General features: G+C 39.1%; 5 protein-coding genes across 16 annotated transcripts; 2 read left to right on the plus strand and 3 right to left on the minus strand.

Annotated features, from left to right (window-relative positions):
* Positions 1–27918: 27918 nt before the first annotated feature.
* Positions 27919–43835, minus strand: immp1l (inner mitochondrial membrane peptidase subunit 1). The gene is made up of 6 exons (XM_079451721.1): positions 43699–43835; positions 36674–36804; positions 36211–36299; positions 35728–35854; positions 32156–32266; positions 27919–31672 (listed from the first exon to the last, which is right to left on the minus strand). The coding sequence occupies exons 2-6, from the start codon at positions 36776–36778 to the stop codon at positions 31610–31612; spliced, it is 495 nt and encodes a 164-aa protein (XP_079307847.1). The 5' UTR covers positions 36779–36804; positions 43699–43835; the 3' UTR covers positions 27919–31609.
* Positions 43835–92719, plus strand: elp4 (elongator acetyltransferase complex subunit 4). The gene is made up of 10 exons (XM_079450199.1): positions 43835–44060; positions 44413–44448; positions 47890–48011; positions 51854–51985; positions 53656–53789; positions 59014–59098; positions 63473–63661; positions 67933–68041; positions 70890–70996; positions 92230–92719. The coding sequence occupies exons 1-10, from the start codon at positions 43895–43897 to the stop codon at positions 92338–92340; spliced, it is 1191 nt and encodes a 396-aa protein (XP_079306325.1). The 5' UTR covers positions 43835–43894; the 3' UTR covers positions 92341–92719.
* A 1602-nt stretch (positions 92720–94321) lies between these two features.
* On the minus strand, positions 94322–109634 carry pax6b (paired box 6b). Of its 10 annotated transcripts, XM_079482430.1 has the most exons (13): positions 109470–109634; positions 106398–106534; positions 103660–103713; positions 100757–100887; positions 100406–100444; positions 100101–100316; positions 99842–100007; positions 97575–97733; positions 97367–97449; positions 97133–97283; positions 96512–96624; positions 96244–96385; positions 94322–95688 (listed from the first exon to the last, which is right to left on the minus strand). In XM_079482430.1, the coding sequence occupies exons 2-13, from the start codon at positions 106408–106410 to the stop codon at positions 95603–95605; spliced, it is 1353 nt and encodes a 450-aa protein (XP_079338556.1). In that variant the 5' UTR covers positions 106411–106534; positions 109470–109634; the 3' UTR covers positions 94322–95602. The 10 variants fall into 10 exon arrangements, with proteins under 10 accessions (XP_079338556.1, XP_079338558.1, XP_079338560.1 ...); XM_079482432.1 differs by lacking the exon at positions 100406–100444; XM_079482434.1 differs by lacking the exons at positions 106398–106534; positions 109470–109634 and adding an exon at positions 104193–104396.
* Positions 109635–126543: 16909 nt separating this feature from the next.
* On the plus strand, positions 126544–132273 carry rcn1 (reticulocalbin 1, EF-hand calcium binding domain). Of its 3 annotated transcripts, none has more exons than XR_013786339.1 (7): positions 126544–127032; positions 128262–128455; positions 128998–129176; positions 129267–129327; positions 129438–129637; positions 131156–131315; positions 131393–132273. XR_013786339.1 is itself a non-coding variant. In XM_079451472.1 (7 exons), exons 1-6 carry the CDS (start codon positions 126812–126814, stop codon positions 131261–131263), a joined length of 963 nt encoding a protein of 320 aa, XP_079307598.1. In that variant the 5' UTR covers positions 126604–126811; the 3' UTR covers positions 131264–131305; positions 131393–132024. The 3 variants fall into 3 exon arrangements, 2 of the variants coding, with proteins under 2 accessions (XP_079307597.1, XP_079307598.1); XM_079451472.1 differs by having other exon boundaries at positions 126604–127032; positions 131156–131305; positions 131393–132024; XM_079451471.1 differs by having other exon boundaries at positions 126545–127032; positions 131156–132087.
* On the minus strand, positions 131893–144173 carry fancd2 (FA complementation group D2). The gene is made up of 43 exons (XM_079459764.1): positions 143917–144173; positions 143478–143612; positions 143324–143391; positions 143125–143228; positions 142971–143028; positions 142824–142876; positions 142635–142713; positions 142392–142516; positions 142177–142264; positions 141418–141522; positions 141184–141275; positions 140970–141072; positions 140850–140885; positions 140624–140770; positions 140309–140443; positions 139689–139820; positions 139420–139527; positions 139224–139333; positions 139086–139140; positions 138898–139017; positions 138482–138555; positions 138142–138288; positions 137911–138011; positions 137664–137779; positions 137451–137559; positions 137147–137248; positions 136962–137053; positions 136453–136620; positions 136244–136360; positions 135967–136095; positions 135684–135802; positions 135359–135469; positions 135142–135275; positions 134736–134835; positions 134443–134565; positions 134267–134360; positions 134122–134193; positions 133842–133880; positions 133665–133739; positions 133470–133544; positions 133238–133384; positions 133060–133140; positions 131893–132384 (listed from the first exon to the last, which is right to left on the minus strand). Exons 1-43 carry the CDS (start codon positions 143978–143980, stop codon positions 132313–132315), a joined length of 4314 nt encoding a protein of 1437 aa, XP_079315890.1. The 5' UTR covers positions 143981–144173; the 3' UTR covers positions 131893–132312.
* Between the last annotated feature and the right edge of the window lie 6 nt (positions 144174–144179).

Below are 144179 nucleotides of genomic sequence, written 5' to 3' on the forward strand. Positions count from 1 at the left end.
GATCTCTTTAAGCTGGTCAGAGTTGACCATGAAGAAGTCTGGGACAATATCCCCACATGTAATTTAACTATAAATTCAGTAAGTTCAAATTCTTTTTACAAGTACAACATCACATCGCCTTATAAGTTTCACAATTTCTGCAGTCAACTTTGATTTTGACTTCTGCTTTAAAATATCAATCGGTGGGTTTCTGTTTGCATTGTTTTAAGTGTGTTGAGTTTGTCTCTCTGGGTGTGATGGGGTTCTGCCTGGTAATAATAAATCTCTTTGTTCTTCTTTCAATAGCAAGTGTCTGGTTCTTCGCTGTCACTGGTGCAGCTCTTCAAGGTACCAGAATCCACTGAATAATATGAAAACTATGTGAACTGCAGGCGTATAAAGCATTTATTTCTACATCTACAGACTGAGAATCTGGCTGAGGCAAATGCATCGGAGGAGGACAAAATAAAAGCTGTCATGTTCCAGTCCAGCCGCTTTTACTATCCTGTGAAGTGAGTATAATAACATTCACATCACGAGCAGAATTTTCAAGTGCTCTCCATCATGACTATCATCACTTACCAGTGAAGCACTCAAGCTGGTTGGAGGCCTTCCGCCGAACTATGTGTGCCGTAACTGTGGCATCCCTGGGCATCACATCAGAATCTGCCCAAAGACACGGGTAACACAATACTAAACTGTGGGCAGCATTTGTGCGCGTGTTATGCCATGAATGTAAATGCAACATGTTGCTTGTGCCTTCGCAGGATCCAACTTTTATTGGGGGTAAGCGCATACGGAGAAGCGCAGGCATTCCAGTCAGCTTCCTGATGGAGGTGGACAACCCCAACACGAAGGGAGTGATGCTGAGCAGCAGCGGAAAGCACGTCATTCCCATCATTAATGCGTGAGTTTACAGCTGTCATGTGTGTAGAGACCTCACCATGAACACACGTTTACATTTGGTTGATAATTGTAGTTGTGCTTGTTCTGTTTAGTGAGGCTTACGCATCTCAGAAGAAAGAGAATCCACCTTTCTTACCCCAGAAGGAGTCCTCGCCGACCTCAGATGAAGATCCGGTGCCTGATGCTTTTCTGTGTCCGATCTGTAAAGATCTCATCACTGATGCTGTGATGACTCCCTGTTGCAGCAACAGCTACTGCGACGACTGTGAGTTTCTGCACAAACAAACGTTACCCAGAAAGTTTCTTTGACCTTCGAGAACATATGTGATTGTTTGGTCGCAGGTATTCGAACGCGTCTTCTGGATTCGGATGAACATGTTTGTCCCACCTGCAAACAGTCTTGTGTGTCTCCTGATGCTTTAAATATCAACATGTTCTTACGCCAGGTAAGATTGTGAACATCACGTTTTATCTCAAGCATCGAGATCTGTCTTCTTACAAACCGTTTTCTGGTTCTTGCTCACACAGGAAGTGAACCGTTTTAAGAACAGAGCCGAGGGGTCTGGTTTCTCGCTCCACCAGAAACCGCTTTGGTCTCAATCGACGTGTTCCTCCGCAAGCCCGAACCTCAGCCATCCATCCAGCTCGTCCGCTTCTGGCCCTCACAGCTCTCGCACCAATTTACCCTCTGGTAAGAGGCGACGGGACTTGAGCGAGAATGATGATGAAGAAAAGGGCTCCTCACCTCTGCACAAGAAAACCAAACATGCTGTTTTGTGAAGAACATGCAGAGCGCTTCATCATCATTATGTATATACTGTATTATGTAAATATTATGTATAATAATCTACATCCTCGTTGTTGTCTTAATTTTGATTTTTGAAGTTCATTATTGTGTTGAATATATATATTGTGTTTGTGGTTAATTACTTGCTGACTTTTTCTGTTTATTTCTTCTGCATTTCTGTAGTTTATAGCACAGTAGACTTAATAAAGAGTAAAGTTTTTTTAATATAGTAAATAAAGTTTGAAGAGTGTTTATGAAACCTTTGATTTAGCTGCAATCCTTGCTCTGATACACACACAAACACACACAATACTAATCCACTCAAGCCCCAGAAAAATGTTCATTATTATCTCTATGTAAATACAATTTGAAGGACAGTGTCACAGGTAACACGGAACTATAACAATAACAAAATCATTGACTGTAAGCAGCTCTGTGACTTACAAAAAGCACACAAAATATAAAAGGCACTAAAGTCCTGAATTATGTATTTAATAATTATTGTATTTTTATCAGTCATTTAAAAAAAATTATAAATCGAAATATGGTATTAGCATCTGATGCAATCCTGGTATGCAACATTTGTAATCCTTCCTATTTCCTCGAGTTACAATTTTATACTTTTAGTTCTTGGATAAGATTATGTGGATAAATCTTTGTGTTTTAAATGCTGAGAAAAAAAGCTCCGATGCTTTTTTTGAGAAGATACAAATTTGTGACGTAAAGAAATTAATACAAAATAATTTTTGACCTAAAATACTTTGTTTTCTTAGTAAATGAATATGTTTGTTAACAGGGAGTTAGGCAAACTTCAAATGATGGTGTTTCTTTTTCTCCAGGAGATCTGAACCGACAGCAGAGACAGCAGACCGTTTTTCTGCTGTGGGTCTGGAGTCCAGGCGTTCATGTTTGTTTGTTAGAGGGCTGTGTTTCACATTCAATTCATTATCAAAGTTTTAATCCAGAAGTCTTTATTTATTTAATACTTGTTTGATGTTCATATACTGTGAGATCTTTTAGTTTAGTTATTTAAACTATGAAGCTTTCAGCGCGGTTTTAGCTGCCTCTTGTTTTGCACTTGAATACGAATCTCCTTCTTATTCCTGCAAAGACTCGAAGAAAAATCATTTAATTTGCGTCATTAAAGAACGTGATCCGACATGTTTCTTATCATAATGTGTTTTCCCTATATGTGAACTCCGCGTTTGCGCGCGCGCATTTGGCAGGACCTGATAGAACGCAGTTCAATTGAATGATGCTCGTGCCCGGTGTGAGGTAAATAAAAACAAATCTCTAAAACATTTTGATTGGATTTTTAGAGACAATGCAAATGAATTATATCACAGTTGGGTATGATTACTTCAAAATGACATCACTCATATAAATCGCATTTACTTTGTCCACATTAAAGCCTAAATAATGATGAAAAAGTCTGTTAGGATTCATCAAAATGACACATTTCCTGTAACAAGCTGTAACCATATAGAGTCATTTAATCAAAGACACCAAACACTGATAACACACTTCAATAAAACTTTATTTTTTAGTTTAGTTGTGCTGAATGTGCCATCTTGCTTTGACGTTTGCGTCATCGGGAACCAATTGATGCGCTTGATCGGTTTCCTTGGTTACACGCAAAGTGTTGTTTAGTGTTGCTAATCGCTGTTCCTGAGAGCACATTTCTACATCCTCGTTGTTATCTAAATTTTGACTTTTCAACTTCATATTTGTGTTGATTTTATATATTGTGTTTGTGGTTAATAACTTGTTGGCTTTTTCTGTTGATTTCTTCTGCATTTCTGTCATTTATTGCATTAATTGATCTGTTGTTATTGTTGCAGGGGCGTCAGAACGCGGCCGAGTCAACATGCCGTGTGTTCATTATAAGTTCTTCAGTAAACTTACACACGACACGGTGATCTTTGATGGCCTTCACATCACTCTCGGAGATTTGAAACGTCAAATCATGAGACGAGAGAAACTGAAGCGCTGCGATCTGAGCATCACAAACCACCAAACCAATGAAGGTAAGTTCTGCTATTTTACATGTAAACATTGACTTATTTGCTCTCTTTAAACTGACGCATTGTTTTTTGTAAATTATTAAATGTGATTATGAAAATGACTTCTTATTAGCCTATAGTTTTAAAGGGACATATAAAAAAATACATTTTGGTTGGTGTGGACAGACTGTACGCAATTGTGTGTTTCCCACAGAATACACTGATGATGCGGACATCATCCTCAGTAACACCACGGTGACCGTAAGACGAATCCCTGGAACTGGGGTTAAATCCACATGTAACAGACATGCCAAGTAAGTCACGTGATGATGAAACGAATATGAATCTTTGAATGAATATCAATCAGTCATTGACTCTTTGTTGTTTTGTTTTGCAGTAACTGGTCTGAACCATCAGGTGGATCTTCAAGAGCAGTATGTAAACAAAAGTGTTGACTCGGTTGTTTACGTTGTACTGTATGATCTCTTTAAGCTGGTCAGAGTTGACCATGAAGAAGTCTGGGACAATATCCCCACATGTAATTTAACTATAAATTCAGTAAGTTCAAATTCTTTTTACAAGTACAACATCACATCGCCTTATAAGTTTCACGATTTCTGCAGTCAACTTTGATTTTGACTTCTGCTTTAAAATATCAATCGGTGGGTTTCTGTTTGCATTGTTTTAAGTGTGTTGAGTTTGTCTCTCTGGGTGTGATGGGGTTCTGCCTGGTAATAATAAATCTCTTTGTTCTTCTTTCAATAGCAAGTGTCTGGTTCTTCGCTGTCACTGGTGCAGCTCTTCGAGGTACCAGAATCCACTGAATAATATGAAAACTATGTGAACTGCAGGCGTATAAAGCATTTATTTCTACATCTACAGACTGAGAATCTGGCTGAGACAAATGCATCGGAGGAGGACAAAATAAAAGCTGTCATGTTCCAGTCCAGCCGCTTTTACTATCCTGTGAAGTGAGTATAATAACATTCACATCACAAGCAGAATTTTCAAGTGCTCTCCATCATGACTATCATCACTTACCAGTGAAGCACTCAAGCTGGTTGGAGGCCTTCCGCCGAACTATGTGTGCCGTAACTGTGGCATCCCTGGGCATCACATCAGAATCTGCCCAAAGACACGGGTAACACAATACTAAACTGTGGGCAGCATTTGTGCGCGTGTTATGCCATGAATGTAAATGCAACATGTTGCTTGTGCCTTCGCAGGATCCAACTTTTATTGGGGGTAAGCGCATACGGAGAAGCGCAGGCATTCCAGTCAGCTTCCTAATGGAGGTGGACAACCCCAACACGAAGGGAGTGATGCTGAGCAGCAGCGGAAAGCACGTCATTCCCATCATTAATGCGTGAGTTTACAGCTGTCATGTGTGTAGAGACCTCACCATGAACACACGTTTACATTTGGTTGATAATTGTAGTTGTGCTTGTTCTGTTTAGTGAGGCTTACGCATCTCAGAAGAAAGAGAATCCACCTTTCTTACCCCAGAAGGAGTCCTCGCCGACCTCAGATGAAGATCCGGTGCCTGATGCTTATCTGTGTCCGATCTGTAAAGATCTGATCACTGATGCTGTGATGACTCCCTGTTGCAGCAACAGCTACTGCGACGACTGTGAGTTTCTGCACAAACAAACGTTACCCAGAAAGTTTCTTTGACCTTCGAGAACATATGTGATTGTTTGGTCGCAGGTATTCGAACGCGTCTTCTGGATTCGGATGAACATGTTTGTCCCACCTGCAAACAGTCTTGTGTGTCTCCTGATGCTTTAAATATCAACATGTTCTTACGCCAGGTAAGATTGTGAACATCACGTTTTATCTCAAGCATCGAGATCTGTCTTCTTACAAACCGTTTTCTGGTTCTTGCTCACACAGGAAGTGAACCGTTTTAAGAACAGAGCCGAGGGGTCTGGTTTCTCGCTCCACCAGAAACCGCTTTGGTCTCAATCGACGTGTTCCTCCGCAAGCCCGAACCTCAGCCATCCATCCAGCTCGTCCGTTTCTGGCCCTCACAGCTCTCGCACCAATTTACCCTCTGGTAAGAGGCGACGGGACTTGAGCGAGAATGATGATGAAGAAAAGGGCTCCTCACCTCTGCACAAGAAAACCAAACATGCTGTTTTGTGAAGAACATGCAGAGCGCTTCATCATCATTATGTATATACTGTATTATGTAAATATTATGTATAATAATCTACATCCTCGTTGTTGTCTTAATTTTGATTTTTGAAGTTCATTATTGTGTTGAATATATATATTGTGTTTGTGGTTAATTACTTGCTGACTTTTTCTGTTTATTTCTTCTGCATTTCTGTAGTTTATAGCACAGTAGACTTAATAAAGAGTAAAGTTTTTTTTAATATAGTAAATAAAGTTTGAAGAGTGTTTATGAAACCTTTGATTTAGCAGCAATCCTTGCTCTGATACACACACAAACACACACAATACTAATCCACTCAAGCCCCAGAAAAATGTTCATTATTATCTCTATGTAAATACAATTTGAAGGACAGTGTCACAGGTAACACGGAACTATAACAATAACAAAATCATTGACTGTAAGCAGCTCTGTGACTTACAAAAAGCACACAAAATATAAAAGGCACTAAAGTCCTGAATTATGTATTTAATAATTATTGTATTTTTATCAGTCATTTAAAAAAAATATATAAATCGAAATATGGTATTATCATCTGATGCAATCCTGGTATGCAACATTTGTAATCCTTCCTATTTCCTCGAGTTACAATTTTATACTTTTAGTTCTTGGATAAGATTATGTGGATAAATCTTTGTGTTTTAAATGCTGAGAAAAAAAGCTCCGATGCTTTTTTTGAGAAGATACAAATATGTGACGTAAAGAAATTAATACAAAATAATTTTTGACCTAAAATACTTTGTTTTCTTAGTAAATGAATATGTTTGTTAACAGGGAGTTAGGCAAACTTCAAATGATGGTGTTTCTTTTTCTCCAGGAGATCTGAACCGACAGCAGAGACAGCAGACCGTTTTTCTGCTGTGGGTCTGGAGTCCAGGCGTTCATGTTTGTTTGTTAGAGGGCTGTGTTTCACATTCAATTCATTATCAAAGTTTTTATCCAGAAGTCTTTATTTATTTAATACTTGTTTGATGTTCATATACTGTGAGATCTTTTTGTTTAGTTATTTGAACTATGAAGCTTTCAGCGCGGTTTTAGCTGCCTCTTGTTTTGCACTTGAATACGAATCTCCTTCTTATTCCTGCAAAGACTCGAAGAAAAATCATTTAATTTGCGTCATTAAAGAACGTGATCCGACATGTTTCTTATCATGCTGTGTTTTCCCTATATGTGAACTCCGCGTTTGCGCGCGCGCATTTGGCAGGACCTGATAGAACGCAGTTCAATTGAATGATGCTCGTGCCCGGTGTGAGGTAAATAAAAACAAATCTCTAAAACATTTTGGTTGGATTTTTAGAGACAATGCAAATGAATTATATCACAGTTGGGTATGATTACTTCAAAATGACATCACTCATATAAATCGCATTTACTTTGTCCACATTAAAGCCTAAATAATGATGAAAAAGTCTGTTAGGATTCATCAAAATGACACATTTCCTGTAACAAGCTGTAACCATATAGAGTCATTTAATCAAAGACACCAAACACTGATAACACACTTCAATAAAACTTTATTTTTTAGTTTAGTTGTACTGAATGTGCCATCTTGCTTTGACGTTTGCGTCATCGGGAACCAATTGATGCGCTTGATCGGTTTCCTTGGTTACACGCAAAGTGTTGTTTAGTGTTGCTAATCGCTGTTCCTGAGAGCACATTTCTACATCCTCGTTGTTATCAAAATTTTGACTTTTCAACTTCATATTTGTGTTGATTATATATATTGTTTTTGTGGTTAATAACTTGTTGGCCTTTTCTGTTGATTTCTTCTGCATTTCTGTCATTTATTGCATTCATTGATCTGTTGTTATTGTTGCAGGGGCGTCAGAACGCGGCCGAGTCAACATGCCGTGTGTTCATTATAAGTTTTTCAGTAAACTTACACACGACACGGTGATCTTTGATGGCCTTCACATCACTCTCGGAGATTTGAAACGTCAAATCATGAGACGAGAGAAACTGAAGCGCTGCGATCTGAGCATCACAAACCACCAAACCAATGAAGGTAAGTTCTGCTATTTTACATGTAAACATTGACTTATTTGCTCTCTTTAAACAGACGCATAGTTTTTTGTAAATTATTAAATGTGATTATGAAAATGACTTCTTATTAGCCTATAGTTTTAAAGGGACATATAAAAAAATACATTTTGGTTGGTGTGGACAGACTGTACGCAATTGTGTGTTTCCCACAGAATACACTGATGATGCGGACATCATCCTCAGTAACACCACGGTGACCGTAAGACGAATCCCTGGAACTGGGGTTAAATCCACATGTAACAGACATGCCAAGTAAGTCACGTGATGATGAAACGAATATGAATCTTTGAATGAATATCAATCAGTCATTGACTCTTTGTTGTTTTGTTTTGCAGTAACTGGTCTGAACCATCAGGTGGATCTTCAAGAGCAGTATGTAAACAAAAGTGTTGACTCGGTTGTTTACGTTGTACTGTATGATCTCTTTAAGCTGGTCAGAGTTGACCATGAAGAAGTCTGGGACAATATCCCCACATGTAATTTAACTATAAATTCAGTAAGTTCAAATTCTTTTTACAAGTACAACATCACATCGCCTTATAAGTTTCACGATTTCTGCAGTCAACTTTGATTTTGACTTCTGCTTTAAAATATCAATCGGTGGGTTTCTGTTTGCATTGTTTTAAGTGTGTTGAGTTTGTCTCTCTGGGTGTGATGGGGTTCTGCCTGGTAATAATAAATCTCTTTGTTCTTCTTTCAATAGCAAGTGTCTGGTTCTTCGCTGTCACTGGTGCAGCTCTTCGAGGTACCAGAATCCACTGAATAATATGAAAACTATGTGAACTGCAGGCGTATAAAGCATTTATTTCTACATCTACAGACTGAGAATCTGGCTGAGACAAATGCATCAGAGGACAAAATAAAAGCTGTCATGTTCCAGTCCAGCCGCTTTTACTATCCTGTGAAGTGAGTATAATAACATTCACATCACGAGCAGAATTTTCAAGTGCTCTCCATCATGACTATCATCACTTACCAGTGAAGCACTCAAGCTGGTTGGAGGCCTTCCGCCGAACTATGTGTGCCGTAACTGTGGCATCCCTGGGCATCACATCAGAATCTGCCCAAAGACACGGGTAACACAATACTAAACTGTGGGCAGCATTTGTGCGCATGTTATGCCATGAATGTAAATGCAACATGTTGCTTGTGCCTTCGCAGGATCCAACTTTTATTGGGGGTAAGCGCATACGGAGAAGCGCAGGCATTCCAGTCAGCTTCCTAATGGAGGTGGACAACCCCAACACGAAGGGAGTGATGCTGAGCAGCACCGGAAAGCACGTCATTCCCATCATTAATGCGTGAGTTTACAGCTGTCATATGTGTAGAGACCTCACCATGAACACACGTTTACATTTGGTTGATAATTGTAGTTGTGCTTGTTCTGTTTAGTGAGGCTTACGCATCTCAGAAGAAAGACAATCCACCTTTCTTACCCCAGAAGGAGTCCTCGCCGACCTCAGATGAAGATCCGGTGCCTGATGCTTTTCTGTGTCCGATCTGTAAAGATCTCATCACTGATGCTGTGATGACTCCCTGTTGCAGCAACAGCTACTGCGACGACTGTGAGTTTCTGCACAAACAAACGTTACCCAGAAAGTTTTTTGACCTTCGAGAACATATGTGATTGTTTGGTCGCAGGTATTCGAACGCGTCTTCTGGATTCGGATGAACATGTTTGTCCCACCTGCAAACAGTCTTGTGTGTCTACTGATGCTTTGAATATCAACATGTTCTTACGCCAGGTAAGATTGTGAACATCACGTTTGATCTCAAGCATCGAGCTCTGTCTTCTTACAAACCGTTTTCTGGTTCTTGCTCACACAGGAAGTGAACCGTTTTAAGAACAGAGTCGAGGGGTCTGGTTTCTCGCTCCACCAGAAACCGCTTCGGTCTCAATCGGCGTGTTCCTCCGCAAGCCCGAGCCTCAGCCATCCATCCAGCTCGTCCGCTTCTGGCCCTCACAGCTCTCGCACCAATTTACCCTCTGGTAAGAGGCGACGGGACTTGAGCGAGAATGATGATGAAGAAAAGGGCTCCTCACCTCTGCACAAGAAAACCAAACATGCTGTTTTGTGAAGAACATGCAGAGCGCTTCATCATCATTATGTATATACTGTATTATGTAAATATTATGTATAATAATCTACATCCTCGTTGTTGTCTTAATATTGATTTTTGAAGTTCATTATTGTGTTGAATATATATATTGTGTTTGTGGTTAATTACTTGCTGACCTTTTCTGTTTATTTCTTTTGCATTTCTCTAGTTTATAGCACAGTAGACTTAATAAAGAGTAAAGTTTTTTAATAACGTAAATAAAGTTTGAAGAGTGTTTATGAAACCTTTGATTTAGCAGCAATCCTTGCTCTGATACACACACAAACACACACAATACTAATCCACTCAAGCCCCAGAAAAATGTTCATTATTATCTCTATGTAAATACAATTTGAAGGACAGTGTCACAGGTAACACGGAACTATAACAATAACAAAATCATTGACTGTAAGCAGCTCTGTGACTTACAAAAAGCACACAAAATATAAAAGGCACTAAAGTCCTGAATTATGTATTTAATAATTATTGTATTTATCAGTCATTTAAAAAAAATTATAAATCGAAATATGGTATTTGCATCTGATGCAATCCTGGTATGCAACATTTGTAATCCTTCCTGTTTCCTCGAGTTACAATTTTATACTTTTAGTTCTTGGATAAGATTATGTGGATAAATCTTTGTGTTTTAAATGCTGAGAAAAAAAGCTCCGATGCTTTTTTTGAGAAGATACAAATATGTGACGTAAAGAAATTAATACAAAATAATTTTTGACCTAAAATACTTTGTTTTCTTAGTAAATGAATATGTTTGTTAACAGGGAGGTAGGCAAACTTCAAATGATGGTGTTTCTTTTTCTCCAGGAGATCTGAACCGACAGCAGAGACAGCAGACCGTTTTTCTGCTGTGGGTCTGGAGTCCAGGCGTTCATGTTTGTTTGTTAGAGGGCTGTGTTTCACATTCAATTCATTATCAAAGTTTTAATCCAGAAGTCTTTATTTATTTAATACTTGTTTGATGTTCATATACTGTGAGATCTTTTTGTTTAGTTATTTAAACTATGAAGCTTTCAGCGCGGTTTTAGCTGCCTCTTGTTTTGCACTTGAATACGAATCTCCTTCTTATTCCTGCAAAGACTCGAAGAAAAATCATTTAATTTGCGTCATTAAAGAACGTGATCCGACATGTTTCTTATCATGCTGTGTTTTCCCTATATGTGAACTCCGCGTTTGCGCGCGCGCATTTGGCAGGACCTGATAGAACGCAGTTCAATTGAATGATGCTCGTGCCCGGTGTGAGGTAAATAAAAACAAATCTCTAAAACATTTTGATTGGATTTTTAGAGACAATGCAAATTAATTATATCACAGTTGGGTATGATTACTTCAAAATGACATCACTCATATAAATCGCATTTACTTTGTCCACATTAAAGCCTAAATAATGATGAAAAAGTCTGTTAGGATTCATCAAAATGACACATTTCCTGTAACAAGCTGTAACCATATAGAGTCATTTAATCAAAGACACCAAACACTGATAACACACTTCAAAAAAACTTTATTTTTTAGTTTAGTTGTGCTGAATGTGCCATCTTGCTTTGACGTTTGCGTCATCGGGAACCCTTCAATTGATGCGCTTGATCGGTTTCCATGGTTACACGCAAAGTGTTGTTTGGTGTTGCTAATCGCTGTTCCTGAGAGCACATTTCTACATCCTCGTTGTTATCAAAATTTTGACTTTTCAACTTCATATTTGTGTTGATTATATATATTGTGTTTGTGGTTAATAACTTGTTGGCCTTTTCTGTTGATTTCTTCTGCATTTCTGTCATTTATTGCATTAATTGATCTGTTGTTATTGTTGCAGGGGCGTCAGAACGCGGCCGAGTCAACATGCCGTGTGTTCATTATAAGTTTTTCAGTAAACTTACACACGACACGGTGATCTTTGATGGCCTTCACATCACTCTCGGAGATTTGAAACGTCAAATCATGAGACGAGAGAAACTGAAGCGCTGCGATCTGAGCATCACAAACCACCAAACCAATGAAGGTAAGTTCTGCTATTTTACATGTAAACATTGAATTATTTGCTCTCTTTAAACTGACGCATTGTTTTTTGTAAATTATTAAATGTGATTATGAAAATGACTTCTTATTAGCCTATAGTTTTAAAGGGACATATAAAAAAATACATTTTGGTTGGTGTGGACAGACTGTACGCAATTGTGTGTTTCCCACAGAATACACTGATGATGCGGACATCATCCTCAGTAACACCACGGTGACCGTAAGACGAATCCCTGGAACTGGGGTTAAATCCACATGTAACAGACATGCCAAGTAAGTCACGTGATGATGAAACGAATATGAATCTTTGAATGAATATCAATCAGTCATTGACTCTTTGTTGTTTTGTTTTGCAGTAACTGGTCTGAACCATCAGGTGGATCTTCAAGAGCAGTATGTAAACAAAAGTGTTGACTCGGTTGTTTACGTTGTACTGTATGATCTCTTTAAGCTGGTCAGAGTTGACCATGAAGAAGTCTGGGACAATATCCCCACATGTAATTTAACTATAAATTCAGTAAGTTCAAATTCTTTTTACAAGTACAACATCACATCGCCTTATAAGTTTCACGATTTCTGCAGTCAACTTTGATTTTGACTTCTGCTTTAAAATATCAATCGGTGGGTTTCTGTTTGCATTGTTTTAAGTGTGTTGAGTTTGTCTCTCTGGGTGTGATGGGGTTCTGCCTGGTAATAATAAATCTCTTTGTTCTTCTTTCAATAGCAAGTGTCTGGTTCTTCGCTGTCACTGGTGCAGCTCTTCGAGGTACCAGAATCCACTAAATAATATGAAAACTATGTGAACTGCAGGCGTATAAAGCATTTATTTCTACATCTACAGACTGAGAATCTGGCTGAGGCAAATGCATCGGAGGAGGACAAAATAAAAGCTGTCATGTTCCAGTCCAGCCGCTTTTACTATCCTGTGAAGTGAGTATAATAACATTCACATCACGAGCAGAATTTTCAAGTGCTCTCCATCATGACTATCATCACTTACCAGTGAAGCACTCAAGCTGGTTGGAGGCCTTCCGCCGAACTATGTGTGCCGTAACTGTGGCATCCCTGGGCATCACATCAGAATCTGCCCAAAGACACGGGTAACACAATACTAAACTGTGGGCAGCATTTGTGCACGTGTTATGCCATGAATATAAATGCAACATGTTGCTTGTGCCTTCGCAGGATCCAACTTTTATTGGAGGTAAGCGCATACGGAGAAGCGCAGGCATTCCAGTCAGCTTCCTAATGGAGGTGGACAACCCCAACACGAAGGGAGTGATGCTGAGCAGCAGCGGAAAGCACGTCATTCCCATCATTAATGCGTGAGTTTACAGCTGTCATATGTGTAGAGACCTCACCATGAACACACGTTTACATTTGGTTGATAATTGTAGTTGTGCTTGTTCTGTTTAGTGAGGCTTACGCATCTCAGAAGAAAGAGAATCCACCTTTCTTACCCCAGAAGGAGTCCTCGCCAACCTCAGATGAAGATCCGGTGCCTGATGCTTTTCTGTGTCCGATCTGTAAAGATCTGATCACTGATGCTGTGATGACTCCCTGTTGCAGCAACAGCTACTGCGACGACTGTGAGTTTCTGCACAAACAAACGTTACCCAGAAAGTTTCTTTGACCTTCGAGAACATATGTGATTGTTTGGTCGCAGGTATTCGAACGCGTCTTCTGGATTCGGATGAACATGTTTGTCCCACCTGCAAACAGTCTTGTGTGTCTCCTGATGCTTTAAATATCAACATGTTCTTACGCCAGGTAAGATTGTGAACATCACGTTTTATCTCAAGCATCGAGATCTGTCTTCTTACAAACCGTTTTCTGGTTCTTGCTCACACAGGAAGTGAACCGTTTTAAGAACAGAGCCGAGGGGTCTGGTTTCTCGCTCCACCAGAAACCGCTTTGGTCTCAATCGACGTGTTCCTCCGCAAGCCCGAACCTCAGCCATCCATCCAGCTCGTCCGCTTCTGGCCCTCACAGCTCTCGCACCAATTTACCCTCTGGTAAGAGGCGACGGGACTTGAGCGAGAATGATGATGAAGAAAAGGGCTCCTCACCTCTGCACAAGAAAACCAAACATGCTGTTTTGTGAAGAACATGCAGAGCGCTTCATCATCATTATGTATATACTGTATTATGTAAATATTATGTATAATAATCTACATCCTCGTTGTTGTCTTAATTTTGATTTTTGAAGTTCATTATTGTGTTGAATATATATATTGTGTTTGTGGTTAATTACTTGCTGACTTTTTCTGTTTATTTCTTCTGCATTTCTGTAGTTTATAGCACAGTAGACTTAATAAAGAGTAACGTTTTTTTAATATAGTAAGTAAAGTTTGAAGAGTGTTTATGAAACCTTTGATTTAGCAGCAATCCTTGCTCTGATACACACACAAACACACACAATACTAATCCACTCAAGCCCCAGAAAAATGTTCATTATTATCTCTATGTAAAAACAATTTGAAGGACAGTGTCACAGGTAACACGGAACTATAACAATAACAAAATAATTGACTGTAAGCAGCTCTGTGACTTACAAAAAGCACACAAAATATAAAAGGCACTAAAGTCCTGAATAATGTATTTAATAATTATTGTATTTTTATCAGTCATTTAAAAAAAAATTATAAATCGAAATATGGTATTAGCATCTGATGCAATCCTGGTATGCAACATTTGTAATCCTTCCTATTTCCTCGAGTTACAATTTTATACTTTTAGTTCTTGGATAAGATTATGTGGATAAATCTTTGTGTTTTAAATGCTGAGAAAAAAAGCTCCGATGCTTTTTTTGAGAAGATACAAATATGTGACGTAAAGAAATTAATACAAAATAATTTTTGACCTAAAATACTTTGTTTTCTTAGTAAATGAATATGTTTGTTAACAGGGAGGTAGGCAAACTTCAAATGATGGTGTTTCTTTTTCTCCAGGAGATCTGAACCGACAGCAGAGACAGCAGACCGTTTTTCTGCTGTGGGTCTGGAGTCCAGGCGTTCATGTTTGTTTGTTAGAGGGCTGTGTTTCACATTCAATTCATTATCAAAGTTTTAATCCAGAAGTCTTTATTTATTTAATACTTGTTTGATGTTCATATACTCTGAGATCTTTTTGTTTAGTTATTTAAACTATGAAGCTTTCAGCGCGGTTTTAGCTGCCTCTTGTTTTGCACTTGAATACGAATCTCCTTCTTATTCCTGCAAAGACTCGAAGAAAAATCATTTAATTTGCGTCATTAAAGAACGTGATCCGACGTGTTTCTTATCATGCTGTGTTTTCCCTATATGTGAACTCCGCGTTTGCGCGCGCGCATTTGGCAGGACCTGATAGAACGCAGTTCAATTGAATGATGCTCGTGCCCGGTGTGAGGTAAATAAAAACAAATCTCTAAAACATTTTGATTGGATTTTTAGAGACAATGCAAATTAATTATATCACAGTTGGGTATGATTACTTCAAAATGACATCACTCATATAAATCGCATTTACTTTGTCCACATTAAAGCCTAAATAATGATGAAAAAGTCTGTTAGGATTCATCAAAATGACACATTTCCTGTAACAAGCTGTAACCATATAGAGTCATTTAATCAAAGACACCAAACACTGATAACACACTTCAAAAAAACTTTATTTTTTAGTTTAGTTGTGCTGAATGTGCCATCTTGCTTTGACGTTTGCGTCATCGGGAACCAATTGATGCGCTTGATCGGTTTCCATGGTTACACGCAAAGTGTAGTTTAGTGTTGCTAATCGCTGTTCCTGAGAGCACATTTCTACATCCTCGTTGTTATCAAAATTTTGACTTTTCAACTTCATATTTGTGTTGATTATATATATTGTGTTTGTGGTTAATAACTTGTTGGCCTTTTCTGTTGATTTCTTCTGCATTTCTGTCATTTATTGCATTAATTGATCTGTTGTTATTGTTGCAGGGGCGTCAGAACGCGGCCGAGTCAACATGCCGTGTGTTCATTATAAGTTTTTCAGTAAACTTACACACGACACGGTGATCTTTGATGGCCTTCACATCACTCTCGGAGATTTGAAACGTCAAATCATGAGACGAGAGAAACTGAAGCGCTGCGATCTGAGCATCACAAACCACCAAACCAATGAAGGTAAGTTCTGCTATTTTACATGTAAACATTGACTTATTTGCTCTCTTTAAACTGACGCATTGTTTTTTGTAAATTATTAAATGTGATTATGAAAATGACTTCTTATTAGCCTATAGTTTTAAAGGGACATATAAAAAAATACATTTTGGTTGGTGTGGACAGACTGTACGCAATTGTGTGTTTCCCACAGAATACACTGATGATGCGGACATCATCCTCAGTAACACCACGGTGACCGTAAGACGAATCCCTGGAACTGGGGTTAAATCCACATGTAACAGACATGCCAAGTAAGTCACGTGATGATGAAACAAATTGAATCTTTGAATGAATATCAATCAGTCATTGACTCTTTGTTGTTTTGTTTTGCAGTAACTGGTCTGAACCATCAGGTGGATCTTCAAGAGCAGTATGTAAACAAAAGTGTTGACTCGGTTGTTTACGTTGTACTGTATGATCTCTTTAAGCTGGTCAGAGTTGACCATGAAGAAGTCTGGGACAATATCCCCACATGTAATTTAACTATAAATTCAGTAAGTTCAAATTCTTTTTACAAGTACAACATCACATCGCCTTATAAGTTTCACAATTTCTGCAGTCAACTTTGATTTTGACTTCTGCTTTAAAATATCAATCGGTGGGTTTCTGTTTGCATTGTTTTAAGTGTGTTGAGTTTGTCTCTCTGGGTGTGATGGGGTTCTGCCTGGTAATAATAAATCTCTTTGTTCTTCTTTCAATAGCAAGTGTCTGGTTCTTCGCTGTCACTGGTGCAGCTCTTCGAGGTACCAGAATCCACTGAATAATATGAAAACTATGTGAACTGCAGGCGTATAAAGCATTTATTTCTACATCTACAGACTGAGAATCTGGCTGAGACAAATGCATCGGAGGAGGACAAAATAAAAGCTGTCATGTTCCAGTCCAGCCGCTTTTACTATCCTGTGAAGTGAGTATAATAACATTCACATCACGAGCAGAATTTTCAAGTGCTCTCCATCATGACTATCATCACTTACCAGTGAAGCACTCAAGCTGGTTGGAGGCCTTCCGCCGAACAATGTGTGCCGTAACTGTGGCATCCCTGGGCATCACATCAGAATCTGCCCAAAGACACGGGTAACACAATACTAAACTGTGGACAGCATTTGTGCGCGTGTTATGCCATGAATGTAAATGCAACATGTTGCTTGTGCCTTCGCAGGATCCAACTTTTATTGGAGGTAAGCGCATACGGAGAAGCGCAGGCATTCCAGTCAGCTTCCTAATGGAGGTGGACAACCCCAACACGAAGGGAGTGATGCTGAGCAGCAGCGGAAAGCACGTCATTCCCATCATTAATGCGTGAGTTTACAGCTGTCATGTGTGTAGAGACCTCACCATGAACACACGTTTACATTTGGTTTATAATTGTAGTTGTGCTTGTTCTGTTTAGTGAGGCTTACGCATCTCAGAAGAAAGAGAATCCACCTTTCTTACCCCAGAAGGAGTCCTCGCCGACCTCAGATGAAGATCCGGTGCCTGATGCTTTTCTGTGTCCGATCTGTAAAGATCTCATCACTGATGCTGTGATGACTCCCTGTTGCAGCAACAGCTACTGCGACGACTGTTAGTTTCTGCACAAACAAACGTTACTCAGAAAGTTTCTTTGACCTTCGAGAACATATGTGATTGTTTGGTCGCAGGTATTCGAACGCGTCTTCTGGATTCGGATGAACATGTTTGTCCCACCTGCAAACAGTCTTGTGTGTCTCCTGATGCTTTGAATATCAACATGTTCTTACGCCAGGTAAGATTTTGAACATCACGTTTGATCTCAAGCATCGAGATCTGTCTTCTTACAAACCGTTTTCTGGTTCTTGCTCACACAGGAAGTGAACCGTTTTAAGAACAGAGCCGAGGGGTCTGGTTTCTCGCTCCACCAGAAACCGCTTCGGTCTCAATCGACGTGTTCCTCCGCAAGCCCGAACCTCAGCCATCCATCCAGCTCGTCCGCTTCTGGCCCTCACAGCTCTCGCACCCATTTACCCTCTGGTAAGAGGCGACGGGACTTGAGCGAGAATGATGATGAAGAAAAGGGCTCCTCACCTCTGCACAAGAAAACCAAACATGCTGTTTTGTGAAGAACATGCAGAGCGCTTCATCATCATTATGTATATACTGTATTATGTAAATATTATGTATAATAATCTACATCCTCGTTGTTGTCTTAATTTTGACTTTTGAAGTTCATTATTGTGTTGAATATATATATTGTGTTTGTTGTTAATTACTTGCTGACCTTTTCAGTTTTTTCTTCTGCATTTCTGTAGTTTATAGCACAGGCGTAAAATTAATAAAGAGTAAAGTTTTGTTAATATAGTTAATAAAGTTTGAAGAGTGTTTATGATTGACATGTAGCAATCCTTGCTCTGATACACACACAGGCGCACACACGCACACACACACACACACACACACACACACACAAACAGATCAATCCTCTGTGCAGCTCAGAGCAACATCTCTGACTTTTTATGGTGACATCTGTGTCTTGCAGAAATGTTTCTGCATTTTTCTCATGTAGCTCCAGGTACTAATGGCTTGGGAAAAAAGACAGATGGGCTCCTGTGTACATGTGTGTGTGTCTTTTCGTTATTCTGTTTGTGGGGATAAGGACAACACTAAGAGTCTTTGTTTATCGAATGCTTTATATTTCTAGATGTCCAAGATCAATTGCAAAGAAGCAGTTCAATACAAAGTTTATAAATATGCCCAAATAAGGAATAAAATCTGGATTAACCGGCATTACTTCCACTTCCAGTATTACACTAATTCAGGCATCCAGTGTTTTTAAGATAATCCAATTATTCTTGACCTTCCTGTGGAGATTCTGGGAATCTCTCAAAGTGCCGTGTACCCATCGCCTGACCTTAATCCGGCTCCAGACTCTCAATTTAAAGCAGATCCTTCCTGCCGGTATGATCTGTGATCCAGACTGGAATGGTGTGGAGGTTCTTTTGTAGTTGAAAATACCGTCGTCTCTATTTGACATGTTTTTCAGACAAAATTTTAAGCCTACAAATCTGACTTCAGATAATAAAAATTCAGCTCTCAGTCAAATGAAGGCATTGTGGTGAAAGTTGCTTTGAGTCAATGGACAAGCGTAAATCTAATGTAAATGTATATACCACAGTGCTGGATGTCTTCAACTGTGGGATTGACGTTCTGAAAAGCAACAGCAATAGTGATGCTTGTCATGCAGACACATTGTCTTCCAGTTAAGAAGAAAATCTTGGGTTGACGCATCTTTATTAAATACTATATTTTTATGTTTAAAGAAAAACAATACTGCAATATTAGCATATACAGTTGTATTAATAATGTATTTCAATCAAACTCATTTTTTATATTCAGGTCTGTGTTCACCTTGAACAAACTTCATGATTCAATAAGATTTAACTGGCTTTAACATTTTCTGTCTCGGCTTTTTTGTTCCACATTCCAACAAGGAGCTTCTACAGCATATAACAGCTAATAATATACTATATTAAGGGTTATTTAGTTAATAATGAGTACACAACCCAGGACGGCATCCGACTCTCATTTTGCTAAAGATTTTATGGCTCATTGTTTGTAACCTTGTTAAAAACAGCATTATGAGCTCATTATATTCACGTTGTGTTGTATTTACTTTTTTAATACATAGTCTGTCATAATTAGATGAATATTACTCAAATTAATCCTAAAACAAAACTTTGATAAAGAACAAAGGTTTTACCATCTGCTATTTTGTTCTATTTATTAAAATGACTTCCTTCCGAAGTGTGGTCAACCCAATAAAATCATTTTGACAGGGATGATATGCTAACTACCCACATAAATGCATAAACATGATGAAAAATAGGACAGGGTTCCATGGCACGTTTTTCTCTTTCTATGCAGCGTTTCATGTGTAGATAGGAAATGAAAGATGCCCTCTAGCTAACATCTGCTCTCGGAGACCACACAGACGCACGCGCGCGCTCACACTCCGCCGAAGTGTCGTGTTAATTATTAATCCCCGGAGAGTTGAATTGTATTTACAGTGTTGTCCTGCTGGCATCACCCTCAGTGCCAGCCTGCTGAGGCCCAACCTGGATTCTCATGGAAAAGCTCTGAAAGAAGAACCTCTTGTTGACTTTAACCTTTACCAAACCTTTGTCTAACCAAATGGACACGTTTGCTTACGTCTTCTTAGAGTCGGAAATGTCACAAATGTGTCCATTAGAGTCTCAGATCAGATCTCAACAATCTCACAGACTGAGCTCAGATTTAACAAGTCTGCAATCAAAAATCAACAGCACACTGTAAAAATGTTTATTATTATTTTGATTTACATTAACATTACTCTTTTTAAATACAGTAAAAAAATGAGAAGACAGAAAATGACTGAAAATTTACAAGAAAACGGGGGAAACGATATACTTACATCCTGTAAATTTACAGGAAAAAACTGTTTTTTACGGTATATTTCTGTCATTCCAGCTAACAGAAAGGTTCAGTTTTTTACAGATATTTTTTTACTGTATACATTTAAGATATCAATACGAACTCAAATTTTTCTCATCAAATTTCACCAATTCCAGGTTCTTTTAAAAACCTTTTATTGGAATATGTGATTTAGAGGTGTAAAAGAGAAAGAAAGTGGTCAAATAAAACGGTAGCAAACAAACCAAACAAGCGAAAAACATAAGAATTTCCTAAAATGAAGGATGTACAGAAGAAGGATTGTGCTCTGGAGCCATCAGCCCACGTTAAGTCGGTTGTGACGGGAGCCAGACGGACTTTGATTCCCTCAGGTGATTTATCCGGTAAGTTCTCAATAACAAGGAATGACAGGGGACAGAGGGTGCACGTCTCCTCTCGTGTCATCATCATTCTCCCGCTAGTTTCCAAATCACCGGCGTGACAGGACATTTAGTCGCAGCTGTAATGTGTAGCCGCGGAGGGCAGCCGAGCACGAAACTGCTGCTTGTTGTCATGAGTCGTGGAGTTTGCAGCATTGGTCTGTCAGGGGTGATAGTGCAACCGACCCGTGTTTGTTTAAAGACCCGATATAAGTGTCACATAACAGAGTCGGGGTGATCATGAGAGAGCTCAACCTTCCAGCATGAGAACTAATTGCCCAGATCTGAGAAGGGAACAGTTGGCACAAATGATCTTCAACATTGTCTGTGAAACACGTAAAAAAATATGTTTTGAATGATTTATTGGATTAAGAAGTGAATGCTTTATAATGTTTTGATGCGAAATTCTCCCAAAGTGTAATTGCATGCGCACCAGAGAAGGTTTGGAGGACGTACCTTCTGGTTCACAGTTGAGACACACACACACCAACCCCATGTCCTATAAAGGTTAGCTGTTGAGTCAGACTACCTGTGACCAGCAACATTGGCGGCTCGAACCTCTGTCTTTAATCTTCTTTCTCCATGAAAGTGAATTAAAATGCGACAGATTTGCAGTGCACCACGGACAACTGAGCTTTTCCCAGCCCTGGTTCATGTGCTGTGTTTTCTTCACCTCCTCTCATTCTCTTCCATTAAAAATAAAGGGTTTCTGTTTTTGTTTTTCGTGGTTGGATTTTTAAACTGGCACCATTTGGTGACTTCACCACATGACCACCATAACAAACACCCCAGCACGACCAGAGAACATTGTCATGGGTGATATTAAATTGGCCAGTGATTTATTAGATTATATTATTTACAAAATGTATCAGATGAAAAAATGTATGAGATTTAAATGGGTAGGTGCTTTCAAAAAATGAGAATCCCTTATTTTCTTATGTCATTCTAAACCTGCGAGTTCCTCTTCTTCTTATGCAGAAAACAAAAGAAGACATTTTGAAGAACGTTGGCAACCAAACAACATTGACCCCCATTGAGTGGACACAAAACCACTGAGGCGTTTCTCAAAATATCTTCTTTTGTGTTTAACAGAAGAAAGGGCCACATACAGATGTTTAAAGATACAATGGTGAATAAAATAACTGATTTTTATACGTTTTGGTGAACTACGAGAATGACAAAAAAAGAGTTTCAAATCTACACCTCAAATGTTTCACCCTAACGTTGCAAGCATGCTTATGGACTCTAGGTGGAAGTGTTGCCATGCTGGCAGCTTGTCCTGCGGTGGCTGTTTGCAATGGATCCAGACTCTTCACCATCAGCCTAATGAAGTGAATTCTACAGTGTGGCTGATATTGATGGCTCTATCTGCTCTGTCACCTGCTTCTCTGACAGCATTAACCATTAAATCCAGTGTAGTTTTCTTTATTGTAATATAATGTATTGGCTTTGGATTGATTTATATTTGGGTGGTTGGAGCATAACGTCTCCATGAACTTTCAAGATTTATATTAAACTCAAATAATAGGATGGGAAAGGCAGGATGAGACGTGTTGATCAAATACACAAAGACCCTTTGTGGACTATTTGAGTTTGTTAAATATGATGTAGTGATGAATATACAGTATTTTAAAACATGCAATAAGAGCTTAAATCATGTTAGAGCTCATTGTACAAACAGTATTTATAATGTTCAGTATTAATATGTGCAAAGAGACATTTAATGAAAAACAAGACAAACTCTTGCATGTGAGAGATAAAGAGAGATGGTCGCAGAGGCTGGTTTGCAGTAATGGTTGCGTGCAAAGAGTTTCCCTAAAACAAGAGGAGGGGGAGAGACAGAGCAAAATAAATGAGGTAAAACACATGACAGACAACTAAGAGACAGGCTCAATTAGAATCATTATTGAGACAGCCGAGATCAGAGAGGTGCAGTGTGGGTAACCTGCTGAGATCAGACATACAAGGTTGAGGTCATGGTCACTGAGGTTAGTATGTTAAAGAATCAACTCCTCGCTATTTTTTTTAAAGATTTATTTTTGCCATTTTTGCACAGTTAAGTGAGAAAAGGGACAGTAAGCGAAGTGGGAGAGAGAGAAGGGGGTGGGCTCAGGAAAGGACCACGAGACAGGAATGAAAGTTTTGTGTTCATACAGTGTCAATAGGGACCAATTTTGTTTGGCTACCAACATTCTTTATCTTCTTATAGGTCAAACTGGTTTGGAACAACATGAGATCAAAGATCAAAACTTACCTAACAGACTTGGAAATTTTAAGATTTATTTATTTGAGCTTCAGTCTTAAAACAAAGGTCAAAGTCTAGCTACACTATATAATTCTAATTTTATTATCTCTATACATATTTCTATTAAGATCCCAATTGGAGTCCTACTGTTATTTGGTTATTTATATTTTAATTATTAGACTATAATTGTTTTAAATTTACAGTAACTTACTGGCAGTTTCAATTTCAATTTTATTAATTTAAGCAGTTTACTGTTACAACTAAATCCAGTCATATATTTACCCATAATCCCTTGCTATTTTATTTTGTGTATACAGTAATCAGACTTTACAATAGTTTACTGTATATAGTGCCCACAATCCCTCGCTATTTTATTTAGTATTATACAGAAATCAGACTTTACAATATTTTACTGTACATATTACCCACAATCCCTTGCTATTTTATTAAGTATATACAGTAATCAGACTTTACAATAGTTTACTGTCCATATTACCCACAATCCCTTGCTATTTTATTTAGTATTATAAAGTAATCAGACTTTACAATAGTTTACTGTTCATATTACCCATAATCCCTTGCTATTTTATTTAGTATTATACAGTAATCAGACTTTACAATAGTTTACTGTACATATTACCCATAATCCCTTGCTATTTTATTTAGTATTATACAGTAATCGGACTTTACAATAGTTTACTGTCCATATTACCCATAATCCCTTGCTATTTTATTTAGTATTATACAGTAATCAGACTTTACAATAGTTTACTGTCCATATTACCCACAATCCCTTGCTATTTTATTTAGTATTATAAAGTAATCAGACTTTACAATAGTTTACTGTACATATTACCCACAATCCCTTGCTATTTTATTTAGTATTATACAGTAATCAGACTTTACAATAGTTTACTGTCCATATTACCTGTAATCCCTTGCTAGTTAGTACTAATGCAGTATTCATGTTTCACAGTATTTCACTGCCTATATTACCCATAACGCCTTGCTATTTACAGTATCATAGTGTTATTATATTTTACAGTTTTTACTGTCAACATTACAGTAAAATACGTTATAAATGACAAAAATTCATAGTATTTCATATCTGCGTATGCGCTAAATGAGTTATGAATTAAAATTAATTGAACTTCACATCAATGCTATAAGAACCTTTCAGTAAACGGTTCCTTTTTTACATTTCAATGATCTGAATAATCTTTTTTAATTAAGAATTGTGTGTTTTTTGTGGATGTTAACGGCTCTTTAAAGAAGACAGCCCGTTTTATGAACTTTTATTTTTGAACTTTTATTTATATCTACGTTAGTAGTGTTACTGTGTGTAATACTTTGTCAATATGTTATCTAATATTGTCCTTTTGGTCAAATGTGTATTGTCTCTCACATATTTATTTTTTACGTATTGTTACCTGCCTTGTCACTTTTTTAACATGTGCACTGGGAGCTTCTGACTAAGACAAATTCCTTGTGTGTCCAAGCACACTTGGCGATAAAGCTCTTTCTGATTCTGAAAGTCTTAATTGTCCTTTTATATTACTCCAAAGAGAACTTAGAAGAAATATCTCAAATATAATAATCATCTGTATGTGCAAGCTCAATGTCATGTGCTTTTCTAAAAGCTTAGACATTTCACAGTCGTGAATTAACAGGAGAACAAACCCATTACACAAGGAACCCAAACGGGACCAGACTATCACAGATCTGGGCAAGCTGCTAGCATCAAGAGAGGGTTTCGCACAGGCAAGCACTGCCAGTTTATCAATAGAAATGTACTTGTTTGATGTGAAAGCATAAGGTTACATAAGTGCCTGTCTTGTGATGAATTCTTCGGTAACGTTTCTGCCGATTTCTCCAATACCCTGTCTCGACAAGCACACGGTCTGCAGTCGGCCCGCATTTAGATATGCGCTGGAATCTTCTGCTCGAGCAAGTGGACTAATGCATCTCTGTGGATTGATCGGGCATTACTGTATCTGCCCCTCCACCATCACGGTCTGAGAGCAAAAGATTCGACGGTGAAGAGCATCGCGCGCAGAGCTCGGTGCGTGCGCGTTACAGAGACGGACGTAGAATTGTCGTTTCAATAGACGCGCGCTATTCAGCCTTCAGATGAAGGTCGGTGGGATTTTCACATTCATTCGGTTTAGAGCGGCGCTCAAATGTGACGTTACGAAGACTGTGGAAATAAAGCACTTTTTAAAAAATGTACATTATAGCCGACAACATTCAGGGAGATATTAAAGCACGCAGGGAGCATGCTCGAGAGCCCATGAGCCTCAGGGCTGTTTATGGAAATACAGAATTTAATAAGCTCACTTCGACACCTCGTCACTGATGTGTTTGTGCGCGCGCATTAAGAACGCTCCACCGCATCAGTCCATTATGGATGACCCGAGTCTGCATGTCTGCATTCTTCAAATACTACAGAATTATTTGCATCTCAAACAAGACTGTGTGTGCTGTATGTCATTCGCACTGGAACACGTGTACAAAAAATGTCGATTCGTTCATTGAAAATAGAGCCGTTTCGTATGTGAGTGAATTCGAGTTATTTATTAAATAGCATTAACCAAGATAATTGCTGTCAAAATATGTCACTCGTTGTTATTTCATACTACGCAGTAACCCTACATTTACATTTAAATGTGTGCATTTACCGGACGCTTTTTATCCAATGCGACTAAACTTTGAATCTCACTGCATGAAAGAAAGGATGTTTGCGCATAAGAGTGTTTAAATAAAGTATTTTGATCGCACAATTGGCAAGAAATTACACATTTTGTAAACTGTGTCACTTAGAAAGCTGCCTTATAATGTTATTTAATCTATTGGTAAAGTTTCAAGTTCATATGTTTAAATAAATAAAAAATCCCCATTCACCTGCAGTGTCTCCCCTTAACTAAGGAATAAATAACATTAAACATAAAATATAGTCAAATAATGCAAACCTTACAATTTAAAAAGTTCTCTTAACATTTTATTAGTCGATTGAGCTGCCTAAAATACTTTATATCAAAATCAGACTTGTGGTACAAAATGACCATCGTATGAAATGAAAGGGAGACAGGAAAGAAAGTGTAATGCCAGTTTACTTCTTCAAAACGGAACAAACTTTGTGACTTTTGTGAACATAAGTATCAATAATGGAAGTGATTTGAAAAGACTCCTGAGCATCATAGCAGAAGAATGGGAAGTGATCATAGGAAGTCAATAGATCGTAGTTGTCACAATTATTTCACACAAATATCAAAATATCAAAAAATACTAGGCCTGATTTCACGCAAAAAAAATGTAACTAACTTCTTAAATAAAACGTACATTCATGAGAACACGTTTTGAATGAGATTTGATCTTGTTTCTACTTGTTTTTCCCTCTCCCTGTTCCGTTACTGTCACTCTTTTGGCTCACTCATCTCTCACACCCATCTGCCGTCCAGATAAAACACGAGCAGACCCAGAACCAACCGATGGTCCCCGGTGGCTCCATTTATTGGGCTTCACCGGGGTCCACCGGTTTTTTGGAAGATTGATGATGGGCCTGTAAGCTGCCACGGCACCAGATTTTCAGAAGGTCTGGATTCATTGGTCTGGTAACGGAAGGGCAGCCGAATCCATCGACTGAGCCTGCTGGAAACACAGTCATGCATGTCGGCCCAAACAACTGCTGCCCAGAAGAACCAGATGATGAATTTCAATTGTCTGTGGTCTCTGACGCTTCAGTTTGTGTTAAACTCTTCAAAACACATTTTCTCTACTTTTTAACTATTTCCACGATTAACACCAACGTTCTAGGAAAAAGTGCAAATCACAAGAATTAAATCTAGTATCTATATTTTTAATACAGGCCCAATGTGTAATTGTTTGGAGGCTCTATTGACAAAAATGCAATATAATATACATAATGTTTTCAGAGGTGTATAAAGAACTTACACAATGAAGCGTTATGTTTTAATACCTCTACATACACCGTGGGGTCCCCTTTCATGGAATTCACCATGTTGTTTCTACAGCAGCCCAAAATGGACAAACTTCAGAGCTTGTTTTGTAAGTGTTATCTCCTTCGGCAAAAACGTAACAACATCTGCAGCCATCGTAGTGCTTGGAAAAGAGGGGCAATGGGTTGCAATTCACAACCTCACCGCTATGTCACTGAATTTCATAAACTGGACCTTTAAGCCTTGCAATTTCAAAAATTCATTTTACTGAAACTAAACAAAGTTCATTTCCAAATGTGGTTTCAGGATTATTAAAGGTTAGGACAGTTGCTGCTATATTGCACTCAAAAGCAAATACCACTCTCTCTCTCTCTCTCTCTCTGCCATACACAAACAGAAAAAATAACTGTTAAATGCTCTGTCAAAATAACTTAATCACATCCAATTCTAGTAACAGACACTAACATTTCAGACTGGGATTGGTTCAGTAATGGCAACACCTGTAATTAAAGTATGTTCGGTGTTCAGCTTCTGTCAGGTGAGTGACAGGTGAAGCTGTGGGTGGCATGTTGTGATACTGTAAATATTCTGTGCTTAGAGACTGATCACATATCAACATTTTCAAGTAAAAATTGAAAACTGCCTTTGGATGGTCGTACACACAACAAAAGCATGTTGAAAATAAATTGAGGGTTCACATTGTTTAATGTCAAATATCAATTTAATAATCGGGGGAATAGAGTACAAATAAACATTTGTTTTAACCAATGATTCTGTGGTGGGGTAGGATCTCAGATGGTAAAATTTTGCAACATAAAAATACAGTAAATTCAATGACTTTATTTGTATACGTATGACCACATATGGCCAGGACTATGGTTGGAATTAATAAGGGGAGAGATGAGGTGACATGTTTTTTTCAATGTAATCATTTAGTTTGACATCTTCCAATACCAGTGAACTATTTTTCACTGCTTGCTGGATTTGCATTTATACCTCAGTGATTCTAGAAGACACAACACAGGAAGCTGTGTTACCGTGTGTGTAGTCTCAATTTGAAACTTTTCAGGTAGAGTCAATTCAATCCTCTCCGCCGTGTCTGTGGAGGCGTATCAGTGTCTGTGAGGCTTTTAAGGAAATTGAATCAATGACTGAACATCAAAGTTGTGTTAAATGTGCTAGAAGGTCTAATGCCGTCCTTAATTAAACGCCGGATCAGTGACCTTCTGTGAAAGGTCTGCTGAAGTCTGATAGTGGTTACTATCTATTAAAAGTTTTGTTTAACAGAGTTTTTGACACTTTTTGGCTTTCTACACTTAAGGGTCGGTAATGGCAATAGTTTAAGCAATATGTTAGTCAAAGTGTCCAGACATTATTTCAACACAGTGCATTTCATCGGGGATTCAAACCCGGGCATTACTAGCACCATGGGCTTGCTGCTGACCAACTACGTACCGTACATGCATTGAAGGACCAAATGAGAAAAAATGCCTGTTTTTATGGACTCGTGATTTTAGATTTGTTTCTAAACTGTTTTTTGTTGGGCAAGTGTGTTCAGACCCACAGGGGGTATGTAGGTCAGGACTGTCAGCATCCGCCCGCTCTTACACAAAGTGATGGTTTCTTTTGCCCCCGACCCCCCCTCTCCAGCTCATCTCTTTTGGCCTAGGGGAGAATGTAGCATGGCGTCCATTTGAAGTCTCCGGTGTTTATTCTTTAGTATTCTTGGAGTATCAGTTGAGGAGAGCGACAGTAATGATGTTGAGAGCCTGTGGCGTGAGGACAGCGACCGTCCCGCACTGCAGCCTCACACGGACCTCAGAACGTTTGAGGTTGACTCTTACTGCCTCAGGTCTGGAAATTTTCTAATTCGTGCAATTTCGTTGGCCCCATAGCTTAGTGTCTCTCTTCACTGCCAATGACAATTTAAAGGCATGAAATTGCAAGTAAATAACTAGTACATCAGGGTGGATATTTAAGACATTTTACACAAAAAACGTGCTGTCGGATATTGTGCCTTAAGAATTTGTGAATGGGCGATGTAAAAAAACGACCAACCTGATCTCACGGAAATTCAGAACTATTTTACTAGGTGGCTTATTCTTATGTATTTGTACCATACACAAACTTGTGATTACTAGAACAGAGTTATACTGAAGGCAATACTGGCGCAAAAGCAAATCGTACTGAAATGTACAAATGAAATCGAACGTATAAGCTTAAAGTAGCCCCTTCGCAAAATACGTCTTTGCAGTGAGATTGTGTTGATTTTACAGAAATAGACTGCGAATTTAGGTGTTTCAAGTTGGGTGTAAAATAACGTGAAAAACATGTAAAATTACTTTACAGAAAACTGTATGACTGTATGTTTTTTATTGATGCCCCAGCTGGAATATTAACGGTTTTATGGATATTTTTAGCGTTTGCATTCTATGTTCCATTTCTATGTTTTCTACAGTAATTTAAAGCCTAGTTCTCACTAAATTCAATGGCTTTGATCAGTAGGTTTCATCTATTGATTATCCTCACGGCGCTGATCACAACCGACATAACACTCGCGCAGCAGCCAATAGTCTGTCTATGCCACAATGCCATCTGTCTGGTATGGATCCACTGGGGGGGGAAATCCGATGTTGGCAGAGGCTTCCCTTTCGCACTGATCTTTCAGCAACCTCAATCTACTTACTAATAACAACAAACAAAAGAAAGACTGACCATAGATCAGCACTTGAAAGGTTTTATCCAAATGAAGAGGCTGGTTTCTTAAGAAGAAATGGTGAGCAACATCTCACGTGTGTTTAATGTCAGCCAGGCCTCTTACAAAGACACACTCATCCCGGACTAAGATCAAATGGCGCTGTGAAGTTTTAATTAAAACCTTGATTAAAGACACATTCTGCATTGGAAAAAACAAGAAGTCAATTCCTCATTACTTTAAATGCACATCCAGACAAGCAAACACACAGAGAGAATGATCTACCCAGGGAGTTTAGTCTTTGAAGAGGGAGGGTGTAAGACTTTCTTTCGAGTTTAATTATGATTAAGTTTATTCATCATCCCAGGTGTGCTTATATCCAAACTCTGAGGTCTCCAACATCAACTACAACCTCTTAAGTTTCACAGAGGACATCAGGATGCAGCAGTGGAGTCAAGCATCTTGTTTCTCTACTTTGTAGTGTGCAAAACATATCCGGAATGGATGGCATGCACAAACATGTAGTATAACAGGTAAACAATATCAGAATAAGCAAAGATTCTGAAGTGTGCAACCACTAGATACTTTGGCTATCCCCTAAAGCTGTGGTAGCTTTTGAGCTGTCTGCTTTTCATAGTTGAAAGAGAAATGCAGCTGCGATGCGAGATGATTTCAAATGCAACAGGTGCCAGGATATTTTCTCATGGCTACAACACTCTTAAAACTGTTCCCTAACCGAACACATCTCTGTGTTAACAATACAATCGGAAATTATACAAATTATATATATAAAAAAAGTTTTTTCCTTTATGCCAAAAATCATTAGGATATTAAGTAAAGATCATGTTCCATGAAGATGTTTTGTAAATTTCCTAAATATATCAAAACTATATTTTTAATAGTATTGATATTTAATTATAAACTACTTTTGTGAGTGGAAGCAGCAAAATCGCGGACGAAAATGGCCTACAAACTTAGTTGCTGTTAGTATGTCATTTAAAAACCATACAAATATAGTTTTAATGGCTGAGGTCAAATACAGTACATACACTGGAGTACTGCGGATCGTTCTGATAGTGCCCAGAATCTAAACTTTCTTAAATGAAGGAACATTTAAATGGCTTAGTTGACTTCATTTTAACATTGAACACAACTACACACATCATTTCAAAAGATTCAGAAGCCAAAATTTCCGTTAAAGAAATTGTCGGTTACGATATTTTGGCCAAAAGTGATGTCCAGGGTGGTATATTTGTGCAATATTTGCTTTTAATACTCCTCAGGTTAGATTAAATATGATATCAAAATACACAAAGTGGACAAAAAGCAAATATGAAGTTGAGATTTTCACATCATCTCAAAGCTGAATAAATAAGCTTTGATGTATGGTTTGTTAGGATAGGACATGGGGGAGATACAAGTTATTTAAAAAAAAATCATAACATTGAGAAAATTGTATTTAAAGTTGTCCATCAGAGGCATTGTAGCTAAGAAGAAAGAGGTTTGTGTTAACGCTCTCTGTTGGCTTACCGCCGTAATGACATTGTGGAAAGTAGATGAACACGAAAGCAGAAAATCTAAGCTTTACAAAGATACCAAACTAGAGTGGATAACTCCCAAAGAAGATGTTTGTAGGTGTGTTTCCGGTCCATTTTGTTCGTGATTTTGCTCACTAAGACTGTCTTCATAAAATGCGTCCATTATTAGGACGAGCAGCCAATCCACCAAAACTTTTCGGTGGCCACAACTGCAAAATAGAAAGAGAAATGAATAACAATGATTCACTTTCATTGATGTTATTTAAAAAAAAAATCTTATAGTAATTTCTAACAATATGGTTTCATGAAACATATTAATTTATTATAAAAATAAATAGTTTTCTTGTAAGACACAACACCCCAACCCTGTGTTATTTCCCGTTGAATTTTCCATTGAGGGGCTTACAGAAGGTGAGGGACCTTTTAACAGGGTCACGGGCACATGACAATTTATGAGATGACAACTGAAAACGGTTTCAAATGCAAACAGTTCTTCAGCTACTTACTGAATCATCTTAGTTCAAATCTATTCAAATGAATGAAACGGTTTGTATTTCGCATCAAATATTTTAAAGCAAGTGTTCCATCTGAACAGATCTTGGTAAATAAAAAGGGCAACACTTCGAAAAAAAAGCCTGTAGTTATGCTTCAGGCTCAAGCGAATAGGTCAGATGAGACTGAATCCTTGATACCTTTAAGCAAACGCGTCCTCGGATCAAGGCGTAGGGAATGGGGCCATAGCTTCGGGAATCTGTGGAATTGTGAAAGTTATCGCCTTCGAGCCAAACGTGCCCTCTTGGTACCTAGATTTCGCCAATATGGAGGAAAATGTTGGATTAATGTGCAAATAATTACGTGTAACATTTATCCCGACTGTGATCACTCCAAAACTAAGACTGTGCTCATTACATCACCAATGAAAGTGCATTTATACATGATGCGCTGTACTGTCGCAACATTTCTTGTTTCTTTAACAATGACAAAATAAAGACGAAATTCCTAACACTGAGAAAGTTTACATGACTTATTTCTCTGAAATGGGATCGTCTTTCCTGAACATTTACACCCCACCCCGCCTTATCCTCTCGGTTAGGGGTGAAGCCACACCTCCCTGAGCTGCACCATGGGTCTAGACCACGGACAGACCTGCCAGGCTGAGCCGGCAATGGAGCGAAGGCTGATCCATACTGACATCAATTAGGAATAATCTCATCACACGGGGAGAGTGGGGCTGTCAAGTCCCTAATTAAATCCCCTCCACCCCCTCTATATGTGAAGCTGGGGTAAAGAACACATCATGTTGTCATTATAAACATAACAGTGGGAAGATATCACTCTGGCATTGGCTAAACATTCATGAGAATTTCTGTGTTTTGTTCTTCGTTTTCCTAACAGAATTCTGCTCTTTGGATCTGCCGTATTCCAATTCGCCAACTAATACTATGGCCTGTAAGTATATAGTGCTTTGTTATGAGACAATATACATTTGAGTGTGTAGCAAAAGAGTATGCAACTACCGGGATATATTGTGGCACAGTACATCAAAAAGCACAAAAAAATCTGCATCTTTCGTACAAGCTACCAACAAATGACCTATCTCAACATATACAGTGTTTCTGTTTTGTTTATGTATGTTTATTTTATTTGTGTCCTTTTACTGCTTTTAACGGTTAAACTTTCTAAATTTCTAGAATTGAACTTTGAGTGAAAACTGACATCAAATTTCTGTTCAGTTTGTATTCATTTACATAAGGGACAGCACAATATACCGTTTATAACGGCTATAACCATGATAATCGATGCTAATGCACCTGTTTAAAGTTTAGCTTAAAGACACAAACTCCGTCTCAAATGCATACTATATACTTAAATGCGCAAGATGAACAAAATGTAAGATGATATAAATAGTGGTTTATTTACAAATTAATCTACAATAAAAACCTTTGGTCACGATAAACATCCTAGTTTCCGTGCAGAAGGTTACATTAAACTTTGAATGTCAAATCCGAAACACATTTCTTCGTACAAAAACTGTTATTGAAAATTATTATTGGAAATAGTTATGTTGTCTGCTTTGCGGTTACATTTTCTAGATTTTTTTAAATATCATGATACTATAGTACAGTGACCCCAGTATTGTGTATTGTATAGAATCGTGAGCTGAATCCTATCATTACAACTCTACTATTCAAGACAGATAGTACTGTATACCCATTGGGACTAAGGGACACCGTACAGACGGTTTCATTGGACACTGAGCTGGTTTGGTAATTGGACATCAAGGGCCTTTTTTCAGTGGGCCGGAACGCGAATGAACGCAGGGGATTGGAACATAATCGCAGGCGGAATGCAACCACGAAGGAAACGGAAAACCTGGAAAGCAATCGCGCACTGACCGAACCGCTTGGCAAACAAGTCCAAAGCCATTTTTCCAGTCCGTATCTGTGTTAACAATTTATTTTATATAAATAATAATTTATATAAATTTGTATTGTATATGATTTGTAACTTTCACACGTTTGTTTATGTTGTTGCCTCTGAAACGGTCTAAACAGAATTCCAATTGCTGACTATTTGAATCTACACTACTGTACATTGCAAGCAACTGTACAATGTATAACCAAACAATCACACCTGATATCAAATGAAACAATTTCATACATTACCATGTGAAAATGAGCAAATGTGACCCACACCATGATATCTTGACCTTATGTATTGCAAACAAATGAGTCTCTGACGTCGCAAAATAGCTGCGATTGTAAACATATGTCAGCATGTAGTCTTCTCCTAGATGACTCTCATTAGCACGAAAACATATGTCAGATCCCATCCGCAAGAAATCTCAAGGCCGCTGTCATCTGCTTTTCAGAAGCGATGCTTTTGTCCTTCTTACTGCCATGCGGTGAGAAATCACGCCATACTGTCACCAGATACAACCCTTAATTTAATCTTAAATAATATTTCATTCTCTATATTTTAGAAAATATGCAAGTTACACCTCAAGCTTTCTCTTGTATAAACAAACCTTGAGTCATCTTGAAATATCGTGGTTCTCTTTGGATAAAGCGTCTTCCAAATGCACATGTAAAATGTATAATTGGTTACTTAAGTAATGTATGCAAATACCAGTTACAAAAAAAGACAAATGGCATATCCATATGACAATGCTTTACAGTTCAAATCATTCATAAAACAGAATGTGGATCCATATGTAAAGAGTTTTGGGATGAATTAACTTCAGAAAGTTTTAGAGCCTTTATCTGGCTGAGGGTTAGACTAGCCAGGTTTCCATCCAAAGTTGCGAATTTAGTTTATGCGCAAAATTGGAATGTCGCATAATACATTTGCGAATAAGCACCGTTTCCATCCAACTAGTCAACCGTCACGACCTAATAAACTTCCACTAAATATCAGTAAGCCACTGAATATAATTATTTTCATGTATAATAATACTTGTTATTATTATAACCTGACGATTACGGTGTTTTTGTGGATACCTGCTGTTTGGGAAACAAAGTTGTGAAAGTTCTAAGAGGCAATTACAGAAATACTTTGAAGAATTTGCTCAGGCATTTAAGAATGACCATATCAACATTTCTGATGCTGTGTAACAAGATTATGCCATCTCGTAGTGCAGTTAGGTGACTTTTTGGAGGAATTTATTCGGCAAATGGGTTTCCATCTTCCATTAATCGCATTAACCCTTTTCCCAAAAATGAAAACGCACCTCAAGCGAGCGTAAAAACTTTTTGACGAATTAAGGGTTTTTATTTCAAAATATAGCGTTTTCAACACTCGTTTCTGATGGGAAACTTCAAAACGTGAATAAAACAAGAGTGATGGAAACCCGCTTAATGTCTTTACCTTACTCTACATCTATCGTCTCTTCTTTCTCTCCATCACCTGCTCTACTCAACTGGCACTAACACTAACAGCCTCCACAAAAATTACAGACCAGCGCTGCACACAGCCAAGGTGAAGAGTGAAAAAAACAAGTGATAAAAAGAGCAGCTATTTCAGTGACAGGGTGGCTACAGTCTTTCTGGACCAATAATAACAGAGAAACATAAAAATTTTGTAGTTGGCAAAGGTAAATATTTTACACGTCATAAGTGATTTCATGTGAATTCAAACACACACTGTGAGGGAGTGACGTTGCAGACTTACCAGAGAATAAATGCTTTAAATGAACAGAAAAAGGGGCAGAACTGAAAGGACGTAGGTGAAATATCTGGAAAATGGGTTAATGGAGTAGACTTACAAAAGTGTGTGTTTTAAAGATGTCAGATGATCTGCTGGTACAGACTTTGTCCCCCTCCAGTCCGATCACTCGTTTACAAATGTTCATCTTTGGATCAAAGTGGCTTTTGGCTATGACGATATCACCTCTGGATGAACGTAAAAGGTAAAATAACAACTTCCTTTTAGAGATGGACAGAAACTACAAGGCACACAAAAACAGAATTTTTGACACCTAAAACCGAAGTTAACATTTCATTCACCAGGGGTGGCGCTAGGGGTGGGATAAGGGGCAGAAACCCCAAATGTTTTTATTACCAAGTACGAATAACATTTACAATTTGCAGCACCAGATCATTATTTAAAATGTAGTCGAGCGGCAAGTGCGGTAAAACAGAGAGCAGCTGCACATGTTTTTAAATGTCTAATGTGCATTCTAACACATGGATGTCTCTGGGCTAAGCCCCGGATATCCGCTCACCCTAGAACCGGCTTACACACTTACTTTTGTATCCGATAGAGGTGACGACTTATTTTCTCTGAGAAAACCACATCGTGGTTTGTGATGGTCGGCTCCATAGAAGGTCCTGAACACTGTTTCGAATGAATTTTACATTTAGTTATGCATTCTTTATTTTAAGTATTTATCTTTATTTAATCAAGGGTGTTTTGAGTACATCCAAAAAAAAAATCTGTCATTTTTACACCCTTTTATCATTACATACCTATATATTACTCTTTCTTCTGTTAAACACAAACAAAGATATTTTGAGAAATGTCTCAGGGGTTTTGTGTATATATAACGGAAGTCAACGGGGCCCAATGTTGTTTGGTTGCCAACGATTTTCAAAATATATTTTTTTGTGTTCTGCAGAAGAAAGAAAGTCATACAGGTTTGAATGACATTAATAAAATTTTTGCGTAAACTATGCTTTCAACCAAACATCTACATTGTCTAGGAAACTTACTGACACAAATTCCCCAATATACTCAAAGGCACAATGAGCGATGCAGCTGTACTGGACGGTGTAGCCAACAAAGCTTAGAGCTTTCACAGCAAAACCACGGGACATCCTGCAACATCCACTTCTTACAAATGCTGCAAAAAGATACAAAAAAGACAAGTTCAGGTTCACCATTAGATTTGCTTTGGCCTGTATGAGAGTGCACTTATTAAAACATACAAATAAATTGGTGGAAAGAGAAACTGGGCATGAAATCGTGACATGTTGCAAGCCAGCCTCAAACCGGCGTTATCCTCATAGCACTACAGCTCAACATGCTAGACGCACTTGCTAACCACGGCTTCAAACTAAATTAGAAAATATGCATGTTTTTTTTTCAACAAAATATAATTCGGAGCCACAGACTCTCTTCTCCTAGTTGTGCCAAAGTGCAGAGCATGTTTTGAAACACTTCGGCAGGTGATGTTGTTGCACCTCACACATTTAATGGCTAACGGTTAAAACTGTGAAACCAAAGTGATCATTGAGATGGCAACATCTCTGGTGTTTCATTTCAGGAACGAGACGCAATGACCGACCCGTAGGCGTCTGACCCCGTCTGAGACGACCAAATCTACACCTGTATGAGCAGGTGACGGTAACGCTATCGCCATGGCAACAAAATGCCAGGTTCTTTGTTTGTCCTCACCCTGGCACTTTAACTGATAAAGCCGCAGTGCGTTGTCTGAATAAACAGTCCATCCCCTCTCAAACTATTGACTTTTCCTTGGTCATCAAGCCGGCAGATGAGCAGGGCGCGCGAGTCAATAAAGGTCGTGTTTGTACACATCCAAACCTCCCATAGAAGGCAAACAGCCCACAATAAAACAAACACTTCATTGACGTGCAGTTTGTCGGCCTTTCAAACGCTTTTTAAAAACTCAAAAAATCAAGTTCCTGCACAATTAGAAAACGTATCTTCAAAAGAATCCCTGCTGGATGTCGAGGATAAACCTTCCATCCTCCTTCAATTTCGTCCCCTGAAACAAACCAAAGGAACTAAGAAGATCCAGCCGAGCAGAAACTGAACGAAACCACCTAACCAAAGCCCTATTGCCTTGGGAATGACATCTCCAATACGGGCCGGAATTAATCCCACATCCCTACTTCCTCATCCCAGGGCAAATGTGAGGTGTCTCCGTGTGCCACGGAAAGTGGAAGATCTAATCTCATTACCCAACTACCAATCCCTTGTCCCGTACCTTCATTCTGTTCCAGTCAGCTGTCAAATCTACACCTTAGAATCCTCAGAATTACATCTGATACTCAAACACAGTGCATGAGACTTCACCATCTATCCGAAGACCTGAAGACGTTTCTGCCTGACTTGATATAAATGTATTATATGATGGGGCCGTGAAAAGCCAGCAGTTTGCTTAGAAAAGTCCAGCATGGGGCTAACTACCGTCACCGCACCGTCTTTCTTCAGCAATCGATTATTATTAATTCCGTCTGTGTGTTTTAAAGCATTTAATGCTTTGTTTTTTATTTTTGTTGTATTGTTAAAGGGTTGGTACACCCCAAAAAGGTCTGTCATAATCCACACCTGGTGGCTTTCCCTTTTGAGGCATTTCATTAAAAACATTTTTTTTTAATTATAATCCAAGAACAACAAATCCATGAAGATGCTTCACTCCAGCATTATTCCTTAAATTCTCTCTGTATCGCTCATTCACTTTCATCCTGTGTTCGAGACACATATCATGCCCACATCACAGACATATCTTGGCAGAATGTGTGGCAGGGGGCTGGAGAACACAGGAGCCCAAGAACCGTATCCGACATCCGTCGTCCAATCACCAGCATCTTCACTGTTGGGTCCGTCCAGCATAGGTGAGGATTAAGGATTTATCATAATAAGATTACACGGCCAGTGAATGATATCAAGAGACAGTCCATATGCGGCCGCCTGGTTTTCCACTGGCACCCTGTGTGTGTGTGTGTGAGAGAGAGGGTCTGGGTGAGTCAGCTGCTGGGAATCAAATGGAGTTTAGCCAAAACCAGAACAGACAATTGAGATTAAATCTCTATTTCTGACAATTCCCTTGTGCGTTTGAAACAAGCACTAGACTTTCTGCCCTGATTACCTAGATGGGGAGGTGAGGGACTAGAATTATTTTTGTATAACAATTGGATAATTAACTGAAGTCCCGCTTAATCCAGGATTACACAGTGCAATGTATATGTATTTGCTAAACAGAGTCACATAGGGTATCTCTGGAAAGCCATCTGTGACCCGGACCCCCGAAACCCACAATGCAACAGAAGGGAGAAAGGGTTCTTAGAGAGCTCAGAAGCAGGTGGCATTAAAAAGCTCTTTTAAAACAAAACAAACTACTGACGAAGGCTGTATCTAAATGTGTATCTAAATCATTAATGTGGTTTAACAAGTTTTCAATTTGCAACCTGCAAAAGACTAATCAAGATGTGAAGAAATGTCCTAAAAATCTGATTTAAATAAGAATTAAATGAACACATCAAAACACCCATAGTGTTAAAAATAAAAAAGAATTCACCTGTTGTCCCATTTATGCCATTAAAAGCAGGTCAACGATTGCACATAATGTAAGACTGTCTACACCGGGCGCGACGCGACACAACAAAAGACATTAGAAACGCATTAGAACTCATTATAATTTTAAACTTGTGTGCAAAAAGGTTCAATTATCTATTTCTATTTATTAAAGAGTGCAAAACTGCTAAGGGTAATTATGGAACAACACTAAGCGATTTTGCGGTATTATTTATAATAGGATCTGCATTTTCATGGGTTAAATAGAAAACCTTATGCACATTATCATGTCAAAAACCTTAAACTGACTCTCCGTTGGAATAATCACTTGACTGAATACTTGCCGTAATAATTATTACCTTATGATCCATCTGATTTCAAATTCCTATCATTTGAATATCATGACATCGATGTCTGTCAAAAAAGAACATCCATAACACACACAGACCTATTTAAAAAAACATGCATAACACACACAGACCTATTCATGGGCGTTCACACATTTCCTGAAAAACTTCTCCCCAAAGCTTAAAAAATGTTTTTTTACAACTTTTTACATAATTTGTTACACTTAACTACCCATTGGCAGATTTTAACTCTAAAATGTAATGCTAATGTCAAACCTTATTCTAAATGAATGAATGTATTAATTGTGGCATCAAACTCATGTAAATATTAAAAACGAAGCATTCATCTAAATTAATTAAGGCGAAAATACATCGGTGTCAATCGATATCCAATGCGTTAAATCCTGGATGTGTAATTCAACAAAGGATCTCTGTACACGACTCAAAGAAAACTGACCAAACAGCCATTCAGGTGTTGAGACTGACGCTGCACATGTGTGAAGGTCGAACCAACCAATCTAATGTGACAGTCCCCTGACCTTCTGAGTTCTGAGCTGAGAACATCAACACAAACCCAGACGTCTCTGCCATACTGTGGAACGACCGCTGAATCTGATCCCAGAATAATAAAAAACAACATATATATTTGATATGTATTCAAATGTGTCTAAATGAATGACTGTTCCTATCAGCCATAACAAACCAGAAGACAGGTGACTGATCCCATTAGCTATGAGTTTGGAGAAGAGGGACTGAATCCAGCTTCTTATGGCAGCAGATCTAAATTGTAACACACATGAGAAGTCTGGTGGTTCTGCGGGATGTAAGAAGATTACAAAGATCCAAATAGTGTTAAATAAGATGGCGTTCCCTGGAGAGCCCAGATGGAAGGATGCTAAGGATGGGGGGGATCGGTCAGACGTTCTTGTTCTGTGTGGCAGAAGGCAGCTGAGAGGGGGTTTGATCGCTCTCTTTGTTCTCATTGGTCCTTCATGTCCAGTGAAAGAGATCAGAGAACTTTGGTAGACGATGTGGAGACTATCAGGGCAGCTATCAAAATCCGGCTGCTGGATGGTGACACCTGGTTGGTTGATGCAGGGCAGATGTCGGAACACATGACATGATCTCCATCACTTCACTTTTACAATAGTCCAATGGAAATCCAATGAATTTTAAAAGGCGGATAATGACGAAAGCCAATTATACAGTCAAGCCCAGCAAATGTGAACAACAGCCAAACGTTTCCAAAGGAAGCTGAGCTTGTGTTGTTACAATGATGTGATATAAATAGACTAATCTTTATTGAAATGACCTTTGACTGCAGCCTGAACCAAAGAGGGAGCTGAAAGTCAAACAGATCTTATCACATGTGCCGAGTCTGAGGCCTTCTGTTTGGGCTAAAAGCAAAATACAACAATTCTCCATTGAGTCTTTGCCCATCTCTATCAATCGCTGTTTCTAATGAGTCTGCTTTGTTTTTGCGTGACATACATCCATCATTCCGAGTATGAATAAAATACAGATAAATGCTGTTTTTGGAAAGAGAGGAAATAAAATAGAATGACCTTCCTGCAGATCAGAAATAATAGCCACCACCACAACCCTATAATTGTCTTTGGATCCAAGATTATTACTTTCCTTTCAACAACTCTCCGCAGATGACAATCTAACTTCCCTCCTGGGCAACGCGACTATATTCATAACCTCAGATTGTGGTGGCAAAGAGAATCACATTGGGGAAAACCAAACATGCGGCTCAGGAAACATCTGACATGTTTTGACTGTTAGCATTAACACTTTGTGGAACAATCAGATAATACACGTCGATAAAGGTGACATCATAAAAATAACACAAGCTTATCTGTTAAAAACAAGAAAGAGAGCAGTTTCAACGAATCAAAGCCTAAATTATGATGTTTGATGGCAAATAATGTGTAATGAAATTTGTGTAAGAACAAGACCTTCTTGAAACAACAGATATATTGTATCTCCTGTCTGTTAAAGGGACAATTCACACCAAAATAACATTATTCATTCACCTTCACGTCCTCTTAAACCTGTACATCACTCTTTCTTCTGTGGAAAACAAAAGAGGATATTTTTGGAAAGTCAACGGTGTTGTTACCGTTCTACAAACTATCTTTGGAATGACATGAGGGTGAATAAATGATGAATGAATCGGAATTTTTGGATAACTCTCCATACTCATCATACCCCAGATAGCACACATATATCTGGCTTACGTCTATTTGACGTCTGCATTTGCATCTGCCAGACATTTACAAAACATAGTTTGCTCATCTCCAATACGTCTGTGAGACGTCTGCTGTCAGACGTCACATAGACCTCCAGAAAATGTCTGTAAGATGTTTATGATTTAGAATGGATGAACAACATCTCTTTCTAAGATGTTTAGCAGATGTTTTTACGCAGCAGATGTTTTCCAGATCTCCAGATCTTAAGCAGACGTATTACAGACGTTCCGACGTTTACAAGATGTAAATGCAGACGTCAAATTAGGGATGCACATCGGTATCCAGCCTGATACCAAGCTCATGTACTCGTACTCGTAAAAATTCCCCGATACCAAAGACCGATACCTCACGTGACGTAATTGACAGAACGTTCCAGTGCACACAGAGACACCTGCCGTAGCAGACACAATGTCATAGAGTGTTCACACCTAAATCATGCTATTCGTGTGTAGTTGGACGCTTGAACATTTTGAGTTTACTCGCTTCATTCGCGCATGGAATTCGCTTCAATCGCGAGTGAAATTCGCGTCATGGGAGGGGCTTCTGGCAGGCGCTCCAGTCTTGTTGCGAAATGGCGGACATGGATTTTGTTGAGCAGGTAGCTGCGCATTATGTGCTATGGAAGGCTGAAGATAGACGTAGACTCGTTCGGCGCCGTGTCTGGGTCCATCAGATCCTTCAGAGGCCCAGTCCTTCATTGTTGTTTCCGATTTCTGCCTCCGCTCGCTATGTCATAATCACGTCACTACTAGAGCAGGCTCTTGCTTGGTTAACGCGGCGAAAATTTCCGCCAAAGTTCAGATTTTTCAACTCGCGCGAATATCGCGAACACTCAATTCGCGCCGCCTCATTCGCGTGAATCGCACTGCAAGTAGGTCTATCGCGTCTTTGCATTGACTTAACATGTAAATCACTCTCGCTTAACGCTTCATTCACCCTTAGCAGTGTGGAAATATTTCAAAATCAATGATGACGACCCAACGCATGGCAATCTGCATGCTTATGTCATCGGTTTTGCCCTTTGGAGGTTATTGGACACTGTGAATTTTGGCTTTGAAAATGTTTGATAAGCACATAAGATTTATTTATTTTTTCATAATATGAGTTCTTAGAAAATTGCCACAAACAAAAAAAACCTAGCATCGGTATCGGCGAGTACCAGGAAAAAAGTATCGGTATCGTACTCGATCCTTAAAAAGTGGTATCGGTGCATCCCTACGTCAAATAGAAGTAAGCCAGATGGAGTGTGCTATCTACGACCAGATGGACCGCATTACTGTCTGTCTGTTTTCTAAAAGAGTTCAGGTTCAACACAAATAACAAAGAAAACTTTGTTTCGGAACGATTACTCCAAGAAAGACAAGAATCGGGTGGCACTGTATATACAGTGTAAATCCATGTGTATTGAGTTTTAAGTGTTAATTATTTATAAGACACCCTAATGTAGATATCTAACTATTATTTTATTATACAACAAAATATTTGTACAATGCTTCCCCTGCTTTAAAAACACACGAGTGAAAGTATTAAGCGTGCAGAAATGTCATGTACTGTACAGTTTTAGGCGTCAATATACAGAATCTATACATGTAATGCGGTGTACTACAGTGCTTAAAACGGGTTGTTGGTCTTAGAAAAACGTTTAAAAGCGTCTAGGTTTGTGGCTGCTTCTTACAACATCTCGTTAAGATGTTTAAAGCACAAATACATTAAATATCAGTATCCACTTGACCCTGAGCGGTAGCGGTGACGGACGCTCGGGGTTCAAGGAGACTTTACTGTAGTATGACGCGTGTGACACACTTACATCTATATGTAACATTAACGGAACATCTCTGAACCATAACGAACACGACATTTTGACAGGAATCTTACCTCATTCATGTCCACTGACAGCGTGCTGTTTGTATTCATAAATCACATGTCGATAACGCATCCGCAGACACCCTTGACCTCCACACGTCACGACTCCTGAGTATGCAGCGTTACGATTGGCTCAGACGCAGCAATCCAATCGACCATTGGCCGAGGCGGCTTGCGTCATCGTCGCCGCTGTCAACACAGGAAAATAATGGCGGCTCCCGGGAAAGGCATGGCCAGACCTGCCGGTGTAAACACAACGAGTTTTCAGAAAAGATCCCGCAGCAAACTAGTGTCTATTCCGGGAACCAGACCGTCTGTACAAAACGGACAGCTCATTGTTTCTACTGGCGTCACCTCGCTTGACTACGTGATCGGTTAGTGCAGTCAACGTGGTTTAATCTCACCGTCAATTGGGCGCGATCTATCAACAAACATTTTTAACTGTATCCTTTTCTGAATAGATAATAAATGATGCATTTACAGACGTCGTCACGCTTGCAATAGTATATAGAGGAGGCTCCCCGTCTCATCAATAACATATAAACGAGGTTTAACTCGGTATGATTACTCTTTAAGGCGTATACGATCAATGTATAGTTGTGTTTCGTGTGATGTCACATGAAACGGTGTATTATTTTGTTATGTATGCGTTGACATTGATTGTGAAATGCAGGATCAAATTCTTAGTCTTTTATAAAACATATTCGTATGCTCTTTCTTTCGTAGGTGGTGGACTGGCAGTGGGCACGCTGCTGCTTGTGGGTAAGCAGCGATGCGCTGTTTTATATACGTTTTGTGGACTTCATGTGGCCCTGCGTAGAGCAGTCGATTTATGACATCAAAGTACCGCGAGAGTAATTCTAAAGTTCACGGAGCAGTGGGCTCTCGCGGTATTTCAATGTCTAATGCAAAGTGGTCTGCGCAGCACAGTATAATGTTGATCACACCTAACGAGCTTGTTTCGGAAATTCACATGCGTCGTTTGATTAGATAGATTTATGTTTGTTATTATATAAATCCCGTTCTTATGAAAATGTAGGCTTTTTTTTGTAAAAAACTAAAATAGTATCTAAAAATGCATCAAATAATAAAGAAAAGCAGCCAACAACAGCCCAGAATTGATGGGAATTTAAAGTGTTATACATTTACTGTTATTCTAAAATGTGGAAAATATATTAGTCAAGAGAATTAGTAGGTGACCCAAACCTTACACATGATGTATGATATAGTTGTCATGTGCAGATACACAAATAAAAATAATTTTATAACACAAAGATGTATCTGTTAATGTTGAAAATAAAATATGTTGTTTCTTCATAATGGCTGTACGAGCTCTTTGTTAGCCCTGATCATATTAGTGCTTTAGATATTTTATTGAATTAACAGGTATTTTTCTTATGTTATTGCGGCAGACTTTCTAACTTTTACTCTTATCACATTTATAAAAAAAATGTGACCTTTTGGTGAAATGTGCATGACTTCCATCAATTCCTTTGGGTATGAGTTACTTTCAAACCTTCAACACAGAACAGCTAACTCACCGTGGCCTGTTATTTTCAAAACATATATTCATGAGGATCTTATATATTTACCTCCTAATTTCTATTCTCTCCATTCTTTTGTTCCCTTTATACTTCATCGTAAGTGGATTGTTCATGGTCTTTTACGGTGTTTCGAGTGCTGTCTATAATATATAAGTGCAATAGTAATGTAATGCAAAAAGAAATGCTAGATGTTACGGCTCAAGAGGTTGCACGTTTAATTCCGTTTTGTACCACGGGTGCCATTGTGAATCATTGGGACTCAGACGGCAAACATATGGAACCAGGAGGGCAGAAATGTTGACCCAAATTTCCCCTGCAGCTTTGAGTGACTGACTCACTGTGTCACACTCACGGGCTCCTACTGTCTTACAAACACGCTACTTAAGCGGTTCTCCCACAAAAAGAGCAAAGAGTCTGTCGGCATGAAAAAAGAGAGGAAACCTCTCGATGTCCCACCTCTAGAGCTTCTTGGGTGACTGATATGTGCCAAAGTTTCTATAGTGGAGATATTCACCCCCAACACATCCCATCACGCCCCCAAACACCCCCGCTAGGCTAATAGCACCCGCAGGTTTCATTTGTAAGGCGCCATAGAAACGGCACCACAATAGGACCCATCTCGAGTGGGCCCATCTGGGTGTCTTTGTCGGGGCTGCCGAAAGCCACAAAGGCCTGCTGACCTAGAAACACATCAATAAGAGTGAGGGGAGTTCTTCCAATGACAAATTGAAGAGCTGAGGAATTTTTTGCTGGGGATGGAATATGAGAGGCATCCAGGTCTGTAGGCAAAACCAGGAAGCGGACGTGATGCCCATCATTCTCTCCTGCTGTCGGAGGAATCTTTGAGAGGTCAGGCAGAAGCTGTGGACCTTTGTGGGTTTGAGGGTGTTCGTCCCAAAGAATGAGAAGTTAAAACTGTCATTGTGTGTGTGCTGGAGAGGAAGAGGATGAATGTCAGGTTCTTCTGAGTGGCCCATTTATGTAAATTCCCAACGGAAGTTAGAGCTATGAAGTGTCGGCTGGAAAGGAAGGATTTTCAATAGGAGAGTATTAAAAGCCTCTTTTGGTTGGATGCTATGGCCCACATTTGCCACCATGTGTGGACAAAAGTACAAAGACAATCCATTTGCAGTCTTTACCATTTTCTTTCATTTACTTCAATGATATATGGTTCTGGGGAGGCTAGTTTAACATCTCAGAGTCTCCGAGGTTCGTAACATCTTACACTTTACTTCAATTCTCTTAAACTATTTAAAGGGTTGATCGAGGTACATTACTGTACTAACTAAGGTAGCTGAACGGAAAGATTAAGCAGACGAATTTAAAGATATATATCGGTCAATGTGATGAAAATATCGGCCACTATTATTTGCGACTTTTATAAGTTAATTTGAATGCTTGGAAATTCTCAATGACAATTCAAGCTCAAAACTATGCCATTCATTCAGGAAATCATTTTATTTACTTGTATTTACAAACCAATTAAAGGCTTAATATTTACAATATTGAAATGCTTTAATTTTTTAGCATTGTAACTTAAAGGTATTTCTAATAGTAATACATGTTATCCAAGACACGATCCATAACCTTTTTTCGTTTGGTTTTTCCAGTGCAAGTCAGCACGATTATTTTTGTGTCATTATCACTTTTTGTTCGGAACCTGATAAAAGAGGAAGTCTACATGTCTCACAAGATGTCTATAAGAACCCCTCACACCACTCAACACTATAATCAAAGCCACAAAGGCCAATTTTGCTAAAACTACGCATTTTACGAGGTTGTTAAGCAACGGTAAAAGTCCCCCCAACCCGCCCCTGAACCTAACGTCACAGTGGAATCAGGAACTCGCACAAATGAGCCACCTTGTAAAAGATAGGTACGAATTACCATCAGATTGCATTGATATATATTTATACATATAAAACATTAAAATACATGAAATTGGTCAAAAATAGTCGTGCAGAGTAACACGAAAAAATACATCAACACAAATGATAGGATACTACATATCGCCACGAATTGCCTTGAGACTGTGTTGGCATGTAAAAATATAAGCCATTTTGCTGGAAATGTCAGCTCAACATTAGTTGACTTCAGTCCCCCTTAAGAACGTAAACTAACCTGTAATTTTAGTTTTCAAACAGAGATGGCGATATATCTAGACACAAAAATTCCAAATTGCAGTTTTAACTTTCAGTAGAATGCTTCATCTTTACGTAGACAAACATGAACTGTTGCTTACTGTTCTTTACCCCGGTTAAGCTCTGAAACGGACATGTACCTTTCATCCAAACGAGTGTTTTTCAACTTTATATGTGTTGCGTTCAGTCGTTGTGACGTAGCCGGCACTCACCTTCCCATCAGCCCCTGTGATGATGGAGTGACCATTAAATCCATTACACTTCAGCTTCAGTCATACCGTCCTCCCCAATCTCACTGTCAGACAGACATTGCGCCTTTTATGACGGAGACTGAAGCGTTCGGCATTACTAGCAACCAGACTGAGCAGTTTCTCTTATTTCATCTGAAGTCGTGCTCAGTCTCTCTGTTGGGTTTCTGATCTGATCACAGCTCTCTGACCATTCGTCTGTCAGGAGAAACGTCTGGAGAACCTGATGCTCTGTGTTTTAAAGCAATTGTGCTTGATATGTTTTTACAGAGGAGGACCGCTATGACAGCTACTCTCGCATGCTGCTCAAGTACTTCCTGGCAGAGGGCGTTGTGTGCGGACATGAAGTCTTCCTGGCATCTGCCCGGGATCACCCTGATGAGATCATGCAGGTAAGAACAAAGCACGCTTTACTTCAGACGATGAAATCGAGTGTTCACATTTGGTGCGTCCAAGTTCTGGAAAAGTTTTGTTGTATTGTAACTTACGACCCGTTGTTTACATTTGAATGAGTCTCAACATAATAAAACATGATACACTTATCTTCAGATTTACCAAAGAGTAGGCAGGTGTAGCAGAGGATCACGCAATGCATGAATGAATTATCCCAGTTCAAGACAGCTGACAGATTTGGTTTATTTCTGTATTTATTCTGTAGGTCTATGACTGCTTTAGAACTGCCTTAACTTTTATGTCCTAATGTTCTAACCAAAACAACATGCTTTACTACATAAACTTCTTACTGTAGTACTTATATTAAAAGTATTGTATGTATATTGTGTGGCATGCGCATGTTTTGTATGCATCGAGAATCCCAATGACCTAATACATTTGGCAAAATCAGCAGAATACAGACGGATCACACTGTGCTGGTATGTATCCCACAATGCAATGCCCTCAAGTTGACCTTCCATTTCCAATGTGATGAGACGAACAATCCATAAGTAATATCCGCTGGGTTTTTTTTACTCATCTGATCGGATAAGACATTTCACTTGTCCTCGACCAGGATATTTTTCCTTAAGGATACTTGTTTTCACAATCTTTTATTTACTAAATTGGAAATATTTAAAGGGAAACTTACAGCTAAAAATGAAAAATCTGACATGAATTACTAGCTCTCAGGTTGTTCCAAACATGTCAACATTTCTTTGTTCAGTTCAACACAAAGAAAGATATTTGGAACATTTCTGGGGCACCATTGACTACCGTAGAATGTAATATTGTATATTATTTTGTTCTGTTAAACACAAAATTTCCCCACTACTTACTACACACCTAAATATGAAAATTCTGACATGAATTATTAGCTTATAGTTCTTGAGCACCATTGACTACCATTTAAAATGTCCCTACTATGGTAGTCAGTGGTGCCCCAGAACTGTAAGTTAATAACATTCTTCCAAATATCTTTTTTGTGTCCAACCAACAAAAACATGTACAACTTGAGAGCGAGTAATTCATGTCAGAATTTTCATATTTGGGTGTGTAGTAAGTAGTGCGCAAATGCATTTAGAACAAATCCAATGGTCTCTCTCTCTCTCTCTCTCTCTCTCTCTCTCTCTCCCCACCCTGGATTTCATAGACTAAACATAAATGTTTGTGTGGGTGCTCAGGGAGTTACCTGTATCCGTTAACGAGTTTCACCTTAATGACTGTGGACAGGAGTATCTCTGTCGTTCTCTTGGCCCTGATTGGCCCCCAGTCAACATGAGTTTAATGAGGTCCTGTTGTTGCCCTTCAGACTGTACTTGCATTGACCTGTTATTTGTGAAACAGCTTTCTGTTTTTGGTAGTCTGTATGTAAATTCCCCTAAGTGAGGCAGACCCCACCTTCCTTCTGACATTTCTTGCCACTAATGACTTCAGCATCATCTCTGTTGTTAAAAAACGTCAGACTTGCCCTTTACTATAATTTTGAAACGACTGTAGGAATCAATCATGCATTTATTCATTCAAAAATACAAATGTGCCACAAATATTTTTTTTTCAAAATGACAGGTAAAAAGACATTATTTTATAAATCATAATTTTTTAAATCCTTTTTTTATATTTTGCATGAAGTGAATGCTTGGCTGAAAAGATGTGTCTTTAATCTAGATTTAAAATGGGAGAGTGTCTGATCCTCGAATAGTATCAGGAAGGCTATTCCAGTACTAGGTATGAGAAAGCTCGACCCCCTTTGGTGGATTTAGTTATTCTAGGTATTATCATAAGTCTGGAGTTTTGAGATTTTAGGGAGCTTGATGGGTTGTAGTGCGATAGAAGCTCTGTTAGGTAGGTAGGGGCTAAAACGTTTAAGGCTATATAAGTGATTCAAAAACTTTAAAGTCAATACAATATTTAAAGGGTAGCCAGTGAAAGGTTTATAACATTGGGGTTATGTGATGGTATCTACTGGAGTTCTAACTCTGGCAGCTGCATTTTGAATTAACTGTAGTTGGGTTATTGATGATGCAGGACAGCCACTAAGTAGTTTACTTTATTACAGTAGTCAAGTCTTGAGGTCACAAATGCATGAATAAAATTCTCTGCGTCAGCAACAGATATAATTTTTTGTAATTTGGCAACATTTCTAAGTTGGAAGAAGGCTGTTTTCGTATTATTTGAGATGTGAATTTGAAATTACTGGTTGCTGTCTGATATAACACCTAGATATTTTACTGTATTTGTTAGAGTAACAGTGCCGCATTCAATTTGCAGGTTATAATCCAAAATATTCTGGTTACGTGTCTATCAAGTGTATGTGGAGAATAGAAAGGGTCCTAAAACCGATCCCTGAGGTAATCCATAATTTACTTGCGTTAGATTTGATGATTCCCCATTTAAATGGACAAATTGATGTCTGTCTGATAAGTAAGATCTGAACCATTGTAGTGCCTGTCCCTCAATACCGGCATAATTGTGTAAGCGATCTAGAAGTATGTTATGGTCTATGGTATCGAACGCAGCACTAAGGTCAAGCAGGACTAGGAGTGAGATGTTACCTTTATCTGATGCTATAAGCAGGTTGTTTGTAATTTTAACAAGCACAGTTTCAGTACTATGATGCGGTTTAAAGTGATTTTTTTGTAAGAAAGAACTTAGTGGACACTACCTTTTCTAGTATTTTGACAGGTAAGGGAGATTTGAAATCGGTCTATAGTTTCTTAGTTCATTGGGGTCCAAGTTTCTTGATAAGAGGCTTAATGACGGCCATCTTAAAGTGTCCTGGGACATGGCCTAGATTAATTGACGAGCTGATAATGTAACAAATGGACTCAATTGCAAACGGGTAGTTACTCTTTTAATAATTTGGTTGGCATGGGGTCTAATAAACATTTGTAGGTTTCGATTAAGTTTAATAAAATGTTCCCGTTTTATAGGTGAAAAACACTGTATCTTTTATTTTTGTGTGATTTCTGGTTCTAATTCATAGGACGGACTTGGAGGTTGAGCTTTTACTATTTTGTCTCGTATGTTTTTGATTTTCTCTGTAAAAAATGTCTAGAATTCATTGCTACCAAGGTGCGGCGGAATAACCAGGTGAGGAGATGTCTGTTTATTTGTAAATTTAGCAAATGTGCTAAATAAAATCCTTGGATTGTTTTTGTTTGGTTTCTATGAGGTTAAGGAGATGCTCAGCCTTTGCTGCTTTTAGTGTTCTTTTTATAACAGTTTGCACTCTCTTTCCACACCCTTTTAAAGACCTCTAATTGGGTATGTTTCCATATGCGCTCCAGTTTACGTGTTTCTCGTAATTTCACATTTGCACAGACAGTAGGAAAAACGGAAATTAAATCACATCATATGAATAAGTTCTTTAAAAGTAAATAAATTGAATAAAACATTTCTTTACAAACTCTATCATAATTTCGAATTCATCTTAAAACCAGATAACATCGCTCATGTCCTTCAACATTGCTATAACATCTTGACGCATTTCAGATATTAGCAAATCAATTTTATAGTTATTTTTATACACAGCAAAGTAGGCTACATAAAAAGATCTTTAATATTGTCGTAGTAAGACAGTAAGTAAGAGATTTCAATCATATTGAAATTAATTGTTAAAATCAAACGTTGATTCTTGTTATTTCGTAAGACCACTATACTTAATATATTTTTCTTTTATGCAAATTAAGTTGTTGTCATTATAAAAATTCAAGTGAAACCTTTTTAACTTAATATTATAATACTGTATTCTGAATATGGCATTAAGTTAATTGTTATCTGTTTATGTGTAAATCTGTAGGAACTTCCTTCCCCAATTGTGGATGATGTTGGCAGTGTAAAGATGAAAGAAGGTCAAGCTAAACCATGTGACCCAGAGAACCAGGACACCATGACAATCGCCTGGCGGTATCAAAACCAAGCCAAAGTTCAGGTCTGTCCCATTATACAGTGCCACACATTGACAAATGAACTCTTCTCATGAACTGTAAAATAGCTTTAGTCATTGATGTTATTGGGAGCAAAATTTAGGATTTAGATATTTGTTATGTCAACAGTTCAGTCTACTATGAATTTATTACTGAACATGCTCAAGATTTGAATAAGCTCTTCGGAAATATTCTGGTAACGTCTTGAGGCACAATATTCAGATTCGGGATCTGAATTGGGTGTTGTAGTATTTATCATTGATAATTTCAATGGGAAATCGAGGCATTGGATTTTCATTGTTTTCCAAGGACCAATTCTATCCAACACTTTGTGTTCCGTCTCCACCGTGTCGTTCCCCACTTTTCCGAGTCTATCTTTAAGCATGGTCTCCATCACAGACGCTGTTTTATAAAGGCTGTTCTGGGAAAAATAGCGTGCTGTAATAAATATATCAATTCCTTCCCACCCAGCGCTGTGAATGGGCTTTGCCTGCTTTCATTCACAGTTTAGGTGGATTACTTACGCTTAGCTGGTTATAGGTGGATTTAAAACCGGAGTAGACAAGAGAACATGGAGGTTCTATTCAACCCCAAAGCCTTTACAATGAACCAGCAGCCTCCAGCACCCCCAAATCCCTTCATAGCCCTCGCAGTGGCGTCCGCACGCCCCCTCTTTCTTCCGCTTTGAGAAAAGACTTCTCCCCATCAACCCATAATCCAGATTGCTATGGAGATTAGGGGGGACCCCAGTGAGTCCCTGAAGATTTCACTCGTTTTTGGACGACTTTCACAATTTCTGCCACATCTCTCATCTGTTTTCTTCTTCTTGGATGTTTTCCAACTTACTTTCTTATTTCCTCTTTCTCCGACAGCCATTCCTCCTCTGTCTCAGAGGACATACTTACCCTGCTTAACCTTTCTCATTCCTCAGTCTTCTTCACAAAGCACCAGTAAATCTAGTAGGGATTTGCATCCCAAATATAAAGCTCCCCTCCTTTCTCTTCCTCAGTGCAGACACCAGATCAAAGTTCAGGCAGTCAAAACCTGTCCCGTAACGTTAAAGGGGTCGACCCGACCTGCCCGCTAAACGAGGATGAGCGCCAAGCTGTCAGACTCCGAAGGAGGCGCTGGGAGACAGAAGAGTCGCTGATCCAGATCAGGAGAAGATTAGAGGCTCACCTCACACCTCCCCGCTCATTAGAAACTTTGGAGGAGAATCCAGACCCCCTCAGAACTTCAGGAAAACATCTGCCCGCGTACAAGTGTGTTTTTCTAAGCCTGAGCGGTCAGTCTTGTCACAAAGTGATTATGTTCTCAGTGGCTTAGTGAATCAACAGGGTTTCATCTGACCAACAATGGTTGAACCATCAGTGGTGCCACAGTTACAGTCTTTTGTATTTTCAAACTGACTTCATTTCACTTTAGCTGTTGGTTTAGTACATACTTCTCCATGTATGTGGTACTTGTCAATATTGGTACTTTCCAGTTTTCCATTTTTTTCCATTTTGTACTTTCAGGGGACTTAAATTTGGATTCTCTTTATGTTTGGAAATCAATAAATACACTGATATGGTTTATTTTAAAGCCAATTTCAAATTTCGTAAATTTGTGCATTGATTTTTTCAATGTCAGATTGATGCAAGTATGCACTCTCTTTCTGTCATCTCTTACTAAGACTGCACTGGCTTCATCGGTGAGGTTTGGACATTACTATGACGTGTCAAAGACGATGGAGCCCGAGGTTCGACAAGCGGTCAAGTGTCACAGTTTTTATGCACTACAGGAAACGCCAACAACTACAGAATCAAGGTGAGTAACACTGAAGGGTTGTACTCACATCCCTATTAAGAACAGGTGGGCAACATTCCTTTAAGAGCGATATCTTGCCAAAATTTGATGTGATTCAATATATGTCTTATTGTTTTGTCTTTGGCTCTTTGGCAAATTAAAAAAGCAGATTTTCCCCAATTTAAAAAGTGGGATATGGATAGAGCAAGCAAAAGGTTCAGTGCAAACCATTTGTTATGGTTGGTATGTGATGGTTATTTGAAAACTTTGAAAACGTTTCTGTTAATTGAAATTAAATAAATATTGAACTAACATTATTGGAAAAACTTAACTTAAGGGAAAATTTTGCTTAAAAAATAAACTGAAACAAGTTTTTTAATAATTTATAATAATAAACAAAAACTGAACTTGAATTAAAATACAAAATGTACTATTATTATAAAGCAACATAAGAATGAACTCAATTTAAAATAAATAAAAATATTACCATAAAAACAAAACATCTAAAAACAAAAGCTAATTTTTTATATTAATAAAACTAAAATCAAAACTATAATAACTCTAGTGAAATATAAACATGTAGACCTGGTAGGATTTTTTTGTTAAATTAACATACACACTCTGATGATTAATTGTTTAATAAATAATCACATTTTGCAGATTAATTGATTAAATTGTCACCTTCACTCAGGGCCGCTCTGGGGGGCTAGTGAGGGGGCATTTATTGTGCTCTTCAAAAAATATCCAGCTGACAATTAAAATAATAAATGTCAAGACAGCCTCATACCAGGTCACTATAACATTAACACACTTAAAATCTTTAAATAATAAATGAGCTTACTCAAAATGAATTAATATATTATGAAGAAAATGTATTTTTTAGAAATATAAAAAACAGATACAATCACTATATGGTGACCGTAACTAAAAAAAGGTCTTAAGACCTTGAAGTGATGAAAAAGTAAAATTGTCTTTGGTACATGAATCTTCATTTACAACAATATTCTAAATGTACAATCTTCTGTCATTTTGTATCTTAATCGCAAATATCTACTTAATATCTAGAAACAGATATATTGCCGATCCCTACTACAAAGATGACTAATTCTACAATATTTTTATTATATGATATTGTATGCCGATGTCTAGGTTGCTGGATCTACCGACATGTAGTAAAGTGTCTTTGCACATACAGTCTGAAATTTTCGTATGCGTTTCTTAGTATTCGTCATCCTAAAAACTTGTCGTTGCTAAAACATTTGCAAAACAATACTGCCTGTCGCTCTGCCTCTCTCCTTATCTCTCCTTTCATCCTTCGCTTCTCTCCATCGACAGTACATTACTAGATAGTCTGTCCTCACTCACTCTCTACCTCCATTTTTATAAATACCTGTCTACACTCCCTTTTTGGCCGGGAGAGTCACTTTTTTTCACACCCATCTGCCGCCATCCATCCGTTTTGTTATTTCGCCCGTGAAACTCCAGTATTTCAGTTTCTCCCTTGAACGCAACTGCAAACAGACCGACGGAGACCACGAACAGCCCTGGGAACTCCAAAACCCTGCGGGTCTCCCAGATTTTGGTCACGTTTACACAAGTGTTGAGGTATGGTCTTCTTGGATTTGGCAGCGTGGGTAGAAAATCAGTACATACTATCTTGTTATCAATCTGTTCCGCAATCATCTGCCACACTCTCTTTTTATATTCTATGGCTTTGTAATCCGCACTTTGTTCCTCATACAACTCTTTGTGCTGAGAGACGAAGTGGACTTAGATGCCATCCAGGATTTTACAATTCGCTTGTATGGTGGCTCTGAATTGTCAAAACACCTCTCAAAATGCTAGCTACAGGTCGGAAAACACTGAAAATCGAAACCGGTCCGAATTTTGTTATGACAGACGAAAATATCGAACGCGAAGACTTAAGATCATATTTATTTTTTTCGTGTGAATATTTCGCACGCACATTTTGGACTGTATGTGCAAAGACATTAAAAGTGACTGTAATTCAACTCCGAGAGTTAGAATTTCCAAATGTTCAGTTCATGTAAAACATCCATCTTAGAAACTCAAGCGTCAGCAGTGTATAGGTACTTGTGAGACAGACATAGTAAATAATAAAACTTTCGTTTGAACAAATAAAATATATTATTAAGCTCAAACAGTCAAAAGAAAATGTTCCCTCAACAACAATCTCATGTTTCTCAGGAACATCTCCGCAATCTCATTTTATGGTAGGTCTCCAGCCTAATAAATGTTTCGTAAAAACATCCCCGAACCTCACGTGTTTTCCGACGCTGGGGTTGGTTTTTGAGGGATTTTGCTGCGTCTTTTTAGGTTGCGAGGTTGCTCGTGGAGAGCGGGCAGTAGTTTGGTTACATTAAAGTCTAAGGCACAGCCGCAGTGCAAACAAATCAATCTGGAGCCCTTGCTACTCTTTGCTTTGTGTGTCTACAAACAGAGAGGTCTTCTAACTGTTGATCTGTTCCTGAGCCGTGTTTACTCGTGTCGTAAGTGTGTTCCTGTGTGCCGAGTCCGTCGGTGGAACAGCTTGTGGCATGATGGCTTCTGCGGTTTGCATAAATGCCGCTTTTGGAATCGTAGCATTAGTTCTTCCTCTGCGTTTCCTTGCATCATTTTATGACGTGTTATAAAAGCTTTTAGCCATTAGCTCTGTCAGCGTGGCGTTTAGAGACATACTGCTGAAGAACTCATCTGGGCAATGTCGCGTTGAAGCTGAGATCCAGGCAGGACTCGAAACCTGCTTGAAATCTATTAATCAGCAAGGATAAATAACAGCCAAATGTCTTGAGATGCAAAGAAAACCTCATTGTCTTTCCGCGTTTCACAGTTCATAGAATAAAAAGCCCCATGCCATTTCCAGACTGTTAAATCGCTCCGTTTCACTACGTGCCGTAATTGGCACAAATTGCTCTCTAGGTGAAAGCGAAGCCTGTTGTTTAAGACGGATGCCCACCCCCTCGCGCTGGCATTGCTGTGATCTTAATTAGCTCACCTGCCGGCCATTACCCTCTACGGACGGCACCTTAAGCGATCACGCTTCGCTGGACTGCTGCGCACCCTGCCTCTCGGATCCAATGGGGGCGTGGCCTTTTGGTTTCCGCCGACCCCCCACCTCTCAAGTTTTTATTTGTAAAAGGAAAAAACGTTCCCCCCCCAAAATTAACATTGTTCATTATTTAATCACCAACGTGTTATTTCAAACCTGTATGACTGTCTTTCTTCCTCAGAACACAAAAGAAGACATTTTCAACGTTGGTAACCCGTTGACCTTTATTATGGACACAAAATCAAAATATTGCCAAATAGTTGTGAGCGAGGGCCAGAAGTGGGTGTGTGGTTTTGTGTTTCATGTCCACCTCTGCATCTCTGCGTAATTGATGGCTATCTATGCTACATGCACAGCGGCACAGTGCGTGAGCCAGAATGAGAGTTAAGACGTCACAAGACACATCGCCGTGCCAGTGTTTCGTAGCAAACCGAATAGCCGTTCACAGGTGTCATAATATTGTGCTGAAATGTAAAAGATTCTCATTTATTAGAGTGTGCTAAGAGGTCAAGTGTTTTGAGCGGTCTTGTTAGGAAGTCACATCTCACCCCTGATTGAACATAGAAGCGCTGTGTCACTGCCATGAGAGTCAATGTCCCGTTAATACACGCTCAAACTCACCGCAGACCTCAAGGGCCCGCCGGAGCTGACAGAGGGGAACGAGTCTTTCGTTAATTTCATTTCATTTGATTTAATTAGTGTCGTATTTCCCCGCGTCTACATATAGGGGATGGTTGCCAGGGTTACTACCTGAGTCAACAGGCTATTGTGATATCCAAGCAATTCTCACTTTATGTCACTGGCATTTGCCCATTGATTAAAGCGTGCGCTGACATCATCAGCGTTTGACCTGCGTTGAATCATTACGGTTCCCTAAACAAATCAAAATAAGTACGGCACAAATTGTATTTTTGTCTTTGATCAGCTTAAAACTTTCATCGCGGCATTTCTAAGGTGAATTATTTGGCTGGACGATGTGGCCAAAATTTACATTGAAATATGTTTCTTCATTTCGGTCGTTACAATATAATTCCGATAACGACATGAACATTATTATAAAAAGCTAAATGTAGGATATAATTTGAGAGAGCCCTCTGATATGAACCATAAAATGCTGATCCATATCACTCTGGATGCCAGCAGTATGCAAAGCAACATATGTATGTAATATTTGCATAATACCTTTTGTATCAAATATTGGAATCATGGTACCAATAAAAGAGAGAATATTTTCTCTAAATGTGCTTCAAAGCATAATTCCATGACTTCAAAATGTGTTTTTAAGCATGGGCGTATCTTCAAAGCTCTACTGGGGCACAGGCCTCCCATTACTTGACGCTTTTTTTCTTGAAAGCCTGCTTTTGACATCATCTAAATAAGTGATCTTAATTTATTAACGTCCACTGAATGTTATGTATGACTGTATTTCCTTTTTATACAAGATTTGCCATGCTCTCCTGCAAGTTGACATGATGAACTATTTAAATTAGTTTCAGTGTCTTTCATACAGTACACTTCGGTATCTTGGCAAAAAAAGTGTATGAAAGTTGCCATTCTGTCCTTGAAACGGACATCGAAAACTTTTTCATTTAAGTAGACTTTAGTTAAAGAAACAGGAAATATAGTCAACGATCCCTTAAAGGTACGGTTCACTCAAAAATGAATGGCCAAGAACTGTTTGGCTACAAGCATCCTTCCAGCTATTTTTCTTTGTGTTTATCAGAACTATGAAATTTAAGAAGCTTTGGAACAACTCGAGGGTGAGTAAATGAAGACAGAATTTTCATTTTTGAGTGAACTGTTTCTTTAAACTTTGAACACTTTTTGTTGTTCTGGTTTTTGTTTATTCAAATAAACCCCATTTTCCTCAATATGATACACTTTAGTTTGCTTTTATGTCAAATAATTTTGTCCGATAAATAAAATTTTATTACAACTTAAGTTTTGTGTTTCGTTCATTTTGTACCATACGCTTCATACTCTAAATAACACCGTTTTGATCCGTTATATCATTCATTGTGCAAAATTAAGCCCAAATGTTTCTATTCTTTGCTTTCTTTTCTTCGTTTCTTTTATGAATGCATGTAAATGTTACTCTTTGTCATATTGTATTTACACACCCAGTTGGCCTCTTGTGTGTAATTTGTATGTTTTGTTCCTCTCTGCTGTTCTCAGCCTGTTAGCATCTCCCTATCATGCTCTCCTCCGGTCCATCCAGTCGGTCATCCGGAAGGAAGGCTTTGACGGGTCCACACCGCAGGTTGGTCCACTCGTTTTATTTTGCCGTTTGTTCTTTTCTCCCGTTCTGAGAAAGCTGCTCGTCAGCTGTCGGCTCACACTGAGAAATGTTCACCCTGAAGCTATTAAAAGAGCTACAATGAAACGCACAATTAACAGGGTCTTAGGCCTTCGCACCTCTGAAACAATGGCGATGTTATGCCTCAGGCTTTGTTTTTACAAGACCTTTCATTTGTCGTTCTATCGATTGGTCTCAGTTGGTGGAACGTCTCTATAATGCGGCTGATTCGTAATCATTAGCAAATTGCGAGTAATTCAAGCGCAACTATAAAAAGCTTGATTCCTCTTTTTCTGTGTTTTCTCGTCCTCCTGTCACTTTCCCCATGTTGTGCTGGGATCGCTCTCAGGAGGGAGACGGGGTCCCTTGGGTTCCTGCTCTTTAAAGCTGAGTCCTATTAGTTTTGTGGTAAACAGGCCAAGACAGACACTGGGCAATATGCCCTCTGTCTGTTCATATTCATTAGCTCCTGCTGAGAAGCAGGGGAGCTCGGTCCCTCCGGGGACCCCTCTCAGAAACGGCCCCATGATAGAGCCTGTCTTGACTTCCACATCAGCACTACATCTGCTGAAGTGCTCCTGGGACCGGGCCGCTGGAGGTTACACTCGCTATTTTTAATCAGTTTCCAACTTTATGTAGCGTTAATGTGACTTCGGTCACGTGCTGAACTCAAGACATCGTCTTTTGACTGAATTATGTTAATACTATGGCAGTGAAGTTTGTTTGAGGCTTAGGGAGCGTCTTAAAATGTTGTTTATTGTTTTAAAAGTGCAGTTCAAGTTTCTATCCGTCTGACGGTCTATAAATATAAATATGTGTGTGTGTGTGTGCTACTATACACAACTACTAAATTTGTATAAATATGTAGTTTTTTAATGTGATAACCTGTGTCTTTCACATAGCATTTGGATGACTTTGTCACCCCTGAGGTTTGATTTTGTTGAAATTCAACAAACACTGGACTGGAATGGCCACAATACATCTAGAAATGCTGATTTGGAATGGTCTCTTAATTTTTTTCTGCGGTTATATTCATTGACATTCATTAAAATCTAAAACTGGGAAAACATAAAACACATTTTAATGTAAAATACTGAAAACCTAGTATATCTCGCTGCTGTCCTTCTCCATATTTCGTGATTTTTATTTTTCTACGTAATTCATTATTATTAGTCAACTTTTTTAGTTACTGGATTTCACAAATATATAACCGATAAAAAGTATTCAAACGTGCTTGTTAACATTGACAGCAGAGAATGCAATCATTAAAAAGTACAGCGTTTATATTCCATTTCCTGCAAAACAGTCAATTTTTTGAAGGACAGCGACGATTTGTAGGCTACAGCAGTAGAGTGGCTCGGGGTGAAAGTCCTCGATCGCTTGTCTATTAGTCGACTGATGAGTCCCTGACATCATCAAACAGCGCCGTGGTGTTGGCAGAGGTCACAGAATGTGATAAGGTTGAGAGCACATGGGCACAAAGGCAAGAATGCTCAGAATGAGCTCTCAGGGAAACAACACGACTGACTAAACGTTTGTCAGACTGGTGACTCAATTCACTGGGATTTTGCAAAGTAGCGTAGGGACAAACCAGTCATGTTTAAATTAACCTCAACAACATTCTATAGGTTAAAGGAACAGTTCAGCCCAACATGATAAATCTCATAATTGACTCACCCTCATGCCATTCTAGATGTGCTGTACGACTTCCTTTCTACTGCTGAACACACCTTCTTAGTAATATATCCATCACTTTACATGCATACTGTATATACTGTAGGTCCCTAAATGTCGAAGCTCAAAAAAGAACAAACATCAATGTCATTTAAACAACCCTAGTGTGTTAATTAATGTCTTCTGAATGAAATGATAGGTGGGAGAGAGAAAACAATTGATATTATTATTGTAATCGAAACCAAAAAAGTCACTTTTGGCGAGGTAATGGCTTTACGGGGGGGGACTTTAGTTGGGGGCCTATTCTCTATTTTTGCACCATAGATGCAGATACAAATGGCTCTGTTTCTGTAGCATTTGGACGCCATATTATGATAAAAGCAAATCCTTAAAAATGTTGAGGTAAAGCTACCTACCAACCACCCCTCCCATTCCCCCATTTCCAGCCCTGTAGATAACTTAAAATTCAAAAAAGATTTGTGAAGTAAAATATTATTTAACTAATAATCTAGGCAAGAACCAATGACTTGTGGTATTAGTGATTCAATTAATCGCTCTAATGCGATAGTATTAGTAACATTTTTATAAATCTTTCAAAACATTTTTATAAATTTCATCTCTAGATTCATTTTGTGAGCCTGGTTGAAGATCAATCACATCTGCAGCGAGTGTGAGAAAATTACAAGAGACTATTCCCTTTTGGTTAACTATTCCTGTAAGACTGGTCAAATCTGTACTTTTTACATTTAGATGTCTGGTTTGAGATATTTCCATGTTGTGAGTAAAACATGACAGAAGGAGTTAGCTGAAAGAAAAGAGGAAGCAGGTTCCTCAGGAACACCATCCTCTGGAAACATCTAGCTCAGCCTTACAGAATCTTTATTAACGTCTAACAATGAGGTTTATTTATCTTAAGATGTTTGTGATTGTTGAACGGCGTGGAGGGTGTTAACATCAGTGGACAGATGCTGGGCAGTGGACAATTCCAAACAATGACCATTTTCAGCTGGAGTCCCATGAACCTTTATTTATTACTATTACTAAGATATCGTTAACGTATGTGTTCGTTAAATAAAAATGTACATATTTAATCATATTACTACTGTATGTGGGTATCCAAAAATCACCTACTGTAACCAAACTTCTCCAAACTTTTTTGAAAATGAATTGAGAAAGTGTGAGTTTGTAAAAGTTTCCATCTTCTAGGACCTCGTAAATACGAAAACGTCCTTATTTTTGAGACATTTAAACCTGTCTGTGCCATTCTGTCACCAGAGACAGTTGTCCTCTCTCAACTATATATCCCAGATGAAGAATCTGTGAATAAAGCCCAAGTCTCTGTCACTTTGTCCCAGGCTTTGTGTACTGTAGAGAGGACATAACGCTTACCCATGGCCCCTCGGTTTGGCTGGTGTTGGTGAATAATGTGCCAAGAATTTGTTGGCACTTGTTGGAAGCAGACATTTTGGCTCTCAGGTTGACAGGCACATTGTGGTCGTGTCAGGCAACTGTCCTGATTGGAAGATGCTGTCCAATCACTTTCGGTCTAGTGTTCTGTCTGACCGTGCGTTGAGCGCTCTTGGCCGGGCTGTTCGTTTCATTGGTTCGAGGTACATGACCCCTCACTCCTGAAGACAAAAGACTTTTCACTAGAGACAGGATTCCACCGCTGACTTGGTTACACAAATCATTGCACACTTATGTTTGACATACTATTTGTGTGCTGTTCTGTTTGCTTTCCACCTCTCTCTCTCTCTCTCTCTCTCTCTCTCTCTCTCTCTATCTGTAACTAAGCATTAAATGGCGAAATTGTCGAGAGGCTCTAATTGACTGATTTCTTGGGTAAAGTCCACATGATATCAAAGCTAGACCCTTCTGGTCTTATTGTGCATGATTCATTGGTGTGTTTGTGTTGCCTATTAAAATAGAAAAGTCACTTTTTTCAAAACATTCATCCACCTGTTGCATTTCTAAGTAATGTGACCTATTCCAGGCATCACAAGCGTTTGAATAAACTCACTGTGATTTGTCCCGTATTCAGTCACTTTCTATGGTTCTAACAATTTCGCTACATTGTTTTATTGTTTAATGTCTTATTTAACACGGAAATGAATCATTATGATATTAAAGGACAGTTTATTGCATAACTGCTATATTTCAGCACATTTTTTTATGTTTTTCCAAAATACCAGTTGTTACTGTCATTAAAATGACTTGGAATACATTCACATTTTTTTCAACAGCACTTTTGACAATATCGCATTGTTTCAAAGCAGCAGTAAATATATATTAGTATAGGCGTTAGAGATATAACAAATGAAAAAACTGTGTAGAAATAAGGAATAAATAAATCATAAAAACATTCTGTAAGAGCTGTAATGATATAATAAGCACAACTAACTGTCAAATTATTGACCGTTGGTTAGTAATTGTATGTTATATTAAGTGGTATATTAGCGATACAAATGATTTTAACTAGACGACATGTACAATACCTATTTTTTTATATTTTAAATAATACAATTTGCATTTAGCACACGCTTTCATCCAAAGCTACAGTGATTTTTTTATCCTAATGGATTTCAGATCTTGTATTTTACAGTATGTGATGTGTAATGTTTATCCATAATCTAATCTTTTTTTATCTCTCCTTCACTTCTATAGTCTAAGGTTCGAAATGTCCTCCGTTTGGGTCTCCACTGTCTGGGATCCCCGTTATGGGGGGACGATCTGTGCTGCGCGGATAACCCCGCCCACTGCCACGCCCTCACAACCTTCCTTTACGCCCTCCGAGGCCTCTTACGCACGTCGCTCTCAGTCGCTATGGTGACCGTACCCTCCCACCTCATGCAGGTATGACCAAACAAATAGTTTCTCAGTTTGTTTGTTGATATGTTTCTTTGCTCTGCTTTCTATTAAGAGTGATTGTGGATAAACCTTTAAGGTGATGTGTGTAATTTGTGGAGGAACTACTGACAGAAAAGCATATAAAAAATAGAACTGTGTTCAGAGGTGTATAAAAACCTTACATAATGAAGCGTTGCGTTTTTAATACCATAGAATTGAGATATTCCATATACATGCACCGCGGGTCCCTTTTGATGGTATTCGCCATGTTGTTTCTACAGTGGCCCTAAACGGACAAACTGCTCTAGAGGGTGCGTTTCATAAAAACTTAATCTCCATTGGCAAAGTAGCATAAACGTGTCAATGTCTTAGTTCTGTGTCAGGCACCGTAGTGGTGGAATGAGCAGTTGGTTGCAATTCGCAACCTCATTGGAGATGCCGCTTAATTTCATACACTTGACCTTTAATTTTTTTTTTTTATTAGTGGTGTTTGACAGTTCTTTGAAATCCATAAGACTAAATATTAAACCAAAAGGGTCATTTTGACTGTATGTACTTGGAACATCCTATCAACCAGCCATCATGGAGGCAAGTTTTAAACAAGCATGAAAATATTAATTTTGTTAATGTTACATTGTTAATGAGTAATAGTTCCCATCAATACTTGAAAGTACACATACATTTTCAAGACAACAGAGTTTCTTCCATGAACAATTTCCAGAAGGAATCCCAAAGATTAGTCGTAGAACCTCAATATTTTTTAAAATTTGACTGTCAGTCACATGGAACGGCATTGAGGTCACCATAAGTCCGTCCACCCTGGCACACCACAGTCGCCCCATGAGCCGGAGTCAAAGAGTCGCCCCCCTCTATTCTGTGAATGAGGTTCCGCTTGGCTGGGGTTCAGGGGGCCTGCGTGTGTATCTGTTTGACTACATGTATGTTTGGCCTTCAGAAGAGCGTCTTCATTGGGGCGTGAACTCGCATCTTTTGTTCGAGGCCCTCAACTTCGCATTCAGCCAGCCAATGGTCAGTCTCGAATCTTTCTGGCGCTTCTCTCATTCAGAGCCTCTCGGTTCCTAAGAGGCCCTTTTCTTTGTGCCTCCATTAGCCAACGAGAGTCAGACCCCGGCCGCTGTGCTTTAAGAGTGCTTCAAAAGACAAGATCTCGCTGGTCTTTGTCCGTTTGGAGACAAAGTGCTAAAACCCCTCTCGGGGAGACTGGGGGGCACCCTGCGTTTTTTTTTACAATAAAAGTGAGGATGTCATTGGTTCGAGAGTGGTTCTGTGTGACGGGTGTGTTGGGAACATGTAGACTTTTAGTAAGTGTGGTCAATTTTCAAGAAACACAAACATTTCTGGATGAGGCCTCATATACTGTATAAACAGTCAAATTTCACAAACATGAAGAACTTCAAATGAAGTTTCTCAACATGTTCCCTTTGGCTTGTAGTGTGTTTGTCTACTGTGCCTTGTTGGACCATAGGTTACCAACCCCTAAAAAGAGCATGTTTTCTGCACCCACCGATTTAGGACTCCATAATAAGTCCCATAGTCACACAAACAGCGCACGCCTGCTACACTATTACATTTATTCATAGCAGACCGATTTTTTCGTAGCTGTTCCGATATTTACACGGGTCCTACTTCTTGCCTGATCGTTGGTTTTACTAGACAGTTGTATCGCATTTAAGTATGTTACAATAACAGCCGTTTATATGTAGCTATTCCTGTAGCTCAGCTTTCCTGTAGCTCAGTGGTAAGAGCATTGCGCTAACACACCACGTTAACAACGCAAGGTTGTGGGTTCGATCCCAGGGGATTGCACATACCTATCTATAAATGTATAGGATAATGCAGTGTAATGCAATATAAGTCGCTTTGGATAAAAGCGTCTCCCAAATGCATAAATGTAAATGTATTTATGGAACGATTGGAACCAGTAGTTCCACAGATAAAGATCTTACTGGTAATATACCTTGCAGTTTGGCAATTGTACAGGCCATTGAAAGACATATAAAGGCAATTAATACAATGCAACCATTTGATCTTGTGTAAAGGATGGACATTTCTAACTAAGTTCAGGCCAGCATTAAGAGCTCTTGTGATAAACCTGCTTTATTTTGCATGATTTTATTTCGCTCGTCATTTAAAGTCCATCAGAACAGAACCTCTCAACCTCATCATGTATTTTTAATGTGGCCACAGCGCAAGTAAATCTTTAATCAGTCTTAATCAAATGAAATATGATTTGGTAACACTTCACAATAAGGTTGAATTAGTTAACATTAGTAAATGCGTTAGCAAACACGCACAAACTAGTTATGGTGCATACAATGGTTCCAATCAGATCTTTGTGCATTAACTCATGTAACGATTATAATGTTTAATTTGAACAATTGTATTCGTAAATTCTGAAATTAATATGAATTAAGATTAATAAATGCTGTTTATTGTTAGTTGATGTTATCTATTGGCTAAACAACATCTGTTGCACAATGAGATTGTTTTTTAATTCAGTTTTTTAAAACATTTTACAACACAAGAGTCCCTCAATGTTTTCTAGCCTTAATAATAATTTATAACAGTATCTCTATTTGTCTAAACACTGTTCTGTATTGTGACCTTTAATATGTGAACGCAATCGTGTTGTTTTATTGCATTGTTGAACATAAATGTGATATGTGTTGAAGATTTAGCGATGGGATAATGCGAGGTTGAGAGACCGTCGCCGGAACAGTAGCTTGGGTTTAAATGTTTTACGAGAGGTGTGGGGGTCACAGCTGGGTATGTCTTCATACACACATGCTCTCAGGGTGCACGGTACTGTACATGAGAGGAGGAGGAGAAGACAGAACGAATGAAAGAGGGAAAGGAGGACAGAACACAGATGCATGAAAACTGCATTAGCTGCTACAGAGAGAAAGAGAGAGAGCTTATGAAATATTCAAGAGCGCTGTAGAGATCAATTTTTCAAAACTTATCTCTTTTCTTAGGAGCGCACCCTCCACTCTCACTTTTTTGTGTGTTTAGTATGCGGCCAGGAGGAGGAGCTCTCTGTGGACGTCTTGCTCGCTCTTATCTTTGTATCCGTGTTATTTTCCACTATAACTTTAAACTCGCTCCTTCTTCTGTGTCAGCGTTTTTCGTTCGTTCAGTTTCATCTGTGTGCATGTCAGCTTTTAATGGTCCAGCTTGCCGTTTTTAAAGGGACACGCAGAAATGAAAATTCTCTCGTCCTCCGAACCTGTATAGATTACTTTGTACCGTTGAACACACAGATATTTGGAAGAACGTTCAGTTCTTGGACCACTCACTATCATAGGAGAATTTTGTTTCTTATTTGTTCTGTTGAACACAAATGAAGATATTTTGAGAACCATTGACAACCTTTAAATTTTGTTCTAGTATGGCAGTCAACGGTGTCCCAGAAATGTCAGTTGCTAACATTATTCCAAATGTCTTCCTTCGGGTTCATCAGTACAAGGTCATTTATACAGGTTTGGAACAACTCGGGGGTGAGTAAATGATGACGTAATTTTAATTGTTGGGTGAAATATGCCTTTAAACCTTCACAGATTTGGAGAAAATGAACGACACGCGTCACTAATCTTGCTGCCTTGTTGTGCAATACGATGAACTAAAATATGAGCCGCAAGCTGGAAGACATATAGAAAATAAATTCACCATTTAAACAACAGATATTGATGAAATGAGATCTACCTGCTATATAGAGGAATGGGATCCATCTCTGCCCTGATTTGGATTTAGAGCATCTTTGGATCTTTCTTTCGTATGTCCAGATTTGTGCCGTATGGCCACACTGCGTGAGTCGCTCGGCCAGAGAAAGATAGACGGACAGATTTACGAGCATGTGTTTCAGAGAATGAAACGCACAATGTGTCCGAGCGCCAAGCGTATGTTCTGCTTGATTTCATGTTACATGAAGTAAAGAAGCAGATGAAAGGCCTAGTCTAGTAGTATTTCAATGTATTGATGTGATGAAGAGGCCAAACCAAACATCAAAACGCAATTTTAACAAAGTTCATGAGTAGATGCTTTCACGTTTTATTAACCGTGTGTGGTATACTTGTTTTTGCAGAAGTGTCTGACACAATGTAAAGGGATTTGGGTGAATATACGTACAGTTCCTTAACCATTATTCAGTTTGAGATGGTTTGTCTCCAGAATGTTTTTAAACAATGTTTTTAAAGTTTTAAAAAATTACCGCTTGTGCATATTTCATTGGACTCTTCCCGTGTATTTCTCACTCGCAGAACAAATCCGTAATGGGGCAAATAATCCGGTTGAGTGACACAGCCATCGCTCTGGAATCATTCAGAGGTGCAGAGAAAGAAACCAACCCGCTTTACAAAGATTACCACGGTGAGATACACAGTACATGGGCAATTCCAGCATTATGGATGTGACATTTGCAGTCAAAGCTTGAAATATAAACGCTCAGAGAATGTCTTTGTTACCAGTAGCCTATATTGAACCATCTGTTTATATATATATCTACAGACATATGGAGGATTATCAGTCTATGCACGTGTTTTCTATAAAAAACGAAAATAAACGTATGTTATGGATGTGACGTATAGAAATGCACGTTTTTGAGAGACGACATACTTTTTAGGATTTCCGTGAATTAAAATGTAAAACCAAAAGCGATCATACCTAACAGATGGAGAAGAAATGTATCTTCACAGAACATGGAGTAATATGGACAGTTGTAGATGATCACATTTAGTCATTTAGCGGACGCTTTTATCCAAAGCGACTAACACAGAGTTCGGGGAACAATAAGCGATATGTTATAAAATAATATTAGACCCGACCCGTATCTGTGTACCAGCGCGTTATTAAAACACAGGTCCATTTCGAATTGGACCTATAAGGAACCTCCTACCGTAGCAATGCCATAGCAACCACTCTGAAAACCCTAGCAACTGCATAGCAACGTGCTTAAAGGAGTAGTTCGCCTTCAAAACGAAAATTCTGTCATCGTGTCAATTCAAACCTGTATGACTTTCTTTCTTCCGCAGAACACAAAAGATGATATTTTGAAGAATGATGTTAACAGCCCCCATTCACTTGCATTGGTTACAGTAGAAGTCAATGGGGTGGCTGTGCTGTTCTGTTGCCAACATTTTTCTAAATATCTTCTTTAGTGTTCTGCAGAAGAAAGAAAGTCATGCAGGTTTGAAATGAGGTTTGAGATGAACTACACCTTTAAAACCAATCAGGTCACCATAGCAGCTGCTAAATAATGGCACGATGGTGGCGAGTTTTGTCTTGAAATCTAGTTCAAAAGCTGTTTCGGTGCTCTTTGGTTTTTATGCTTTTTACATCATCCGACATACACGTGTGTGTGTGTGTGCGCAGTAAAGTGCATTAGTAGAGTGGGGCAGTCAGGGTGGACCTCTCTCCGACTGTCAGCTCGTGTTAGTGTGACTCTGTTCAATCAGACGTGCTCCTTGGCAGACAGGCCGGGGGGGGGATTCAGCTGCCATGACACACACACACACACACACATACAGAGAACACAGCCCCCTCCTCAACACAAGCACCCAGCTCGGCCCTTAGGGGCCACAGAGTTGCAGAATCAATATTTTCATACTGGATCAAATCTCTCGGTGACCAGACTATGGATGAGAGAGATCTTTCTGACTCGAGCTTCCTCTCTTCTGTGCTTTTTCACCTGTTTTTCCTCTTTATTTCCCATTTTTTCATCACACGGTCTCTCTTTCTACATGCTGCGTGCGATATATTTTCAGCTCCCCTCTTTCGGTAAAGGTCAGTTTGTTTACAGACGGTCCTCTCTGTCTCTCTATCTCTCTCTGTCTCTCTCTATATCTCTCTCTCTCTCTCTCTTCTTCACGTCCTCTGCCCTGTTTCTTTCCCGTGCTGGTTCGCTCAGAGGGGGTGTGTCATACAAATACTAATGACCACATCATTTATCCCTTATTCAAAAAGTTCGCCCTTACAACAAAGCGCTATTTTTTTTATTGTTTAGTTTTTCATATTAATATACAGTATTAAAAAATGATCTCATTTTGAAAATGTGCATTTTCATCTGGATGACGATATTTTGAAAACATTTGTTTGTTATCAGTTACAACGGAATATATAACCGAAACGTTCCTTGTTAAACGTATAAACAACATTCAGATGTTTTTCTCATGTTCAATGATTTGAATATGTTTTTCACATTTTCTCAACGAATGCAAGAAATACATGTGAATAAACAAGTTTTATGGCATTGCGTTTCGACCTATACACGCTTTTTTGATGTCTTTCGGTATTTCAGATTTTAAACAGACACCTCGCAGCGCTACACATTGACAGATCTCTGCCATGTATTTGCAGAACGTTTCTAACAGTTTGAAGTGTTAAAATGGACTTCATGAACTAGTGCTTTGCCATAAGGTCTTAAAGACACATTGGTGAATATGAAGACGTACACAAGGCTTCTCTTTCTTCTGTGCGGTGCGTTCAGAGCACAAAGCATGTTGGGAGTCCTGTCACAGCGAATCAACTCGAGCAGAATCACCCTAGCGCACGGGTCCCTTTGCAAGCGGGCCTTCACACACACACACACACACACTCATCCTGGTCCTCAGTGCCTCTTAATTCAATGTCATCTTTCTACAAGTCGCTTTAACTGAGAGAAAAAGAAAATGTGGGAGGAATTTAAGAGAGAGAGAGCGTAAAAGGTTTTTCTCTTTCCAACACGCCCCTGTGCCGATTGACCTTGTTTTACCCCCATCCTCCTCTCACCTCCCTCTGTCTTTCTTTCCCTCAAAAACCTGTTTCTCTCTTCCCTCCGCTATACTCCGTCTCTCTGATGTTTTGGTTTCTGCCCATTGGTGCAGCTAATAAAATAATGGTTGATACAATGCTATAGTGACCAGTGTGAAAGGCGATAGCCTACTGTAAAACGCTCAAGTCGATGAACCACTGTACAAACACGTAACGGGATAAACAAAACCTGGTCAGCAGTATTTTCTGCAGAATGTGTTTATTTCCCTCTGGTCTATTAGGTCATATGTGATCTCTATTGTAATGATGTAAGAAAAGGGATAGTTCTGGTCCTGGATGCTCAATACAGCATCCATGTCCAACATCTATAGGATGTAGCAAGAGCTACTTTGTCGTGACTCGCGAAAAACCTCGTCTTTATTGTGTGTCATTACAGTTTGACGCTACTGTCCATGTTATCTGTGTTTAGGTCTCTTACATGTTCGCCAAGTGCCCCGTCTGAACTGCCTGGCGTGTGAGGTCCCAGATACAAAAGACTTGGCTTTCAAACTCAAGAGAAAGCAGTTTACGATTGAGGTGAGTGAACGGTCATGATGTCATCATATAAAAATGTCGCATGTAATGCATGAGGATTTTATCTGATATTCTCCGTTAGCCTTCAATTGGCTTTATTTTTAGATTACACGCAACATGAAAATCATAAATGCACATTTTTGTTAGTTGAAATAATAATGATTTATTAATGAATAAAAACACACAATTGTTGATAAAGATTTTAAGAGAAAGTATGTTTCCACCAAACAATTCTGAAATTCATCAAGCGTCAAAAGTGAGTTAGTGATGTGCTAATTAGTCCATTTAATTGCTAATTTTACTATCCCGCCCCCAAACACACACACACACACACACATCTCTCGAACCAGTGCATATATTAAGAGGTAATGATTATGAATTGACGTTTTCATTTGCTACACTTCACTAGTTCCTGTTTGTTTTTTCTGAGCTATTGAGTGTCAGTGGGAAAGTTTGAAACGATTGATCTGAACTGAAGCTGTTACAACTCCGCTCAGAATAACTTCAACGGCTTTAAGATGTTTCTCTGAAGTTTGATGATTCGAGAGTCTCTAGTGCTTAACTTGTCTTCACTGGGAATATTATGGTACTCAAATGTCCAACCACAAATCATTTGCACACAACGTTCTCATGAGGAAATGTATTGTTGTGATACTTTGCTGTGGAAATTACTGTTTTCAAATTATCTATTATATCAAATTATATTTTTTTCACTGTATGTAACTGTAAATAAGTCCCGTAAAAACGGCAATGTTCTGGTAGATGGGGCGCCAGAATAACTGTACAACACAAAATTACATGGTCTTTAAGCATGTCAAATTTCAGTCTTATTCGGTTATTTTAGATTTTTACTATTTTTAAAAAGCATTAAAATTACAGTTTTCTTTTACAGTGTACTGCAGCACAGTGTGTAAAAATATTGCTGTGAAACTGGCTGTGTATCCTTCATACTGCTTTTTATCATTTTCGCACAGAACACATGTAATGATGCATCTCTCAGTGAAACTCTTCCATTATCAAAAAATATTGTGTCAAGAATTTGTCATAATAATTTGAATTTATTGCTGCATAAAGTTCAGGAGTTAATGTAAAGTGTTTCTTTTTTATTCGGCTTCGGCCAAGAATTTTCATCTCGGTGCATCCCTAATTTTCGGCTCATGGACTATAGTTTCAAATTAAATGCCCTTTAAATTCAAAATAATTTTGATCTATTGTTTATGAAAAAAACAAACGTATTGTTACTATGTATCTTTATTAATTTGTAAAACTATCTTTGTAGTATTGTTATCATCTTTGGTATGGACAGGCTTTAAGTGCAATGCTGTGTTCACAGCAAATGCAAATTTAGCTATTTGCGCTAGTCAATTACATGCAAAGTCAATGGAAAGACACGAACGTGCGACGCAAATGAAGCGAATCGGGCGGCGCGATTGCCTCAAATGTGCGTCAGCGCGTCTTCTGCGCAAGTTTAAAAAATCCAACTGGAGCAAGATATTTGCGTGAAGAGCGGATCGCTACCTTCCGTTTGGCTTTGCTATATTGATTGTATCTCCTTGATTTGTTAATTTGATGAAGTAAGGACGGAATGTTTATTTTATGTTGCGGTTTTACTTGCAATTGGTGTTCATTTTGAACCATAGTTATATGTTTACTACCAATACAAACTCTTCAGTACACACACAGAGTCCAGCCAAAGAGAGTCTGTCCATCAAGTGGAGATGAATGAAAGGGTTCAAGCTCTTCTTAAGACCCATCGTTGGCCCGTAATTAAGTAATCACTGTTAAAACGGTTAATAGTTAATCAGGAAGTGTATTGTCTCTGAAGACCCAAAAGTCTTTGCTTTCGAATGCTCTGTAGGCCGAGACCTTTCATCCACTCCTTACGGGATTTATAGAGTCAATAAAAGTCAAGGTGCTTTCCCTCAATGGCTTTTTACTGAGCTGACCGATTTGTGGACGGCCTGAAATGAAGGGCTTTGTCTTTTTGAGCTATATGTGTCTTTTTGAAAGGACAGTTCATCCAATTAAAAATATATTAGATGTATATTCATACATATTTGAACATCAGTCTGCTGTTTAAATTATAATGATGTAGTTAATAGTAATTTCCAGTGAATTGTTTGGGTTTTAACACCCTGAACTACGATATAACCAACAAACAGGCCTTCGAAAAATACTACACAGCAGTACAGTTGTCACGTACAAAAACAAATGAGCTGTAACGCGACGGTGGGTGAAAAGAAATGCATGTCTATGACTTTGCCCTGCGGGGTTGAAGGTTGCATGTGTGTGTTGTCTGCATGTCTACGTCGTCCCGGAACTCATTTGTATTTGTTACACAGTTTTGACGACCTTATTTTACTCTAATGTCTGGAACCTTTGTTTTGAGATAATTGAATTTAATAAAAACTTTGACTTTGTTTAGATTTTAATGAAAACACGCCGTAGCGTAGAGAAATCAAAACTTCAGCCAGAAGTAAAAACCGTATAGATGCCGTTATTCCTAAACACGAATAAGGACAAAGATGCATATCTCAACCTCGGAAAGTGTTTATAATAATACATATTAGCTGGTAACATGATTTCTGTGAGCCATTCCATCATTCCAACCTTTATTCCCGCTAAGAACGACACAGGTTTCTTCACCGATGACTCTGTGTGAATCACAGGTCATGTGAGTTCCGTGATCGTGTTTGAAGGGTGATTGACAGGCCAAGTGTGTGTCAGCCAGGTCGTTTAAAGTGCACGTGTCAATCAGAGATCGACCACGTCATGGCAACCTGACTGCAGAAAGATGGGTTTGCGCAAAACTTGCAATCCGATCAGAATATTCGACCAACTAGAGCATGCTTGTTCTGAAACATGCATAGAAACGTATATGATATGTCATTGTATGAGTTGTGGTTGTTGAATTTCACTGAAATGAAATCATGAACTCTGACTGTCTGCCGAAGCAAGTGTGTTTTAATGTAATTAATTCAGGCTTGTCTACATGCTGTCACTCATCTACCCAGAGGTGCATTCGTCTGCTTGTCTTTGACTGACTGGTAAAGTTCAGTTGGCGGTTGATGAGCAGTCAATTGCCCAGAATGCCTTGTGGCCAGAATTAACCCTTTGTCCCTGTTCCGGCAGGTATAGGCAGTGGGGGGTTACGAGGAAGAGCGTGATTAGCAAACGCTCACGCATATGCACGCATGCCGTGTGGGGTGATCGGATGAGAATTGAGGCGGGAATGTTGGAGGTATGTCATTAAACTGTACTTACCCCTGAATGACCTCTGACCCTCATATGGGCCAAACACACCTTGAGGGTTGTGGCGATGATCTTCAACACAGGATTTGGGTCAAATTAGTTGGGCTTACGGATTTTAAGATGAGGGATGTTTTTAATGGCAGCAGCTCTATTGTTTTACTTGGATTGATTGAACTCTTTCAACCGGCGAGGTTGGGCATATTTCAGACTTGTGTAGGCATATTTGAGACGGTGTGTCACGAACATCGGTTTTGTGGTTCTAATCACACAAGCATTCCTTTAGTAATTGTTTTTTTGTTGTCCTGTCATAGTTTTAAATGTTCAGCTCCCGGGGCGAGATCTTGATTGATTAGCTGTGGGTTTGGGCGGATTTTTTGGGCCACGGCCCTGCTGCTCATTGTCCAAACCGTCTTGTCGATGGGATGTGAATGTTCTGTACATGGCACGAAATATCATGAAAAACTTTTAATAGAGCTATGCAGACTGTTCTGTGATGCTTTATTTATCCTATTGGTTAAGCTGCCAACATGTCACCTGCGTCAACATATATATACAGCCGTGGAAAAAAATTCGGAGACAAAATTATTTTCAGTTCTTCTGAATTTACTTTTTACAGGTGTGTGTGAAATTACTATTTTGCTTTCACTCTGCGAATCACTAACAATACTTATTTCTCCCGCATTATAAATAAAAATATTGTAAAACTAGCGTTTGGCATCGAAAATCGATTCCAATTCGGAATCGTAGCCAAAAGGTTCGCAATCGGATCGGAATTGAAGGAATAGGTATCGGATACTTGAAATTAAAATGTCAATTCCTTTGTGCATATTTTCAGACAAGTGTTAACTTGAGCACAGGAGCCACACATTTACCATAGTTTCAATATAGTAACTACAGTTAAACCATGATGATCATAGAAATTGGAATAAATCAATTTGTTGCTATGTGTATATATACAAAAAAGGTGCTCATAAATCTATTTTTAAAAATCCAAACCAGTCAATAAGCAGGCTATATGACCATTCAGGTTGATATCAACTGTATGAGTTGATAAGAATCTGAATCGATAAGTAGAATCGATAAAATTCATACGATACCCAACCGTAGTCAAAACAACATATAAGATGCTCTGTATGCTTTGAGACCCCAATATTGCAAATATTCACTTTTAAGCAATACAACAGTAATATTTGTTCATGTGTTTAGAAAAGTTCAAAGTTGAAATGTGATCACTTTTTATCATAGGTTTCATGCTGTCTTTCAAATTGCTGTTGGATGATTTAATGTCATTCCTAAGGTTTGATTCTGTCGAAATTTAATTTTAATTGTAACTTAATGGTAAAATTTTGTTTTGTTTTTCAGTGACAGACCTTTTTCATTTGTATGCATTCAGCCAATATAAAGGTTCAGTTAAACTCTAAATGTTTCAACAAAAAATTTACTTTTTTAATATTTTTATTTCATCTAACTAGTTCTATCCATAAAGCAGTGTATGATACAATCTACACCAAACAAATGACACACTTGAAATTGAAAATATAACGTAAATACATTTGCAAAAATTATATGAAGATTTCTTTTAAACCTTCTTCAAAACTCTCACCAAATTTAGTTATTTTATATAGATGACCAACTGAAATATAGATGGAATAATGTAATTGTTGATTTCGACAGAATCACATAATAATTGAGAGTGGATGTTAATAATTCATCCAGTGTGAATGTGTGTGACAGTGGGTTTATTCGTCATATGTTTCTAGTTTGGACCAGACTGAGCTGGAGGAAGCTCTGTTCTCTGAGTGACACAATATATAATTAATATGACTGCACAGAGACCTACATACAAAGTGCCAGATTGAAACCTTGATCAGATGTTCTACATGTACCATGTATAATAGCCGAGCTCACCAGAAACTAGCAGTGACAGTATGCATATCAAACTATAGACGGTTTTATCTTAAGAACATAAACAAACGTTACTGCACATGCGCACTATTGCGACCCCAACTGAACGTCCGGTACACATTCACAAACAATAAAGTGCCTGTAGATTATTTCTCATAACAATCAAAAGAAACCGAGAAGAAGCGTTACTTGGCTAAACTTGCCTCTCCAATATTTTGCTCAACAGCTAGATGTCAATGTATGGTTTGTTTAAATGCGACTGAATTACAGGACTTTTAATAAAATTAACATAGGACAAAATTCAACAAATCAGTTATTTAATATAATTATTAGACAGTAAAATTAAAATACAACTTAATATTATCTTAAATCAAATCAAATATAAATAGTTATATTATTAGACTCTAGCCAAACACAAACCTGAATATAACTGGGGGTCAGGCGTACGGGGGCTTTAGTTTACTTTACATGTCATGTGACCTCAATGTAGATCTGGTTATTTTTATGTAAAAATATTCCACTTTCCCAAAAATCTGGGATATTTCACATCCATATATTTGATTATCTTTCAGTTGTATTTGATTATCTTTTAATCCTTCTGACAGTTTATGTTCTTTATATTTGTGTGTGTGTATATTCTACAAAACAATCACAAGCCCACTACAATATTATTTTTAGCTTTTCTGAATTTACTATTTATTTGTATGTGTTTAAGTAAAATTATGATTTTCAATGCATAATTTAAACAAGTGACAACATTTCAACTAAATTATAAATCTTTTGCCTTTGCATTTATTTCTTATTGTTAGAAAATTAAAACATGACGAAATGGTAAAAATAAATGCAGTTCAGATTCAGAAATGTCAAGAAATCCCGTTTCTGATGGGATGATTTTTAGTCACAGATTTGTTTTACAAAGACACTTGGTTGGTTTTGTGACTACTGAGTGACTACTGAGGTTGGTTTTGCTGGTATTCAGCAGACATCGAAAAAGACACAATAAATGAAGTGATTGTTTTGGGGAAAAACTATTTTACTCTTACTCTTTTTTTTGCTTTAACTTTGGTTAGAAATATTGTTTAGTTAAAGCCTACCGATCTAGTCTGTGTTCATTAAATACTCTGCATAAAAAAACCTGCAGTGGTTTCATTGAAATACTCCCAGTGAGACACAGTTTGAGCAAAACTTGCCACCATCAGCACAGCTCGGCCAGTCTCAGTCACATCAAAGGTGGAATTTTGATCCCGAGCAGGAGATGTCCGTGTAGAAGTGCTCAGGGCTTCGCTGTTGGTTCTGGCATGACTGCTAAAAATAACTTTCCCACACTCTTGAAATGCTCCAAGGGCTTTTGGAGAACCTGCTGTCAAATGTCAGCTAGTTTCAAAACGGAGTAGAAATGGCTTTGCGCATCATAAATGTTAAAAGAGGTTTCGAAGGTAAAATCTTTTGTAGTTTGTTAGGGATAATGAAATATCTGATTCTGCCGCACGTCCTGCTTGTCGCTACACATGGTGTTGGCATCAATAACAATACAGCATTTAAAAAAGTTTAAGGATGTTACTTTGACTTGAACATGGATGAAAAGAGTTCTTTGAAAGGTCACGTAAATCAAAACGCAGTCTTTAAACAGTCACAGTCATTGAGCCACTTGTTATAAAACCTTTATGAATTTTATGGCCATCTTTAGCCCGACACCTACAGCTGGTCGGCTTTTCAATGCTACCCAAACAAATGACCGAGGTCACTGGAAATAAATATTGATGAGGACTCTTTAATGTAGATTTAATAGATTATTCATGAGTTAAGAGTGGGAGGATCCCCGGTCCATATTAAAGAACGTTGTTAAAACCAGAGCCCAGACCTTTGGTGGCCGAAGTTTTGTGACCCCAGCTTTGTGAAATATAGCACAGCTTGGTTATTTCTGCTTTAGACAAACTTTCCCATTGCAGCCGATGAGTTAAGCGGGGATCGTCGGAGGGGGCGGAGCTTCAGTATGTCAGAGCCAATCGTGTCACTTCGGCAATGACAATTACAATTCAAGTTTATAGCCAAACATCACAAAAGAATGTAACTATAATGTTTATATTAATAATTTGATCCAAATTCTTGGTCATTTGCGATCATTAGAAAAACTACGAATAAAATACGCACATGATTTCAAGGTTTTATTTTATAAGATCAAAACTCAACCGCACATTTTTCTCCCCCGTCACTCTACATACCTTGGCAGCTAGTCATTTTTTAGTTTGACGTGTTTGTATTGACGTGAATTCCCTTTGACAATAACTATTGAGGTACGAGGTGCTGGCGTAATAGAGTTTCCCATGAGGCAACAGCCATGTGTCGATTCAGAGAGCTGGTAGAAAAAGTTTCCCATCGCATTCACGCCCTAAAAGTCTCCGCCCACTTCCCCCACCCTCCGCTGCTTCCTCGTATCACCGAGGCGATGATGTTAATGCTCAGTGACAGCTCACCTATCCCTGGCATCCCTCCAGTTCGCAGAGATGCTCACCCTCGCATGCACACTGCTGGAATCACACACATTTTCGTTGAAATCTGGAGAACAATTGCTGAGATCAAAACGATCGATTGTATACATGTGTGAAGAAATCGAGATCTGCTAGATACAGCAATTGTTTTTTTTTTATTAAATTGTCCAATCAGATTCAATTTGTTATATGCTCTTTAATGTTAATGATCACTTTGATTTAAAAATCTTTTATTTCATTTTTGTGTGGTTTACTGTGAGTGAAGAATGAAGACCAACCAGGTGCAAAGGCACCAGAAAGTAATATTTTGACCTGGCTTAAATGTAAATAATGAACCAAGCAACAAAATTACAGCCAACCAGAGTGTCTGATCTTAATGTATATGATATAAATGATTGAACGTATAGCTCTATGGAGGGTGGTTGATGCCGCGGTCACAACACCTTTGGAAGACGCATACAAAGCTGCTCAAACACTGGTGCCGTTTCAGTTTTCTTTAGAATGTTTGAACAACATACAGTTAATATCATATTTGTAACAGTCACAATATGATTTAAAATAAAATTTAACTATATATTCAAAATAAAAATGAAACTGAAAGTGCTTTTGGGCCAGTGTTTATGTTTGCAAAGAGGACTATTGACTAAGTCATACGTAGTGAATGCGGAAGTCTGGAAACGCAAGCTTGCTGCCTTCCAAAGGTCAAGTTTGGTGAACTCTGACCTACGGATAGCGTCACCTGACGACTTGCGATAACGAGAAGATCGATGCGCCAACGTAAGTGTATATGCACATATATTATGGACTTTTATTCAGGATGCGAATCATCACAAATAATCGTTTCACAGCCCTAGTGGCAATTCCTGACGTGTACATAAAAAACTGTTTTTGTCAAAGATTTTTCTGATTACTATGACGCAGGGCTCTGCATAGAAATGTTGTGTTATGAAGTCTAGTATGACTGTGGCATTAGAACCGATTAGAGTTCACAGTGGGCGGGACTTCCTGGTATGATGCTGTGGTGAGATATGAGGGACCGGTGCGCGCACAGCTGATGGCAACTATCACTCACGGCTCTCGTCCGCGGCTCTCGTCCACAGACGCGAATAGGGATCCTAACAAAATGTCACACTCTTTGAATCAGCCAATCAAACTGTACCTAACAAATAAGACAATCTTTTATTCTTTTAGCATTGTCAAAATGTTTCCATTTTTATGACGTTTATTTAAGGTATTATTAAATGACGGCTGGCTGGATCTCTGTTTCCGGCTGAAGTGGCACAGCAAAACGTTGAGCGCAGAGCGCTGAACACAAATACCTGATTAAGATGTAAATTTCCCCATAATTGGAATGTAAATTCTTACATTTGGATGAAGACGTCAACTGTCATGGTGCCATATCATTATTTCCCCTTTCCCACTCTTTTATAGCCGGCCATGAACAAGTTATTATCCCTCCGTGACGTTTCGGAGATTATTTTTCGGTGTGTCTTAATATTCCCGGTGTACCTTTTGTTTGGTTTGGCGTTCTTATGTCACCCGTGTATGATGAGGTTGCTCCCGTGAGATTTTGGGGGGAAATTTGCGCTCGTTTGATTGTGCATCCATTACTTCTGCTGAATATTCCTCAATGCAAATAAGCCTAGACCCACCGAAGAGCTACATGTATCTGCCATAATTAATTTCCCTTTGAAAGCAGGAAACCCTGCCAGGAACAAGCAAAAAAAATTAGTGTTCATTAAGGGGTTTTTGGCAGTGGATAAATTAATAGTTTTTGCCCCAAACAATATGGCCACCTAGGGGTATGTGCTTTATTCCTTGCTTCCAGTGCTTTTGGCCTTGGTCGACTGCTAATCAATTAAGCATGCCGACTGGCTTTAGCATGCAAATGTCCCCGTAACTGTGGGTCAGGCTGGCTAGACTGATGCCATAGTCTCGCTTCTGCATGCATTTATGCTTTTATTGACTGGGTGGGGTCTGTTGTTAAATTTGATGAGGCCGGTGTTCGTGTAAAGAGAGTCAAATGATTTTTCCCGAACGCGTCTTAATGTCTTTCAGCTGCCTGTACTTTGGTGAATTTCATCGAGAATCATCTGGGGTCATTTCACCTCCATTTATAAATTATATTTTGCATAAAGTCTATTTTGAGGACCATTACGGTTTTGTGCGTTTTTATCATTTTCATGGCTGTTGGGCACATTAATGTAATGCTAAAACATTTCATTGTCATTAATGAGACGGATAATCATCCCGTCTAGACGCAAATATTTGGTTTTAAAAACAAACGATCAGCCAGTTGTGCAATACATGAATGAATTTCCTAAATTTTTTTATCATTTTGACATTTTGTACGATTTGGTACAAATTCTTCCTGTCGCGTTATTCTATCATATCAACCTCTTACTTATTAAATCTTGACTATGCATGCATTGATGCTGATCGCTAATGTCACTAATTGATGTCTATATGTCAATCTTTGTGCATGTTTACACGCACAGCTGCCCCGAGCGCAGGTGAAAGATGCCACAGTACATAGTTGCCATTCTGAACTTAGGTGTATTTTTCCCTGACTGTCATTTCTCACTGTTATCTGTGAGTTGAGTCTGATTTAAAAAACGTGAGACCTAAATGAATAAAATAATTATTATTGACAAAGCGTACCAATATTTTATTCACCACTCATAACCAGCTCATATTCTTAACATTAGGGCAGTGGTGGCCTAATGGTAAGAGAGTCGGTGGAAGGTTGCCGGTTCGATTCTCAGGGCTGGCGGGTAAGGCACCTTAGGCACCTGCTCCCTGGGCGCTGCAGTGATAGCTGCCCACTGCTCCGGGTGTACGTGTTTTCACTACTCTCTGGATGGGTCAAATGTCACATTTTGGGTCTAGTCACCATATCAATAGGTCACTTTCATAATATTATTAATTCTCAACTTAATATCAACGGTTAACATTCAAAACTGATATCATTTATATAATAGAATCTCTATGACACTGCATTTGTACAATAATGTAACACTGTGTTGACAAGCTATTTTCAATGCTCTATTCAATAAAGAGGTTTTAGTCCGACAGCTATGATATTAAAAAGAGACAGCGTTTGGTTTGTCCTCTTAGCAAACATTAGCAAACAGAGAGGCCTTGTCAATTTCAATAGAAAAAAAATCCAAAGAAACATTTGGCAAAATTAGAGATCTTTAGAAGTGAATAACTTGTTTGATGTAAGTAAGGCGATACCGTACGTGATGCACAGTTTTTGTTTTACTCTTTTGGTGGTTCAAAAACACTTTAAGAAACATTGCCTCGGATAGAAATTTGCTTATAAAAAGCCTGTTTTAAAGAAACCTGGCTAAAAGAAGTCTGTCTATCAGACAAGTATGTCTATGAGAAGCCTAGCTATTTAAATACCGATTATAAGAGGACAGACTTTATAAAACCTGACTTTATTACGCCTAGCTATAAGAGCCCAACTATAAGGAGTCTGGTTACTGTCTATGAAAATTGACTCTAAAAAACCTGGCTAAAAGAAGCCTGTCTATACTAAGCCTGGCTATACGAAGACTGCCCAGACTATAAAAGATCTGGCTATATGAATCTTAGCTATAAGAAGCCTTGCTTTATGAAGTCTGAATGCCGGCTATACTGTAAGTACACTGACTTTAAGCCATGAAAATATGTGTATGTGTCTCTGCTCCGTGAGAACTTGCTGTATGCCCATAGCCAAGGGTGGTGCTCGTCCACAGGTGTGCATTTTTTAAAGGTGTTCCTTCAACCGTGGCATAATCCTGACAATACCAGAGATGCTTTCCAATTAGTTGTCAATGGTACAGGAGTTTTGATGAGCCCGTTCCATTTTTGGTGTCAGATCACATCTGTCAGCGTCACTCAGCCGCACAGGACGCGCTCCTCGTCAAAATCATTAGCTCGGCCACGAGCAGCCGCGCGCCGCCCGCCTTGTGAATGGCCGCGATCATTCATGCTCCCGTGAGTGTGATTGGTCTCTCGCTGAGCGGGATTTAAAAAGCGGTGATGTGGGAACGGGCTTTTGGCAGGTGCGCTGACTGCTAATGTGCTTCGGCGTTACCGTGATTATAATCCATTTAGATCGCTGATAGATAAATGCCCCTTCGGTTCCACTACCACAGAAACATGCTGATTCCTCGCCTCATTTCCTGGGGGTTTTGTTTTATTCCAATGTTTCCACCAAGAATCACTCTTTCTTCTGTGGAACACCAAAGAAGATATTTTGAGAAATGTGGCAGTGGTTTTGTGTCCATATAATGAAAGTCAATGGTTTTGAAAATAGCTTCTTTTAAAGAAAGAAAGTCATACGGTGATACGGTGAGGTTGAGTATATCACCGTGAGTTTTTATTTTTAGGGGAACCGTCCCTTTAACTGCATTCATCTAATGTGTTTGCTAAATAATAAATGAGAATATGTTCACATTTCAATCCACAGACAGATACGCATACGTGTCAGATCCACACTCACTTCATTCTCCGCTCGGGCTGTATGTCATTGTTGTTGCCAGTGGGCTGTGTGTATTTATTTAGGGGTAATTGGAGGGAGAATCTAGCGGGTAATGAAGTGTATCCACTCATGTCTGCTCCCCTGCGCGGAGGGCTCACCGCCTCAGCAAGCCAGCGGTACGTCGCCAGAATGCTTATTTTATACCCAGGTGGACAAACACAATTACGGGGCTTGTCCTCATTGTGGCGGCCCAGGGTTCGAAGCAATGGTTCGTGCGTGCAAGCGCCAGATTGGCTGTTCAGCGGAGCTCGAGAAAGACCTTTCAGTGTCCCCGCTGTTCTCTTGCCTGGCCCTCCGGAGCGGCCGTATGATTTCTCTAACACCTCCTGTATTTAACTCTGTCGTAGAAAAGCAAGCCGGACGCTGTTCATGATTTACATGTCATTTGGTGCCTCATATTGTGTGAAATTCAATTGCACAGCGCAAACTGTAGCCAAGCACTCGCACTTTCTCTGTCTCGCCGCTTCTCTTTATCTCTCTTTTCTTCTCGCTGGTGGACAGAAGGGTTTTTAGTCCTGAAAGGAGATGGTTGTCTTTAGGCTGTTTTAATGCTTTCATTTCGACAGAAGTGTTTTCATTCGGTCAGATGATTTCAAATTACATACAGCCCCCCCCCCAAATAAAAGATGGCTCCAGTTTTGCTTTTATTTAGCCTTGAATAAAAATTGAGGCCGTTTTAGTCCAGTGTCTTTTGAATTTTAACAGAAACAAACCGCAGGGATTATTTAGTCACCAATAGTAATGTGAAAGACTGAGAGAATGCAAAAAAATCTTTACTTTGGTGTGTCCGGGATCCGCAAACCAATGTTTTCGTTATTTTCACCAGTTGGTTCCCTTAATCCAATCACTCCCATAGTAGAAAAAACTATGAGTCAAAAGTGCCCCAGAACTGTTTGCTGTCCTACATTCTTCAAAATGTCTTCTTTTGGGTTCAACGGAACAAAACAATTAAAAAGTAATTTTTCCTACTACAAAAATTCTTCCAAATATCCTTCTCTGTTTTCGTCCGTACATTGAAATGTATACAGATTTGGAACAACTAGAAGGTGAGTAAATGATGACAGAATTTTCATTTTTGGGTGAACTTGCCCTTTAAGCTGCGCTTTATTAGCCCTCTTAATAGCTGCTTCAGATGCATAAGAGGGCTCTCGGTCCTAATAGTGATGTGAGGTCCAGGCCCCACACAAGTGCGACCGCAAACAACTCGAGAGCCTCTTCACTTAGAATAAATCTGCTGTGATGTGAGAGCCAGAGAACTCAAGCATCCATGTCAACACACAGGATTTAAGTTTTAAACTACATGGCTACCTTATGGGTAACACAGCGGACCAACAAGCACCTTTTGGCCGGTAGTCGCCATCCCAGTCGCCTCGGTGTTGTTGGTTAAGGTCAGAATTATGACTTTTGAAGTGCAGATTTTGGTTGAATGGGGAGGGGGTAACTAACGGCAACCCCTCTCCAGGCCTGCAGTATGAAGTCTTCAGTATGCCCCTCTTTGTCCCCACAAGTGCTGTCCTTTCGGCTAAAGGGACTCTTTCTTGTGAAGAGTTACAACCTGTGATGGATTACACCCCCAATTCATTAACACACTACGAAGCACTTAAACACACTCTCTCTCTCTCCCTCTCTCTCTCTCTCTCTCTCTCTCTCTCTCGCTCACTCTTACACAAAGTTCTCCTTTTGTTTAATCTGCAGCCTTTCCCCGTCAGTCTCGCGGAAGCCAAGTCATCCACACAAACCTCTTCTTTATCTGCCGTTTTCCTAAAATAAATATTTTTCCTCCGTCGTACTCTCCCCACTTTCTCTCTTTCATGCCTTCGCTAGTGTTCCTCCTCCCGTGTCGTCCTGATGGTTCGAAATACCTGCCGGCTCATTAGCTCCTTCCTCACGGCTCTGCACACGAATAAAGAGCAGGGACGGCTGACAGCAGAAGCCTTTAGCTCGCTGTCACACTCGCACAAATGCTCACACTTCTCCTAAGCTTCTGGGATGCTCTTACTGGGCCGAGTGATTGAGTCCCACACCTCCGTTTGTAGCCGCATCACTTCCTTTTTTGTATTCTATTAGATGTGGGGAAAAGACTCCTACTGTCTCTCACACAAACTAGCACGCACCACACGTGCAGCATGGAGTGCGAGTCAGGGGTGCCCGACGCCTGCCCGCCCGGTCAGGCCCGCAGAGGAGGTGGCACAGTAACCCGCCGCCGACCTCTTTGCTACCGCACGTAATGTGTTTAAACTGTGTGTGAACCCCTCTTCTGGTTTGGGGGAAGGGAGGGATTGGGGGGCTTGTTTTTGTTGTTGAGGTGGAGAACAGAATGGAAGGGTCCCTCCCTCCCTGGGCTTTATGCGTGATGGCTTTTGGCTTGGTGTAAACTCCTGAGAGTAAACCATAGAAATGTGCTTGTGTGTTTTGGATTTGTTGATGTGGATGTGACTTTTTCGCCGCACTTATGGTACATTTTATGGTTTGCAAAATGGATACAGTGAATATAAGCAGCATTGGAGGGGAAATTTTGTGGGTTTTTTTGTGTGAATTAATACAATTTGAATCTTACAGAAAGCGTACGATTATTTAAAAAAATACAAGAAGTCCTACAGTTACTGGGATAAAAGAAGATTGTATGAAAATAAGCAAAGTAGATTTGCATGAATTAATACATATTTGCAACCTCATACAATAGTTATGACTTGCCATGAGATTTTGTTGAACATCTAGTGGTGAGGTTGTGAATTGCAACCAGTGGCTCGCTCCACCCCTCCCTTTCGAAACGCTACGGTGGCTGACACAGGGCTAAGATGTCTACACGTTTCCGCTTCTTTGCCGAAGGAGATACGTATTTACGAAAAATGCTCTGTAGAGCAGTTTGTCCGTTTAGGGCTACTGTAGAAACAACATGGCGAATTCCATGTAAGGGGACCCGCGGTGTATGTAGATAGAAATAGCTAATTCTAACGTTATAACAATGCTTCATTATGTAAGGTCTTTTTACACCTCTGAAGACACAGTTATGTATTATATTACATTTCTGTCAATAGATCCTTCAAGAAAATTACAAACAGCACCTTTAAGACATAAATACCAGACAAAACTAATTCCCGTTTCATGAAACAGTCCCTTTCTGTTGGTTACCACTATTCTGCTAAAGGGTTAAATGAGGATTTGTGAACGCTAGAGAAAGCAGAGGTGGTGAATACTGTCATATCATATGCCGCATTCATCTCTCAGCTGAGCCAATAGCATATGAAAGCAGCACTTACATGTGTTTGTCCTCTGCGCCTTATGTACTCCAGTTCACCCGGAGGGCACCTGCCCAGCATTCACATCCCATCCAGCCAGTCCGCAAGGGCTCTTTAGACCCCGACCTACACCCGACGCCCGTTCAACAACACCCGGGGTCCATTCTTGTGTCACCTTTTCAGATACGAGTTAACAGAGAGCACTGAAAATTACCCCCAGACCCCCCCCTCATTTCTGACCTCTGCGGTCACTTGCCTAGAGATGGAGAGCGCAGTGGACACAGCTGACCAGAGGGGGAAAGGCATCAAGAGTGATACTGGTTGCAGGTTTCTGGATGTGTGTGTTACCTTTGCGTGTCCCGGTGGGATTTGAAATGACTTGCAAAAGGATTCCGGTGCAGTAATGTGATAATTATGGCGCGGGTGCCAAAAGTTATCACTTCACATTATTGTCCGAATGGTTGGAATATCGTTGGCTGCCAACTGGGCCTTATGAAATCGAGCTGTATTTAATTGCGCTTGTTCTTGGAACTTGTTTAAACACAATTCATAAAAAGTGCTGAAATCACAAAACGAAGAGTTACACGTTTTTTTGTGTGTGCGTTGATATTTATGCGTTTTAGTATACTCGGCTTTTGCACCTTTGACGTTAGGTTTAGGGGCGGGTTAGACGTGGGGCTTCTTTATTGATTTCTTTGGTAATTGTGCGTATTTGAATGATTCCATTGGACTGCAGACTGAATGATCACAGATTCATCGTTGAGTCTTGCGAGATCAGATTGTGTTGGGTGCGAAGTGTCGTCTTAAAGTCTCCATCCTGTTCTTTGTGTTGTAATGCTCTTAAAACAAAGCTGATGACTAATAGCACATAATGTGAGACTATCAGCAGATACCGTCTATACAGAATCATGTTACACTGGTTGAGAGGTAAATGAAGGTGTATTTTGTTGGAGGTAATGATGGTCGCCAAGTTAATCTTCAGTGTCTTCTCCATTTGCATCTGAAGAAGCTTAACCACAGCATTACCAGTTTAAAAGTTTCGCTCTGCAACCATTTTCCCAAGAAAAAAGTAGTTGAAAGTTGCATGAAAAGTGTTGAGCAAGTTTAAACCGAGCGTTTGTGCTTTCGTGGATAATTTAACGTTTTACCTGGAGAAATCTAGAAATACTGATGAAGGGAAATCAAAGATTATACATCACATGTCTTAACACTATTTTTTGCGGTTTGCTGAATAGTATATTACTTTGATAAAGATAGTAATAGAATACGAAAAAATAAGGCAATAATACAAAAAAAGATTAAATAATTCGTAATAACCATATTACTGTAATGTATTGGAATTATGATTTTAAAAAGTATTCGTGTTTTATACGTTTTCTTTTCCTTTTTTATTTTAAATGTAAATGACATATAACTTTATTAATGGTTTTATTTGTGTAATAAAACCATTGTTTTGTCATTCCTATCTTATGCTCAAATTTCTGTTTTATACATTTTATTTTAGATTCATTTTGGTACATATGATTACTTCCTTTGACCACACGCCATCTCATCCGACAAGTGTTTTAACACACAATCTCCTCTAAGTCCTGATGTGATTCTTCACAAGTGCTGTTAAGAGCATCAGGAAGTAGCTGCAGGGCTTCGGAGCTGTTACCGGTGTAAGGTTTTGTTCTGTGCGGAGTGTTATATGTAACCCTCTTAAGAAAAGCCCTCTTAAGATTCCTCTCAAGAGCCCCTTGAAGTGGTTTAAACTCATTTTCAACAAGCGAGTTGTCGGCGGAAACGGTCGCTGGCAGACGAACGAAACACTTCATGACAATGATTGTCTCTTAATAATCCACTCAAACAGGGAATGGTTTTGTAGATACAATAGAAAATGCATTATGGGAGTACAGTTGCTTTAGGGGGCTCGGCGTGATCAAGTGTGTCGGCCTCAAGTCCTGTTAGTCATCTCGTATTGATTGGTCCAGCTTGTATGGGTTAAAGGTTGTTTGTAAGGGGCTAATGAGGACATGTTTTGTTCTGTCGCTTTTGTGTTGACGGTGTGACACATTAAAGAACAATGTTTTATTTGCTTACCTACTCCGAGCCAACGTTAAATACGGGAGCCGAGTCATGAGTTTTGATCAGTGTTCTGGATTTTCCGCTTGAATGTTGCAAGGCTTTTGGTTGGAGACTAGAGAATTAAAAGGGAAAAAACAGTACGAGAGTAAAATAGTAGAATTATAATAGTAGCAATCCAAGATTAAAGTTGTAGTATTTTTGGGATTAAGTCAGCATTACAAGAATAAAGTCGAAAAATAACGTATAAGTATAACGTCATAGCAATATGAGATTAAGGTCAAAATATTTTAGGAATACATTCAAAATATATTTTGAGAATAAGGTCAAAATTATGACAATAATTTCAACAAAACAAGATTAAGGTCATAATATATTAAGTATAATGTAAAATACGAGATTAAAGTCATAATATTTTGAGAATAAAGTCTAAAATATGATTTTCAAATCAAACAACATTCATGTTAAAATGAGTTTTTTGTTGTATGACTTGATTCTTGACATCTTATAATATTGCATCTTAATCTTGTAAAACAATTATGTTTTAACAAACTCTAATTGTCACTCTCGTCCTTTGGTGATTGACAATTTATTTTATTCCTCAGGAAATTAAAGCTGCAATCTGTAACTTTAGTGTCCATCTCTGTTTGAAACATCAAATGCAGGTTACTTAACATACTTTTAATTACATGGACTGAAGTCAAATGACGCAAATGGACTCTTAACTTATAAAATAATATTATACACTTAATGGTGCAAATCAGGGTCAAGGTAAGAAGTTTTGAACACAACTTTGCTCAGAAAAATACTTTTGTTACACATGTTGAAAGGCTAAAGCTACTCTTCAAATCGAATCTTTCAGTTAAAAACCACAAAGAATTTTCCTTTTTACTGACAGCAATGCTCATTCTGGCCCCTCTTTGACTCGCCCGCTCTGACTTAAGCCCCGATCTGTACTTCGCCTCTCATGTTCTTCAGAATACCTGATAAGCTCAGACAATTTGATCCTGTGTGCCACCTGAACGGGCTCCATCCTGCCTTGAGGGCTTCGAGATCTGAGTCTTCTGAAGGCGTGTGGAAAAGGCTCACGGAAATGACGGATTCTCTTGAGCTTTCAGGAAAACAGCTTACCTCCTGTTCCACAAACAATAGGTGCTTTAGAAGAGCATTGTCCGCTAGGAGATACACATCAACCCAGTGACAAAGGTCGAGGCTATTGAGGGGTGAGAGAATCCAGCGAAGGATGAGGAAGATGAATTTACAAACTTGTTGAGCTTGTGGCTAGTTGTTGCCAAACAGTGAGCCAAAACAAATTATGTCATTTATATGCACGCAAGAACTCTTTCTAATGTGGAACACAAACGGAGATATCTTGAGAAATGTCTCGCTGGTTTTGTGTCCATAAAGTCAGTGAGGTCCCAAATTGTTAGGTCACTTACGTTCTTCACAGCATCTTCTTTTGTGTTCTGCAGAAGAAAGAAAGTCATACAGATTTGCAATGACATGAGGTGAGAAAATGATGACACAATTTGTTTTAAATATCACACTTGGTTTGGTGGAGACTAGATTATTAAATGTTAGATTCTGAGGCATAACCGTAGCTTTACACACAAACTTTTCTGAACTGCCAAAAAGCCCAGCGTCCCTGAAGGGTTTCACTAACAGTTACACTTCTCCGACCATTTAAGGTGCGTGACCGAGCGTCTAATGTGATTTGTGTTCACACACTCGGTTTCGTCTGGCTGTAAACATGCGATGTCCTCCCCGTCTTGAGTCTGCAGATCTTCACTGCCGAGGCTGGCAGGTAAATCAGGTGTCTCCATCTGATGATGTGCAAAGGGATCTACCCATGTTCTACACACCCTCAAGGCATCATATGACCTTCTTCTTTCAGAAGAATGCAATCGGAGTTGATATGCCACAAATCTTTTTACTTCCCAGCTTTAAATTTGGAAGCTCCTAAAAGTGCATCCATCGATCGAAAAACTGCTCCACGGTGCTCCGTGGTTTTAATAAAGGCCTTCTGACGTGAATCGATGCGCTTCTTTAAAAGAAATATCCAAATTGACAATCTTATTAACGTTAATATTTATCTTCTGTTATTCATCGGCTGTGCTTGAACCAGAGGCTTGTATTTCCGGCAAATGACGCAGTCTTAAGTTCCGATGACGATTTTTCGTTTTGTTTGGCGGCCTCCTCTACGCTGCCGTATAGTCAAGCAATAGTGACGCATCTTACATATATTTTTACTAACATAAGATTCCGGTCGGTTTCAATATTGACGGCACGGCATTGCTTTTTAATCTCAGTCTCTCTGCAAATCCAGCATGGACATGAGCCTTGTTTAAAAAGGAATCCACAGTGAAATGAAGCGAACAAACACTGGAGCTGGAATGCCTTTCAAAATAAACTTCAAACGCGCATTCCTAATATCTGAATCCGAAGGAAGCGACTGCGTCCTTCCACAACCAGGCTCTGCACAATATGTCGCATGTTTGTTGCTTGGGTGCTCTCAATAAAACAGTGAAGAAGTCCTCACTTTGCACATATGACACGGGGCTAGCCGCTCTCGAGAGCCCTTCGCTAAAGTGACTGGCTTGCCAGATCTTCACAGAAAACATAAGCAGGACAAGAAGAAAATAAACCTTAAAATGCTAAATGTTTATATATTTTATGAGACCAAATAATCTCAAAATCCGCATCTGACCATTTATTAAGACCCAAATGACGAGGCTTTTTGATCTAAGACCGGACAAGAGAGCTTAAAATTGCTTATTAATAACGAACATGGCAACACGCAAAAGAGCACTGTGTGATTGAGCCTTACGAACATAAACGCAACACAGCGCATGTCAGCGGTTTAGTTTGCGAATCTTTTGCCGAAAAATATGTTGAGATGGTTACCAGTTCGTCCATCATCACAAATGCGGGAGTGTGTACTATTTGTACATGGTGAACCAGGGGGTGGGGCTTAGAGAAGTAGTCGTTGATATTTTTCTGTGGAGGCGGTGTTCAACCAATCAATTACGTCATATAAAAGTTGTCATTTCAGTAACAAGGATATCTTCAGTTCAGACACTTATAGGAAGTTTCGCTTGAATATGATAAGCTTTTATATAACAAAAGCTCAGGTTGAAACTGATTTCTTCATGACACCTTTTAGGGTTATCCCAAAAAATAAAAGGCCAGATGTGTTGTAGAAATCTGTGTCACTGAAGTGTGAAATATACTATTTTACCCAATGTTTGTATATGCCAGTTGTTTATTTTTATTATTATTTTAAGCATACTAGAGAATTGTGTTAAGAAAATGTAGTGACCATGTTTTTTGCAGATACGTGTAACTATATTTATACTATGAACATCATTGTTAAACTATAGTTTATTCAGTTTTACAACAAATAAAGTATAAACTAATGAAATTAATAAATATTTTAAATATATATATAAACTAATATATCATCTTTTTGTTTTACAAAAAAAAATGAAACACCTCACCAAAACCTACCCCGATATCACACAATATCATAAATAATGGCGGGTATGAATTCCTTCATTTGAAAAACAGCAGGACTTTGTATAACAATCGAAAATTTGGTTGATTTAAATACAATGCAAACACCATAATATACCGTTTTCATAGCACCACAACACTTTCTTTTCGTAAAGCCTGATTTCCATTTGTTGTTTTATCACTTGCCATGGACGTTATTTAAAGCCTCTTCATTTGCATTCTCTCCCTCTCTCTTTCTTACAGAGACTGCATTTGCCTCCAGATCTGTCAGAGACAGTGAGTCGGGTGAGTAAAATAGAACTGGCAGGAGGATGTGGCACCACTGCCACAGGCAACAAGCACCTAGATTTCTAGAGTATTCCCAGACCTCCGGTACCGCCCCCTCCAGTGAGATGTTGAAGGGCAGGAGTGTTGGAGCTTCACTCCACCGGACGCTGGGTCACACCTGTACACACACAGTTACACTTTTCAATCCTACTCGTTGTATAGTTACATGAGAACGGCACTGCATTTAGTGACCACACAACAGGGTGAAGTGATTTCCAGTGCTCCAGTGATGCCATGAAATCTATTCAGTTCTTTTACACATCTCTAAACGTTTCGGCTAACCAATGTTAATACGCTTAGCTGGCTTAAAAACATCCGCTCAATAAATGTTGTTTCAAAAATGATATGTGTCGTCTTAATTATGAATCTGTGTAATTCATTAAAGCATAAAACGTTTTCATACTTTACATCTTTTGTGCTGTATTTGTTTCTTTTCACGGGCCAAATGAAGAATGCGTGCGTTCACATTGTCCGCGGTCGCTCAACAGATGGACACCAGTGAGTGAGACATTAGTGCAAATCTACGAGGCCGTACTTCAGAGCTCATCAGTGCCACCAGCAACACTCTTTGTGTTTTTATGACAGGTCCGTGAATTAGGTCAGAGGTTGTCATGGAAATATATTCAGATTTGGAGACATTGTTTCTCTCTTTTGCATCGGTGAGGTCATTTTTAGCACTCTGCTTCTGGAGTTGCCACGAAACTTAGTTTTTCATAGTTTTCTTCCAATCATCACATCATTTTCAGGTTTTTTTTTATTGAATATAGACACGCACATAGCTATATTCTTGAAGCATTTCCAGGGTGCAATTATTTAACTTTTTCATATGTATTAAATATGTACTTTATATTTTTGGCTTCCATTGTACATTTTGGCTGAAATGACATTTCTTGACTTTGTTGCTGCCCCGTTATGCCAGATAGTTATAGAAAAAACTAAATTTTTGCGTAAAGAACTATTTTCTTAATATTGTCTTGATAAGTAATTTTTGACATTTTTAATAGTTATATATTATAATATGTATATTTTAGATTTTGTAATATATTTTACATACCTCGATGTGTTTTAAACGATATTTATACATAGTGAACAAAATAGTGTTTTTCATGCAAGCAAGAAATTACGTTTATTTTATTTCAATTTTTTCAGGTATTTTTATGCATTTTTAAGGCCTTTGTATGCAGGACGTATTCAGTACAGTTACAACAATCGTAACAAATGATTTTCGCGCCTAAACACCAAGTGTTTTGTCTTGTACTTTTTCGATTTATAAAAACTCTTAAATTCAGAAATGCACAATACCAATACATTCACAAAAATAAAGGTGTTTCTCTCGATGGTAGTGAAATGTAAGTATTCAAACACAATTTTTTCCAATCTGAGCTTTTAAAGTAAACTTAACTTTTAAAATGTCCGCGTCGTCGCTTGCATTACTATCCCGTGGATGTGTGTGTTTGTGTCGTGAGAGACATTTCCGATAGTCGTCGTCCTAAAATCCCACAGACCACTACCTGACCCAGCTAGTGACCAGGACCAGCCCCTGAAACACTTCCACATGGAGACGTTCCCCCCTCCAGCTCCCCGCTGAGACAGCAAGTGAGGCAAAATAACTCATTCTGCCAAACAATCGCTTCATCTCACTCTCGGCTCACCCCGGGCTCGCTCGGCCCGCTTTATTCTCCTGGTTTCTTCGCTCTCTCTCTCTCTCTCTGTCCTCCCCCAACGCTCACTCGCTTTTTTCTTCCTTTTAGACCATCGTAACTCTACCAAAACAAGAGCTGGCAGTTGTGAATGGCGTAGGCCGTTTCTATTGTGTTGTGTTTTTGTGATGTCTGAGTTGTGTGGAGTCGGCTGGTGTCTTTGTTCACCAGCTCTTTGGTGGTTATGAGGTATGTGGGAGAAAGGAGAGGTTTTCGCTCCTTTAAAGGTAGTTTGTGGTCATTTGCTCGGTGGTAATATATTGGAATTGGGCTTTGGGGATGAGCACAAGAAAAGTGTGACAAGAAATACTGTACAAAATTGTTTTAATAGTTCTCACAAAATACATTTAGAAAGCTTTTAAATAAAGTTAAATTGAAATATCTGCAAGACAGGGGTAGACCTTTCGTTTTCCCGAGCGTCTCCCCGCCACAAAACCTTTACAAGTGTTGATGTTTCAGGTACACAACAAAACGCAGAATGTCAACAGCTTTTCTAAAACCACAAATGGTCGTCGATCATAAATAATGGACCGCGTGATTAAGCCGCAGTCAAATATACTCCAAGCCGGTGTAGCCTACTAGAATGTAAAATATTTTGTTTTACAAAATGTCGCAACACAAGACTAACAATAAAAAAAGAGAAAACTGTCATGTGATCGATGAAATATGAAGGCTTTGGTCTGTTTTACAATCAACAATGGTTAAATCTGATATGTACTTGTAAACAACTGCCAAACACGTATGTTTTAAAACTCTGTCAAGCTTTTTTTAATCAATTATTTGAATTAAATATTTCTAGTCTCACAAAATGATTTAAAGGAGTACACTATAATACAACTATACCTAATAGACCACTTGTACCTGACCTAAATGCTTTTACTGACGTATGAAAATCAGTGTGAAACATTTATAGATTTTTCCGGGGCATTAAAAATGAGAATATATCGTGTAATTTTGCGGACAAAGAAGACTTACGATGGAACAGTATCAAACGAGTCATTTTTGTGCTACAGCCTGCAGATTTCTTGCCTTTTCTTTACAGATATAAATGATCGAACACAAAACAGCCTCCGAATCTGATTACCAAGCAAAGGTTTTGGTCCGAACCCTCACACACAGAACTGCAACGTGTTCACATAATGGCTGTTGTTCCTTATAGATACAATTTTGTGCACAGTCAATTGAATCCTTTGTGGGTACGTTGACTTGAGCATCGTCCTTATAGAGGGTTACTCTAAAAACAAAAACGTGAAAAAATCAAGTCGGCAAACAGATGCGCTCTCTCCTTGGTGGCATACTGTATAGATTCTGACCCATAGTCCTGATATACGGTCATCAATAAACAGCCCATTTACAAATACAACAACTGGATATCGAACGTGTGGATGAAGCAGTGGTTTGTTGTTTGTGTTCCATTAAAGTTTTTTTGAAACCCGGGATCCTCTGTTGTGTCACTGTAACCGTCACGTTTTATTCTTAAAGTTAGTGCCACAAGTTTTCGCTGTGTGTTTGTGGAATACTGCTGCAGAGCGCCATTGTCTCTCTTAGTCTCTCAGTGAGGAAGTCACAGGGCGAAGTAACTCTTTTCTTTACTGTAGTCTTGACCAGTACTGAGACATGTCGGGTTCATTTCCAGGAACTTGAACGGGGACTGAGACTCCGGGGGAGATGAGTCCTGAACACAAAAAAAGACAGACACACAACTTAAACCATCGCTGAGAATTCTTGCGAGAACAATGACTTGATAAGGATTTTTTTTATACAGTGTTTCATTATAATGTTGAATATTTGCTGTGAGGTATTGCATCGCGTTTTTACATCATCACATCATTTAAAATTCCAACCCAAAATGACAAAAATGGACAACCCCACCTCTGGGTTATAAATGAACCTGGGTTGTTGTTGGGTCAAACATAACCATGTTCTGGGTTAATTTAACACCAATTGTTGTCCATTTTTGACCCAACGATGGGTTGAAATAACCCAACTTTTTTTTGTGTATTAAAAATCATTATTGAAGGAACAAAAGTGTTACAAATAAAACACTGTGTGAAACCACAATAATACATACAATAAAGTCATGCACGTAAAATGTAATGGTCGTGCATCTTTTGTCCATATGTACAGTATATATGAACAAAAAAAAGGTTTAAATGAATACCTAGAAAAATCGACTAAGTGATCTAAGATGAGCGTCACCAAGCCGTACACAATGAACTATTCTGCCTACCTGTTGAGGCGGTACCAGAAGTTGCCATTGATTGGCTGTTCATGTGTGCCTGCATATGAGGGGGGGTGTAAGTGTCGTAGCTCCGCCCATTCACTGACGGACTGGTGGGCAGCATGCAGGAATAGGAAGATGTCTGGCTTGGCTATAAGAAAGAGAATAGAAATGTATATATTGTTCCTCTGAACATATGGAAATAGTTGGTGAGGGGCAGGGCCGGGGTTTAAGGAAGCATCAAACGGCACCAGCTGTAGTGTGAGATGTTACGTACTTGCATAGGAAGGTTGTTGGCCATAGTGAAGCTCGGCATTGGAGGCAGACCCGTGTATGCGTTGCCCAGGGCCGTGTCTGGTCTGCCTAGCATCGATCCTGCTGTAAAGGATACTGGTGGGAGAAGAATCATGCTTTAGTGTTGACGAAATGTTTTGTTTACATTAACAAGTTGTTTTTAATACTTTTCATTGGATAAATATTTATAAAACCTGCAAGCAAACATGAAGGGTGACCAATAGTACCTAATTTTATATTTATGCAAAACATTTGTTTAAAGATATGAGGCAATAATGGTATAATCCACTTAGGGATATTCACCCAAAAATGACAATTCTGTCATCGTTTACTCTGTATAGATTTCTGGTTCTGCTGTACACAAAGAAAGATATTTAGAAGAATTTTGTAACCAAACAGTTCTTGGGCACCAATGACTACTATAATAGAAGATAAAACTACTATGGTAGTCAGTGTTGCCCAAGAACGGTTGGTTTTCCACATTCTTCAAAATATCGTCTTTTGTTTTCAACAGAACCAGGAACTGTATTCACATTCGGATCGCCCTGATAGTCACAACATGACAGGTCTGTTGAAGTTATAGGGCGCTTCTGAAATCATTTACCAGGAGTGCTGGGTTGTGGGATGGCCTGATAGACGCTGGTGTTAAAGCTGCTGCTGATGGGAATGTGGCTGGAGGAGTTGCTGGCTTGTCTTCTCTGGTTCCTCAGTTTCTCTTCTCGCCTCCATTTGGCTCTTCTGTTGGAGAACCACACCTGCAGGCACGGAGAAGGTCGGTCACAGAAGCTGTCTCGACAAACTTCTTCACACGATTATCAAAGCAAAGATATCAGCTCACTTGTATTCTTGCTTCTGGGAGGTCGATTTTCGCTGCAAGTCTCTCTCTCGCAAAGACATCGGGATAGTGGGTTCTTTCAAACTCTGAAACCAGTGTGAACAAGACAAGTTATTTTCTGCCCCTCAACCAGATGAGATGTTATTAGTTTGTGCTTCTAGTAATTGAACCAATGACCTCGCCATTGCTGATTCTTTAGCACCACGCTCACCTTTTTCAAGAGCTTCGATCTGCTCCTGCGTGAACGACGTTCTGTTTCTTTGCAGCTTTCTTTTCAATTGCAGTCGCATTTGAGTCTCATCCGAATCTTCTCCGTTTGAGCTAATAGAGTTCGTGTTCTCGCCACCGTTGTCCTGCTGCTGGCAGCCATCTGTAAATAACACACCATCGCGGTTAGATCTTTCATTTTTGAGACCAAACGACTGTTCACACACGTTTATTGTGAATCTATGACATGGCATCAGGCATTGTGTTTTGCGCCAAACCGGTTCACGTCAAATACTAAATGAAGGACTTTAAAGAAGAGATGTAGCCAATGCAACCAATCAATCGCATATCACCGCCTCCATAACAAAGTTTCCAAAAGAATCTGTTAAATGAACCCCAAGCTCCTCTGGACTGTTTAATACCTCAACATTCTCCAGCACGTATAATGCATAGAAAGTCTTTAGGCCTATTCACCGTATGGGTGTCCGGGGACCCATTGAGGTGACCACCAACCCTTGAATAGAGAGGCTCTTTTCTCTATGGCACAATACCAGCAGAATAAGGGAAACCATTAAACTGCGCAGACAGAGATGAGCTGCCAGCCCTTTTCCGACGGCCCGAATTCTCCCGCTGGCACAATCGGATGGGGAACAACAAAAAGAGGCGTGCAACGCTCAGCATTGTACGACACAAGGATCTAGTCAACAGAGCTTTCAGTTCAGTATGTTAACCTCTATACACCACTGTCATTAATCAAAGAAGCCCAGGCCGGCCCTGTTAAATGCCCGTTAGGGTTTATACGTTCAACATGAGATGACCTCGCTCGCTTTAGGAGGGCACGGAGAGGCTCTCCAATCAGATTCCTGCTGATCTGAGTGGCTGAGTTCAGCAAGAAATTCAACAATATGATAATGCCGGCACATTTGCAGATGATGGAGGAAGTTTTTCAAGGAGAACATGGTGGTCAAGATTTAAAAGTATTTGCTGTGAAATATACTTTACCATCACGAGATCGAAAAGAGAAATTTTCACAAAATCTTTCCCTTCATCGCTGCTCTGAAATTGATCCGATTTTGGAACATTCCGTAAACTTTTTTGCACAAGTATTTCGTTATCATTTTTACCCTGGGCGATCGTACAAGGATGAATATCCCCCACTCCTAAACCTAAAGTCGTCATACTAAAATGTACGCAAAAAAGATGATATAAAATACAACGAATTAGCCATCTTGTGTAATGAATTATGAATTGGCAGAAGATTGCATTGATCTATAATTACAGATTTATTTTGGTGTACATTATAGTTTTAAACGATATTATAAACAAGTTTTGCGCGTTTGTATTACTTTTTTAGTATCAAATAGTATTTCGGATCAAAGATTTCTTTTTATGATCGTTCACACACAAGAGTCTGTGAAGGCTTAAATCAACCTAATTAAAAACAAACTATTCATTCAGGTTCACTTTTTTCCTGTAACCAAAAGCCTGTGCATGTTCTTTCCCAAAAAAAGACAAAGCGACCTCTAATGAGCAATTACAGAGGACAGAGCTCTGCCTGTCACAAATTCCTGCATGTGACAGAAACATCTTTTGTCTGAGGACCCGCAGCGCTTTTCTCTTGCTCCCCATGGGGTGCAAATGATGTGGAAGTTACTAGTAGGGGGAGGGGGCAGGTGGTGCCTCGTGGACACCTCCGTCGAAAACTCTCTTCCTAGTCACGCAGGTCCAAGGCCCAGACAGAGGCCGTATTGAAATGACTGATGAATTACGGATTAATTGGCACTAACTCTTTGGTTAATGAGTGTCCATTTCTCTTCAGGGCTGGCCAATGGCACGCAATCCCTGAACTATAGATTTTCTGATGTAAACCTCATATGGTTTCTCCTAAATGATTTACATATTAAACCAAATGGTTTAAACATTCACATTCTTTCATTTTCCAGCATAATACCAGAACGAAAATATATGATTATATGTAAATTGATATCAAATTGAATAATACACTTTATTGTACTACTTTATTTATTTTTATAAAAACTTTTGTTATTGAAATAATAAATAATAAATTATTTATTAATTATTATTGCATTGTGTATTATTAAATAATTATAACAAATGTATATTCAAATATTAATAATTCAAAAGATATTAATAAATCAACAAATAATCTTAGTATTGAATTCGGTGATTTTGTTGCTTATTGTTTTTGTATTTCTGCTGATAACCATGATGATGCTGTTACGTTTTATTATCAATCTCAGACGGTCTCACCTTGATTCGGTTGCCCTGGCACAGACGTGCCGGGGTACCATCCCGGGCGCGTCCCCCACGTGCCGGTCTGCCCGTTGAGCATCCTCAGCTTGTCGTACATGCCATCTGCCCCCATCTGTTGCTTTTCGCTCGCCAGGTTGCGCAGGACTCTGTTTATCGATGATACCTGAAAGGTGTAAAAAGGATTATCAGTCGATGCTGCTTTCAATAGAATTCAAGCTATTAAAAGGAAATGAAGGTGGCACATTTTTGCACTTACGCTGGGTATGTTATCGTTGGTGCACACCCCCTCGGACAGTAGTCTGTCCCGAATTTCCCAGGCAAAGATAGAGGGGCACTCCCTCTTGTAGTGTGCTATTTTGTTGACCACTTCGGGCGTTGCTACCCTTGGCTTGCTGCCTCCAATAGCTCGCGGTCGTATGGAGCCGGTCTCATAATATCTCCCCAGAATCTTACTCACGCAGCCGTTCGACACCTGAATGGACAACAATGTGCACAATTCACATACATTATTGACGACTAAAGGGAAATAATGTAATGTACTTCAAACGATTATACGCTTACGTTCTTATTGTCCAGTTGGACTTTTGCATCATCATGGGTCTATGAACACAGAAAATATGCCTTAAAAATGCTAGGATAATTTCGAAGGAAATGTTCGATTCCTGTCAGCCAGCCTGTTATTAGTGATATCTCCAGAGTTACTCTTGACATTAGTATAATAGACATATGATATTTTATTGTGGCACTGCTGAGAAATTTGTTTGTTTTATTTCTACTGTAATTCATTTATAATTAAGTTGTACTGTGGTCATTGTATGTGGTAAATAAAATCACTGAGAATTACTTGAAACCATAACTATTGACAAAGACCTTTCAAAGCTTGTAGACGTTCGGATGGTTCTAAATGGTCACCTGTAAAATCCTGGAGATGTCGCAGGGTCGCGCTCCGCTGTGAGCGAGTTCAACGATTTTCTGTCTGGTGGAGTCCGGTAAGGGTCTGCCGTTCACAAAGACACCGCCGAGCTGGTTGACGCCGCTGTGACCTGTGGCACATGGAGACATAACAAATTGGCTCGTCTTTCGTCCCGAAAACCTTTTTCAATAGGTGTCCCATTGTCAGGAGTAAAGTGTCACGTCCTTAAGCCTAAATGTGTCAGATTAAAGGGAAAACAAAGTAACACTTCATATAATAGTGCTCGTGTTATTTGTAAGATGTTATGTAGGTCACTACTGTAAGAACAACTGTAATAATAGTGTTATAACATGTATATAATATATAATGCATTTTCATAATGTTGCACAAAATAATTTCACATCGAGTCCATTTAGTGAGTATTGTGAACTTAAATACACAACATAAACACAAACGTCAGCCACGTCAACCTTTACGTTTTGTAACCTATTCATTATGAATGCTGTTAGACACGGGTCAGCATGCCCTACATAGTCGACCATCTGAATGTCATTCACTGGACTCGATCAATACAAGCACAGAATCGACTGACCTCTGAGTCAAAACAACTCCATTCAAGTGCATTTGAATTTTCATAATCACATCATATGTCCTGACGAGAACGGGTGTGGACAACACCATGTGCCAAGTATTAAGACACGGCACCTGATTAAAAAATCCCTAATAAAGACACTAGTGTTAAAAACAAACAGAGCCATCACCGAAACACAAAACACCCTATAAAGAGACTAATAATGACAAAGCATATGACAGTATCCATGTAACTATCATTACAATACCAATCTGCACAATGCATTGTTAATACATTGTTCTGTTAAGAATGACCGATCAGCTTCAGAAGGGAAACAAATGCACATACCAAGTGTCGAGAAAGTCCAGTGAAAGTCAATTCAGAACCACCAAAAAACCCGAACCGGATGCTGAACTACGGAAAGCCTCCCTGGAGTGTGTGTGTGTGTGTGTTCTTGCCCCGCTCTCCTCGCTTCTGACTGCAGGAGCACGAGCTCCTAAGCAATAAATAAGCTCCAAATATAGCAGTGGAAGAGGGGGGAAATATGATGAGACTCTCTGACATTTGTCTTTAGAATAAAGCTAGCTGCACGTCAAGTTTGAGCTTAATTTCTGGGAATAGGCGGAGGTCGCCTCGGATCACGCATGCAGGCTCATTGAAAAGATCAGCTGAAGCGCTTGTGGCAGGACTGTCACATTATATGACACCGCTCCGCCTTTGAGAAACGCATCGTCCAGACAAATAGTAGCATGATAAAACGACCCTTTCTGTCTGCATTTGGATATCAAATCGTGGACTCTGCTCGTGTTGCCTTGGAGGAAGACTTTGTTTTATTTGCAGCTGTAGGGGCATCGCGCCGGCCCAAGGAAGAGAGCGTGAAGGTTTCTAAACATATTATAACTGACAAACCTTTTTTTGACCCATCAGACCGTTTGGATTTTGTAACAAACTAGTCCTGTTGTGCTCAATTTGAGAAATCCAAAATCCTGAAGAGGCTTTAATTCGATCATGTACACTGTAAATTTGTGTTAAGTGCTTTTTTTAAGAATTTGAAGTTGCTTCATAGATATATTATGATGACTAATGTAAGTGAATTTAGATGTTGCAGCATGAACCAAGTTGTAATTCTATCAGGCATAATTTAAGCACTGGTAGCTTTACTGTTATGTACAACAAACATGTGGTAATCTCTCCAAATCTATACTGGAATAATCCAGTGTCATCCTCTCCATCTTTAAATCATTCCTGGATTAGTTGGATTTTAAAGACTCGAGATGGTCAGAAGGCGGGCACGTTTATCAAATGTGTCCATTTGATCGATGTCACATCACATAGAAAACTGACCTGGCCTATCATTTTAAGTTCAGGGGTTAAGTCTTAATAACGATGTAATTCCCCACAGCGCAGCACTGTAGATGTGACCCGATGGAGCTAATAACGAGATGAGTGTTTTATTGCTTGTCTACTAATGGGGAAGCATATGTTGTAAATTACGACGCTCCCTAAAGTCTAAGCGGCGAATCCAGACGAGATCCACACGAAATCTGAAGCTTTAAACCGAAATTTCCTGGTTAAATAAATTGAATAAAATTAATAAAGGTTTATCTTTCATCTCCGACTCTCTAATTTCATTTAATAACTTTTTTATCGAACTCGCATCGAATCTCACGATCCTCAACAATTTAATAAACAAACAATTTCTACCAATCTTGTTCTGATCCCCTGAACATTATTTTTCTATACAAACGTTTTATTTTTTCACTGGAATTTACTTACTTATAACAGTATGAGACGTTTTTCTTACAATTGGTAAATGCATAAACGACAGGGTGTTATTGTATTTATTCAGTTTCCAGAAGAACGCAATTGTTTTTGTCTCGTGAAATAAACACGGATATCATTAATAGCCTATATGTTTTATGCATTATTCGGGACGGCACTGTCAGGTCCTTTATATACATTTTTTAGCAATCCTTCAGACCGAACTACAATTAAATGTGTGATCACTAGCAATATTTATTTTATTTGTACGCTATGATATGATACAACCAATATAATAATGTCAATGAATGTGATTTGTTATCATTTTATATGATGTTTTAAATAAAGGCTAATGAATGGATATGCGCAAAATATTCATTTTTTCATATTTCAACTTTGCGCATCATAAGTAGACACATTTCCCCCCTCTTAAATATGCAACGCAGTTAAAATTTAGATAGACCGGGAAAAAACAATGCGTAAACACTTCTTGGAAAGCAGGTGTTATTATTTCCAAGAGACAAAGTTATTAAGTCTCACAGTGTTTCGTCTGATAAGAAATACACTTACTGTTTTGCATCATGGAGGCCACTCCAGATTCCCACGTGGGTTGGTTATGGTATTCTATTTATGACAAAGAAAATAAAGAGGGTTAGTTTGAAATCAGTCCATCACCAGATTGCAGATGCAACAAACGCGTCCTTTTATTTACGACCGATACACCTCAAAATTACACCGTAGGTCATCTGGCGGATTGTGTGTTTAGGAAAAATCCTTCCTGCAGAATTTCAACTTTCAAAACAATTCTACTAACAGGATTTGCTGTCAGCTTATAACAATTTAGCCCTTCTTTGCAACAATTAAGATCTCTCCTAGAGCAAAAAGTCATATTACAGTATTAGCAGTATGGTTTTAAATTCATAAAATAAAACATTGGCTCATTTGTATCCTATTTTTTTCGACTGGATTAATTGTTTTCAGCATTCTTAATGCCAATTTGTGAAGTATTTTTGAGTAAGTACGTTTTAAATGTAAGTTTGTTGTTGTGCACATGCGTGCGCAATCTTGAGTCGAGCAACGAAATGTAATGTAGTCCCACGCACGCGGATGAGAGTGTCTTGGTGGTCTGTAAAAATATTTTCGTCCTCTTTAGATCTTCTCGTCAAAAGTGTACAGTGACACACGCTGTCTACTTCGCATCACTGCTCTGAAAAGTGAGATCGGGAGGGGGTGAGAGAGTCCTAACAAAGCCTGCCGGAGCTCAACAATGCGCTTCTTTTTACCTTCTATACCCAAACCCTGCGAGCACAACTCGGCCTCTGCAACTAGCAACACAGCCTCCCACTAAACGTACCAATACTTGCCAGAACACAATGAAGCGAGGGCACCCTGCCCCCCAACCGACCGTGCACACACACGTATACACCCACGACCACCACTGTCACTTTCCTGATGGCCGTGACCCCGGTGCCCGAACCCCAATGTGTGTTTCTGTTTGTGTGATTTGGGGAAATGGAAAAGTAATTTCGCGTTATAAATATCCGAAGGTGATTGTGTAACGGGTGTGTGTTGTTAGGGGTTGTAAAAGGATGCAACAGCCCGCTAGGGTGCTCAATTGGAAAAAAACAATTGCAATAAAGGATCTATTCAGTCGGATTGCTAAAAAGGGGCCCGGCGAAGGAAAGTCTTTCGTTTCGTTTTCTCCCCCGACGCTGCGATAACAAAACTGCTGTGTCTGTTTTCATTCGCTCTCTTCCCAGGACTCGAGAACAAGTGCCGGCCGACAGCCTTCCGAACTTTTACAATTTAATCTAAACGTGTTAGAAACTCGTGTGAATTGTAGCCACATGGCCACAGACGAGAAACAAACTCACAATGTTTGGTTTATTGTGAATATTTATAAATATCAAGTGAAAAGACTCATGCTTTTACGTATAATGTATATTATCAAATTAGATTAAGTTCCTTTTGAAATGTTTTTTATTTTTGCAACAGTTTTTTTACATTTAAAGAAACTGCAAACAGGCAACAAAGTTATAACCTTTACAGCTCGCATTGAAACGCGATTAAGAAGACGAGTTGCTTTTGAAATGTTTTTATTTTTACAATAACAATAGTTGCAAGCGCTATAGTTCTGAAAACATTTCGAGAAACTGCGAACAGGCAACAAAATGATAACTTTTACAGCTAACAGTGAAATGTGACGATTAAGGCCTTTCGTCGCGTTTACGGTCAATCGTTAATTGTATTGTGCACTTTAATTCGCAAGCTCTGCTTTAAGGCTCTGTTAATTATTTATCTAAGATTGAATACGCGGTTGTTGTTGTTTATGAGGTTAACTAGGATCCAATCTGCATTTCTTTCGTTTGTGTAATCCTTAACTACAATTGCTTTAATTAAACATGCTTATTCAGGAAACGGGGTTCTCCATAAACATCATTCACATGCAGGCATGCATCTGTATCGCTACAAAGGCGCAGTGGGAAGTTTTTAAGGATCTGACATTAACATGCTGTAATCATCTTATAGTGCTATAGATGGTAAACCTTTTGTCCTTGGAGGTACATTTATTTAGCGAATGTTTATGGGGCTTGAGCGTCCTTGTCGCTAATATTAAAGACGCAAAATGGACTAATTGTTGTGTAGCTTGTAAAATAACTTTAAAAACTAGGCCTGGCTAAATAGTTGCTGAATTCTAAAATAACTGCGACGCTTAATATAAAGTTTTCAAAGTGAACAATCGATTCGTTTAGTTTACGGTTTTATTTAGTTAAATATTTCGCTAAATAAGGATTTTCGGTTTATAATGTTTTTGTGATTATTTAGCCAGCTTGGGCAAACTGCTTCTTGCGTCACTAAATATTGCACTTTAAAATGTTTAAAAAGAACATCACGTTAAACACTTAAAAGGTAGATTTTTACCATGCAAATAACCAGAAAGCAGCTTCGCTTGTTCTTCAGCTCGAAGTGAAACTTGGTGAAAAAAAACTGACACCTTTTCTCAACGGGTCAATGCATTTCCGCACTCGTAAAAACACCGTTCGGGCCTAATGTGACTCCAAACACGTTCTTGTTATAGATAAAAAATCTCAGACAATAAGAAAAGCAGGGAAACAAATAACAAATAATAATCAGCAAAGCTCCAATTTAATGTTGCAAACATATTTACCCATTTTATTTTTCTGACTTAGGCAAGAACAATAATTTTAATAATAAGAGCGAGGAAAAAACTGTGTTTTGTCCCTATTGAAATGGATTTAATAAAAAAGTTTTAGATGTTTTTTTTGGGATTAAGCAAACGCACTCACCTTTTTGAGGCATTCTGCTCCACCGCCAGAGCCCTTCCAGGCAAAACAGCAAAACGAAATAATAAACAATCGATGTCCAACCGTGTCTTCTCAAAACGTATAGTTTTCCAGCGTGAATCTCTCTGAAAGGGGATCCCCTGCGAAGGAGACACACAGATTGACAGTGAGCGGAGATGTCAAGGCTGAGCAGGAGCCGAGAGTGTGTGTGCTCCCTCGTTAGTGTGTGAGTGAGTGAGTGAATGAGCGAGAGAGGGAGTGAGAAAGTGAAGGCGCACGACAGAGAGAGGGAGAGGGTCGTAGGGAGACGGGGTTGAACACACCTATGCTGATTGGTGATAGTAATGATGCATTAGGCTGTCTTTTCCCGGTCGCAGCTCTTAACCGGCCCATTAGAGACGCTGACCCGCTGTCAGCACAAAACAGGCCCTTAGTGCGTAAAACAGGGCGCAGTCCGAACGCGTAAATGCTGAGCGCCCCCTCTCAAGCGCACTCAATATTGCTTAATGCAAAGTTGAAGTATTCAGTTCGTTTCTATTGGACGCAATGCTTAAATCACACCATAATAAATAAACAGAACGGATGTGATTCAACCAATTCAGCGCTGCGTTTCCTCGATCCTTTCTGTTTTACATTATAAATAGGGCGCGTAATCTAAAACACGGCAACGTTATACATCCCTCTTTACATTGAAATGTTCATTTTATCACGTGTTTATGTAAACAGGGTTGCTGAATATTACAATCAATATGAAATTCGTGCATGTCTTATAAGACGTAATTACACAGAAAACAGGGTGTTCGGTGTTACGAAAATCACAGTCCATCTTTACCAAATCTTTCGAGATTTACTGAGTAAACAGTTTAGTGCACGAGGCTTTTAAAGCACGAGAGATCGGGTCCTCCGTGACACTGATAGAAGAAAGCAACCTGTTGACAGCCGTGGATTCAAAAGGAGAACCTGTTTGCTCTGTGCATTAAGTGCACTTGCAAATGGTCCCAGTAAAACAAACGCAAACACTCTCCACGTGCTTTTGTTGACACTCTCGCACTCACACAACGCTTTGCCACCTTATCTGAGCGTGGAGGTTGTCCACGTGGCCGCACGTTTGCCATCGTTTCACCGTCCACTAGTTTTACAGCCCGGTTTCAAAACTGCGCAATATATGCATTTATGGGAGGATATGGGTCGGACGTGCGCGTGAAATTGGAATAACGGTGGCAATGCATTTGTTTTTGCCCACACGTGGAAAGTCAAGTAAAGTCGGAGCTCATCCATAAACGATAGAGGTGAATGAGAGCCCCCCGTGAGCCATTGCGTCCCTTACTGTGTCACAAAAAAAGAGACAAACGACACTGCCGAGGAGTAAAAAGAAGCCTCAATGGAAAAGGATAATGAACAATACTGTCCCGATGGGCCCTGCGGAGTCTCGCTGCAGAAGATGGTTTGACAAATTAGCTCTTATCCATGGTTGAGTCTTTTTTTTTGTTGTTGTTGGAGTATGAAAACCCCAATATTCTTTCATGTGATTCAACACCAATGACACGTTCGGACAATGGCCAAACAAACTTTCTAAAGGTTTCTAGTTGAAACACACACACACACACAAACACACACACACAAACAAAACAATTACAAATGTATACAAATAAATAGAGAGCTGGATTTATGCTATTTATTTGTATAAACTCACGGGTCTATTTGGACTGCTCATGCGTATTAACTCTTTAATTATTGATAATGGCTCATTCATTATATTTAGAAACGTTATACGCAAAACGTAGGATTTATTCGATGTATGTAAAACATAATTCCCCTTGTAATTTAGCTGGAAACAATTCACCCCGTTGATTTCTTCTATAGATAACTTGTAAATCCTCACCGCGTTAATGAGGTGTATTTAAGATGAGGGGGCATCGCCCTCCAGGCCATCCAGACTCACCACATCACATAAAGCCTGGAGATCGCAATTTTACACGTAAAGCAATTAGCCCTGTTGGGATTAGTAAATGCTAATACCAATTCGTGAAAGGTAATCCCCAATGTTGTCGCTGTGTCGCTCTTGGCCAAAGTGGCCACACTGTATCTCCTCTGTAACACTTTAAAAGGAGGGGAAGGAATGGTAGTGACGTCATTGGCAATGGAGTGAGTCAATAAAAGGGTAAAATATAAAATACGTGTTCAGAAATATCGTTATCGTTTCATTTTTTTCATTTCTTTTCATGTGTGGCCATTACTCGGGCTTAGTTTAAGGTGTATACATATTGACAGTTTTGAAGGCTTTTCTGTGTTCATGCCATTTTCTATATTTTTTTTCATTTATTTACCTCGCCATGCCTATTTGATACTTTATTTATCTGTTTCACAATGAATCCATCCTGAACTGAAATGAAAAAAACAAGCTTTCTTTAAAAATGGACGAGGCTTTTTATTTTGCATTACATGATTTTGTATGTGTTTTAAATAACTGTAAATTGCGAAACAATAGCAAACAATAATAAAACTCCGCAAATAAACACAAAAATGTAGGCTACTTTTGTTTAGTGCTACAGCAATTCGATATACTTTTGCACGAGGATTGTAAGTGGTGATGACATAAAAATAGAAGATAGTCTACATTAAATGAAGTTAAATTTGATAAAAAAATATTAAGAGTTGATTTAGGTAGCATACAACAACGAAATGGGTAGCATTGACCTTTTAGCGTTTATTTCCCATTCCTGAGCAGAAATAAACTATTTGGTAAATATGATTTTAACGTGTTTGTTACTTAATAGTCCTTGAGATTCCTGGTTTGTGACAGATGTTAAAAATACAAATGATTAGGATGCAAACGTCGCTTTTCATTTTCAGCTATGAAACATGAACAATTTTATATGACAAACTCAATAAACTGAGACGTAGAGAAACGTATAGTGTCTAGTTATTTCAACAATATTAAACCCTGACTGTCAATGACATTAACCATCAGAAAAGTATTAAAACGGCTGTATATTTTTAGGCTATAGTTAATAAATATGCACCACCATATGCATTGCTGGACAATACGGATAGAAACATGTTTAAAAAACTTACCGGAATATTTCTGGCTTCGCATCAATATCCTGCTGGTAAAGCCCTTTCTGTGCCACTCGCGAAGAAACACGCTTGAATAAATTAAAAGGATCTCGTGGGTCCAGATTTGTGTCACGTTTGAATCCCTGACGAGGTGGAAATGTCACTGGGAATGAAAAAAACGCTGTATCCCTCACTCACTGTAAACTTTCTCTTAATATCAGCTTCAGCTCGGCGCTGATTGGCCAGATTACTCATTACGTCACAGAAAAATTGCTCTCATACAACTATACACATGGGGAGGTCATGAGATTGTACGTATTTTATACACCAGGTATGATTATTATATAACAGGGGAAGGATGTTGAGTTTTAAGTTCATGCTCATGGTATATAGCCTATAATTTTGAATAAAAATTAACAAATATAAAGCTTTTACATACTCTTTAGAAAAGTTATCAATCTAGTGTTTTATAATGATGACGCAATGCGATGATAATACACACACATATAACACGATACCATTGCAACATTTTATTTGACCAATTTGAAACAAAAATATTTTAAAGGACTATATATTTTTCATAGAGGCTAATTTCAAGAATATTGCTCATTAAAATACAGATATGGTTCTGGCACCTTTGTAATTTCAGAAAGGTTCATTTATAACCTGTATTTGGAGCCCTGCTAACAAATATCTTTTTGAAACTTGGCCGAAATGTCAAGCATTGTTTTTGTGAATCACCCTTGTTTTATCCCAGGCTGTTTTCCGTGTGTTAAGCAAATATTAGCCAAGGCGTCACGGAGATCTTATTTACCGTACTCGTTCAGCTGGAAAACCAAATGGTTAACCTGTACAACAGCACGTTTTTTGTGTGCTCGCCTCTGCTTGTGTGATGCATTCATTAATGTTATATAATTATTTATTTAACGGTCCCTATAACGGCTTAAACTTGATTCACGTCAAATCAGGGCCTCATTAAAGCAAGACCTTTTAGCACACATATTTTAAACATGCGGTAAAGTTGAGCAAACCCATATATGTCATTGTCCTTATGGAGAGCATGCAAGTGCGCAACCGCATCGGGGAAAAATGTTGGTTCTTCAGAGGGTTTGGAGCAGGTATGGAGCGCAGAAGCATTATTCAGCCTTTTGTTTGACGTAACCACAATTAAGAGGCAGAGAAACCGTGCAACGCTGTGGGGTTCTCCAAGAGATGCTGGAAACCGCACGCCTTATCATGCTGTCAATAAAAGAAGACGCTGCGCGGCGGCCGGGCCAGGTGCATCCGTTCCCTGCTTCACGACGCGCAGCTCTCCAGAACCCAACCAGGCGTGAAGATAAATCTGTTCAGCCGGCCTCTCTCTCTCTCTCTCTCTCTCTCTCTCTATCTATCTTTGGTTTAGGTCCTAAAATGATTGAACAAAAAACACTTTTTAAAAACAATGATCAATTAAAAATATCCTTTAACATTTGGCTAATAGTAAAAGTGTAGTAACCATTGTTTTGTGACATTGATTTACCATTTGTAAACTATTTACGTACCATAGTTTTTCCTCCAAGAGTTATTGGTTATATTATGGTGAGACCTTTTAGTAAAAATGTGCTTACTATGGTTTTACAAATAAAATGTACATTTATTTCAAATAGACTTTTATAAGTTGTTTATAATTCCTCGAAATGTGATTTAATTGTATTGTTAATATTTAAAGTCTGAATCAGAAAGACATATGCTGCACTCTTCTTGCATTGCGAAAATGCCTTCTGCTTGTTCCGCTAGATTTGCTCGAACTGAATGCGTTAACTCTCTATCCATGCAGAAGAAGCGCATGAGCATGTCATGTAGGCCTATCTTCTGTCTACTGCTGCTGCTGCTGTCGCATGCACACACGGTAAAACAAGTTGGGAAGCGATTGTCTGGATTACGTGTCGTCAACGTTTTTTAGGTTGTGAATGCAAAGCTGTGATCAGGTAATCGTCCGCTTTTTAACGAGTACGCATGTTGGGATATAGTCTATCACTTTCTGTTCTTGTCAAAGCCGTTGTAAAGTGTTTGCAATGCAGAATATGTTGTCTGTCCAAATTACCAGGAGTTCCATGAAAATATTATATTGTATTTCGTCGGAGTCCCCTTTCCCAAGGCGTGACAATGTGTGATATAGTGCGCAAAAAGTGTCCAAAACCTAAACAACTTAACTTGTAAAAGTTTCCAGGTATTGCATTCATTTTAAACAAATGATTTCCTAATTTGTTATATTATTAAATGCAACGACATTCGTGCATTTCCTAGTCTGAGTACCATTTTAGGGCAACAGTAAAATATGAAATGATTCAAAATGTAGATTGATAGCTGCCAGCGGTGATATATCGTGCTGGCAACAATAACACGGTAAACGGGGGGATGACAGGGGAAAATGGGAGCTAACGAGGCTGTCAGATGATCTGACAGGACAAATAAAAACTCGTCACTCTCACAAAGCATCGTGAATGGGAACGTATTGCTCAGGTCAAAATACACGAGCTTATCGGCATTTTATTTTGCTGTAGTTATGCAGCTTGTTACAAGTAATTTACTGTATATTTATATTTATCTAATGTATTGGCAACAGTTTGTCAAATATAAATGAACATTAAACAATAAGTCTACGTTAAAGAACGATAAAATAACAGCCTGAACCAGAAATCCACATGAACCTTTTAGCTTTTTTCAAATTTTGGTTCCTAGAATGCTTTGCATGAGGTTTTTGACTTAATGTTTAATGATCAACTATCTTTGAAACAAACGGTTGCCAGTAAATTAAATAAATGTAAATCAACAGTAAATTACTGGCAAACTGCCCGCTGGAATACTGTAATTTCTACAGAATTTGTTTACAGTGTTTGCATGGAGCTGTATTGAATGAACACATTTTAAATATATTTTCTATCATCTTCATGCTAATAGAAATGCTTCGTGTCTGTTTTAATCCTTTTAATAAAGGTATTCCATTGTTATCATTAAATTACGCTTGTTGAGTTTTTTTGGATCATTTATACAATGCCAGGTTCAGTTCACGTCCTCGCTTATTTTTTTGGCATCCCTGCACGGGGTGTGACTTTTCTACCTGTGGGATGTTGTAGTAACAGGAAACTTTCTTGACCTGACAATAAGCTGAACATGGTCATTCATAAATTACATCTATTTTTACTCCCTGGTCCACCTTTGGAGAAATTTTTTTTTACGCTGAGTTGTGTTTAACAAAGGATTGTATCATGGCAGATTAGAGTTAAACAAAAGAACCTTTAATAGTCCATGTTGACTTGAAAAATGAATAGAAATATGCATGTGGTCAGTCAAGTGTTTAGAAAGGAATAAGGTTGTGTGTGTGCGTCTGTGTGTGATTTGTAATTCAGTTACATTGTGGTTTCCATCATTGTTTTTTCCCTCAAAACAACAATTATTGTGGTACATTTTCATTCAGTATACTTGTCTTAAATTAGTTCTCCTTTGGATTATCACACAGCATCCCAACTGTGTTTATGTTTGTGTTCCAATCTTGTGGTCTTGATGTAAAACTGAGCTGTGAATGTCGAGGCAAAGAATGCTTCACGTAGGCCTCTCAGTCATAAACTATTAATGAAACGTGGCAAAGTGAGGGTCGCGTTTAAATGCATGCAACGCAAATGTTCGCTCTGGGCAAGAGCGTGTGCAGAACTTCACCTAACATGACAAATTCGACGCATGTTACATTTAAGTAGATCCTGTGTTGCTAACCCTTCCGTGTTCGACAGCTAGCACTAAATCAGGCAACAGCAAGAGCAAACGTCTGGAAAATAGACTCGGCACAGACCCCACTCATCCCCTTTTACATCTGCCTGACACGTTCTAGTGCAGTGTGTATTTTGAAGACAATCAAACTGATTGCTGGGTACGAATTCCACCCTTGAACAAGTGATGCAAGTGGAACAAACAAGCTTCCTTGCATCTTTTCACATGTGTATTTGAAAACGCAAAGCATCAATGAATCAATGAATGAGTAGATTGTGAAATGCATGGTGAGAAAGTAAAACAGGACAGATATCATCAACCCAGACGACATTATTGTTTTCACTAACTGAATTGACTTTTTTACTAATTTAATTTACGATCCATTGCCAGATCAGCATAACAAATCTAGCCCAAATTTCCCAATGACCCCAGACCACATACCATAATTCAAAATACTTCAATATGCAATTGCAAATGCAATTTGGCGATAAGGTTTTTCTAAATAATTGTGATTCCCCCACCCCAAAATTATTAGGTTTAGTCTGAAAGTCCGACACCTAACTATTAGTGTACTGTAGGATATCATAGTGATGTATGTATAGTATAGTATAAGTACAACATTATGCTATAAACAATAGTATATAGTAATGTATAATAATACTATATAACATCATATAATAATACAATAGTATTCTAGAAAACATCTAGACGAAATTAATATGGAAAAAAATTACTTTTAGAGATAAAAATTGAATTTAAACTGGGCTCTGGATACATTTACATACATACATTTAGATACCTACAATAGATGCATTTATTGGCTTTGTTTAATTATATATTATGCAATACCATACTATTTTCATCAAACATTATCATGGTAGGTCATAGATTGTTTGCACATGACATCACGGCACTGAGTATCACTGGCTTCTGCAGTAATGCGGTCGATGTACCGGTCCTTCGTGTTGAAGAAAGAGCTGAGCCGCAAGGCGAAGCTCTCAATTTACCGGTCAATCTACGTTCCTACTCTCACCTATGGTCATGAGCTTTGGGTCATGACCGAAAGGACAAGATCCCGGATACAGGCGGCTGAAATGAGCTTCCTCCGCAGGGTGGCTGGGCGCTCCCTTAGAGATAGGGTGAGAAGCTCGGTCACCCGGGAGGAGCTCGGAGTAGAGCCGCTGCTCCTCCACATCGAGAGGGGTCAGCTGAGGTGGCTTGGGCATCTGTTACGGATGCCTACTGGACGCCTTCCCCGGAAGGTGCTCCGGGCCCGTCCGACCTGGAGGAGACCCCGGGGAAGACCTAGGACACGCTGGTGGGACTATGTCTCCCGGCTGGCCTGGGAACGCCTCGGTGTCCCCCCCGAAGAGCTGGAGGAAGTGTCTAGGGTGAGGGATGTCTGGGCATCTCTGCTTAGACTGCTGCCCCCGCGACCCGGCCCCGGATAAGCGGTAGAAAATGGATGGATGGATGGATCACGGCACTGCGCCAAGTGCCGATGGAGGGCAGTAAGTGATTTGTCGTCCTAGAACATGTGTAGAACAAATACATGTGTTCTGCGTCGTTTTTGACATTTCAAATCAATCAAACCATGAAAGATGTTTTTATTTTCCATCAAAAGTTGGTGTTCACAAAGAGGAAAATGCGAGTATTGACTGTGAAAGAAGATAAAAGTGACTTGTAAACCTGAATTTGCGGTTGGGATGAGCCGAGCCGGATGACGTTCTAAAACGCTTAACAAGGTTTGACGTACCTAAACAACGACCAGGTGAGCTCAAATTTACTGCTCGAGAACCTTGTCATGGCGCTTCAAAGATCGAGTCCTGGTTAAATAGATAAAGTGATACATCTCGCCCCTTGTAAGCCCATTAAAATTAAACAACTCAATGTACTGAAACAATGAACACTTAAAAACAAATTTCTATGAAATCTTAATTGTAATAAACACTAGCTACTGTTAAAATAATGAGCACTTATTCCAGGAATAAGAATCCTTGCCTTGTTGCAGCATCACACAGGGCTCTATTGCAATGTCCGTTATTAAAAAGTGCTTTTATGCTTTGTTGTTTGGTGGTCTTAGATCAAAAAGCCTCAGTATTTAGGTCTTAATAAATGGTCAGTTGCGGATTATGAAAATGTGCATTTTAAGGTTTATTTTCATCCTGTATTTATAGACACCGCACCATCTGGTCTTTTGGGACTGTTATCCAATCATAGCAGTGGGCGTTTACTTGCAAGTGTTCAATGTGGCCTGCCAATAAATATCGAGCATTTCTTGAGCGGACCTCAAAACCAGGCTAGAAAATACTCTATTACTTATTGATTTTGAGTTTTTTGAATGTAAAAACCATGCAAACTTCATAAGTAGACCTCAGACAACAGTATAAAATAATAAAAATGGCCAGTTTATGACACCTTTAAGACTTAACGGTTTCTATCTATTGAAATATTGAAATAAAGCCATGTCTGCATCCGTTTTCCATCCTTTTTTCGCACAAGTCCTATCACATTCCCTTTTTCTTTGTAAACTCTCCTCAGTTCATACTTTCAATGTCATGATTCTGCCTGCTCTTGTCTTGATTTTCTGGTCTAGGGGCAGAATCATGACAGACCCACGTGTTTTATGTGGAGAGAAACATATTATTGTCAATCAGGACATAATATGCGTTCTCTCCTGTCTCGTCATTTGGCCCCGCCCCTCTCGTTCCTAGTATAGCTTTCCTCCTGTGTCTCATTACCCACTCCTGCCCATCGTTATCTCCTTTGTTAGTCTCCCTATATAATACCCTCTTGTCTATTGTCTTGTGCTTGTTGGTTGTACATTATCCCTTGCTTGTACGCCTTACTGTGTCCTTGAAGCCTTGTCAAGTCAAGTCAAGTCAAGTCTAGTCAAGTCTAGTCTAGTCTAGTCTAGTCTAGTCTAGTCTAGTCTAGTCTAGTCTAGTCTAGTCTAGTCTAGTCTAGTCTAGTCTAGTCTAGTCTAGTCTAGTCTAGTAATCAGTTTATCATATTTGTTGTGTACTGTTTTGTTACTCCCTCGTGGGTTTTTGTTTTGTTCCTGTTTTATTATTTATTAAAATCCTATTACCCCTTATCCCCGCTGCCTGCGCTTGGGTTCTTTCTCTGTGATTCCTGACATTCAAATCTGATGAATCCCCAGATGTCAGCGTTGCTTGGCGTTTAAAAGTAAAAGCAGTTTACACCGCCATTATTAATACTAAAAGTTGTATAAAATCCTACCCAACAGGTGTGAGTACACGCTATAAAATTCCCTGTCAGTCGCAGCATCCACGCGTGGGCTAGCAGACAGATCCTCTTCGTTCTTTTCAAGAATGTGACGAAATGACGCATAGACACAAGACATCAAATAAGGATTTCCGGAAAAAGACAACCCGACAGGAAAAATGACAAACCATTTTTCAAGCTTTCCGTGGTGAATCCAGCAAGGGTAGTGACACAGTTTTAAACATGTACTTGCTCAATAATTGGTTTTAGTTCATTTTCACTCAAAAGAACTTATGGACTGCCACTTTAAGACATGTTTCAAAAGTTCATATACCATTTTTAAACGTTGAACTTTTAAAATAGGTTTACAACAACATAGCCATCTTCTGTCAGATGTAAATAGACTACGTCAAAGTGATATGATATAAAACTTGATATAAATGTCCCTCTAAATGTCTATCTACTAGTTGGAAGGCGGTGGGGGCCCACATCAACATTTTTAAAGGGGGCCCAGAATTCTCTAGCTACAGCCCTGCCTACAATACATATTTCACAGCCACTCTTTTGCATACTACATTTCGTTACACTGTACTTGTATATGTGTAATGACAATAAAGTTGAATCTAATCTAATCTAATCTAATCTAATGTGGACAGTTTAAAAGCCCAATTCTGCGGACTTGGCAACCCTGCCGACAGCTCATATTATACAAATTATTATAGGTTTAACACCGTGAATCGATGTAAAGAAGACAGTTTTCAGGACTGATTGTTTATGTATCTCAATAACTGTTTTTACATGGCTACGAGCCATGGTTGCCAGATCTGCGTACCAAAATTTTATCCCAATATAGCGCATTAATCCCAGCCCTAATAACAAAACTTTAAATACGTTCATATGTTCAAATTTAAAAACTCATATTTCACAGTGACTGTTATGCACGCGACAGTTTGGAAAAAGCCCAATTCTGCTTGAAAACTATGGACTTGGCAACCCGTCGACAACTCAAATTATTAAACATTACTGCAGCTTACCACTATGAAGGCTGTAAAGACAGTTTTTTCCACTGATTTACGCACTTTCCCAATAACCGATTGTTTCATTTGAGCAAAATGAAAGCTTAATTACCCAAACAATAATGAAACCAGCTCGTTTATGAAAGCAGAGATATGACCTGAACAGCATTATAATACAGCAATGATGTGTCACCGTACCATCTGGTCCGGTCTGATCTTTGCATGAATCACTGTTGTAATTAAAGACCGCAAAGCATAAAGGCCAATCATTGAGAATTACACTCCCCGAAGCCCAAGCAGATGTACGGGGCTCTGTCCACAGAAAGACTGATATAATGGGGGGGGGGGGGGGTTTGAGGGGTAACTGAAGTTTGTATTGGATTAATCCTGCAGTCTTGAGAATGAGAGCACATTTGCCGCTTAGCAAGTGGGAGGCTGGGGTTCGCTGTGTTTGTCCTAATACTTCCCTGACATCTATTGATTCGGGGACAGCTGTAGGGCTCTGTCGCAGGGGCCACCGGCAGTCACAATACATTATCCTGATGGCATAACTCGACCTCTAACAGGTCCAGAGACTGAGAGACGGTAAAAGTATCTGACCCAAATAATCCAGCATTTCTTAATGTCATAACCAAACAAAAAGGTCATTCGTCCAGTGAAGTTTTAAGACTTTTAAACTATAAATCCCTCAAATTAAATGTAAAATTGGTTTTATTGTCTAATTCAGATAAAGATCAATGCTGTGCATTCAAATAACATTTTCAAGTACCATATCGTGTATTCTTGTTGTCATTACGATGTTATAGCAGTGTAAATAGCAGCATAGCTGGATATCCTTTTATATCTCACTTCACGGCATGAATTACAGTTTACAACATGGCTAACAGCTGATATGATCTATGACACAACATTGTGTTTAAGACGTGGCTTTTTGTCAACATCGTGTTGATTTATTTGCTCTTTATCTTGTATTGTTTATCAAATATTATGATCATTGTGAATACAAAGAAAGTTAATACTACTGTGGCTCTTTTAAGTATTGAAGAGAGGAGGCTGATCCCTTTTGTTGATGTTGTGTTACTGCGCCCTCTGGTGGTATGTGAAAGAATTAGTTAATTGTGGATATGTAAAATTGTTTTGCTCTGTGTCAAGAGATTTATTTTGACTGTGTAGACATAATGGACTTATTAATTTAGTTATGAAGGATCCAAAGCACATAATGTGTATGTGACCCTGTAAACAAAGGAATTTGACAGAATTTTATAGTATTTTTGAAATACTATTTTTGAAATTTTCAAAAAGAAAGAGGAATTTTACTGGTGCCTCAGCTGCCGGAAAATTACAGTGTTTTGCAGGATTTTTTACTGTTTTTAAAAAATGCAGTAAAAGAACGTGAAATTACAGAAAAAGTAACTGCAATATTTAGTAGAAAATCAGGCAATTTTACGTGAAAAAAAATATGAATGGTACTTAAATGGTGCCCATCTGCCAGAAAATTGCAGTTTTTTTACAGGATTTTTTACAGTGTTGTGCATATCTGCTTTTTACATTTTACATAGGTATCTGCGATCCCCGAGGATTGAACCCACAACCTTTGTTAACTCAATGCTCCTACCACTGAGCTACAGGAAATATTATCCATCAATATATTAATAAAATGACACAGTGACCTAGAAACATCCCTTCAATGCATGACGTATCGGGACGTATCGAACCAAATGTCGTTATTTAAATGTCTATGAAGTAATTGTTTGAGACTTAATCCTCAATGCTATATCTATAGAGCTGTGTGCTTTCGACTTTGTTGCAAATGTTTCCACTGGTTTCTGCATTCATGTTTCAGCATATTGTGCAAAGTCTTCTTCAAAGTGTCATACTGCAGCAAAGAAACACTTGAATACTTTTTACCTGGTCGCTGAAATGAAATATTGAACTCGGTACATTAGATAGGCAATACCTCTTAATTGCAGATCTCAAGATATCACATTGCAAGACTTTATTTTCTGCACTGATGGAAACATTCTGTTCGCAAAATTAAATCACATAAGGAGCACCTGACTGAAGTGAGACGACCTCTTATCCGAAACCACAAGAGACTGATCAAACATAGATTAAAAAACTCCAACCGCATGGGGAAATGTCAGGGCCACCGGAGAGCTTCATCTTCATTTTCCAGTCCAGCGTGCGCATTACCCGAGCGTGGTTTTCACTTAACGCCATCACTGAGCTCGAGATGAAGCTGAAGTTCTTTCTTGCTGTATCGAAGAGGACTTTCTATATTAATTCAGCTCTTCCACACTGAACATAAACTCTTTTCAGACTTTGTAGGACCTCCCGACTAAATGCATTTTGTTTTTATAAACTTTACCATTGTAATAGTAATAATATTTCATATCTAAATAAATGCTATTTCTATTTTTACAGTGATAGAGTGTTGACAGAAATGCGTATCAAATCTAACTGGCATCTACATTGCATTCTATTTGTATACCTGATGGTATAAATGTTTCATTTTTAAGATGGACATGACAGATATAGATTACATTCACATTACATATACATCCTTCTAATGACTTTTATTAATAATACTTTTTAATAAATACATTTTTGTTAAACTGTATCACCTATATCTTCCTAATCTAGACCCATTGACATTTGTAACACTTTGTGTGATAGACAGTGTTCTTTCTTTACAAAAGTTTTTCTATCATGTTTAGCTGACAAATATTTGATATACATGTATATATGATACTGTATCTGTAGCATATTTTTTTATCCTCAATCATTCAACAAACTGACAAGTCAGTCACGGACTTGAAGTGCAAAGTGTGTTTTATCAAAACAAATCATTTTGGACGATTTAACAAGCGATTAAACTCAAAACCTGTCACTGTGGAAGACTGGCCCATACCCCACCATAGAATCAATACACTGATGATCCACGGCCGGCACCTTCTCTCAAACGCACAATCAATCAATCGTGCTAAGGTATGTTTAAGACTGGGGTTTGCCATCTGAACAACATTTTTATCAACTTATCATTTACTTCTGATTTCATGGGTGGGTGTTTGTACGGGTTGAAGCAGGTTGACGCAGGTTGACAGGAATGTTATTCCGGGACCAACAAAAAACCACAAACTCACAAAATGTCAAGACTTAGAAATGTATCTATGGAACAGGATACATTATTGAGTACCAGACATTCATTTAAAAACATCTATAAAAACACTATGTTACATATATAAACATGTTATTAAAAGCGGTAATATGCCGTAATTGCTTTTCTGCTTGACCCAACAATAATTGGTGTCATTGGTCTTTGTAGTCAAAGAACCCTTGAGCATTGACTTAACTTGAAAGTAATGTTGCTTTTTGGCTAGCTTCTTGCTTTCTGACGTCCATCACATCTGTACCTGTTCTCGCAGTTATTTCAGGCACTGCCAATCCTGTCTGTTTTGAGCCTCATCCATTTGTTTCCCGGGCTGCCTCTCTGTCCCGTCACATTCTCTCTCTTTCCCACCGTCACACACAGCTGATTTACATTGACCTCATCTCTGTCAGCCTTTACATATTTACACAATACACAGTGAGGGTCCATGCCAAAACATTTCGTGTCCAATTTACATATTTGACTACAACATTACGGCAACATCTTGTACTGTGAGTTGGAACGCCGGAGGTGTTGGCCGAGTGTCCTTTGGAACCGTCAGGTGCGTGATCCAGTTGAGTTGTCATACGGTCCGCCCGATGAGAGCAGGAATAGAGCCGTTCAAGCGTGAGCATCTGTCCGTGGACTTTTACAGATGCAGACACCAGAAGATCATACCCGCTGAGAATCCTGATACAGAAATTGAGACCAGCAACTTCTTTTTGGAACAAAGGCAGAAGAGCGAACACATGCAAACTGACGTAAAACTACGGATAAATCATGTTTTTCCAAATCAGAAGGATCCAAAAGTGACAGCTTCGGTCAACATTGACTTGACTAGTAGATTCCGGGCAGATACCACAGTGTGGTAGCTGATAGACAGATTGGCCATGCGTGCGTCCCTTTGCTGATTATGACCTTTGGTTTGGCAGAACTACAGGCCTTGTTAATGAGAAATAATCAGCGATTAATCATCTGACATTGCTGGAACATTCCAGGGGCCGTGGGGGAGGCGAGGATACATCAGGAGCCTCGTATGTTTTGGTTACAGTCAATGGTGCCAATTTTCTTAATTCAGGCTAGTTTGTAGCATCTGCTAACGCAACGTCACTATTGCTGTTACGGTTAAAAGTTTCTTCAGATCTCCGATACTAAGTATTAGAAGTCATCCGCACGGACGTCTGCTGTCGAATGTGGTTTTATCAAGCATTTGAGTCGTCATATGGAGTTGGCCGGATCAGTTGGCAGACTATAGAGAGACCGTCTGCGTTTCAGTCCAAGTCTGATGGTTATAATCAACACATCAGTCAACCTGCACAAAAGCACATCTTGCTGGCTATTGTTCTCTCAATCATTTTTGCATCGTATGCCGCTTCCAGTTTTCAGGAAACATTTGTTGTCCACCGCTCATTATCTCGTCCTGGATCCATCTTGTCCTTTGAAGATCAGATTTTCTCAGACCTCGCTGACTAGATATTGAATAACAGTTATCATGATCGAAGGTTATGAGCGTGCATGATGTTTGAACCTTTCAACAAATATATTCTGTAAAAGAGGTAGTTTTATTGAGCTAGGAGTATTTATTTATTCAATATTAGCTGTGACCTCACCACGACTGCATGATTTATTAATAAAGATCTCATTTCATATAACTAAGAACAAAAATAAGTGTTGAGTGTGAATGTTATTTATTCGTAGAGTTTCAGTAGGACCTGTCACATCTATTTTATGTCACAGTAAAAATGTGTAAACAAGGTTCTTACCGCACTATAATTTGTTAAGGAAACGCAAAAACAAATAATGTCCAAAAAGGTTATTAGTTAAACGGATAGTTCACCCAAAAATGAAAAGTCTGTCATGGATAACCCTCAAGTTGTTCCTGTATAAATGTCTTTGTTTTATTAAACATAAAGACAGATATTTGACTACCATAATAGAAATAAAAGTTTCATTTTTTGATCTGTTGAAGACAAAATTAGATATTTTGAAGAATTTAGGAAAACAAACAGTTCTCGGGCACCATTGACTGGCATTTAAATTACTATATTAAACTAAACAACTATCAAAACATTTCTGTTCGTTGTTATTTTATATTAAATAAAACATCAGTCTCCATTTTATTTGAAAAACTAAACAAAATATTGCCTTTGAGGAACTAAAATAAACTGAAAATAAATAAACACTAAAACTTAAATAATAATACATTAAATGTATGAAGCAATATAAAAAACATACAAATAAATAATATAATGACAAACGCGGATAGCAACATTTAAAAAAATACATGAAGTAAAATGAACGTGAAAAAAATGAATAAAAACTTTATATTATAACCTACAACATATTGATAAAACTACAATAAAAACAGAAAACAAAACTCATATCTCTGCGTCCCGTTTTCCATACACTTTATTTTCTATTAAATTGTTGTTAGCCTTTAAAGCTTTGAATGAAAAGTTTTTGTTTGGTTATCCCACATTATGTTTTAAAGATGTTTCCTACCATTTTAAAAGCATATTGTTTACTTAACAGTAAACACCATACGCATTGTGGTTTAATAATGCCAGACCAGTGTTACGCATCATGATGGTCAGTCATTTCATTTTTCTAATGAATCAAATCAAATTAAACAGTGACATGTTATTCTATAAATGAAACGTGCTGGAAGCCAAACTATGAAAGCATCACGTCTTCAAATGAGATGATTAATAAGACTTTCAATCTTATTTTAAATCGGAGAAAACCTCAAGGTCTTTACTTATAATGAAACAACCGAAATGGAAACGCACCCAAAAGATGCCAGTAAGTGTTTTGTATTGGATTTGTAGAATGAAACAATGTAAATTATGTATTTATGTTCCACAGAAGAGTCTGAAATGGGGGTGAATGAATGATGATTTTAATATCCTATTAAGTTGAAGACTGTTTCTTTCTTCAACAAAAGTAGTGGGCAATTATTTTTGATTCAAGTTATGTGGATATGGTTGTTTAAATTGACTCGATTCGGTTTATAGTCCATCATAAATTAAAGGGACAGTTCACCCAAAAATAAAAATCCAGTCATCTTTTATTCACCCTCAGGTTGTTTTAAACCTGTATTATATGTCTTCGTTCTGACCAACATGGAGAAGGAAATTTGGAAGAATGTTAGCAATTTTCAGTTCTAGGACATAATCCACTATCATAGTTTGGTTCTGTTGAACACAAAATTAGATATTTAGAAAAATATAGGCAAACAAACTGTTTTGGGGCACCTTTGACTTCCTTTTAGTTTGATTTAATGATGTCACAGACCAGAAAATTACTAACATTCTTTCAAGGTATTTACATGAGGGTGAGTAAATGATGACAGGTATTAGCATATGTGGAACCACAGTCCATAATTGAATGAAGTTGTTTTAAAGTATATTTCTTTGAGTGTGAAAAGTATATTTGAAGCACGCTTGATTTATGATAAATTATGTTTCATAAAAAGTTTGTGTGAGCCATTTGAATTTGCATAGATTAGCACAAATACTACAATACAAGACCATTTCTTTGAGAAAAATGTGTTTCTTAAAACAGTGTTTCCTGATGGGCTCAAACATGAACATGGGTGACACGTGCCAGTGTAGATTTCTGTCAAGCAGAGACTAGGGAAAGATTTTCATATTTAATTATTCACATATTAATAAATATTTCCATATGCTCTACATTTCTATGGACTCGTGTGTTGTGCTATGGGAATAACGTGCTCACAGTGTCATATCTAATTAACCTTTGTAAATCGGACAACACTCATTTTCGTCTTTCATTATTTGCATAATACGTTACTAACACATGCTACGTTTTAACATAAGCTGAGAGTCCCAGCTCTCCCTAATGAAAACAGCCTGAAGGTGGACATTCATTTGAGTGATGAATGTTTAGTGTTTCATTTATAGTTTATCAGTCAGTTTGAATCAGCTTAGTTTCAAGTGGTTAGGGAAAGGCGGTATGAGTCGCTGTCCTCTGAATAAATTCATATTTCTGATGTAGAATTACGTAGACTTGTTGATTCTTGCCTCATTTTTAAGTTTAGAATACACTGTAAAAAAATCTGTGGCGCCAGAAATAAACCGTAAAATAACTGTTTTCGTCCTATAAAATTACGTTTCCCCCATTTTTCTTGTAAATTTGCGGTCTTTTTCTGTAAATTTAAATTTTTACTGTTATTTTGTAAAATACATGAAAAATCCGTCTTTTTTTACATTATGTGTAAATTCTTAAAAAAATATTTTTTACAGTGTATGTGCATGCAAAAACCACGCCAATGTTTAGATTTATATAAACGGTATGGTGCAACTACATTTTCTTTAAGCCTCAAGTGTACAGGTCGGGGGTGAGGACCCAGAAGGACTTAAATGCTCCATTAGCATAACAGCGCTGTGTAGACCTGAACGTTCATCATGTACAAAATTGTCAAATAAAAGTAAAAAATACAGCTGGGTTGCCAATAAAATACTCTAAAATAGTGTAAAAACTACGTGAAAGGTCATGTTTCTTTTTTTATTAGCATGCAGTCTTTTTCTGTAATTTGCCATTTTTACTGTATTTCGAAAATCGGTAAAAACATAGTAATTCTGTAAATTCCAGTTTCTTTATATAGTGAACAGAGCAGATGCGATGAGAGAATCATCGTAGAATAACACTAGTACCACAACAGTACAGATGTCAGTGCTACTATCCTCTTTAAAGCACCTGAAAATCTTGTTGCTTTTAGCCTGCAGGCTTCATTAGGTCCTACCTAATTGATTATTTCCCATTAGCTAGCGTAACTAATGGTCCCTTTGAAGGTACAAGGGTCAATTATGCTATCTCTGAATGATTTGTCTTAAAGCTCCAACTGTTTTCAATTTGTGACATTATTCACAAACAGTGTAAACTTTCACTTCTTATTTCACAGTGGTTGAACGCAACCAGACTGAAAGAAGCCTTGAAAGATAACAGAATGCGCCATGATGTTTTTGGACTACACTAAGCATTCTGCTTAAGTTTATTTCTAGGCTAAAAAGTATGCCATCTTCTATTCCAAACCTTTTAATTTCGGCAAACTCCAGTGAAAACAAATCTGACCCTACACCATCCAATGACATTCTAAGGAAATATGTGCTTTCATCTTGTTGCAACAGCTTGTCTTTCTGTTCCAATATGGTGGAGCCTTTGTGGGAGGACAAATATCAGTCAAATCTGTTTTACCTCGCTCCTTTTTTATATGGTACTGCTTATAGAGAATGTGAAGCTGACGTCACTCTCTATGTTGCATTGGCGCTGCCATCTTGGGAGGATAATACTCAAGTGATATTATTGTTTTGATATGTACCGTTATGCTTAATGCTATTGCAGTTTTTAACACAGCAAGACCGACCCGCCATATCTATATTTCCTAATCCAACCCGAAAAACAAAACACACCAGCAGCCGTCCTCCCAAGATGGCGTAACATTCAACACGGCGTGACGTCGATTAACAAGCTCTACATGCCTGAGCCTCATATAGCACGTCAATGTACAAATTGTCAATGACACGACAAATAAACTTCAAAATGTGAAACAGTCGGTATCTATACTATAGGTTGTAACGCACGATTTCAACAAAAAGCATTCCTATATGATGTCGTTTCTCAATTACAAAGTACGCAGACCCAAGACTGTAAATTGCACGGTAAAAATAAAATATAGTAAGGCAAGGTGTTTTTTCTAAGGTGCAGATTTCTAATGTAAATTCAGTTTTTAGCAAAGCTTTACTAAGTAACCACTGATAAATTACATCCAAGCTAAACCAGTGACTATTTTTATGCATTCAGACACGATGTTAGCCAGTCGCACAATATTTGACACTCCGAAAAAGAGTGCGACCCCTCCAGCGTGTCATCTTGCAACGTGGCGTCCACGCCCATCTCGACTAACAGACAAGGGCGCTGACCAATAGCAGACCTTCTACCGACAACGTGCTCCGTCAGCCGCGACGCGATTGGCCGCGAGTCGCAACACGTCCGCTCGGGGTTTGGTTGTGGCGCTTTGCGATCCGCCGGGTATGTTTGAATCGACTCGTACTGTGATCAGATGACGTGAGTCGTTTTCTACTAGTTTACGCATCAAACACCGTAACGCGTCGTGCGTGGCGCGTGCCTTTATCGGAAGAATAAGTTCGATTACACGCACGTTTAAACCCGCGTGCCCGATTCAAACTCGGATTGCATCGATCATGGACGCGTGCGCGTATTTGTGCGTTTTCTCGCTATGCGCGTGTCTTGTTCACGGGAAACCCACCGTGCGGAAGGAGCGCGTTCACCACGGTCCTGATCTGAGCAGACAAGCGCACGAGGACAACCAGAGCTACCAGTACGACCACGAGGCCTTTTTGGGCAAAGAAGAGGCGACCACCTTTGACCAGCTCACCCCGGAGGAGAGCAAAGCGAGATTGGGGTAAGATCTCGGTGTGCGTGAAAACTCTGTATGTGTGGAAACGGTCAATAGTTGCATGTCAACGTTGTTTGTCGTCATGAAGCATGTTGGCATTATGGGTCAGTTTAACGTTTCCGTTATCAGTTTTCCAGTGTACACGTTGGATCATATGGGCATGTAGGCGTTTTGATTGGACCTCTGGGTATGCGGGCTGTAGGGGAGGGAACGTCACAACGTGGCATCGCGATATAAATACATTGGCTGCTCCTTCCATTGCTCGGATAGATTTGAGTTGGGTTGCCAAGTGGGTGAATCTCACGCAAATCACGTTTTTTGTAGACATTGCATATATAACAATTGTGCACTTGGCAGACACTTGTTTCTAAAGGGACAGTTCACCCGGATGTGTATTGTGTCATCATTAACTCTCCATTCGGTTGGTCACAAATAAAGATATTTGGAAAAATGTTCTCGGGCACTATTGACTGCCACTGTAGGATACGGACACTATGGCAGTCAATGGTGCCCAGAACATGTCATCTGTAGCGTTTCATTTATGCAGACGATGACGGAATTGTCATTTTTGGGTGAGATATCCCTTTACATTTTTATTTATTGGGCATCCAACCCATGACCGACCAATCCGCGCCAGATTACTTAACATTACATCATGTTTTCACGGTTTGCCACTTTGAGGGGCCGTTTACACGAGACCGTTTTCATGTACGCGATTTGGCTGTCCGTTTACACGGCGTTTTAGGGGACTCGTAGCGCAAACTTTTGAAAACGGAGTTTAAAGTTAAAGTTTTTTTTAAACCAAGGTGTTCTCATCTCCATGGCGACGTAGATGGAAGGAAAACTTTCCAATGGCCAAACTTTTTTCCATCTTGTTTGGTTGTTTGTATATGTGCGCACTCTTCTCTTCACTATGAATTAGGAGAAATGCAGCGCTCGGTATTGTATGGTCTCTTTAGCGACGGAAGTCCGCCTTCCAATAAACCGTCAAGCCATTACAAAGTGATGTCGACAACTACTGGCGTGGCATGCGTAATACAGCGTTTCAGTGTAAGCGCGGATTGTTTCGATAACGTTGTCGTGTGGACGTGAAAATTTTAAAAAACGAAAAAAAAACGTTTCCGTTTTTCATCGTGTAAACGTGGCATTAGACAATTTAAAATGTTCGCAGTGTAAGATTAGTTCAATCCAGAAAGAGTTAACCGAGAGGTGTTTTTTTTTTTTGACTTCTTCAGAAAAATTGTCAACCGTATTGACAGCGACGGCGATGGATACATCACCACCGATGAACTCAAGGCTTGGATCAAGAGAGTCCAGAAACGTTACGTCTATGAGAACGTGGCAAAGGTCTGGAGTGATTACGACCTGAACAAAGACAATAAGATCTCATGGGATGAATACAAGCAAGCAACCTACGGATACTACCTGGGTGGGTCCCATAACTCTCGATCAACCTTTGATAGTGAATCATTGCGTTTGTGATGGTCACCTGAAGCGAAAATTGTCATGGTCTTATTAAAGGGATTCTTCACCCAAAATGAAACTTCTGTCATCGTTTACTCACCTCCGAGTTGTTGCAAATCTGTATACATTTCATTGTTTTGATGAACACAGAGAAATATATTTGGAACAGTGCTTATAACCAAACAGATTTTGACTCCCATAGTAGGAATAATTACTTTATCGGGCACTTTTGATGACAATTGTATTTTTTCCTACTATGGGAGGCAAAATCTGTTTAAAAGCATTTTTCCAAATAACTTTCCCTGTGGTCATCAGAACAAAGACATTTATACAGATTTGGAACAACTCGAAGGTGACAGAGTTAAACATTTCACTTTAAAAGGGTGGGGATCTTTTCAAGAGGTGGATGATCTGATCGAACAAGGACTTGGAACTCACTTGGTTAAAATGCACATCTATACAAAGTGGCCCCTTACAATGTCTTGATGTGACATCATCTCTTTTCAGCCAACCCAGAGGAGTTTGAGGATGCGACCGATCAGTTCAGTTTCAAGAAGATGCTCCCTCGAGATGAACGCAGGTTCAGGACGGCAGATTTGGACGGTGACCTGGCTGCGGAGCGAGACGAGTTCACGGCGTTCCTTCACCCGGAAGAGTTCGATCACATGAAGGACATTGTGGTTCTTGTACGTGTGAAATGAAATTAATATTGAATCTGAAAGTACTGAAAACAGGATGCTGACAGTTTCACTTTGTGCTCTGTATTCTTCTTCTAGGAAACCCTGGAGGACATTGACAAGAATGGAGATGGTCATGTAGATGAAGATGAATACATTGGTAAGTTTATAACTAATTTGCATACAGGCAACTTCTATATTTTTTTTGGGGGGGGCCCATGTTACGTATTTGTATTATGATTACCGACAATGTATTCTTGCTGTTTCCAGCTGACATGTTTGGAAATGAAGATAATGGTCCAGAACCAGCCTGGGTGAAGACAGAGAGGGACCAATTTTCAGACTTCAGAGACCTCAACAAAGACGGGAAGATGGACCAGGAAGAGATTCGTCTCTGGATTCTCCCACAAGACTATGATCACGCTCAGGCCGAGGCCAGACACTTAGTGTACGAGTCGGACACAGATAAGGTAAAGATGAAACTCACTATTTTTAATACACCTCACTTTATGGGTCCCAACATGTTGAAGCTCCAAAAAGCAAATAAATCCACTCATTTGGCTTTCAAGTTCCTTTCAAGTGAATGTAAATAGATGGAAAACTATCACCAAATGATATTCTAGATCAGGGGTGTCAGACTCATTTTAGGGTAAGGGCCGGATGGAGAGAAAAGTGACAATGTGCGGGCCGAATCACCTTTTTGAAACCATATTGCACCAAATTACAAATGAATTAGCAAAATAACTAGAAAGACATATTGTTCTGTGAAAGGTGCATTTAATAAATCCTCAGAACGGTTCAATAACACTCTTATTCCTCTTTGAAAAAACTATTTTGTTTAGGTAAGGCGATCAAAACCCTTTCCTTTGAATATGAATATTTTTTGTCAGATACTTTTTAAACTAGTAATGACAAAAATGCAACAGACTCTATTTGTGTACAGACGGTCACATTAAATATGAACCATACAAGCTATACAATATAATTCACTTATAGGAAAAACTGCCTTAACATATTTAACCATTAGTACAGTAGTACAACTTCACTTTGGATATGAACATTAAATATATACTAGAAATTCCCTTTAACAACAAAAGATCTAGATCGCATCTGCATTATGATTTTAATTCCTGCTTCCTGACATCTCTTTTCTTCAACCACATCAATCTCATAATGTCATTTATCTGTCTGTTTGTGAGTCGAGAGCGCAGGTTGGACTTGTTAATGTTCATTACCGATTCTTGATGAATTCTTCCTCTGAAAACGGCTTTGATCCCGCTGCGATTTCGTTGGCGATCAAATAGCTTTACAGCTTCATCAGTCCCTGTTCTTTTTGTGATCGTTGACTGCTTTTTTCCGAGGCTAAAGTTAAATTATTGACTTTTCGAAGCTGTCCAGTGTATTTATCAAATTTCTATCTGTATCTCATAGTGCCGTTTAATATTGTACTCGTTTTGCACAGCCACGGCTTGTGAGCAGATTAAACATACCGGCCTACCGTTGAACTCTCAGAAGAAATACATCTCCTTCCGTCAGTTTTCTTTATTTGGACATTTTTAAATCACTAGTCCTTGCCGCACAACTTAGCCGACTTTGTTTTCGAAATGTAGGCGGCGCTTCAGAATGCGCATGCTTGTTAGGGGTTCCGGCAGAAGTCCAATTAAATGATCAATGATAAAATAAAAAATGTAATAAAACAAAACATAACATGGCAGCGAAAACCTGATTGTATTAATAAACTTTATTTAATAAAAAGTTAAAATAATAATAAACTTTTATTTCATATTTATATTATTTTTCAAATCTTCCCTCGGGCCGTATTGGACGCCTTATCGGGCCGTATACGGCCCGCGGGCCGTATGTTTGACACCCCTGTTCTAGATGGATTTGGACTACCATTTAACTGCGCGTGTGTCATACATGTCCATGCGAGTTCAGAGGACAACATACGAATCTGTATTCCTCATTCGGGTTGTGTCATTCCTCAGGATCAGATGCTCACCAAAGAAGAGATTCTGGAGAACTGGAACATGTTCGTAGGCAGCCAGGCCACCAACTACGGCGAAGACCTGACCAGGAACCACGACGAGCTGTGAGCCCGTCTCAAGAGGATGAGACTCTAACCACAAAAAGGCCTAGTGAGAACAAGTGTGTCCTGGCCTTAAGCTCCGTGGCATCTTTTGAACCCATCAGAAGCCATTTTTACCCACTGATCTCTATTGCAGGACTACCTCACAGACTGGACATAGAGTATAGGAGATCTGGACGTGCGATCATGGCCGCCTGTGGTTCAGACTCTCAGGTCCTCTGCGTTTCTTATGTGGGTGATCGAGAAAGTGCTCTTGGTTGAACAAGCTGCTACAGACGTCTTCAGCCAAAGCTGAGCCTTTTCTATCACACACTTTTTGTTTTGTTTGGAAGCAGACAAGTACTCATAGGATGAAACCTGTATCCGTGGTGCCCAAATTCATGCGTTGCAATGTATTGGAACAAATGAGAGATAGTAACTGTATTTATTTAGAATTTAAATGAGATGATATGATACAGCCATGTTTTTATTCTGTTAATTTAGACATTATTTGTGAAATACTAATGCTGGCCGTATCACTGTCACACTTTGCTGCCTCTGATGCAATATGTAATGAACTTTTACAGTTTTAATTTTTGTCTTATGTCCATCTCGTTTCCATTTTAATGATACACTACACAACCAACCTTTTGTTTTAAGAACTTTTATTAAGACTGCATGTTTGGTTAAGGCTTATTTTCTATCTTGGCTATGAGACAAAGTATTATACAGGCAGTTTGAACTATATACTTGTAAGTTATTAAAAGAGGTGATTTAATGTGTTTACAGATACAGATTGAAGACTTTGTTTTTGGAAATATATATCAGTATTTTTAACCACATGAAACAGCCAATTTATGGAACTCAAATCTGAACATATTGGTTACATATAAAACAAACATAATGCACAGGATGGAGAGGCTTTTAAAAATGGATTGACCGCTCATCTTAGATGAACGTTAAACAACACAAATGTATATTTATTAGCTTAATCTTTTAAATAAAATCACATATTCTGAAAATACGTAACATGAAGGCAATAATAGTGTATTGATCATATGCCAATATAAAGCGATTTCAATCCGAATCATTAGATTCCTCCACGTCTTCCTCTGGCTGTTGATCAGTTCTCTCGTCCGATTCGCTCTCCTGTATCAAAGCACACTCAATTTAACATCCAGAAAGCATGTGCATGAGACAAATTGTCATAATTTTAACTGGTCAGAAGTATTTTGTACTCGGTTTCAAGTAAAGGCAAATAATTTGTAGTAAAACTTTTATTCTGTAGAATGAAAAACTACATCTATGTACTGTACAAGTTTGCATGCTTTGGATCTGAAACTACATTACTGTGAAAAAAAGAATGCACTCAAAACACCCTTTTAACCAGTAATTAACCAGTTGCACAAGATGGCGCCGGTGAGCTTTCGAGACGCCAGAGTTGGTAATTTCTGGTCGTATAACCCTTTATGGGGAAGGATTTTTTGGATAAAAAACAAAGTAATATATAAGTGATATGATAGTGTCTATTTACATTTCTGAGCACTTCCTTGAGCCAATAAACTAGTTAGTGTTATATGACCGGAAATTAGTCTGCGGACCAAGCTCACTGGCGCCATCTTGTGGAACTAGCCCATACCCGCAACAAAAATTGTGGCTCTTTATGTTTTGTTGTTGTAGACAAATGTCAAATGCAAGACAAACGATGCTGTAGATGCCGATTCTCTCTTAACATGCCGGTTTGAAACGCCATAATCTTACAGGCCTATCTGAGGCCAGCATGAGTTATTTTAAAAGACAAAGCTGAAGACTCTTGTTTTATACCTCAGTGTCGCTCTGCACTTGAGACGATTCTTCCTCTTGCTCATCAGCGACCTGTGACCTCTGTGAGAGAATTTCTTCACCCTAAAACAACAAGCACATTATTAAACGGTAAAATGGGTAAAGAAGCAAAGCTGAATTCGAGCCAGTCGCGAACTCATGGCTAGGTATCAGAGCTCACCTTCAGGTCTCTGTTTTTCAGGTTCCCCAGCCAGAAAGCCTCCTGGCAGTGGTTCAGAGTGAGCATGGCCTTCACGCGATACACAAACTGCTCCAGACTTTTCTTCAGGGCAGGGACGTGATTGGTCAGACCTGTATCTTGCCTGATCTGAGCACAGAACAGCAGTGGTTAGAATAAGAGACGCAACGGTTACAATGTTAGCGTCTAGTGCGTTGCCGATGGTGCCGTTTACCTTTGAATGACCACACATGTGGTGGAGTTGTCTAGTACTGAGCTGAAAGGTCTTTAGTAGACTCTGAACATCCTCCTGAGAAGACACATCAATGTGGAAAGAAATGAAATGAGCAGAAAAAGAAGCTGAAAAGTGTTCAAAGCACTCGGTATATAAAAATCTGACGCATGCTCCATGCTGAGATGAAACAAATACCTTGTGTTTTTTAAAGCTGTAGTCGAGCAGAGGCATTCCCAGCTTTAGAAATGATTCCAGAAAAAGACGGCCATACTGAAGAAAAAATTAAAGCATACCATTTCAATTACATTATCGCCGTACTGTAAGTAGCCCTTAATTCTGTGTGTTTGTGTCCAAGAGTCTAACGTCTCTCACCTTTAAACACACCGTGAGTACAGGTCTGGTGTCAAACACCTGTCCCAAAAAAGAATAAACTTTAAAGAGACAGTTCATCCAAAAATAAAAATCTATCCCCATGTTTAAACGCTGGATATGACTTATTCTTTCTATGGCGATATTTTGAGACGTGTCTCAGTGACAATGGAAGCCACTGGGGTTCAATGCTGTTTTGTTACACACGTTCCTCAAAATATCTTCTTTTGTGTTCTGCAAAGACGAAATTGGTAGCACAGAAATGATGTAAAGGCCTCTGTACCTTGACCAGGTTTAAGAGAATGTGGAAATCCCGCACGGCCAGGTTCCACGTTAACAGTTTCTCGCTTTGCACCTGACGGAAGCCAAAGCTGATCAGTTCAAGACCAATAAAAGCCATACACTTGATTTTCTTAAATGGGACGCACCTCTCGGTTATCGCTCTGTTTGCTGGGAGGAATCTTGCGCACGGCTCTCTCCAGCTCTGCCATCAAGCTCTTGTAGTACACCAGGAAGGTCTGCCTGCAGGTTTAGACACATGAAGAAATATCACAGCTGCTCTGTCTGTCCTGAACATGAGAGGAAGTGTGGCCCTTTGCTGTACCTGTTGAGCGTGGGCCAGCTGCGAGAGCTGGCATCTTTACCAGCGTTTAATAACTCTGGAACTCCTTCACCTGCGATCTCCTCCACGGCCTTCAGGACGTCATCAGTGTGTTCCAGATATATACTAGAGTAAAAAAAGTGTTAACATGATCAATATGATTTTGGGGAATATTGGAACTTGAGACCAAATCACATGGACCTTAAAAGTGCAAATGTTCCTCATTTATTTAGGTTTTATTTAGGATCCACGAATGAAGTCTGATGTTATCATTGTGACTTTTTCTCATAAGGTACCTGAGGAGGGTTTGAAGAGCTTCGTTGTATTTGTTTCCTCGCTCTCTCTCTCCACTCGCTGTTACCCACTCTTGACACAAGAAATGCTTCGCCAGGGATGCTGGGAGGAAATCAGTTTAAAACTCATTGTAGCACAACTAAATGAGGAATCTGTTATTACAATTATAACATATCTGATGACTATCCATTCCTGTTTTATATTGTTGTTGTTCTTTATTTTTACCCCACCAGATGGCGCTAACAAACAATCAAAATTCTGATTTGGAGGCCTTCTCTATACTTCAACCGGAAATAACAAGCATTTGGTTTTACCAACTGATGCATTTAATGTCTGAATACTTTTATGGCCACTGTATATTGTAAACCCGATGTGTTGAGAGGATACAGTACTGTACATCGAACTCACAGATCTGCTCTCTGTAAGCCCTGTGGTTTGACCCTCCGATCTGTGTCAGCACAATGAGCAGCTGGGTGAGACACAAGGCAGCGTTCAGACTGGGCAGAGAGCTTTTAAAGTTCTGCAGATACTGGAAAGCATGCCTGAGTACATAAAACACCAAAGACAGACGTTACGCTTCAAACTCTTCACTGACAGAATGCACACATATGACAACCGATCTCACTTGCTGAGCTGATCCAGGGTCAGATCGGTCTCTTCTTCCTTCAGTCGGCTGGCCAGAACTCTCAGAGCCTTTTTCAGCAGAACACGGTGCTCGGGACCAGAGAAGCCAGACCTGAAGATCAACAGCAGGTTAAATGGCTCGACAGAAACCAACCCTCACTTTATTTTGCTGAAATATTGTTATATATTATAAGGTCTATGTTACATAGTTCTCATCCAACTTCAATTCATGAAAACACAAATACAGACTAGCTGGTGCACAAGAGTTATTTTTATTAGCACAGAGCTGAAACAAACAGGACAGACTGAAGTCTTTCGGGTCTCACCAGCTGAACGTGGTGTGTAGCACTCGCAGGAGAAGCTGATAGGCCGACGACATAAGCTGCTGTTCCTTCACATCCACACCGGAGGCATCAACAACTCCCTGATTCTCCGTCAGCAGAGTCTGTGTGGACACATTTAAAAGACTTTCTGGATCAACAAAGTAACGTCTGTGGCGCATTGAAATGAACCTTTAAGGCAGGTTAAACACAATGATATTTTAGTTCTTCGAAAATCCATTTTCCCAAACGAACCGAAATGAACAAAGGTCATCAGAAATATATGTACCTGAAAGTGATTGTGGCAGTTCTCCAGGTGAGTGCAGAGGGTGGGCAGCAGCTCGATGCAGCAGGTGCTGATTTCTTTGGCGTTTTTCTGCTGCAGGTGTGCAAATCCTACAGTTCTGTCTGTCTTACTCTAAAGAGAGACACAATATTCACTCATCGTGATATTGCATGTGTGTGTGGCACAGTACCCTCAAATCAGATGAAAGCATAACCCTAAAACCCGATTGGCTGATGATTCGGGTGCAACTTGTATCACGTAAAGCTGTGTGTGTGCATACTTTAAAAAACGGGGCCTTCTTGGCTGGAGAAGAAGCCAAACTGAAGTCCATTTTACGCCACATGTCCTCCAACAGGAAGTGCAACTCTGCGGGGCCCAACTGCACTTCTTCTCTGATCTACAACCACAAAAAACGTATCAGAGCATACCGAACGAAGGAAAAGCATGAGCATGCTTAAGACCAAAGAACATCACACAGTGTGGATTTACTTTACTGTGTTGCTCGGTGTCCAGTAGCGTCCGAGACAGTAGGCCACACCGTAGCACGCTCAAAACCTCAACATCCAGCTCTCTGAAGAACGGCCAATAGGAAGCCAGACTGACCCCTGATGTGGTCTCCTTCTCTTTCTCCTTCTCGCACTCTTTGTCTGGATGGTCCTGTCGTAATACAACGTTAATGCTGTGTTCACACCATCGCGTTCCTCGCTCTTTATTACTCGCGGGAATAGTTTGTTGAAGCAAAAAAAAAACTAAGTGCGATGGGGAGTGTCTTCACGCATCCGCACATTTCTGGCTGAAGTTGAACTAGCATCTGTGCACTGACTTTGAATGTCATTTACTTGTGCAAATCGCTCCATTTGCGTTATTGTCTTTTAATAATAGGAAATGCATAAATAAAGTTTTCACAGGTGGCACTTTTAAAGAAGATTTACATTATAACCAGCATAATCAAGTCATGTTATCGGGTTCTTGTCAAAATGTGAGTAAAAAAAATGTACCTGCTGGGACTCTTCTGCCTCTGCGGCCCCTTCCAGCTCGGATTTGTCTGCTGAAGTGTTCTTATTCACTGACGCCTTCCTCTTCTTCCCAACTGTCCCCAAACACACACAAACATTCTAGTCGATGTGACACGGTCTAAATGATAAAACCTCAAATGAGAGATAAATCTCTTTAGCTTGTTTACCCTTGTTTCCTTTCTTTGGCGGAGGGATGGAGGAAGAAGGTACGACCCCTTCAACACGATCTCCATCGAAGTTCGCCTGAGGAGGAGTGTAACCGGGTGTAGCTAACAAAACACACAATGAAACAGCGTAAACCTTCAAATAAACAAGGGTTTCACACAAAACACCAATATTTGACATGCATCTTGTAGTAAAAATCGACATACTGTTTATGCACGTATATTGATTGTATATAAATGTTAAATGAAGAGAAACACATTTAGCATAGCTCTCAATATAACTGTGTATAAAGGTTCACTCCAGTACCTCCTAGGCACGTCTGCAGTAAACTCTGAAGGTAAGTGATGTTCTGAATACGAGTAACAACCTTCATTTTCATCTCTGTATCTTTCTGTTTGCAGAAGGCATTTACCACCTAACAACACATAACATATCGGTTATTACCATTCGCAGTTTTCTCAAGAAGATTTAGAAGACCGATTAAAAACACAATATATAAAACATTTATAATGCGCCGACCTCTCTGAACCAGTTGATGGTGTAAAACAGAAGCGAGCAGAGAAACTCTCTCTCAGTCCTGGACAGACTCTCAACCTTCTCCACCACCTCCATATCAGTCAGGATCAGAGGACAACCTGAAAGAACACCGAAAACCCCTTATAACACGTATTGTTTCACCAACACAGATATCAGACACAAATGCCTGTAGGTTCACAGTAAAAGTATACGAACAAATGTCAGTAAAACATATCAAGTCAGATCTGACCTAGCAGAGCGTCGATCTCCTCCAGATCTCCGTCATGCTGAACTTCCTCACACAACCTCAAAAGACGAAAAAACGAGAACAAACACAGAGGGGACACACGCCTGTAAGAGAGAGAGAATGTTTATATTTGACAACGCTGGAAGGAAGCATTCAATTCTCCTACCAAATAGAATTTATATGCTAAAGATGAAATGTGATCGTGTGGTCTATGAGTGTGTTTTCAGGTTTGACCTCTCTTTCTTGACTCCAGCTGTTTGTGGCGCGTCCGATTTGTGTTGCTGGTCTTTGGCCATCACAGGCAAGATATTGATGGCGATTCCTCCCTGACTCTCCTCCTCATCCAGATGATACATTGCACACGCCGGAAACACAAAAGAACTGAAATACAAACTTACAATTGTAATGTCGCGATAGACTCCTGAAAGATTGGAAACCATGACAGAACTTTCATATTTGGGTCATTTGCATAATAAAAGAAACACATAATACTAAGTCCGTGATTGTCCAAGTTACTTATGCATCGATATGGCCTGTAAACTGTGAATAATAATGCAAGAACGCATTTACTGACCTTGTCATCTCTGGTCCAAGGTCAACGACAAAATCTTCCTGGAAATCTTCTAACACCCTCTTCCCGATCCATGCCTGAAGATACACAATTCCAGCTTATGTAAAATGGTTCTTCGTTCCCTTCAAAGGGATAGTTCATCCCAAAATGAACATTCTGACATCATTTATGACTTTCTTTCTTCTGCAGAACACAAAAGGAGATATTCTGAAGAATGCTGTTGACTAAACAACGACGGTACCCATTGACTAGCATTGCTTTTGTGCCCATACAATAAAAGTCAATAAAAGTACCACCGTTGTTCGGTTACCAACGTTCTTTCAAATATCTTCGTTTGTGTTCTGTGGAAGAAAGACGAATAAATGTTGACAAACATTCTTGGGTGAACTATCCCTGCACATTTACTGACACACACACACCTGCACTAGAGGGTCCAGTTTGCAGGTCTGCAGGAGGTTGGCAAGCTCATCGTAACACAGAGCGGCGGCCTCAGGTGAACTCTCACTGCATGAACGCACCAACTCCAACAAAGCCATCACCTACGACACACCACATCATGTCCAATCGGATCTCTCCCAGTCATCATATTACCTATCAGATCCCTCACCTGTCTGTGTGTTTCTTTGGGCAGCGTTCCACCCTGAGAGCCAGCAGGTTTATTTCTACATAAACAGAAGAAGAAAGCTGAAGATCAGAGCTCACTGAGGCATCTGTCTGCCGCTGGTGTCTAAGGTGGAGAGTTCACCTGCAAGCGCCCATACTGCCCACCATCATGACCGCCCCGATGATGCCGATACGCTTGTACTTGGGCACCGTGCTGGACAGCTGCTTACGAATCACGATGTGCATGTCGTCCTGGAAGCGAACAGATCTTTGTTTAACTAATTGAACAAGGGCTAGAAATAAGAATTATTTATAAACTTATAGAACATGTCTCTCACCTGGATGTGCCCCCCCTGCTGCTCATGTCCAAATGCCAGATGACTCAACAGGTGGAAGAGACGTCGGATCTGCTGCGATGTCAGGTTATCCATGTAGTCCAGAATACCCTGCCAAAAAGCACGTTTGCATTAAATTAAGATACAATCATCTTGTAGATAACTTTACTAAATCAACTTACAACGGACGTAACCAAAATACCCACAATTCTCCACAAATCACACCTGCGAAAGGTTAACATTTACGCTAACTTTCTATTACTCTTGCGTACCTTCACAAAAACAGTGAACTGGCTCATCTCTGCAGGTTTCTGAGACACCAGCTCACAGAGAAGATCCAATGCCACATCCACCTCCCCGCTCACACCGCTACACGCGTGTGTGACCAGAGAGCCCACCACCTCCTACACAACACATTCACAAACACCTGCTTCAGCATCAAACGTTACGGATTCAGAACTTCTCAATCAAAGAGAAAGTCCCAATTTAGACAATTCTGTCATCATCCATTCACCCTCGTATCAAACCGAAATCAATAGCCGAGGGGACATTTTGTCTAGTTTTATGCCACTTTCTTCGTTTTTGGGGCTTGATAGAAGTCACAATTTACTTACTTTTGCAAGTCTAGATTGATTCAAATAATGTTTATTATATTTTTTATTAATAATTAACCTAAACATATACAGCATTAGTATGTGGATATAAATACAAAATCAACATGCACAGCACACAGACATATATTATGTAAATGCAAACCTTTATTCTGGATTCGATTAATCGCATTAAAATAAATATGAGCGAATAGAGGACAACAGAAATGTTAAACAATATTTTATACTGTTGTTAGTTCTACGAATAACTTCAATGTCAGTGTACAGTAAGCGTGTCTTACCTGTTGGCAGTAGGAATCAAAGGCAGTGAAAGCTTGTTTGTACATGTGACCTCCACACGGCACCACACAACAGTCTGGAGAGCGCAGGAGAACCTGAGCTAGAGCCAGAATCGAGGGGAAATAACCTCGCATCACCTGCACAACACAGTTGCGACACATTTACATGCATGTTTATTAATCCACTGGAGTCATTTGGATTGCTTTGATAAAGGACCTAACAGCATTTAGCTATAAAACTCAAGTCAATATTAGAGAATTGACGCTCTTTGGTGAACTAATCCTTTAAAGCATGGTGCTTGCTGGGCCGTCACTGACCTGAGCATGACCCTTGAAGGTCTTCTGCAGCAGAGTCTCCTGAATCAAACCCTTGCGAACTTTGACCTTCAGCGCTCGCTCCGCCCCCCGCCTGCTGTGGTTTGCGTTAGTGGCGTGAAGAATGAGCAGCACCAACAGATCTATCACCTGAGAGACACAGCAGGTCAAATCAATTCTTTAACGTATCTAATTTCAATGACTATTACAAAACTAAAGGCAATCGCACCTTATGGTCCTCCGGCTCATCAACGTTCTCTATGGACTGCAAAAAAAACCTCAACTGTTAATAAAATAATTTGTGTTTGAAGATGGCGGACAGTGCGGATGATGTGACCTCTGAGCTCACCTTAAGCCAGGCCTCAGAGATGGTCTTCTGGAAGCGGATAGCCGACTTAATGACTTCTAGAATCAGAGCCACACTGTCCTGACCGCTGCTGCATGATGAGGCTCTGTTTAAAACAGTCGGCAGAACATCTGGGTCTTACTAGCTCTTCAGGACAGAGCAACGGATCGTCTCAAAGAAAGAAAGGAAGAACTTTAATAAGGAGCAAAAGTCTCACCCTGGGTTTTTCTTTTTGCTCTGGGAGGCCTGCAGGACGGCTGGCAAAACACACTGCTCCAACTCAAGCTTCTTCCGCAGGTCACACACCACCTGGTCGCCACGGACACGACACGAGCAACATGACGTCATCACCACATTAAGACGGTTATTTAAAACAAAAGCGAACCGTTACTGAACCGGTGAGTAGATCACACCTACTGGTTTGAAAAGAGAAAAGGTTGACAGATCTGACCTCATTTGCATCCGACGTAGAGATGGAGTGAAGGATGAACTTCACAACAACAGGAAGATCCTCTAACTGTGCAGCAGAGAGAGTTCTCATCACTGCCTCACGCACCTGACGGAAAAAGCGCAGAGTTCACACATTTAAAGATAGATTTTTCTATTTCAATCCATCTTCAATTTAAAGAAGGCTATTCTTAGGGCACCTGGCTCAGAGAATGTTACCCGTATTTCGCCCCCCTCGTCCAGAAGATGGCGCCACTATTCTAGTTGTTATCTTAAACATCTTTCAAGTTGTTCGTGATTTCACTGTTGCACATTTACAATGTTTTGTATTTTTTTACAGTAATGTTTGGTTACTGAAAGTAAAAGTAATGTTGAACATAATTGTATTGGCTCAACTATTAATGTGAATCTGTATAGCGTAGTAGGAGGGTTTCAGATACCAGCATATATTTAAATATGTATTCCATGTCTGCAAAACTAATTTTTTTAATAAACTACTGATAACTAAACGATATCGAAACCATATAAATAAGAATTGAATCACGAAATTGGTCTAAAATTCTCCCACCCTACAAAATACGGTATCATATGACAAATAGTCATGAGAAGATTCAACGTTACCAACATGACGCCCATTTAGTGCCTTCACGGGCTTAGTTTACATTTCAATAATGCTAAATAAACTCAAAATATGAATAATGTTTTAGATTATTAAGATATTGTTTTATTTAGTTGCACGTGCATGTGTTTTGGAGTCCTGTACCTCTGACAGTAAAGCAGAGCTGAGATTCAGGCTGGACAAAGCATCCAATACCGGCACAGTGAGCTGCGTGTTCTGCTGGAGTAAAACACTGCGCAAGAGAACATAGACACACATAAACATCTCGTCATCAATACAAACCATCTTAACATGATGACATCAAAGAAACACATGTACTCATCTACTGCACTGGGAGCGTGAGACTAATGCTGACGTACTTCAGTTCTCTGGCTATGTCTGCATGCTGCGAGTCCTCAAGGATCTCCGGAAGACTGGTGATAATGTCCCTCTGGATTTCCACAGGAGCCACCGACACCATCTCCATCAGCTTACTGCTCAAATCCTACAGAAGCAGGCGGAGAAAACGGCGTAATGACAGTAAGTTTCTGTGCTGTGCTGAACATCATCACAGCTGTGATGACCTCTCTCCAAATCTCACGCTGTCCGTACGAATACAGTACCTTGCAGTCTATGATTCGGTCCAGCCATTTGAACTGATTTATAATGAGACGGGGAACATTGAGTCCATCCTCAGTCACACTGTAACAGAACAATAAACTCACTGACATAACCTTGATGAAGAGTATTACATTATTAGACCTTAACATCCATTTATAATCAACAATGCGGTCGTGACTGTAGACACTTACCCCTCAAACATGAACTCTGGAAGCTTTTCAAACAAAGTGTTTATGACCAGGGTCTAAACATGGGGGGAAACACAACTTAGTTTTTCGTCGTTTGAGGTTTCATACTCAAATCGGTGAGGTGCAACAAGTGTGTTGGGATTTCTTCACCTGCAGCAATTCTATTCCAAGCAGCAAGCGCACCAGACTCTCCTGATAGGAGCCGGAACTGATATAAAAAAAGAATGTAAACATAATAACGGCACACTTTATTACACTGCAAAACAATGTCTGGTTCTTTTTGTTTCAAATACAAGCGTGTTACTTGTTATCCTGCTGCGCAGCTGGCACACAGGGCAGCAGACAGTTTCTGAATCTCTCTGGATCCTCAATGTACGTTTCCATCCCAGATATAAACTCCTGTAAGATCTAATAAACAAACGTGCAACACTGTAAATATGCATATTGTAAGCTCTCTTTCTTTAATGATGGCATAACATGCCATTTAATTACAAAATTCTCACATTTGGGAATCCGGGACTTTTCCGTAGATGCTGCTGGAGTCGCTTCTGAAATACGACTTGATCGACAGCTGTCAAGAAAAAGGTCACATGGTATCAACCTGCACATGAACAATATGTGTATGTTATGTGTGCACTTTCGTATACGTCATCAAACCTATTTCATTAGCTGTATTGACAGGTGTCAAAGTGACCCCAGACTCCTTGAGTAACTGGACGAAGACCGAATCCGGGTGAGATTCCTTTACTGAGGATTTTGAGGGTCGTGCGGTGCTCTTGGCCTTTTTTGACTCTGTGTGAATAAAGAGACATCGTAAAGATCAGCAACACATCTAATAGGGATCAGAAACACAACATTAGGACACACACGGGTCATGTTCAGCGTGACCCACTCTGTGCTTTCATCGTTAGCATTATGCAGAACAGGCAACGTTTCAAACACTGTTGTCAGGAGACGCGCGCAATGCTTTATGGGTCAAATAATAAGTGCCAAGTGTTCTGGTTGTATACTGTACGTTTAGGTCATCTGAATATTTCCATTCATGTGGTACAGTAATGGTTTAGTAAGCTGCAGAGATGTCACCATCAAAACTTACTTGGAATATCAAGTGTGGATTCTTCGTCCACAGTAACAGATGGGCGCTTCTTCTTCCGCATCATCTTCACCTCAGATCGGATCAATATAATAAGTTATCGTCGGAGTAATCGTGTATACAGCCCGAATCTAAAATGTGTAGCTTGGGGTCAACGTAAACGACGTTTGACGTACGCAAAGTAGCCAAATGCTAATATGAGGTAATGTTTTGTTTTCGTCACTGCGAATGGACTGTGCAACGCTTCCCGCCGCGCCAATGGTTCG

The sequence above is a fragment of the Barbatula barbatula genome, assembly GCF_947034865.1.
Source record: "Barbatula barbatula genome assembly, chromosome: 1".
Taxonomy (NCBI): Eukaryota; Metazoa; Chordata; class Actinopteri; order Cypriniformes; family Nemacheilidae; genus Barbatula; species Barbatula barbatula.

Coding starts and splice junctions, on each gene's coding strand:
- elp4 (XM_079450199.1), top strand. CDS start 43,895: ATGGCGGCTCCCGGGAAAGGCATGGCCAGACCTGCCGGTGTAAACACA. Junction 53,790..59,013: donor CCAACAACTACAGAATCAAG/GTGAGTAACACT, acceptor TGCTGTTCTCAG/CCTGTTAGCATCTCCCTATC. Junction 68,042..70,889: donor GCTTTACAAAGATTACCACG/GTGAGATACACA, acceptor ATCTGTGTTTAG/GTCTCTTACATGTTCGCCAA.
- immp1l (XM_079451721.1), bottom strand. CDS start 36,778: ATGTCCCGTGGTTTTGCTGTGAAAGCTCTAAGCTTTGTTGGCTACACC. Junction 35,855..36,210: donor CACCTCTATCGGATACAAAA/GTAAGTGTGTAA, acceptor ACGTTCATCCAG/AGGTGATATCGTCATAGCCA. Junction 31,673..32,155: donor GAGGACGCGTTTGCTTAAAG/GTATCAAGGATT, acceptor TCTATTTTGCAG/TTGTGGCCACCGAAAAGTTT.
- pax6b (XM_079482430.1), bottom strand. Junction 100,008..100,100: donor CCAACGATAACATACCCAGC/GTAAGTGCAAAA, acceptor TACACCTTTCAG/GTATCATCGATAAACAGAGT. Junction 96,386..96,511: donor CCAACAACCTTCCTATGCAA/GTACGTAACATC, acceptor TCTTTCTTATAG/CCAAGCCAGACATCTTCCTA.
- rcn1 (XM_079451471.1), top strand. CDS start 126,812: ATGGACGCGTGCGCGTATTTGTGCGTTTTCTCGCTATGCGCGTGTCTT. Junction 129,177..129,266: donor TGAAGGACATTGTGGTTCTT/GTACGTGTGAAA, acceptor TTCTTCTTCTAG/GAAACCCTGGAGGACATTGA. Junction 129,638..131,155: donor ACGAGTCGGACACAGATAAG/GTAAAGATGAAA, acceptor GTCATTCCTCAG/GATCAGATGCTCACCAAAGA.
- fancd2 (XM_079459764.1), bottom strand. CDS start 143,980: ATGATGCGGAAGAAGAAGCGCCCATCTGTTACTGTGGACGAAGAATCC. Junction 141,073..141,183: donor AGCAAAAAGAAAAACCCAGG/GTGAGACTTTTG, acceptor TGTTTTAAACAG/AGCCTCATCATGCAGCAGCG. Junction 139,821..140,308: donor TTGATTCCTACTGCCAACAG/GTAAGACACGCT, acceptor TGTGTTGTGTAG/GAGGTGGTGGGCTCTCTGGT.